This window comes from Dendrobates tinctorius, unplaced genomic scaffold (assembly GCF_039654945.1).
Source record: "Dendrobates tinctorius isolate UK_male_01 unplaced genomic scaffold, ASM3965494v1 ptg000191l, whole genome shotgun sequence".
Classification (NCBI taxonomy): domain Eukaryota; kingdom Metazoa; phylum Chordata; class Amphibia; order Anura; family Dendrobatidae; genus Dendrobates; species Dendrobates tinctorius.
Window position 1 is genome coordinate 21,897,092 of NW_027361858.1, and position 123,679 is coordinate 22,020,770.

The 123,679-nt window shown below is 44.4% G+C and overlaps 1 protein-coding gene and 1 non-coding gene across 2 annotated transcripts; both read right to left on the minus strand.

The window, feature by feature from the left end:
- Positions 1-34,159: 34,159 nt before the first annotated feature.
- On the minus strand, positions 34,160-118,085 carry LOC141055737 (HAUS augmin-like complex subunit 6). The gene is made up of 16 exons (XM_073552426.1): positions 118,081-118,085; positions 117,829-117,991; positions 117,611-117,743; positions 117,382-117,529; positions 116,994-117,056; positions 114,842-114,893; positions 114,560-114,733; positions 82,575-82,771; positions 82,193-82,322; positions 81,942-82,041; positions 71,920-72,013; positions 68,252-68,315; positions 67,716-67,895; positions 64,389-64,524; positions 51,678-52,652; positions 34,160-36,789 (listed from the first exon to the last, which is right to left on the minus strand). Exons 1-16 carry the CDS (start codon positions 118,083-118,085, stop codon positions 36,686-36,688), a joined length of 2,718 nt encoding a protein of 905 aa, XP_073408527.1. The 3' UTR covers positions 34,160-36,685.
- LOC141055779 (small Cajal body-specific RNA 8) lies at positions 82,394-82,524 on the minus strand. Its single transcript, XR_012221532.1, has one exon.
- Positions 118,086-123,679: the final 5,594 nt, after the last annotated feature.

A 123,679-nucleotide genomic window follows, 5' to 3' on the forward strand; every position in this document is an offset into this window, starting at 1 on the left:
CCTCCTCTCGTGCGCTGTCCTCTCTTCCCACGCGGCACTTCACTTCTTCGCGCTCTGCGGCAGGCTCCGCCCACGAAGGCCCGCCTCATTCTTCCCTCGCACACCAAGCAGCGCTGCAATGGCGGCTACTGGCGCCAATTTTCACACACAGTCTTTTTTGCACAAACACAGTCTATGGAACACAGGACCCAGGGATACCGGGCTTTGTAATCCTGTTCGTGATGCCAAATTGGGTCGCCCTCCCAGGGCTGTGGGATACTCGGTACCGGGCCGGTGTCAGGGGGATGTGTCACAGCAGCGGTGACCCGGTCCGTGGCCCTGGGCGCCCAAGTAATGGGGAAATGTAGTTAATGGAATGGAATAGTTCATGACGCCACCTGTAGTGCTCGGCAAGGAAGATGTTAAGCCGACGCTGCAGCCAGATCCGCTGGGACTGATGGTATGGTGCAGCAAAGATGTAATAGCTCCCCGCAGGTGAAGCTATAGTCCCAGGGCAGTGTAGATGTAGTTGGCACGGGGATGTAGCAGTGCCGGAAAGGTAGGAAGCAGACAAGACACAGCGGGGTGCAATTTCTGTACCTTTACATGATAACTGCAGTCCAGGGTCCTGATTACAGATGGTATTTGAGCAGGCTAGCCTGGAAGCAACTCAGGGATTCTCTCTCAGCAGACGGGCTGTGCAGTCTCCTTCCTAACGCTTGTTTGAATGAAGCACTACAGTGCTAAGTTACTCTGAAGTTCCTCCTGTCAGATGTTCCCAAGAACCGTACTTGCATGGCAGACAGCTGTAGCCTCTCTCGGGGACTCCCTTCTCTGAGTCCTGGCTCTCTATCCAAGCTGCTGTTGTGCTTCAAGTCTTAGATGGGAGTAGGGCATTTACAGCCTCCTACTCCTCTGTTATCTGCTGTAGGACCCTTAGTTTCCGTACAGCCGTGGAGACCAGGCTCCAGTTCGTGCGCTCTCAGCTGAGGGAGCTCGCCTTCCGCAGCTCAACCTCCAGCTTCTTCCTACACGTCTGCACGCTTCACCCTCCGCAGACTAACTAACCACTCCTTCCTCTTGGCCCTCAGAGGGCACCCCTCCCCTTAATCCTGGTTCAGAGTTCCCCCTGCTGGCCTGGAGTGGAACTGTGTTGCATATATGGATTGACTGCGAGAGAGACCCATCATTGCCTCCAAGCCTGGCATTACCCTCCCCAGGAGGAAGGCAAAGCCACTGTGGTGGCCATACTCCAGGGGGCGCCACATATAAATAATATTGATGTTGTCTTATAATACTTGTTCTTTTCCCTATTTATAAAAGTTGGGAGATATGACCTCGACTACTTCGTTAAATATTTTTAGAGGTGTTGGTCCCAATTAGAACTTTTGCTATTAGGCCCTGTGAGTTATGTGTACGCCCCTGGGAGACAGGACATGGAATAATTTGGAGGATAGGAGAGAGAACAATATACATTGACTTATAATGGATTGGGGATGGGAGAGAGGATACAGGAAAAAGATTTGTAATGAATTTGGTTTTGAGAAAAAGGGCACATTTCAGATATTTGTAAAGTAATTTGTAGATAATAATGAAAGCGTATTTATTCAGAAGTGCAAAATTGGCTAGTTATAGCTAATGGTGGACACAGTGCTGGCTTATCAATTTATATTTTGAATGTTGCATGGCTGATTGTATATTGGTAGGGTAGGGTAGGGTTTAGGGAATTTTTTTATTCAGGAAACATGTATAAATACAAAATATTTGACCTTGTTATTTTCAGGGCTGCGGTGATCACTTTGGTAGGACAAGTTGTGCCTTGTTAACAACTAAATGAAGATATGACCAGATGGAGAATAAGCAACAGAAAACTACTCTAATCAGATGAGACATCTCCGGTAAGATACTGTATGTAGATACTTATTCTGTATGTATACCGTATGGCTTGGAGAGATGATGAGAGTAAAACTCTTGTTTGTAAAGCAACCTCACTTACGTATATCACCAACCCTTAGTATGTAGTGTGCTCTCTCGTTATGTATAACACTGCCCCTTATTAGGTAAATTAATCCTTTATTATGTATAGCATTGCATAGAGCTGTCCCTTATTAAAGGGAATCTGTCACCAGAAAAAAACACTCTTAACCTGCAGATATGGGGTTAATCTGCAGGGTAATAGCTCTGGTGCCTGCATGTAGCCTAATGCTGCAAGGAGAAAATTAATTTCATTTTACCCAGCAGCATTCCTGTTTTCAATCACAGGGGTGATGCCAACACTGGTTCAGTCGCCGCTCTGAGTATACAAAGCAGTGGCTGTAACCGTGCTCCCAGACCTGACTGACAGCTGGCCCCAGTACAGAGGAAGTGTCAGTCAGGGCCGTGGGCATGTTCACAGCAGCTGCTCCGTACACTCAGAGAGGTGACAGAAACTACGCCCCGTGCCCTGACTGATGCTGGCTCTACATTGGGGTCAGCTGTCAGTCAGGACCAGGGGCACGGTTTTAGCCACGGGAGGGGATATCTGCAGGTTAATTTTTTTCTAGTGACAGGTTCCCTTTAAATAGCACTCTCTTGTTATATAAAAAACCATCCCTTATTACATATTATCCTCTCTTATGTTTAGCGCTGACACTGATTACATAGTGTCCTCTTATTATATGTATAGCACAGTCTCTTATTAAGTACCATCCTCTCATTACACATATAATATATTATCTGCTGTTGAAGAGGCATGTCATCAGATCAGTCCCATATATAATATGTGTAATTGCTGTTTATTGTTATATATATAGCTTTTTTTTTTACAGCAGAGTATTTTTATACATTTATTATACTGTGATTCTCTGTGTTTCAGTCTATTGGTGGTGTGAACACTGTCCTACCGACTTGTTCGCTGTGTGCATGGCCCATGTGTTTGTATTCAATTGGTTTCTTGCTTTTACAAGTTTTGGGAGGTCTCCACCCATCCCTTATGGGCCATGCACATATAAAGCCGTCTTACACAGCGTGTCCACATCGCACATTACCTTTCTGAATCCTGCTCATATAGGTACTATTCACATGGTCAGGTTTTAAATACATCGGTTAGGGACTGCTCTGATGGGTATACCTTGATGTTTGGTAGAGTGGCTTAGTAAACATATTTTACAAAAAATGTATCAACTAAATACCATGTTTTGTTATGATCTTTTTACTAGCACTTGCTGTTTATATATATTGTTTTTTTACAAGAGTATTTTTATACGCTTATTATACTGTGTTTCTCTGTTTTTCAGTCTTTTAGTGGTTTGAAAACTGTCCTACCGACTTGTTCGCTGTGTGTATTGCCCATGTGTTTGTATTCAATATGTGTAATCTGGTGTAATCTGTAGCTTTTTCATCATAAAAGCAGATGGGCCCAGACACACTTGTTGCACAGGGGTCCCAAGCTATCAGTGTTTCCCCCTGCTCAAAATAAACATATGCAGTCATCATTGTCTTGCATCAACAGGGCTTTACAGGCAAGAACATTGCTGTTTGTAAGATTGCACCTAAATCAACGATTTATCGGATCATCAAGAAGTTCAAACAGAGAGGTTCAAGATGTTCAGGGTGCCCAAGAATATACAGCAAGAACCAAAGCATCTTCTAAAAAGCTACACCATTGGTTTAAACATCAGTGCAATGCTTCCTCAGGAATGGCAGTAAGCATGCACAATGAGCTAGAGACTTTTCGTGGCTGGCCTGATGTCAAGAATGACAGCAAAGATGTCACTTCTCTCCAAGAAAAGCATCAAGAACAGATTGACATTCTGCACTACAGTGATTAGATTGCAGAGGCCTGGGACAAAATCATTTTTTCTGATAAAGACCCCCTTAAGATTCTTTGGGTCATCTAAAAGAATGATTGACAGGAAAAGAAAAGGTGATCAGTACCATGTATCCTGTGATATGCCAACAGTAAAGCATCCTAAGACCATTCATGTATGTGGTTGCACTTCATCCAACTAATAGGGCACATTCACAATTTTGTCTAAAAACACTGCCATGAATAATGGATGGCATCTAGACAGTTCCCAAGATTAAATTCACCCAGTGGTCCAAGAGCCATTTGGTGATGAACAAAGCTTTATCCAGCATGATAGGGCAGGAAATGTGCTGCTAATAACATGATACTTTATGGGGACAGATTGATCTATAGTAATCACTCTGTGCCCATCATTGTTCGACAACCTGTGAAAAGAGGCCAGAAAACAAAAGGCAAACAACTCGAATATTGTCAATTTAGTTCTTTTATGGCCTAAACTCAGCCTATGTAAATTCAACCAAAATATTTCTGTGTGGTGGTGCAATATGTTAGCATATGGGGCCTCACTTGGGCCTCATTAGCCTGTAGCCATTGTGTAGATTAATGTCTCACCAGTTAAAAAGTTTGGAAACATCATTAAGAATTCTAGCTGGACCAGAGACATCCAACTGTAGACAGCTGTTTCAAAGTTCCTGGCCCTTATTAGTACAGAGACTAGTATTGTTTGGCTGGAAAAAATATCTGGATATTGTACTTGTTCTCATTGTTAAAATTCAACTGGCATTGGAAGTCTTCCAAGCAAAGATCTTTGGGGAAAACTATGTAAATTTAGTTTCTTCTATGAGGAAGAAAATGGCTTCTCTAATGTCATCCGAAGGTCAATGTGTCTATTAGTAGCAGTAGTATTTCATCTGAAGGAGAACAAATTTGCATACATTGGCTCATATTTAATAATCAGCTTACAACAGTTTTTGGAGTAAACTGAGCTCCTAAAATTTGTAAATGCAATTCTAAACAATGCTAAGGGTATGTGCACACAATCAGTAAACGCTGCAGGTTGGACGCTGTGTACATGTGCAGCGTCCAACCCGCAGCATCCAGCTGTTACAGCATAGTGGATGGAATTTCAACAAACCCCATGGCCACTACGCGTCTAGAGACGCTGGCGGATCACCCGCTGAGACGAACATGCGCATCTCTCCAGACAGCAGCATGTCAATTTCTCTTGTGGAGATGCGAGCCTCTGCAAGAGAAATTTCACCATAGAATGTATTGGACACGGTGAATCCGCATGGTTCAATGAACACCTGCGGATTCACCTGTGTTCAATAGATGGCAGTGATTTGGACGCAGCAAATATGCGCTGCTTCCAAAGCGCTGCCAGTTCCAGATCGTCTGCAGATACCGTAAAAGTTGAAACATCAGACTGCTTTCCCAAGGTGTAAAGTCTAACAAATATTCGATTTATTAATCCTAAAGCGAGAAAATGATGCTAATTTTAGCGCAAATATGCAGCTGCTTAGAGCAGATGTAAATTTAAATTTTCTGACTTAAGTATAAATGTACCCGATGACTCAATAACATGCACAATTTAACCCCTTTAATACATTAGACGTACTATTCCGTCCATATGACCTGGGACCTAAGTCCCAAGGACGGAATAGTACGTCTTGCGCGATCAGCTGCACTCACAGGGGGAGCGCAGCTGATCGCGGCCGGGTGTCAGCTGATTATCACAGCTGACACCCAGCACTATGTGTCAGGAGTGGTCACGGACAGCCCCCGACACGTTAACCCCTGGCACACTGCGATCAAACACGATCGCAGTGTACCGGGGGTTTAGGGAAGCATCGGGAGGGAGGGGGCTCCCTCCGTGCTTCCCTGAGACCCCCACAGCAGCGCGATGTGCAGCGCTGCTGCGGGGGTCTCCTTCCCTGCAGGTCTCTGAATCCAAAATGGCGGCGGGACCTTCGGGGGCCTGCAGGGAGGCGGCTTCCTCATGCCTGCAAAGCGCCAGCATGAGGAAGCCTGCAGCACTGCCTGTGACAGATCGCTGATCTGTCAAAGCGATCTGTGATGTGACAGATCAGCGATCTGTCACATGGCAGTTATGTCCCCCCTGGGACATTGTAATAAAGTTAAAAAAAAAAAAAGTGTAAAAATAATTTATAAAAAAAAATCGCTAAATAAAAAAAAAAAAAATTCCCTAATAAATAAAATAAAAAAACAATAAAAGTACACACATTTGGTATCGCCGCATCTGTAACAACCCGCCCTATAAAACTGTCCCACTAGTTAACCCCTTTACTGAACCCCTTAAAAAATAAAAATAAAAAACGAAGCAAAAAATAAAGCTTTATCATCATACCGCCGAACAAAAAGTGCAATAACGCGCGATCAAAAAGATGGATATAAATAACCATGGTACCGCTGAAAACGTCATCTTGTCCCGCAAAAAACAAGCCACCACACAGTGTAATCAGCGAAAAAATTTAAAAGTTATAGCTCGCAGAATAAAACGATGCAAAAATAATTATTTTTTATATAAAATTGTTTTCATTGCATAAAAGTGCCAAAACATAAAAAAAGACATAAATGAGGTATCGCTGTAACCATACTGACCAGAAGAATAAAACAGCTTTATCAATTTTACCACACACGGAGCCGTGTAAACACACCACCCAGAAGAAATTCATGAAACGCTGGTTTTTGTTCATTCTGCGTCCCAAAAATCATAAGAAAAAGCGATCAAAAAATGTCACGTGCCCGAAAATGGTACCAATACAAACGGCAAAAAATAAGACCTCACATGACTCGGTGGGTCAAAATATGGAAAAATTATAGCTCTCAAAATGTGGTGATGCAAAAATTATTTTTACAATAAAAAGTGTCTTTTAGCGTGCGACAGCTGCCAAAAATAAAAACCCGCCATAAATAGTAAATCAAACCCCCTGTTATCACCCCCTTAGTTAGGTAAAAAATAATAACATTTTAAAAAATGTATTTATTTCCATTTTCCCATTAGGGTTAGGACTAGGGTTAGGGCTGGGGGTGTGTTGGGGTTAGGGTTGGAGTTAGAATTGGGGGGTTTCCACTGTTTTGGCACATCAGGGGCTTTCCAAACGCGACATAGCGTCCGATCTCAATTCCAGCCAAAAAAGTTGAATGGCGCTGCTTCCTTTCCGAGCTCTGTCATGCGCCTAAATAGTGGTTTACCCCCACATATGGGGTATCAGCGTACTCAGGACAAATTGCACAATAACTTTTGGGGTCCTGTTACTCTGGGGAAAATAATAATTGGGAGTGAAAAGATCATTTTTGTGGAAAAAATATGATTTTTTAATTGTACAGCTGTACGTTATAAACTTCTGTGAAGCCCTTGGGGGTTGAAAGTGCACACCACATATCTAGATAAGTTCCTTGTGGGGTCACTTGTGGGGGGTTTCCACTGTTTAGACACATCAGGAGCTCTCCAAACTTGACTTGGCATCCGATCTGAATTGCAGCCAATTTTGCAGTGAAAAAGTCAAACGGCGCTCCTTCCCTTCCAAGCTCTGCCATGCGCCCAAACAGTGGTTACCCCCCACACATATCAGGTATCAGCGTACTCAGGACAAATTGCACAATAACTTTTGCAGTCCAATTTCTCCTGTTACCCTTAGTAAAATAAAAAAATTGAACCTGAAGTAATTTTTTTTGTGAAAGAAAGTTAAATGTTCATTTTTTTTTTAAACATTCAAAAAATTCCTGTGAAGCACCTGAAGAGTTAGTAAACTTCTTGAATCTGGTTTTGAGCACCTTGAGGGGTGCAGTTTTTAGAATGGTGTCACTTTTGGGTATTTTCTATCATATAGACCCCTCAAAGTGACTTCAAATGTGATGTGGTCCGTAAATATAAAATGGTGTTGTAAAAATGAGAAATCACTGGTCAATTTTAACCCTTATAACTTCCTAGCAAAAAAACTTTTGGTTCTCAAATTGTGCTGATGTAAAGTAAACATATGGGAAATGTTACTTATTAAGTTTTTTGTGTGCCATATCTCTGTGATTTAAGAGCACAAAAATTCAAAGTTGAAAAATTGCGACATTTTCAAAATTTTCACCAAATTTCCGTTTTTTTCACAAACACAAGTTATATGAAAGAAACTTTACCACTACCATGAACTACAATATGTCACGAGAAAACAATGTCTGTCAGAATCACCGGGATCCGTTGAAGCATTCCTGAGTTATGACCTCATAAAGGGACAGTGGTCAGAATTGTACAAATTGGCCCGGGAGTTAATGTGCAAACCACTCTTAGTAGTAAAGGGGTTAATACATTTGGCCTACTACAACAAAACTTTTCTTTGATGACTGACTGCTGAAATGTCAGTCTTAATAAATCTGTTTCCTTGTTTTGAAAAAACATTCTTGCTTATATGCTGTATTCGCAACTGACAATTTTTGTAACTGAATTACAGTCATTGCCAAAAGTTTTGAGACTGACAGAAATGTTGATTTTCACAATTTACTACTTCAGTGTTTTTAGATCTTTTAGTCTGATGTTTCCATGGTTACTGAAGTACAATTATCAGTATTTCATAAATGTTTACAATTTTATTGAAAAAATGCATCAAGTTAAAGGGAACCTGTCACCCCCCCCAGGGAATTTTTAAGTAAAAGAGCCACCTTCAGCAGCACTAAGGCTGCACTCTGTGAAGGTGGCTCTTCTGTTTCTGATCCTTAGTAACGCCAAAATATTGACTTTTATAAATTGCTCCCCATACCTGTATTGAGTCCCATAGGTATGGTGTGTCCCCCTGTATCAGCCGCCTCCCAGCCATCCATCATCCCTCTGTTGCGTCTGTGTACCGCCTCATCCTCTGCTCCTTACATGCCGGTGCCTGCGCTGTGCCTACAGTTCTCGGGCATGCGCAGTACGCGCTGCTCGGGAATTGATATCAGGCTATCGCACCTGCATGTTGCGGAGGCCCCAGATCCCTCCCCGCAGTGTGTTATGATGTATTCCCACTGCGGGGCTGGGAATCTGGCACCTGCGCCGCAGTGAGCAACTATAGCTGCGCCTGCCCCCATCTCCCTCCTCCTCTTTCCTCCTTCGGCAGCGTCTGATGAGCTGACCTGCCAGCTGAACTCCCCACACGCAGTTCACTATAGCTGGGGTCAGGCGCATCTATAGATGCTCACTGCGCAGGAGCCAGATTCCCAGCCCCTCAGTGTGAATACATCATAACACACTGCGGGGCGGGATCTTGGGCCTCCGCAACACACAGGCGCGATAGCCTGATGTCAGTTCCCGGGCAGCGTGCACTGCGCATGCCCGAGAACTGTTGGCACAGCTCAGGCGCCGGCATGTAAGCAGCAGAGGAGAAGGCAGCACACAGACGCAAGTAGGGGGATGAAGGAGGGCTGGGAGGCGGCTGATACAGGAGGACACACTGTATCTATGGGACTCAATACAGGTATGGGGAGTATTTATAAAAGTCACTATTTCAGCGTTACTAGGGATGAGAAACAGAAGAGCCACCTTCACAGAGTGCAGCCTTAAGGCTCCGGCTCACATAACGAGATCGCTAATGCGTCACCAATTGTGACAGTGCACCAGCGATCCCTACCAGGTCGTATCATTGTCGAGATCGCTGGTGCGTCGCTTTGTGAAATGGGACCCTTGGCGCTGCTGAAGGTGGCTCTTTTACTTAAAAACGCCCTGGGGGTGGTTACAGGTTCCCTTTAATTCAAGTAATCAATATTTAAAATGTTGACCCTTATTTTTCATGACTTCTGCCAGAATTCGCCTTTACAACTGGATATCAGCTTCTGGGCCAAATCCTGACTGATAGCAACCCATTCTTATCTAATCAGTGGTTGGAGTTTATGACAATTTGCATCCACGATCGCCCATACATACATCTGCACCGAAAATGAGTTGCAAATGTATGGTGGATATCCAAAAGAGGCATAAAAAAATTTGCAATTTTCATAAAGGCTTCTAGTACTAATGCTATGCTTTTTTACAGGAAATTTTTCAACAGTCACACTATCATCACAGACAGGATTATAAAGAAAAGTAACACCTCTATAATTAGTAGATAATAAAGGATTCATTGTTTCTTTGAATTGACTAGTAGTAACATACAAAGACCTTGATTCATCAAGATCAGTGTTGTTCAAGCTGATTTTAATGTATGGATGTGTTGGAGTCAGATGCTTCTAATTAGTAATGAGCAAACAGGCTCACCACTGCTTGATATTCGATGGAGCATCAGGGTGCTTGGGTACACTCGTAACTCGATCGAATATATAACACCCGGTGACATGATGTTTGGCACACTGTCCTCAGGAAGCAATTCAGAGACAGTTGTTATAGGAGGGAGAGCATATTTTAGAGCAGGCATATAGGCAGTGTTTAATATTGCTATTGCAGTACTTGTTTACCACTGCTGCACCATTAAAAGAAAAGTCCGTTTCAGGACTACATATTTTCCTTTCTCTAGTAAAACCACGGGTGCCTGCATTCAGTGGAGGGATAGTTTTGGATTAGAAGCATATACGCCGTGTTTAATATTGTTTACGCCGTGTTTAATATTGTTATTGCAGTAGTTGTGTACCGCTGCTGCATCATTAAAAGAAAAGTCCTTTCAGGGCTACATACTGTCCTTTCTCTAGTAAAACTGCTGTTACCTGCATTCTGGGATAGTTTTGGATTAGAGGCATATAGGTAAAGTTTAATATTGCTATTTCAGTTCTCATATAAGTATACCGCTGCAACCTAAAAACAAATGCCCTTTTAAGGGTTACATATTTTCTTTTCCCTATTAATACCGAAATATAAATATATACCTAATTTAAAATGCACAAGGCGTGCGGTAAGAGACGGGCAAATGGACGTGCTGCTGATGGTGCACGCAGAGGCCAAGGTTGTGGGCCAGGTGAAATTGTATCTGCTGTGGGTGCCCAACAAACAAACTCAGCCACGAGACCTAGCTTCCTGTCTTGAAGCCAGAACATTACGAAAAGGTAGTCAGTTGGATGGCAGATAATGTTTCCAGTATGCTTTCCAGCACCACCCTGTCTTCCACATGGCCCAGTCTCACTATCCAAGAGTCTAGACTACATAATCCTCACCCTGATCCTCCTTCCTCCCACCATTGCAACTCCAAGGAGACAAGTAATCCCCCACTTGGACACTCCGAGAAGCTCTTTACATTTCCATTTATTGATTCTGACCTCTCGCCATGCATGTTTCAAGAAGAACATGAGGAGACTGTATGTACTGATGCCCAAATATTTGAAGTGCCACGGTCAGAAGATGATGATGTTGGGAATGGCAATTTGTGCCTCAAGAAGTGGGTAATGATGAGACATAGTTGCTAACAAGTGATGTTGTTAGGCCAAAAACTCAGGAGGACCAGAGTTGGTGACAACCGGTGGGTGTAGTTTACTTTCCCCCTCTACTATGTCATCTACTGTAGTCATAGGTGATGGGGAAATACTGTGAGAGATGGCCCAGCTATTAAGATGTAGAGCTGGCGGAGGTTTATTCTCTTTTGAATTTTGCCTTATATGCAAGGCATTATAAAGGAAGCAAATTTACTAACATATTTTGATGTATAATCCATTTTATCTACAGATTTGTATGTTTTGTTGTCAGTCCTTAAAAGTGGAGTAATACTCTGACAACATTGTTCCCAACAGCGTCCAGGCATCTTCCCCATGCTGCTCCCATTCCTTTCAGTGCTGTTTACATCCATTTAAACGATTTTCTTGGCTCCACCCCATGCCCTCCTATTAGGGTCTTCCAGAAAATTGCTCTAGTTTCCCATTGACGTCCATGATATTCGTTACTCAAGTAGAGCCCATACGAGCATCCAACCGGCTCGATACGAGTACAGAGCACTTATGCATTTTTGTGCTCACTCATCACTACTCCTAATTCATTAAGAGGCGCATGCTGGTTAATGATTCTGAAGTGTGCGAAAAGTGGTGAACACCTCCGTGTGTGTTGCCACAAATCTTTTTTGGTGTAAGGTACGCAACAACTAATCATAATTAGATGAATTGTGGTGTTCTGCCCCTGTCCAGCTCTGTGAAGCCAGTGTGAAAATGCCAAAAGTTGCTACATTTTTGGGCAACTCCGCATTGCAAAAAAAGTAGCATCTTTTTAAAAAGATTTACATCAGAAATCTGGTGTAATCGCTTTGATGAATTGGGGCCAATTTAGAATTGAAGAAAGAGAGGGTGTGTAGCTCCATACTGTCATTAGATGCCATCAAGCATACTTTCAAGAAGAACCTGAAGACCCACCTGTTCTGACAAGCCTACAGCCTGCAATGATCCTCGGTCTACTGAACCACAGCAAGACCTGCTCTACCCTCTCCTACTGTATCCTCACCCATCTCAGTAGACTGTGAGCCCTCCCGGGCAGGGTCCCCTCACCTTATGTACTTGTGTGTCCCTTGTCTTACACATGTTTATTATAGTTGTCTATATTTCCCCTTTTCACATGTAAAGCGCCATGGAAAAAATGGTGCTATGTAAAAGCATAATAATAATAACAATAATAATAATAATCAAGCCATATGACAGTGTGGAAGAGCAGGTCCTCAGAGGTTTACCTAAAAATTTTGGATTTGGGCCAGATTTCATAAAATTGATTTAAATAAAATATGCAAATCCAGTAGCGAGAATACTCATAATTCGCGAACTCACAAAACTCTTTTCTTTTTATTGAGGAACTAGACAGGGTTTTCCTTTGTCCCCTTTTCTATTTTTCATTTGGGTAGAGTCCTTAGCACTGATGATTGCCAAAGAATTAATATTTGAGGACTTGGCATTATAGGAGACACTGACTGTACAGTATGTGTCCCCTGTATGCAGTTGATACAGGCAAAATGTAATATTGCAGGGAGGTGGACTTTTGCTGACCTCTTTTTATACATACTTCCTAGCATTGCATCGTGGTGAAGTTAGAGAAGACATATATTGTAATACCACTCCACAACTATCTGACCACCAGGCTTTAATACAGGGTAAAATTGCAAAGAAAAAGGCAGGTCAGGAATGGAATCTAACCATATACTCAACAGAATGGCTTTAGCAAAAGTATGGTATAAAAGGTGCACTGGATCGCACACCACTTTGGTGACATTTACATCTCACAGATAAATATAAGATTCAGGATGCTACTTCTGGAATAGACATAGCTCAACTCTATAGGAGGGGCAAGACAACAATTTTCTCCCTGTAGTCACTTTTAAAGTAAAAGAGCTGAACATGATTTAAGGGCCTGTCACACTAAGCGATATCGCTAGTAATATCGCTATAACTTGTGACGTTATAGCGATATTGCTAGCGATATCGCTGTGTGTGATACTTACCTACGACCCGCTCCCCCGCTGGTTATCGCTGATCGCGCGAGAACGTCCAGGACTGCTTCTCGTCGTCAGCTTCCTGCGGCGCTTCCTGTGGAGAGACGAGCGACGCGTGGAGCCGGGAGGGAGGACGTCAAGATCGCCTAGTGTGACCGGTAAGTAGCAACCCCCGTCCCCAGCGATGTCGCTGGTGAGATCTGCCTGTGTGGCAGCTCACTAGCGACCACTTAGCGATGTACCAGCGATCCTGACCGCGTCATATCGCTGGTCGGGATCGCTGGTACATCGCTAAGTGTGACAGTACCTTTAAACGTCATTTACCTGCAGATTACCAATACATGTGCAATATATTTGCTTTTCTAATTAATAGGATCCCTTTAAAAGAAACCAGATTTCCGATGAAGCCAATGGATTGGTTCCTGCGAATCGATATTATTTCATTTTAAATGTATTTATTAATTACTGCAATTATTTGCTTATTTCTTGCTACATTCTGATTCTTCTATTACACACATTATCCACATATCAAGTTAAAAGCCCAATTAAATTTTACATATACCACATGGTAACTGAAAAAGACTGACATATTTATTACAAGTTATCTGGTGGATCAGAATTCAGTGTTAGGAAACGATACTGTTTCTACCCCTAACATGCAGATTATTGGTTTAAGCAATCACTACTTATATAAACTATATTATCTGGTATACTCTCCTCCCAGAGCGGTTTACATCACTTTCCAGACATTGACCTCAATACATATTCCATCGCATCTGCTTGCACTGAAATTGATTACCCTGTCCATTGGCTAGTCTCATTTTACCTTATTAGCTTTTACAAGTGCACAAGAGCATCAGGTCATTACTCTACACCATGGCCAAAGTTTTTCAGCATACAGTGAATCTGTCCAACGAAACCTTTAGCCAAACAAGCAATGTTTCATAGTCTGTCCCAGAACATATCTCCTCTGCCAAATGAATATGTGGTGATTCTCGCTCTTTAGAACAATAGACCTTACAAGATTTGGAAGAAACATTGTGATACCACTATTGATGTCAATATGTATTGAATGTCCTTGAAACAGAATCAGAGTCAGTGACAAGCGGTCATAGAGGAGCGCTTAGGAAGCAACCCAGGGGCAGACAAGGATGTCAGGTCTCCACCGCAGCTCCAGCGGAAAACATCCAATGGAGGATAGGAGCAATGAGAAAATGGAAAATGGTCTTAGGAGCGCAGGAAAGAGACTCAGATAAGAGATGGGTTTAAACCATAACGCGTTTCGACAGAGGATCCGTCTTCATCAGGTGGATGTTTTCAACATCCACCTGATGAAGACGGATCGTCGAAACACGTTGTGGTTTAAACCCATCTCTTGTCTGAGTCTCTTTCCTGCGCTCTTGAAACAGAATCAGTCACTGTCAAATTTTAGCCAAATAGCCAACAATATTATGGCTACATTATATTGAGTATCATAACAATTAAAAAAAAAATATACAACGCATGTAACAAATATCTATATGCTATACTTAATAGTTATTGTAACTCATAATAACAGTATGCAAGGTGACTAGTGATTACAGTTGAGCTAATATGTTCGGAATCGGACACCAAATCTGAATTTGCCATATTCGTGCCATATCGGTACCCTATTCGTGTCGAATTTATGTTTGATGATCGGTTCCAAATATATTAGTACATTTCTACTACCATTGACTCCAATGATGTTCAGCTGTGCTCGGCAAATATTGCAAAAACAATATTTGGTGTCGATTATAATCGGAACCAAATTTTTAAAAATGTTCTCAACTCTACCAGTGTTACATACATTTTGCATCCCTTACTACAATCTCAGAGACATAAAGGAATTTTTCCATCTTTGCAACCTTCATTGAGTAACAAAAGTCCCAAATTTTAAAAATCTCTGCTTGCTCTCATTGCTTGGAAACAGGGTTGACACCAACTGTATCTAACCTAAGTATTTCCCATTAGCACTTACTAATCCTAGCCTTCAGCATGGTCTTACCCTTTATTGTATGCAAATTGCTTCTTCACAGAAGACAACAATCTCATCCATATGCTTCAAAAATTTAACTTGATGTGTGGATTTTTATTTTTGCCAATAAGTCATTTAACGATGTGGCTTTGGTGGAAAAGTCAAAATCTGCAACAAATCCCAACAGTTGTGAATTTTGGTGAGGACTGCTTGCAGAAAAGTCCAGAGTCTAAAAACGTATATATCATAGACTACAGTGGTCACTTTTAACAGGACATTATTGGTGGAGGCTGGGTGTAGTGGCATGGAGATCAGGCTACTGTTACTAGAAAAGCAGAGGGTGAGCACATCTGGAGGATCTATAAAAATTCCACCAACATTCACACGATTTAAGCATTTGGTCAGTCTATATACTGAGTCATCCCATTTTTTATGGAACTCTGCTTCACTAATGCACCTTTCCCTACTGAGATACTTATTATTTTTACACAGGATGTAATTGTTTTTTACTTAAAGAGGATGTGCTAAGAGGTCAAAAGTAACAAGTTTTTGCTCTTACTTTCTTCCTCGCATCTCCCCTGAAGAAAAAAAACAAGTGTTGTGACAGAGGGCTTCCAAGGACGGGAACATGCAGAGGTATAGAGAACAATCTTTTATTCATGCAACACGTTTCAGAGTCGATATGACTCCTTCATCAGGCATATACCATACAAAATGACTACCCTGACCTTTTATAGAGATCAGTTCATGTAACATTATTGGTGCATCAGAGATTACTGTAATTATAAGTAACAAGAAAATTAGCTCCACAATTACAAAATTCATATAAAAAATATTTCTCAACATCTCAATTGTAACTTTACATCATCTATTTACTTCAATGTAGTTGCAAACTTCAGTATATTAGTAGAACAATCCAGGCAGAACATATTAGGATGAATAAGTATTGCTGTAATATTAGGAATGGTGTAACAAACCATAGCCTTTCCAGACACTTTCTGATTGAACCCCAGAAGGACCCCGTGTCACGGTTCAACCCCTCAGGGTGTCCAATTTGGTCCTGGGGCGTGCTGAAGCTGTCAGAGCTTTGATTGACAGCATGACCATCCAATCTGGTTCAGGGGCGTGCTGAGCTGTCAGTGTGTTTATTGACAGTTTGACTAGCCAATCTGTGACTGGGAGACGTTGGCTGTCTCAGGTGTTCACTATCCCGGGTAATGGCCATGCCTACTTAACTGAGCAGCTTCTCCCAAACCACTGCCAGACATACAATCATCTTGTGAGGGTTGTGTGCCATGTACCATATGCTTGATCTGTTGCCTGACCTTGGACTTCGTTCTGACCATCTGCTTGTTTAACCCCTTCAGCTCTGATTCATTATCCTCCCGGTATTCTGACCTCGGAATGTTACCTGACTAAACTTTTGTCTCTTCCTTCTGTTTATGATGTATCCTCCAGGCTTCTGACCTTGGACTCCCTGACCACTCTGACTCACGGCTTAGCCGTGAGAAGTGATTAGCGTCGTCACACCCTGCATATCTTCAAATAATTTTAATTGAGGAAATTCCAGAATATGTTCCTAATAGATAAAAAAAAAACTCATTGATAGAGACTCCTACTGGATCTTTAAAGAGTTAAATGAGTGCATTGAAAATACAAAATAATTCTAGTCTAATGCCCTCTAGTTTCTTTCCATCTTCTCTTCTCTTTGTTGTTGGTTTTTCCACATTACATATTTATGGGGATCAGTATATACATCATATTTTTCAGATCATAAGACAATTTTTTCTCCCAAAACATCTTTGGGGAAGATGGGCGTGCGTCTTAAAATCCTAATTGTAGCTGCAGTGGAGCTGGATCCCAGGGTCGCTGCTGCCGGAAGCTTCTGGTGGCAGAGGCAGGAGTCGGGCGATGGATGCGGGCCACAGGCTGATACGACGAAGTGTTTGGCAGTGTGGAAGCCCAGAGCCCCCGCACTTTCCATTCTCTTCTATGCGGTGGACTACGCATGCACAAATTGACATCTCGGCTACTGTAGCCCCATGCTATACAAGCAATCAACCTGCAAAAAATGAAAATCCCATAGTGGGACAAAGTGAAAAAGTAAAAAAAAAAGTTTTAAAAAATAGTAAACATATAAAAAATTAACTAAAAAAAATCAAAATAAAATAACTTTTTATGAAGAAAAAAAAAAAAAAAAAAAAAAAAAAAACAATAAAAGTGCACATATTTGGTTTCGCCGCATCTGGAAAGACCCGACCTATAAAACTGTCCTGCATGTTAACCCCTTTAGTGAACACTATAAAAAGAAAAAAGCAAGGCAAAAAACAATGCTTTATAATCATCCCGCCGAAAAAAAAAGTGGAATAAAAAGCGATCAAAAAGACAAATATAATTAGACATGGTACCACTGAAAACGCTATCTTGTCCAGCATGAAATTAGCCATCATACAGCTCCATCAGTGGAAAAATAAAAAAGTTATAGTTCTCAGAATAAAGCAATGCAAAAATAATTATTTTTTTAATAAAAAATAGTTTTTATTGTGTAAAAGTGCCAAAACATAAAAAAAATAACTAACTGTGGTATCGCTGTAATCGTACTGACCTGAAGAGTAAATCTGCCTTATCAATTTTACCACAAGCGGAATGACAGAAAAAAAAAACACTCTGAAAAAAATCCGTAATTGCTGGTCTTCATTCTGTCTCCCAAAAATCAGAATTGAAAGCGATCAAAAAATGTCATGTGTCTGAAAATGGTACCAATAAAAAACTTCAGCTCATACCGCAAAAAACAAGCACTTATATGACTCTGTGGGCAGAAATATGGAAAAATTATACCTCTCAAAATATGGTGATGCAAAAACTAGTTTATGCAATAAAAAGCGTCTTGTAGTGTGTGACAGCAGCCAAACATAAAAGCCTGATGTAAATCTGGTATCACTGTAATCGCAGCGAAGAATAAAGTCATATCACTTACACTGCATGAGGAGTGGCATAAGGCCCGACACACACTTATCCTGCGTTCTGCGCTGAGCGCTTACACTGGGTTTTCTCTGAGACATGTGATTCAGTCAGGACACACAGCAGAAGATTCCCTATAATGGAATATATAATAGGTTGTTTGTTAAAAATAGAGGGGACCCTACGCCGTTTTTTTAAATTATTTAAATAATTAAAAATACAGTGTGGGGACCCCTCTATTCTTGAGAACCAACCTTGATTAAGCCGACAGCTGAGGGCTGCAGCCCCCTGCTGTAACTTTCGTCTGGTTGGTTCACAAACTGAGGGGGACCCCACATTGGGTCTTCATTCATTCTGCTCTCCTGCTCGCTGTTGCCGACAGAGCAAGAGAGAATGACAGCGGCATTCAGCACCAGCCACCGGGAACAGCGCTTACTGTAGCCGCTTCTTCCCGGCGGCCGTCCATGTGGTCCTGATGCAGCACACGTGCGGCACACGGTTACCACACGTGTACCACACGGAGGTACCATGTATCTACACGGACATGGATAGCTCCAGTACCAGAATTATCTGGACGGGCGAGACCGGCCTTATAGTTTGTTGCTCTCTCTCTTCTGAGCTTTGCACTGTGCCTAAAAAATATTTCCCGATTACATGTAGGGTATTGGCACACTCAGGAAAAAATGGAGCACAGTTAAATGTTAAAAAAAAAAAAATCCTTTTAGCTCTTAGAAAAATTAAAAACTTGGAGCTAAAACATTTTAATGGTAAAAAAAATGTATTCTTTCGTCACCGCTCAATGGTATAAAATTCTGTGAGGCACATGTGGTGTCAATATTATGACTGCATTGCTAGATGAATTCATTCGGGAGTGTAATTTGTAAAATGAGTTCACATTTGGGGAGTTTCTGTTGTTCTGGCACCTCAAGGGCTCTGCCAATGTGACATGGCACCCTCAAACCATTCCAGCAAAATCTGAACTCCAATATGGCACTTCTTACCTTCTGAGTTTTGCACTTTGCCTCAAAAGTAGTATTCCCCCATATATGGGATATCGGCAAACTCAGGAGAAATTGCACAACAAAATTTATGGTGCAATTTCAGTGGTTAAACTTGTGCAAATAAAAAAATGGGGCTAAAATAACATTCTTGTGGGGAAAATGTGATTTTTTTTATTTCACAGCTTAACGTTATAAACTTCTGTGACACACCTGGAGGTTCAAGGTGCTCACCACACAACTAAATACACTCCTTGAGGGGTCTAGCTTCCAATGTGATGTCACTTGTGGGGGGTTTCTACTGTTTAGGCACATCAGGGGCCTTCCAAATAGGACATGGCATCCACTAATTTTCCAGCAAATTTTACATTCAAAACGTCAAATGGCGCTCCTTCCCTTCCAAGCTCTGCCGTGCACCCAGTGGTTTTCCCCCACATATGGCGTATCGACATGCTCAGGAGAAATTGCACAACTTTTGGGGATAATTTTTTCCTGTGACCCTTGTAAATAAAAATATTGGGGGGGCTAAAGTAATTTTTTTGTGAAAAAAGGTTAAATGTTTTTTTTTCGACATTCCAAAAATTCTTGTGAAGCACCTGAAGGGTTAATAAACTTCTTGAATGGATTTTGAGCACCTTGGGGGGGGGGGGGGATTAGAATGGTTTTACTTTTGGGTATTTTCTATCATATAGACACCTCAAAGTCATTTCAAATGTTAGGTGGTCCCTAAAAAAATGGTTTTGCAAATTTTGTTAGAAAAAGGATAAATCGCTGGTCACCTTTTAACCCTTATTATTATAATTTCTCTTTATTTTTTCTTTTTGCTGTTTACTGTTTTTTTGTTTAAGGCTGGAGTCACACTAAACATTTGAAAAATCGTTCCAAGTCTCCCTGCCGAGAGTCGAACAAGTGTAATGCAAGTGTCATGTGAATACAATCCGATTTACACACCTAGCATCAGATTTACATCCGAATGCAGTGCGATTTTCTATCCGACTGCAATGCGATTTTAACATGAGCTTTTACATTGAAAACTATGTGTAAATGACAGAATTTTTCTAAGGAAATATTCTTCAAAAAACACAGATATACAGTATATTTTTAGATAGAATAAAAGCCAGCAATTCATGTGCGCAGCGTACAGTAAATTCACAGAGTGACAGTTTAGGATATATACACATAGGATAGGTATATATTAGATGTCAGTGACACACACACACACACATGTATATATATTATATAGATACAGCTGCTTCTCACTAAATTAGAATATCATTAAAAAGTTAATTTATTTCAGTTCTCCAATACAAAAAGTGATCTCCTATTATATAGAGTCATTACAAACAGAGTGATCTATTTCAAGTGTTTATTTCTGTTAATGTTGATGATTATGGCTTACAGCCAATGAAAACCCAAAAGTCATTATCTCAGTAAATTAGAATACTTTATAACACAAGCTTGAAAAAATGACTTTAAAATCCGAAATGTTGGCCTACTGAAATTTATGTTCAGTAAATGCAGTCAATACTTGGTCGGAGCTCTTGTTGCATCAATTACTGCATCAATGTGGTGTGACATTGAGGAGATCTGCCTGTGGCACTGCTGAGGTGTTATCGAAGTTCAAGTTTCTTTGATAGCAGCCTTCAGCTCGTCTGCATTGTTGGGTCTGGTGTCTCATCTTCCTCTTGACAACACGCCATAGATTCTCTCTGGGGTTAAGGTCAGGCGAGTTTGCTGGCAAATCAAGCACAGTGACACTGTTTTTACACCAGGTATTGGTACTTTTGGCAGTGTGGACAGGTGCCATGTCCTGCTACAGAATGAAATTTCCATCTCCAAAAAGCTTGTCGGCAGATGGAAGCATGAAGTGCTCTAAAATTTCCTGGTAGACGATTGCGCTGACTTTGATGAACCTACACCAGCAGATGGCATGGCTTCCCAAACCATCACTGATTGTAGAAACTTCACACTAGACCTCAAGCAGCTTGGATTGTGGCCTCTCCACTCTTCCTCCAGACTCAGGGACCTCGATTTCCAAATTAAATGCAAAACTTACTTTCATCTGAAAATAACACCTTGGACCACTGAGCAACAGTCCAGTTCTTTTTCTCCTTGGCCCAGGTGAGACACTTCTGGCGTTGGTCATGAGACAAGGAATGCGACACTTGTAGCTCATGTCCTGGATACGTCTGTGTGTGGTGGCTCTTGAAGCAATGACTCCAGCAGCAGTCAACTCCTTGTGACTCTCCCCCAAATTTTTGAATAGCCTTTTCTTAATCCTTTCAAGACTGCGATTATCCCAGTTGCTTGTGCACCTTTTTCTTTCCACTCAACTTTCCATTAATATTCTTGGATACAGCACTCTGTGAACAGCCAGCTTCTTTAGTAGTGACCTCTTGTGGCTTACCCTCCTTGTGATGTGTGTCAATGACTGTCTTCTGGACATCTGTCAAGTCAGCAGTCTTCCCTATGATTGTGGAGACTATTGCAACAGACTAAAGGGACCTTTTTAAACATTTACAAAACCTTTGTTGGTGTTTTTGTTAATTATTCTAATTTATTGAGATAATGACTTAGATTTTTATTGGCTGTAAGCCATAATCATCAAAATTTACAGAAATAGATCCCTGTCTGTAATGACTATATACGAGTTTTACTTTTTGTATTGAAGAACTGAAATAAATTAACTTTTTGATATTCTAATTTTGTGACAAGAATCTGTATAGAATGAGAGATTGTTAAAAAAAACAAAAACAAAAAACAAAACACTATCTATAGCTTGGTCGCCAGAAGAGGGACCAAACACTCTTTGCACAGGGGGGGCCCCCAAGCTGTCTGTGTCTGCCCCTGGTTCCCACCGTGATTCAGCTTCAACATCAATACTACCAGACCTCTGATAAGTTATACTGTGCTCACACCGGACTGGACAAGCACGCTCTCTCAATAAGAATGGTCACAGAGCTGGGCCATAGTGTCAGTCGGCCAAGCGCTGCGGCGCCTGTTCTTTTACAGGCTGATTACGTCATGTGGCCTCTAATCACAGTAATGCCACTACCAAGATGGCTATGGCATTACAGTGATTCGGAGGCAATCCCTCACATGTTTATGGACTGTAACAGGCACCAAACATGCAGGGCAGGAATTAGTTTGACATTGACCACCAGCTAATGCTCCCTGGGTGTAGCACATCGATGCTAGAGTGATATCAGAGTATTACCGAGCACGTTCACTCATCCCTAGTAATAACTAGGCACGAGATTAAAACTTTGTTGTCTACATTATCAAATGCCCTTGCAGCCTCGTATAGGTCAGTAAGACCATCCAGCACGTTAGGGACCGTATTGCTACCCTTAAATCCACTATCTGCTGCAGCAAAGCATGGCTACAGGCCCTTTTACATTTAGCGATGCACCAGCGATCCGACCAGCGATCCGACCCGGTCAGGATCGCTGGTGCATCGCTAAATGATCGCTAGTGAGCTTTCATACAGAAATATCTCACAGCGATTCAGCAGCAACGCAGCGTACGATACTTACCATTCACACACAGCGATCCTGACGTCCTCCCGCCCGCCTCCACGCGTCGCTCGTCGTCACAGCAGGAAGTCTCAGCAGCAAGCGCCCGACGAGAAATGGAGCCGGACATTCTCGCGTGATCAGCGATGGACAGCGGGGGAGCCGGTCGCTGGTAAGTATCACACATAGCGATATCGCTAGCAATATCGCTATAACGTCACAAGACCAGTGACGTTTTAGCGATATTGCTAGCGATATCGCTTAGTGTAAAACCCCCTTACCTCTAACTGGCGATTTTGCCAGTGCCAGACACTTTGTATGACAACTAGTCTTCAGAGTTATCAAACCGATCCCCAAACACAGATGTAGCAGCAATCACATCCAGATGGCATTAAGGCAGGAAAGCTTACTGTATCCACACTCTTCAATACTTGGCCCCTAAAGGCCTAAAACAAAAAAAAAAACAAAAAAAAAAAAAAAACAAACAACTGGCTCACCTAACAATTTTTGTTTTACTTCCCTGCAGCCACACTGATCTTTCCTTACAGTACCCACTAGGTAAATGTGTATTGGAAACCATGCCTCGTATTTATCCCCGTGTTTTCCATATCAATATAACCTGACCTTCTGCTGTCTAATAAGTATTATTGAACTCGCCCCACAGGAATCCATACGTTCTTATTCCTGACAGTAACATTCTAAGCTCAGACACACACCATAAAAAGTTCAGGGCAGAAGGTGTTATCCTATAACATTACTGCATTTAAAGCTCATACCTCTGCCAGATCTTGCTAGTGGCCTTTTGATAAAATATGTAATCACTGTAGGCTTAAGTTTATTCGTAATGGACTTCAGTGAAGCACCTGAAGACAATTAGGAAGGGTCTCAATTTTTTCCCAAATATCTTTATTTCCTTCAGTGAATCACCATTTCCAAAACAAGGGTAATAAGGGCTTCTGCAACATGAACCGCAATGCAGAGACTGGCCACAGGTCTTTCAACCAAAGCGTGACAGTGTCATTATGTGTCTGTGAAGACATCACTCGGGTCAGGAGACCCACAGCCAAACAAAGACTCTAGCAAGCCATTAAAAGTCATCGAACATTTTGGCTGCAATTGCACAACACTCAAAGCATTCATGTGAAACTTATTTCTGAAGGTCAGTCAGATTTCAGATAATTATATCTAATGACTAAATTTCTGCCAAACGTCAAGCCGCATTCAGGCAGAAATAGAAGTAGTGCGTGCCGTTTATGGAGGAGTATGTCTATGTAGAACATTTTGCATTCAGAAATAGCTTAGATTTGTACTTCACTTATCTCAGTGAGATAAGGAACTTTTTTTGTCCGAGATAAAACTTTTATTAAAGCTTTAAAGCCGCATGAAGGAAAAATGATTGTCACACCATTGGAACGGTTACCTTTTGTATTAGCTTCAATCACTTCACTTCGTAAAACACCTCCTAAACGAAGGCCTTATTCACACTTTCATATTGCAGTCATTATTTTGCGAAATGTGAAGGAAAAAAAATTCTAGATTTTTTTTTATTTTTTATTGATTTTCAAAGTTCAGAAAAAGTGTGAATTTCGGTGTTGCCTGCCTTAACATTTCTCCTCATAACTCAGGCTAGGAAAAAGATAGACAAACAAAATAAACACCAGTCTACCCAGAACTGTACAGGCTTTGACCAGATATGTCACAAGAGTATCTTTGTTAATATTTTACCCATGCGAATGCAATCACAAAAGTTTAAAACTTATTTCTGAAAAAAACGTTTTTTTAGAAATTTCAAAAACTGCACATGTGCCTGCTATGCTCCTAGCCACATCTGTACCAAAATTCAAGTTGGGATCATGATGGGATCATATTTTAAAAAATTAAACTATACAGTGTCAATTCCAAAATCTGGAATTCAGATCTGTTCAGCCTGTGGTCTAGAAGTGTGGGGTCTATATTTACCAAATAATCCATGATTTTTAGATATTACTGTATTTTTTATTATGTTACAGCTTAGAAGCAGGAGAGGACAGATGAGAAAGCTTTGTTAGGGCTCAACCTGAGAATGAACAGGGCTAGACAGTGAATGCAGAGCAAATGACAGACCAGCAGCTCTGTCAGTCATGTTGAGTATTTGCCCACCGCAGAGTCAGGAAGTAAGACAGAGCTTTCATGTCCTGACATGTTCACTCTTGAACAAACAATAGTCTCTACGGCATCAAGGGAGTCTGTGTGCTACAATATTGGTGAGTGTGTTTAAAGTTTGAGTAAACTTATATTAATAGTTTAATGCTTTTCTTATTAAGGGCTAATGCACACAGCGCTATTCTGAGTGATGATCGTTCAGAAAAATGCCCCCCATTGATTTCAATGGGTTTAAACACATGCAGTGTTTCTTGAAACACAGTAAGTAAATCACTGCTTGCACTACTTTTTGATCTGCAATAAACACCTTTATTACTATTTATATAAAAAGCTGCCATAGATTTCACTAGCGATTAAAAAGACTAATGCAGATATAGTGAAAACTCGGTAGAAAAATGTGCCAAAACCGCAGCGTTTATCCGCAGACAAAGCTGTGTGTGCATTAGCCCTAATACTCACTTTATAGTAACAGTTATATCTCAAGTGTACAGTAAATCTTTATTTTTATTACCCATCTTCCTAACATAATATTAACTGTATTTTTCTCACACAGCAATGGCTGCTACTTCTCAAAGAACAGCATTTTATAATATGTGCTGTTGCAATCCTTTTGAAAAAACTGGACACACAAGAAAAAAATCTTAGGCCAGTACAAGATTGGATGTTTCATTTAAATCCATCAATCAATGCAGGCATGAAAATTTGTGACAGTTGTAGAAAGCAACTTGCAAAAGAGAAAAATGCTCAGCAGGCAGGAAATTTCGAAGAACCTGTAACTTCCAACACAGAGGATTTTATCAATCCTGATTTCACAATAGAGTATTTGAATAAATCACTTTCTAACATTGAAGAATCACCCATTGCAAAAAAAGAATCCATTATCCAGGTTATTGCCAAAAAAAATTAGAAAAAGTTACAAAAAAATTGACACTTGAGCTGGCAGGTGAAACAGTAGAAGGTGAAGGAAAAATGACACTGATTCAGAGATCATTCTGCAGCTTAAAGATAAATTTAAATCCACCCACAGCAGAAGTGAACAGTTCATGATACTGACTACACTACCGAAGAGTTGGACATGCAAAAGAATAGAAAATGAATTTAACGTTCGCAATAGAAAGGCTAGAAAAGCCAAATCTCTAGTTGAACAAAAAGGTTTCATGTCTTGTCCTGATCCTAAACCAGGCAAAACATTAGATGAAGCTATAGTGGGTAAAGTGAAAGATCTTTACAATAGTGATGAAGAGAGCCGAATTATGCCTGGCAAAAAAGATTGTGTCTATAAAAGTGAACGGTAAGAAAACTCCTGTCCAGAAGAGGCTGGTTCTTACCAATTTGAAAGAAACCTATGAACTTTTTAAAGAAAAAAATTCCACTTCTGCCAAAATAGGATTTTCAAAATTTGCTGACCTGCGACCGAAGACTTGTGTCCTGGCTGGTGGTAGTGGTACACATTCAGTATGCGTATGTACAACACACCAGAACAGTAAGCTCATGATTGAAGGGGGTAAGCTGAAAGACATTCAGTTTGGCGAGTCCAACCTTGGTGATTAAAGTAAGTCTGTCTCAAATATTGTGTCCAGAAGAGAGTTCTCAATATTTGCAAAAATTGTCCTTCAGTATTGGCTCTCAAAGAAAAAATATTAAATTATTTTGAAGAGGCTATGGTAGATAATATAACTTATAAACAGTGGATATCTGTTGACAGATGTACTTTTGACACGGTTTTTAAAAGTGCAGAACTTTTTGTAGAATGTTTTTGTGAACAGCTGATAGTCCTTAAGAAACACTCATTTATAGCTCGCCAACAGTCTGACTACTACAATCACCTCAAAGAAAGCATCAAACAGAATGAGGCAGTAATAAGCTTAGATTTTTCAGAGAACTATTCCTTTGTTGTTCAGGATGAAGCACAGTCATTTCACTGGAACAATGAACAAGCAACTGTGCACCCTTTTGCGATCTATTACAATGAGAATGGAAATATCAAGTCCAAAAGTGTAGTTATGATATCTGAGTGCTTACTTCATGATTCAATAGCTGTGCATTTGTTCCAAAAAAAATTGATTTCAGTGATAAAAACAGACATCCTACCAAGTTTGAGCAAGGTCTACTACTTCTCGGATGGCTCTTCTGCACAGTATAAAAACAGGAAAAACTTTATAAAATGTATGCCATCACAAGAAAGACTTTGGAGTGGAAGCTGAATGGCACTTTTTTGCCACTGCTCATGGCAAAGGTGTATGTGATGGCTTAGGAGGAACAGTGAAACGCCTTGCAGCCCGGGCTAGCCTCCAGAGGCCATATTCAGACCAAATCTTAACACCCATGCAACTTTTCAAATGGAGTGAGAAAAATATTCTTAACATCCAGTTCATGTATTGTACAAACCAGGACTACAAATAGGAGGAGAGTTTGTTAAAGCATCGGTTACAGGAAGCAGAACGCATCAAAGGGACTCAGCAATACCACACTGTCATTCCATGTAGTGAAACAGAAATAAAAACAAGGATTTTTTCATTCAGCAAAGACAGTGAAGTGCATGAAGTGGTAGAAGGCGGCACAAGATTGGCAATGGATGACTTAACTGGTTATGTGACCTGTGAATATGATCGGCACTGGTGGCTGGCTACTGTACTCTCCAAAAATTGTGAAAATGAAGTAGAAGTGACTTTTTTGCATCCTTCTGGCCCAGCGCCATCCTTTGTGTATCCAAGAAAACCAGACATTTTAAAAGTTAACAAAAATCAGATATTAACTCAGGTGGAGCCCAACACCATGACCGGCCACACATACTCTGACACAAAAGGAAATAGCCATTGCTAGTAAGCGCTTATGGACCAGATTACACTTCACCCACTAGAAGGGACAAATTGATGATAAAAGGCCAGTTTAAAAATGTACTATTAAATGTTTGATTAGTTCATATTTTATAGAACGAGGATTTAACTACTGTACTATTCTTCTTAAACACTTCATAAATGACATGTTTAGTGATGAATTGTTACATGTATAAATAGGTGGTAAAAAGTATTAAGTTACGTACCGGTAACGGTATTTTTCGGAAGCCCATGACAGCACCACGAGAGAGGGGATCCGCCCCATAGGAACAGGAAACCTACAGATACAAAAGGGCGGTACCTCTCCCACGCATCAGTTGGATTACAGAGCTTGAGAGGCTACCATGGTTAGTACACAACATATGATATATACAACCTATCTACCCTATTTAACAGAATTATTTCATACCATCTCCCACATAAGGTGATTCTATGAACAAACTTCTAAGGAGTGCACCCCTATATGTGAACAAGGGAGGGAACTAAGGGTGCTGTCATGGGCTTCCGAAAAATACCGTTACCGGTACGTAACTTAATACTTTATTCGGACTCCCATGACAGCACCACGAGAGAATTACAGAGATGTAAACTAACTTAGGGAGGGACTACAGCCTGCAGCACCCTTAGCCCGAAGGTGAGGTCTGAGGAGGCACCCATGTCTAACCGATAGTGGTTAAAAAAGGTGGAAGGAGATGACCAGGTGGCCGCCTTACATATTTGATCAATTGATACTCCAGATCTCTCTGCCCAGGATGATGCCATGGCCCGAGTGGAATGTGCCCTCAGGTTCTGTGGAGCCGGACCGCCACCTGCTGTGTAGGCAAGAGATAGCCCCCTAATCCACCTTGCTAATGTGCGTTTTGATACTCTGTATCCTTTTCTGGAACCTTGGAAGGATAGGAATAATGCGTTCTCCTTCTTCCAAGGATCCGTGGCTGCTAAATATGTCAGTAAGCACCGCCTAATATCTAATGCCTGAAGTTTCTGCTCTTTAGGGTTGGTTGGATTAGGGAGGAAGGAAGGCAGAACTATCTCCTGTGTCCTGTGGAATTGTGTTGCTACCTTGGGAAGGTATGCTGGATCTGGCCTTAGGATCACTCTATCCTGTAAGAACTCTGTGTAAGGAGGCAATCTGGAGAGTGCCTGTATGTCGCTCACCCTACGTGCGGATGTTATTGCTACCAGGAATGCTGTTTTAAGGGATATAATCTTTAGTGAGGCGGAATCTAAAGGTTCAAACGGACTTTCTGTCATGGCTGTAAGGACTAAGTTTAAGTCCCACGGTACGCATCTGTTTTTGTGTATAGGTCTCGATCTGGCCGCTGCTCTGATGAACCTTGCTACCCAATAATCTTTTGCAATATCAGCTGCAAACAGGGCCCCTAAGGCTGAAACCTGTACTTTTAGCGTACTTGTGGAGAGACCCAATTCGAAACCTTTCTGGAGAAATTCCAGAATATGTTTCGTGGGAATTCCATCTCTGATGTCAAAGTGAAAGGTGGATAGGAAGCGTTTCCAGGTCCTAGCATAAATATTAGTGGTGGTTAATTTTCTGCTTCTTAGGAGGGTGTCAATTAAGTTCTTGGAGAACCCTCTATTTTTTAATCGTGACCTTTCAAACACCACGCCGTCAAATGAAGTCTCGCTACTTGTGGGTGGCTGACTGGCCCCTGGTAGAGGAGATCCGGAAGGTTCGGTAGTACCCAGGGATCGCCTACCGACATGGTCCTCAACCACGCGAACCAGGTCCTCCTGGGCCAAAAGGGGGCAATCAGTATGACTCTTGCCTGATCCTCTCTGATCTTCCTGACTACCAGGGGAAGAAGATTCAATGGTGGGAAGGCGTATGCCAGAGAAAAGTCCCATCTTATCAGTAGGGCATCCACCGCCAGGGGATTTTCCCTGGGGTTCAGAGAGCAGAACAATCTTTTTCTGTTTTCTCTGGTGGCAAAGAGGTCTACCTCTGGCTGGCCCCATCTGCGGACAATCTGGCGGTAAATGTCTTTGTTCAAAGCCCATTCTCCTTGTCTTAGAGCCTTGCGGCTTAAAAAGTCTGCTCTTACATTGTCCTTTCCGCTGATGTGGAGCGCGGTCAAAGATAGACAATTTCTCTCTGCTATCTGGAGGAGCCGTTCTGTTATCTGCATCAGAGCGCTGGAGCGGGTTCCACCTTGGTGGTTGACATATGCTACCGCTACCTGGTTGTCCGAGTGTATCCTCACATGATGGCCCTGCAGGTAGATAATGAGTTTCTTGACTGCTCGCTCTATCGCCAATAGTTCTCTCTGGTTGGATGAGATTTCAGAATTAGAATCCCACTGGCCCTGTACCACTATGTCCCCCATATGGGCTCCCCAACCAAAGGAACTAGCGTCTGTGGTTATAATACGGGTTATCTGTGCTATCCAGGGCACCCCTGACGCTAGGTTCTCGCTCTGAAGCCACCATCTTAGTGATGTAACAGTTGAGGGGCTTAGACACATCCGACCTTGTAAGGAGCCTCCAAGCGCCCTGCTATTAATCAAGACGTCGTCTTGAAGGGTTCTGGTATGGACCTGTGCCCACCTTACTGCTGGGATGCATGAAGTTAGAGAACCTAACAGGGACATGGCCTGTCTGAGGGTCATAGATGGATTATCCATTGCCCGAAGAACCTGCTCCTGTAGCTTTTGTAATTTATCTAGTGGTAGCAGGCACCGCTGAGTGTCTGAATTTAGTATCAATCCTAAAAATTTCTGTATTTTTAAGGGCTGGAGTCGGGATTTCTCGTAGTTTAAAATCCATCCTAGGTTTTCTAACCTGGATCTAGCTTTTTCTATCTGGGATTTACAATGACCCATCGATTTTCCTACAATCAAGAAATCGTCTAAATATGGAATGATTAAGACGTCAACCTCTCGTAAGTGAGCCATAACTTCGGCCACTAATTTTGTAAAAACCCTGGGTGCTGCTGAGAGACCAAAGGGAAGGGCTCTATACTGAAAATGATGTACTGTGCCCTCTACTGAAACTGCCACCCTCAGGAACTGCTGGAAGTCTGTATGGATAGGTACGTGATCGTACGCGTCTTTCAAATCTATGACTGCCATAAAACAACCTTTAAACAATATTTTTATTGTTGTATTAATGGACTCCATTTTGAATTTATGATTAATCAAAAATTCGTTAAGGGAACGAAGGTTTATAATCGTTCTGAATGTGTTATCAGGTTTCTGGACTAGAAACAGGGGAGAGTAAAACCCTCTTCCTCTTTCAGCCTCTGGGACCTCTACCAGAACATTCTTCTGACATAGGCTCAAGACTTCCGCTTCTAAAGCCGCTTGTTCAAGATGAGAAGGTCTTTAGGGGGTCAGTTTAAAGGTGTCCCGCGGGATCTGGGTAAATTCCAACCTAAGCCCGGTGGATATTACCTTGCGCGCCCAGTCACTATTCGTAATCTGCGACCATGCCGGGAAGAAGGATGACAGTCTACCCCCTACGGGAACCGCTAGTCATTGATTTGGTTTCTTTTGATCTCTTGACGAGCGTGTAAACATATTGCCCGTACCTCGTCTCCTTCTGTCTTCCCATCTGGGTCGATCTCTAACAGGTGAAGAGTTGCGCCTTCTCCCCTGGCCAAATCTCCTTCTACCAAATGGGCGACGGTAGGACGCTGATGAAAGGTTTGGGAACTTTCTTGTCGTCCCCCGCCTTTTCAAGCAGCTCGTCTAGGACAGTTCCAAATAAGTATTCGCCCTCACATGGAATCGCACAGAGCTTTGCTCTGGACTGGATGTCTCCCCGCCAGCACTTTAGCCACAGGGCTCTGCGAGCTGCGTTAGAGAGACCTGCTGCTCTGGCGGCCATTCTCATTGCATCCGCTGAGGCATCTGCTAGGAAAGCTGCTCCCTCTTGGATGGTCGGTAGGGCCCCAAGAATTGTTTGTCTTGATGTACCCTGCTTTAGTTGTGACTCCAACTGGTCCAACCAGACCATCATGGACCTGGCCGTGCACGTTGAAGCCACTGCTGGTCTTAAGGACCCGGCCGCCATCTCCCAGGTGTTTTTCAGGAAGGTATCATCTTTCCTGTCTAAGGGATCTTTAAGGGATCCCATGTCCTCAAAGGGGAGCGAGGATTTTTTTGATGCCTTCGCAATGGCAGCGTCTAATTTGGGGGCTCTGTCCCAAGAACTTACTGCCGGATCGTCGAAGGGGTATCTCCTTTTGAGGGCTGGTGGTAGCGACCCTCTTTTGTCCGGTCTTTTCCACTCTCTGTGGATCAGATCCTGTATCTTTTGGTTTAACGGAAAGACTCTCCGCTTCCTCTGTTCCAGCCCACCGAACATGACATCCTGCATGGATAAATGGGGCTTAGGCTCCTCTACCTCCATTGTCCCTCTGACTGCTTTGACCAGCTTGTCTACCCGGTCAAGAGGCAGACAAAATCGCCCCGAGTCCTCTTCTCCTGAAGAGGACGAGGGAGATGAAGCCTGGGAGTCTCTGCTTTTTCTCCACTCTGCTGAGGAATCAGACTCCGCCGGGACCTCGCCCCTTAGACTTTGCAGCTGAGACAAGGACTTTAGGGTTTCCCTCATTTCTACCCTGACAATGTCTCTCAAACTCGCCGCTACTGCAGGCGACTCTTCTGCCGTCTGCTGAATACAGGGGGGCACAATCTTTTGAGGCACGCGTCTGGTAATGGGCATGCACAGAGTGCGCATTCCCTATGTTTATTTTTATTTGTAGCTTTTTTTTCCCTAGAAAAAGAAAAACACAGAAGGGGGGTCCCGTCACTGAGTGAACTTTCACGAAGATCACTTACCAGTGCCACAATCAAGTACCGGAGAACGAGGGGGATTTCTTTCAGCCGATGCTCCTGTCTGCCTGGAGGAGCTTTTACGAGTGGACTGGTCACTTCGTCCCGCATTACTGTCACGGGACCCTTTCTTTTTCTGTTTGACCTGCCGAAGGTCATCCAGGGGCGGCAGTGATGTCTGCCGCTGCTGCCCTTGCTTCTGTCGCTGCTGCTCTCGATCGCTTTCCATCACCACTGCTGCTGATGCACACTGCTGCATGTAGTAATGTGGCCAAGGCAAGGCACCCTGCCCGGGTCCCGCCTAAATACCCCTCCTCCGGTCAGCAGTTTCCATGCCGCGCCCCTCCCCCCCCTTAATGGATCTCCCTACCCCAGCTGGCGCCCCACCGCGCGCCATCGGTGTTTCCGATGGGCGCCGCCATCTTGGGATCGCCACGCATGCGCAGTAGCACGCTGACCCGGAAGCGCCTCCTCCGCCCGCCCCCTGACGTCACCGCTACCCCGGAAACGACGGAAGCTCCGCGGGACGCCCGGGAGCTCCGGAGCAGCGCCCGGTCGCAGCCCTCTGCACAGCGCTGGCAACCTATCTGCGCCGCCGGAGCCGGGAATCCCGGGGGGGAAAATACTTACCGGTGGCTTAATTCCGGAGACGGCCATCCTCCGGACGCCGCTCCCTGCTGTCCACGCCACCGCCGTGATACCCATCCTGGGCCACCGTGGCGTCTTCCAGAAAATCCGAACCAAGCCGAGGTAGGAGACCCCCTCGCTACCGGTGTCGGCTGGCCGGCCTGGGATCCCATTCTTCTGTAGGATCTCGTCCCCTCAGGAACAGGAAACCAACTGATGCGTGGGAGAGGTACCGCCCTTTTGTATCTGTAGGTTTCCTGTTCCTATGGGGCGGATCCCCTCTCTCGTGGTGCTGTCATGGGAGTCCGAATAAATATTGGTTCTTTTACTCTTGTTTTTAACATATAATTAGGATGAGACCACTTAGAAAGTCACACTTGAGGATAGGATCACCTTTTTTCTTTTGGTTTGTTCATTGTATTCAGGTTGAAAATGCTGAGCAAGTTGTGTTATGGTGATTAAGATGGATTTATTCTGGCACTTTGGGATTTGTTTTTTGTGTTTCTTTATTGTTACATATAAATGTGGAGTTCAATACGCTGTAATTTGAAAAGAAAAAAGGAATAAACTCACAAACCTAAAATCAGATGATTCAAGGCTTAAGAAAAAAATACAAATTTGATAGGTCCCAAGTTGAATCCCTGTACAAATATAAACAAGAACACAAGTAACGCACATGCATTTTTTCACCTTTTTAAAACATACGTTTTTTTTCTCAATTGAGCATCAAAGTTATGAATTTGATTTCACAAAAATAAAATGTAAAGAAACAGTCTTGTGACATATCAAATGAAAGCCACTACCGTTCTGAGAAAAATGATGCCTCTCCCACCTTTGTATCTTAATTCTAGCCCAAGATATGATAAATGTAAAGCCATACCAGGCCAAAATTCGCTCTTTCACAACTTTAGAAGTCTGTAAAAAATTAACTGAAGAAAAAAAAAATCAAAACTTTTAATTTGTAATTAACTAAACTTGTACTTCATAAAAACAAAAAATAAAAAAAAAATCTAAAGACGTCAGGTAAAAAAAAATACTCATTTTTGGATCACTTGATATGGAATGACCCTTAAGCATAAGCAAATGAAACATGACAAAGCGACTTCATACACCAAAACTGGAATGTTTTATTTTATTTTTAAAAAAAAAAAACAAAAAAAAAAACAAAACATAAAACAGGAAAAAAAAAATAAGTCAGCAGCCACAAAATATATTTATTGCATTGAACACAGCATAATAGCAGCTTTGTTGCACCCTTCATTTGTATGCAGGTTAGAATATAACTGAATCTGTTGCATGATTGCAGTAGGCAACTTTTTCCTGATACTCCCAATCAGACAACCAAGAAGCATAGAGGCCAGAGTATGGATTCCATAGCATGCATATGCTTCATAGCCTATGCTGTCTACTAAATCTGTACCCCACATGCATCTGCTGAGCCATTCACAATTGATTGAGGTCTCAGGACTTGGCCTCCCAACTGATCTGCCGGCAACTCAAGAGCCTGCTAAATATGAAATATCAGGAAGACTCTTTAGTTACTGTTTAATATAAAAAGTCAATTATTAGAATCATTAGTTTCAGGACACAGCTAACATGAGTTTAAAACAGCTGAGAAACCGTGCACTTCATAGACATTTTGGAATTAGTTTACAACCATATAGTTATAATCTGTGATCAAGTAGGGATCTATAAAAGGTGAAAAGTGAAAGGTAGGTGAGCGTGCAGAAGCTAAATTGCCAGAAAAAATAAAAAGGTGAAAATAGAAAGTATATCAGAAATTGCAATGGTAACACTATTGCAGTGCATTATCCCAAGGTTTCTGTAGAAACCTAGATTGCTCCTTTAGGTCCAATTCACACAGTTTTTTTATGCAATTTAAACAAAGTATAAGTCTGAATGGAGAAGTATAAGTAATTCATTTATAATTCTCTACAATGTTATGGATGGAAATCTGTAAAGTGAGAAAGCAATAAGCACATCTACACATAGGAAATGGTTATCCTCTCCCATTCCATCATGAACACGCCTAATGTCAGACATCAGGTCGGTTGCTTATCTCTTGCAAAATCAGACATGCATGTTGTAGTACAACATCAAACACACGTACATTTAGAATGGATTTTTGGTCATACATTCTCTTTAAGCTTTCTCTTAATGGGAACAATTTGATATGGGACAATCTCAACCAATTCCCAGGTCGTTCACAGATGAATAAGGCAGCCAGTATTCAGAATTTCAGACTATTGGATCATAAAAGCATAATAGTTTGTTACAGCTTCCTGATGGTGGCCTTATCACAATTCTCAGCTCTGCAGCATTGTATGAAAAATGCTGTTAGATCATAAAGTCCCAGATGATCAATCTGCAGTTAGGGAGGAATAGTTGTCAATTACAAATCCTGGGCACAGATCTCAAATGAAATGTTTACAGTGACATTACCATTACAACCTCTTTAAAGTGCAGCCTAGTTGCACCTTCTATTAAATGAGCAAAGATTGTGAGTCACTTTAATATGAAGATTTTACCATTGTGTTGTCTTTGTCCAACACAATTTGATCCAATTCCAAAACACATCCTGTAACTAAGACCAATAATATCAAGCTATAGGGTTGGACTGATGTTATACTGCCAGCATTGTATTGATAAGTCTTTGTACACCTCCAATCTTTCATTTGCATCCCAAGGTATGTATACGTTTGATTGTGATCAGATGGTGATGCAGATTGATTTTTTTCCCATTTGCACCTGGAGCTAGTCATGAAAGTACTGTTTAGAATGAAACCGTGCATACAGTACCCAATAGCTAATTTTAAAAAGGACCAGTACATGTCATTTTAATTTATTTGCATTTTCTGTATTTAAGGATGCATCATCCCCAATTTATCTGATTATTCTAACTCACATAAAAAAAACAAAAACATATGGGTAATATTTATTAGAATACTAACATTTTAGATTAATTCTTACTCTTAAATTTGTAAACTCCACACAAAAAAAAAAAAAAACCCCACACCTAATGTGCAATATCATCTCAGACCTTTGCTAATGATTGCTTCCTTCTATACATAACATTTTGCCCAAATTTGTAATCAAGTGGGCTCAACATCACATGTAATTTACACTATGGCTAGAACAAAAAGTCATAATAAACCATTGATCAGATGGCTTTTAATGCTATGAAAGCAAATCTAAGACATCACCAGTGCTGCTAATATCCTGCAATGGTGTCCAGTCTAAAGGTACATCAGCACAAATTGGGTAACGCAATACATTTATTCTCCTTTCTGCTTAAACTTAATTTAGCGCTCATTTGCTTGACAAATCTATATCATTCTATAAAGGCTTAATTTCAGAGGCTAGAACTAAACTCAAAATGAAGATGGGAGAAGCTCAATATTATATTTCTGTCATAAAGGGTTGAGAATTTTCTAAAATTAGAATTTTACCTACATAAAAACACGATGAATGAATACTAATTGTGGTGTGTTATTAACCCAAAAAGAGCCCCTGAATTCAATATTACAGATGGGTTTCCCCAACTGGGAACAAAATTACAGCACAATAGGGATTACAGTTCAGAATTTTCTACAGTAAGTCAGGCAGTCTCCAGATATATCTTCCTGATGTCTGCAATCGCTTAGACTTATTACACAGTGCCCATCCACTTGAAGGATGATTAGGATTCTAGTTTTATTAACTGCCCCTCGCCTTCATCTGTGCAGGTCTGAAGAGCTAGTTCTGGCTGCAGTAAGTCAATGGTCTCATTCAAAGCTCCGGGATCTAGAGGAGAGAGTGATACAAATAGTCTGATTTCAATCCCAGTGCAAAATGGAGAAAAAGCAAAGAGCGATCATAAGGCAATGTTCATATTAACTTCATGGTTTCTAACAGTTAACAAAAACTACATCATATTGGGCCTAATTTATTAAATCAGGCTCCCTTTAAGACTGGCACACTGCCAGTCAGCAGGAGTGTGCTCAGTAACCTACAGTGTGTCAGGTTGGCACCATTATACCCATTATAAAATGATACCTGGGTGATGAAATCGTTCTTGTGGTTGTTCTTTAATCTTTATTTGTAGTTTTTAGTTAGAGATTCTCAAGCTTCAGAGCGCGCATGTCTCATGTGGTGCCCAGCTTAGAGATTCATCCTTATGGCTTATAAAAAGATGGATTTTTTGTTCTTACCGTAAAATCTCTTTCTTGGAGCCTTCATTGGGGGACACAGATTACCATGGGTGTATGCTGCTGCTGCTAGGAGGCTGACACTATGCAAAAACAAGAAAATTTGCTCCTCCCCGGCAGTATACACCCACCGACAGATACCAAGTACCTCAGTTGGTGAGCACGTAGTAGGAGAAACCACGGAACTTTAAACATATGTACCAACCCAACAAGGAGTTCAAAGTCCAATATGGTACAACTTAAACAGGGAGGGTGCTGTGTCCCTCAATGAAGGCTCCAAGAAAGATTTTACGGTAAGAACCAAAAATCCATCTTTCTTTATCGCCTTATTGGGGGACACAGATTACCATGGGACATTCCAAAGCAGTCCCAAGGGCGGGAACATAAGGAACGAAAGAACCAGAAAGGCTTAGGTCGGCCGGTGAGCCACCGCCGCCTGCAGAACCTTCCTACCAACAACTGCATCAGACGAGGCCTGGGTATGAACCCTCTAGAACCTCGCAAAGGTGTGCAAGGACGACCAGGTTGCGGCCCTGCAAATTTGCAAGGCCGAAGCCTGGTGACGAACTGCCCACGAAGCCGCCACAGCCCAGGTGGAGTGAGCTCTTACTCCCGGAGGGGGCCGTTTTTCCTGAAGTCGGTACACTTCCAGAATGGTAGAACGAATCCAGCGAGCGATCGTGGATTTTGATGCCGGAAGCCCTTTCCGGCGACCTTCAGACATGACCAGCAAGGAATCGGACTGCCGAAAGGAAGAGGTCCTGGCGAGATAGACACGCAGGGCTCTAACTACGTCCAGTTTGTGGAGCTCTTTCTCAAGAGGGTGTGAAGGAGCAGGACAAAAAGATGGGATAACGATATCCTCATTGATGTCGAAAGAGGATACCACCTTTGGAAGAAAAGAAGGAACGGGCCTGAGGACGACCTTATCCTGATGGAGAATCAGGTAAGGGGAACGACATGACAAGGCCGCCAACTCAAACTCTTCTGATGGATGTAATGGCAATCAAAAAGGTTACCTTCCACGAGAGAAGGGACAAAGGAATGTCCTGGATAGGCTCGAACAGCGCCTTCTGGAGAGCGCTAAGGACGAGATTGAGATCCCACAGGTCTATCGGCGAATGATGAGGAGCCACATGGGCGACCCTTTGGTGAAAGGTTTTGACCTGCGGTAAGGAAGCGAGCTCTCTTTGGAAGAGGATAGAAAGAGCGGAGACCTGGCCCTTGAGGGTACTGAGGGACAGCCCCGCATCTAAGCCAGACTGGGGAAAACCAAGTATAGATGGAATGGAGGACGACATTGGAAAGACTTAGGCCTGTTTCACACTTCCGTTTTTTCAAATCCGTCAAAATCCGTTGGTTTCCGTAAAAAAACGGATCCGCCATTTTTTCAGGATCCTTTTTTTGTCCCATAGACTTCCCTTAGCGTTTACCGCGGATCCGTCAAAAAAACGGATCCGTTTTTAAAAAAACGGATCCGTTTGCATCAGTTTCCGTCAAAAAAACGGAAACTGATCCATTTGGCGGACACAAAAACGGAAGTGTGAAACAGGCCTTATCATCGCACCAACGGAAAAAAGCCTTCCAGTACCTATGGTAAATACGGGAAGAGGCTGGTTTTCTGGCTCTGACCATAGTCTGAATCACCTGGTTGGACAAACCTGATTCTCTCAGGATCGCGGCCTCAATGGCCATGCCGTTAAACTCAGACTGAGAATTCGTGTGGTAAAGGGGGCCTTGCAAGAGAAGATCTGTATGGACAGAAAGTTTCCAGGGAACGTCCGCGAGCATGTTCACCAGTTCCACGTACCAAGGTCGTCTTGGCCAATCTGGAGTGACTAGAATCACTGGTACTCCTTCCGATTTTATCTTTTTGACCACTCGTGGGATCAAGGCCAGAGGCAGAAACAGATAAGGAAGTTTGAACTGAGACCACGGAAATACTAGAGCGTCGCATGCGACGGCTAGAGGGTCCCTGGACCTGGCTATGAAACGCAGAACTTTGTGGTTCATCCGAGATGCCATGAGATCGATGTCCGGGGTGCCTCAACGGTGGCATATCTGATTGAAGACTGTGGGATGAAGGGACCATTCTCCTGACGCTAGGCCTTGACGATTCAAAGTCGGCTGCCCAATTTTCCACCCATGAAATGTGAATGGCGGAGATTGCCGGAACGTAACGTTCTGCCCAGCGGAGTATCTTGGCCACTTCTGACATTACTTGCCTGCTGCGCGTGCCCCCCCCTGGTGGTTTATGTACGCCACAGCCGTGGCGTTGTCCGACTGAATACGGACCGGCTTGCCGGAGAGGAGAGGCTGCCAGTGAAGGGCCAGGAAGATTGCTCTGATCTCCAGAAGATCGATAGGGAGAAGAGCTTCTTGTGGATTCCAGCGTCCTTTGGCCGCTTTCTGATGGAACACGGCTCCCCATCCTAGAAGGCTGGTATCGGTGGTGATGACTTGCCACTGAGGCGGAAGGAAGGACCTCCCTTGGAGAACTGACGCTTGCAGTGACCAAGTGAGGGATTGCCTCACTCAGAGGGAGGAGAATGGGACAGTCCAAGGACATCGTGGTCTTGTCCCAGGCTGAAAGCAGAGACAGCTGGAGGGGGCGAAGATAAAATTGTGCAAAGGGCACTGCTTTCATGGAAGTCACCATCTTCCCCAGAACCTTCATGCAGAACCGAATGGGAATGGGAGTTGGCCGTTTGAGAATTCTGATACCCTTGGAAAGAGCCGCAAATTTTTCCCTCGGAAGAAAAACCCAGGCTAGATTTGTGTCGAATTCCATGTCCAGAAAGGTCAGACGCTGAGTGTGGATCAGAATGGACTTCTCCTTGTTGACTAGCCAAACGAGGCGGCAGAGAGTGTCCAGGGTTATCTGAAGACTCTGAAGGCAGTCCTGATCAAAAGATCGTCCAGATAAGGGATGATGAGGGTCCCTCTGGAGCAAAGGATGGCCATGACAGTCACCATCACCTTCGTGAAAACACGGGGAGTGGAAGCCAGGCCGAAGGGAAGAGCCGTGAACTGATAGTGATCTCCCTGAATCGCAAATCGAAGATATTTCACACAAACCGGAATGTGCAGATAGGCGTCCCGTATGTCCACAGAGCAGAGGAATTCCCCGGGTTCCATGGAGGCTATCACCGACCGAAGAGACTCCATTTTGAAACGAAGAATCTTCACGTGGCGATTGAGAAATTGGAGGTCCAGAATTGGACAAAGGGAGCAGTCTTTCTTCGGGACTACGAAGAGATTTGAGTAGAACCCTGAAAACCGTTCGTTTGGAGGGACGGGAACAATCACTCCAGCAGAAAGGAAGGAAGGAAATGGCCTGGAGGAACCCCAGAATCTGGGACCGCTGTCTCGGAGGCCGAGACAGGAAAAAACGTCTGTTCGGGGGGGAAAGCAAATTCGATCTTGTATCCTGATGCGACGATTTCTCTGACCCAAGCGTCGTCGACAACAGACAGCCAAGCATCCACGAAAAAGGAAAGTCTGCCTCCCACCCTGAAAGAACTTCCAGGTGGGGGTGACCCGTCACTTGGAGGAAAACCTGCCGGAAATGTCGCCTGAAGATCTGGAGTATTGTCTTCTAGATATCCAGCGGGGAGCGGGCTTGTAAGATTTTTTTTCTGTTCTCGCTCTCTAGTGGCAGAGGAGCGATCTTGCTGGGCAGATCTGTCCGTGGAAGAGAAGGGACGAAAAGGCCTAAACGGCCGAAAACCCTTTCTATTAAAAAACAGTTTTGATCGAGACTGGAGACGAGAAGTGCTTTTACCACCAGTGGCATCGGAGATTAGCTGGTTCAGCTTGGCTCAAAGAGCCTAGAACCGAGGAATGGCAGATTAGTAAGGGACTTTTTTGAAGTGGTATCCGCATTCCATGACTTTAGCCAAAGGACTCGGCGTATAGCTACTATGTTGCTATTAGCCCTTGCTACGCACCCGGCCGCGTCCAAAAGGTATTTACCGGCATGGTTAACCTGATCTGCCAGATCTGCCAACTCATCCTGAGGAGCTGTCGCCAAGATCCCCCTGCAAAGGATTTTTGCCCAAGCGGATATGACTTTAGCTACCACCCAGGCGGATGCGAAAATAGGATAGAGGGAGGCACCGGATGCCTCAAAAATTGACTTAGCCAGAGATTCAATCTGCCTGTCCGTAGGAGCTTTAAGCGATGCCCCATCTGGCAGGGATAGAACCGTTTTAGAGGCTATCCGGGACACTGGGGGATCCACCTCGGGAGCCTTGGTCCATTTTGTGAGCAGGTCTGCCTCAAAAGGGTACAGCATGTCTAAGTACTTGCGGCCTGAGAAACGTTGCTCAGGGCGCTCCCAGTGTTTGGACAAGGTAGTATCGAACTCTTTGTGATTGGGAAAGGTTCGAGACGGAAGTCTTGCTCGTTTAAAGAGCACAGAGCATTACTGAGGGGGAGCCTTATCTTGCTTAATTTTCAGGGTTTGAAAGATAGCCGAAATGAGACTATCGACCATGTACCGTGTTTTAGAAACGTTGTCTGCTTCTGAACTAGAATCCGATTGAGATTCATCGCCAGACTTAGGGTCGTCATCGGAGGAAGGGGAATGAAACCTGGCAGACTCAGAGGGACACTGCGAGCTAGAGGACGGACGAAGTAGACAGAGCCCGCTTCCTAGAGCTCCTGCCCTGTCTGTGTCTCGGAAGGTCGTGATTAAGAGCGGACGACACACCCTGAGAGGCGGTCGGCACACAGGTGGCAGTAGATAGCTGTGGTAGTCGTTCTAGGACCTGGACCAGGGACTGAGACACTTTAGTCAGATCAGAGACCGACAGACATAGCAACGGCCCACTCTGGGAGAGGGGAAGTACCCTCATCACGGGAATCTGTGTGCTCCCGAGAGGCTGACATAGCTGAAGGACTGCAGGACGGACAGAAGAGTGACGACTGACCCGAAGCCCACTTTTTACAGCGTGCACAGGTGTAGTGAGTAACGGTGGGCTTAAAGGAAAGCACAGTTGAAGGGTTGGGCATAGGTGGGTCACTCGTTATGGCCGCACTGAATAGACAGGGACTGCAGAGGAGAGCCAATTTGCCATAAAGCGCCGAGCCTACCGGGAATCTGACAAGCAGCAGGACCCTGAAGTGTCCCCCAAGCAGTGAGGAAGCAAGTGAAATTGCAGGATGGAAGCTGGCAGTGAAGTCAGTGGGCGGAGCTTGGGAGAGGGGTGAGGAGTTGCTTTGGCAAGAACCGGCCACCCGTCATCAGCCCACAGCACAGAATGGTGATAGGGGAAAAGAGTCCTGCCTGCGGTACTGAGAGTTGCGATGTGGATGACACCACACTGCTCGCTCAGCCGCCTGATATGGGAAATCAGGGTGATAACTACACCCCGTTTCCCGACCAAGAACATGAAAAACAAACGAGAAAGGATTAAAAAGTTCAACAAACACCTAAGGAAAGAAAGGAATTAGTAACTGCGGATCTGAGAAGATCCCGGTCCACCTCCTACAGACACTAAGTACAAACTGAGGTACTTGGTATCTGTCGGTGGGTGTATACTGCCGGGGAGGAGCCAATTTTCTTGTTTTTGCATAGTGTCAGCCTCCTAGCAGCAGCAGCATACACCCATGGTAATCTGTGTCCCCCAATAAGGCAATAAAGAAAGGTCACCGATTCCTAAGTGACCTGCCTCCTATTTTACATATTATGCTGTAGCATGATACGATCTATAATATCCATATTTATTTGAATTTGCTTTAAAAATGAAAAAGTGTAATCAGAGTGGCTAGGAACCATTTTGCTAGCGGGAAAAAAAAAAAAAAAAAAAAAAAAAAAAAAAGCTTTCGAGATGGCGCCTGCACAGTACCATCCATCGGATCACTGAGTTATGCTACTGCGCAGGCGCCATTTTGATTAAAATATATTTTTCCTCTAGGAATTCATAGGACAAAAGTGAAAATATGGATATTGTAGACCATAACATGCTACAGTGCAGGTGCCTACATGATGAATGTCTATTTTATTTTTTCAAACTATAAGATAAGCAGTATGTAAACTAGGGGGTAGGTCACTGACGGATCAATGACCTGTCATAAGCCCATACAGATGAATATTTAAGGCAGAAGACATGAAGCCTCCCCGGAAGCACGAGTATATCATTAACTGAAATCTATAAATAAAAGATTAAACAACCAAAAGATGGATTTCATCAACCCAGGTATCATTGTAATCAGTATATAAAGTGCTCTCAGTGAGAGAAACAAAATAGGAATCTTGTGGGTATGATACCTTTTAATGGCTAACAAGTAATAGTGAATGTTGTTACAAAGCAAGCTTTCGGGACTGCTTACGTCCCTTCATCAGGCTGATATGACAAAATATTTGAAGAAACCTTATTTATATACAGTTTAAGGCTATGTGCCCACGGTGCGTGTTAAAACGCACATCAAAAACCGGACTCCTTCCCAGAAATCGCGCGTTTTTTCCCGTGCGATTTCACCGCGATTTTCGTGTGCGATATTCAAGCACTTTCCAAGCGATTTGAAGCATCGCTTGGAAAGTGATTGACAGGTTGGTCACACTCGTCAAACATAGTGTTTGACATGTGTGACCAGGTTTTTACTATTGAGGCCGCCTATGCGGCATCAATAGTAAAAGATAGAATGTTAAAATGAAAAAAAAAAAAAAAAAAAAAAAAAAAAAATCGGTGTATATTTACCTTCCGGCGTCCCGCGCTGCATTCCCGGGCCACAGCGTTCCCAGTAATGCCTTGCGAGACCTGTGATGACGTAGTCTCGCGTTGCTATAGCGATCTCGCGAGACTGCTAGAGTCACGCGAGACTACGTCATCACTGGACCGTGCCGCAAGGCATTACTGGGAACGCTTAGGCCGGGAAGGCAGGGGGGGACGCCGGAAGGTAAATATACCCCCATTTTTTATTTTTAATTCTTTTTTTTACAGGGGTATGGTACCCAGGGCCTGGAGGACAGTCTCCTCTCCTCCACACCGTGGGTACCAACCGCACATGAGACGCTTAACTTCCCGCATGGTGGGCATAGCCACATGCGGGAAGTAAGCGATTCTCATGCATTCCTATGGGTGCGGAATCGCGGTAATTCTTTGCGATCCCGCACAAAAGAATGAGCATGCTGCGATTTTTTCAGCGATGCGATTCCGCCGCGGAAAAAAGCGCAGCATTAGCACAGCATGTTCGGAATGCCATAGGAATGCATGGGGGGGCGTTCTGTGCACGATTTTTAAACGTTTTCGCGCCGAAAATCGTGGCAAAAACGCTTAAAAATCGCTACGTGGGCACACAGCCTAAAGCACAACATTTCAATAAACAATGAGCTTGAAGAGAGAATCCTTAATTAGGTAAGATTAGATAGGTAGTGTGAAAAGTTCTGTGAGATCAAAGGGCTACTTGGAGGAGATAGCTCAGATATGGTAATGGATCATAAAACCTGAGAAATTGAGTCCTGTGCGAATAGAATCAAAGATTGTAATGAATTTGTGCTCCCACACTCTCCGATGTGTGTGATTTAAAATTGCCTTTTAAAATGACAACTTTCATATTGCCTATGTTGTGTCCTGGATGACAGAAATGTTTAGCCACAGGTAAATGGGTTTTTTTTATGTCTGTAATTGTATGACGATGAGACCTCATCCTTGCTCTCAGTCTCTGTCCTGTTTCTCCAACATAGAGGCCACCCACAGGACATATATTGCATAGAATTAAATACACCACATTGGAAGAGGAACACGTGAATGTCCCTGGGATCTTATAGTCCTGCTGTGTGTTGGAAATTTGGATTTTGTCTTTGGTTTCTATATGAATGCAGGTTTTGCATCTTCTCCCATTGCAAGGATATATTCCTATTGGTGAATCTGAGGGCATTGAACTTCGGATAATGATGTTTCTTAGATTGGGAGGTTGTCTAACATAGCAAGGGGGGGGGGTCTTTGAATAGCGTTTTTAACCGGTCATCCTTGTGTAGGATATGGTGAAGTTTCTTAGCCATTTTTCGGAGTATTTCAAGCTGTGGGTTGTAGGTTTCTTGAGGCCAATGGGATCCCCTCCAAGTCTGTAATAGCACTTACCAGCTTCATCCTCACACACAACTTTTTCTCTTTCGGTGAGGAACTATACCTACAACGCACCGGCACCGCTATGGGAAGTAAAATAGCACCCCAGTACGCTAACCTCTTCATGGCTAAACTGGAAAATGACTTAACATCCTGCTCCATCAAACCCTTTGCCTATTTCCATTACATTGATGACATAATAATCTGGACTGAGCCTGAAGAACTTCTAAATTTCCATGACAAATTCAACAAATTTCATCCAACCATAAACTTGACATTAGACCATTCAAAAACAAAAATCAACTTCCTAGACACCACCATAAAAATCCAAAATGGTTAATTCCAAACATCAGTATATCGGAAACCAATTGACCGTCCCACATACCTCAAATGGGACAGCTTCCATCCTAAAACACATTAAGAAATCCATTGTTTACAGCCAGGCCCTCAGATATAACCGTATCTGTTCCAGTCCCAAGGACAGGGATGAACACCTAACCCAGCTTAAAATGTCATTTTTAAATCAAGGTTACCATCCCACCTCCATTGATGATCAGATCGTTAGGGCCACAAGGATCCCTAGAAGTCAAGTACTTCAATACAGAAAAGAGGAAAATCATCGTGTACCTCTGGTAGTGACCTACAACCCACAGCTTGAAATACTCAGAAAAATGGCTAAGAAACTTCACCATATCCTACACAAGGATGACCGGTTAAAAACACTATTCAAAGACCCCCCCTTGCTATGCTACAGACAACCTCCCAATCCAAGAAACATCATTATCCGAAGTTCAACGCCCTCAGATTCACCAAGAGGAACATATCCTTGCAATGGGAGAAGATACAAAACCTGCATTCATATAGAGACCAAAGACAAAATCCAAATTCCCAACACACAGCAGGACTAAGATCCCAGGGACATTCACATGTTCCTCTTCCAATGTGGTGTATTTAATTCTATGCAATATATGTCCTATGGGTGGCCTCTATGTTGGAGAAACAGGAGAGAGACCGAGAGCAAGGATGAGGACTCATCGTCATACAATTACAGACAAAAAAACCCATTTACCTGTGGCTATACATTTCTGTCATCCAGGACACAACATAGGCAATATGAAAGTTGTCATTTTAAAAAGCAATTTTAAATCACAGACACATTGGAGAGTGTGGGAGCACAAATTCGTTACAATCTTTGATTCTATTCACACAGGACTCAATTTGTCAGAAAGTTTTATGACCCATCTCCTGCAAGTAGCCCTTTGATCTCACAGAACTTTTCACACTACCCATCTAATCTTACCTAATTAAGGATTCTCTCTTCAAGCTCATTGCTTGTTTATTGAAATGTTGTGCTTTAAACTGTATATAAATAAGGTTTCTTCAAATATTTTGTCGTATCAGCACGATGAAGGGACGTAAGCAGTCCCGAAAGCTTGCTTTGTAACAACATTCACTATTTGTTAGCCATTAAAAGGTATCATACCCACAAGATTCCTATTTTGTTTCTCTCACTGAGAGCACTTTATATATTTTTTTCTACTGGCTAACACGGTACTAAACCACTTTTTTCGTTATTGTAATCAGTATAACGGTGCCAACCTGACACTGTCTGTAGGTTACTCAGCACAATCCTGTTGACAGCCACTAAAGTGAACCTCACTCCAGTGATACCACACCCAATTTAACGAATTAGGAGCATCTTATAACTGGCGTACACCACTGCCAGAAAGATTAGTCCAATCAGGTATTAGAGTACATTTGTTAAAATAAAGGCTAGTTTCACACTTGCGTTTGGAGGCGCAGCGGACGCTCACCGTGAAGCTCCGCCCCCTGCGGTCACACCGCCTATGGGCGCATGGCGCTGCATGCGACCTGCATACCCCATCTTTAGCATTGGGTACGCAGGCCGTGTGTAGGTATGCTTTGGCCGCTGAATGCGTCCTTTTGACGGTGCGGCGACCTGCGCCATACGCAACGTGTTGCATTTTGGTGCGATCGCCGCATCGTCAAAAGGACGCATGTGGCGGCAAAAGCATACCTGCGCACGGCCTGCGTACCCAATGCTAAAGATACGATACGCAGGTCGCATGTAGCGGCATGCGCCCATAGGCGGAGCTGACCGGAGGAGGCGCGGCAGCGGGGGCGGAGCTTCATGGCGAGCATCCGCTGCGCCTCCAAGCACAAGTGTGAAACTAGCCTTACACCAAAGTAGTGCCAGCTTTTATTAGATCGGTGGTCTTAGCCATTCCCCTCTCAGTTTGTTATAAATGTTCAGGAATGGTATAAAAACACCAACATTTTAAAAAAATTTTGTGAAACTTTGAGTTGCGACATTTGAAAGTGACTGATACCACCATCTCCCATCCCAATTGGCCTTACTGAGATACATTGCATGGACAAAATATTTGGACTGACCTCAATTAAACTGTTTTATCATTTAAAGATATTTGCCACAGGTGTATAAAACGCTTTCTTGTTAGCATACCTTTACAAAAGAGCTCACTGAATTTGAGCGTGGTAATGTATTCGGATGCTACCATTTTAACAAGCCATTTCATAACATGTCATCCTTCCTAAAATCTATACCACAAACAAATGGAATTGTATTATTGAACAATTTAAGTGTTTAGAAAGCTCAGCCACAATGTAGCAGACTACGCACAGAGATGGGTCACAGAGTGCTGAGGAGTACAGTGTAGAATGATGCCAGCGCCCTGCTGACTGCAGGCGAAAACATTGTCAGTGGAGTGAAAAACCACACTTCTCCAAATCCAGACATATACACTGCTCAGAAAAATAAAGGGAACACAAACAGAATATAACTCAGTAAATCAAAGTTAATCAAACTGTCCACTTAGGAAGCAACACTGATTGACAATCAATTTCACATGCTGTTGTGCAAATGGAATAGACAACAGATTGAAATTATTGGCAATTATCAAGATACCCTCAATAAAGGAGTGGTTCTGCAGGTGGGGACCACAGACCACATCTCAGTACCAATGCTTTCTGGCTGATGTTTTGGTCACTTTTGAATGTTGGCTGTGCTTTCACACTTATGGTAAGCATGAGACGGACACTACAACCCACACAAGTGGCTCAGGTAGTGCAGCTCATCCAGGATGGCACATCAATGCAAGCTGTGACATGAAGGTTTGCGGTGTCTGTCAGCGTAGTATCCAGAGGCTAAAGGCACTACCAAGAGACAGGCCAGTACACCAGGAGACGTGGAGGGGGCCGTAGAAGGGCAACAACCCAGTAGCAGGACCGCTACCTCAGTCTTTGTGCAAGGAGGAACAGGAGAACTGCCAGAGACCTGCAAAACATCGTCCAGCAGGTCACAAATGTGCATTTGCACAAACGGTTAGAAACTGACTCCATGAGGAAGGTCTAAGGGCCCGACATCCACAGATGGGAGTTGTGCTCACAGCCCAACACCATGCAGGACGCCTAGCATTTGCCACAGAACACGAGGATTGGCAAATTCGCCACTGGCGCTCTGTGCTCTTCACAGATGAAAGCAGGTTCACACTGAGTACATGTGATAGATGTGATAGTCTGGAGATGCCATGGAGAGCGATCTGCTGCCTGCAACATCCTTCAGCATGACCGGTTTTGGCAGTGGGTCAGTAATGGTGTGGGGTGGCATTTCTTTGGAGGGCCTCACAGCCCTCCATGTGCGCGCCAGAGGTAGCCTGACTACCATTAGGAACATAGATGAGATCCTCAGACCCCTTGTGAGACCATATGTTGGAGCGGTTGGTCCTGGGTTCCTCCTAATGCAGGACAATGCCAGACCTCATGTGGCTGGAGTGTGCAAGTAGTTCCTGCAAGATGAAGGCATTGAAGCTATGGCCTGGCCTGCCGTTCCCCAGATCTGAATCTGATTGAGCACATCTGGGACATCATGTCTCGCTCCATCCACCATCATCACGTTGCACCAAAGACTGTCCAGGAGTTGGCGGATGCTTTAGTTCAGGTCTGGGAGGAGACAATCCGCCGCCTCATCAGGAGCATGCCCAGGCGTTGTACAGTAGGAAGGTCATACAGGCACGTGGAGGCCACACACAACACTGAGTATCTTTTCCATGTCATGAGGCATTTCCACTGAAGTTGGATCAGCCTGCAATTTGATTTTCCACTTTGATTTTGAGTATCATTCCAAATCCAGACCTCCATGGGATATTCATTTTGATTTACATTGATAATTATGTTTTATTGTTCTGAACACATTCCACTATGCAATGAATAAAAATTTCAAAATGGAATATTTCATTCAGAGATATCTAGGATGTGACATTTTGATGTTCCCTTCATTTTTTTGAGCAGTGTATATCAGTCTGTAAGATGGAGAAATATACCTGCCCGACGGCACTGTGCCATCTGTAAAGGAAAGACGACAGATAATGACATTAAGCGGGTTTTAAAAGGAGATGGCCCAGGCTGCTTAGTGCTCATGTCGTCTTGATATGCTGAAGCACTATTATATAACTTTCTGGGAACAATTTTGCACTGGGCAAGCATCACTGTGGCCCAGTGCAAAAAGCAAATATCAAAAAGGCATAGCTGGGTTAATTTGATGAGGCAGAACTTTACTGGACCACACCAAATCCTCACCTCAACCCCAAATACCTTTGAGATGAACTAGAATGGAGGAGATTATGAGCCAGCATGTGTCTGAACTCACAAATGCTCTTCTGAATTAATGGACAAAAAAAATTCCAAAGAAACTCCAGAATCTTATAGAAAGCTTTTATAGCAACAAAAGGTGGTGACCAATTGTATATAAATGCCTTTCAATTTAGAATGGGATGTCTAACAGGAGCTTAATGTGTAGGTGCCCTAACACTTTTGTCCGTATATTATATTTTGATGTGCATCTGCTTTATGCAGTGCTAGCCTTGCTATGTTTTTTAATCATCAACTATACTTGGACTACCAAAAAAGGCTCCAAGCAGAGCAACTGGCAGTAGTGAAACATACCTTGCCCCCCCTCAAAAAATCTAAATTAATATCTGAAATAAGGATTAATACGTTTAAGAGTTCCTCCTCCTCCTCTCACCTTCCCCTTACTGTTGGGGTCCCTCAAGGATCGGTTCTAGGCCCCCTCCTCTTCTCCTTGTACACTGCCCCTATTGGTCAAACAATCAGTAGATTTGGTTTCCAGTACCATCTCTATGCTGATGACACCCAATTATACGCTTCTTCTCCTGACATCACGCCAGCCTTTCTAGAAAACACCGGCGAGTGTCTAAACGCTGTGTCTAATATCATGTCCTCACTATATCTGAAACTGAACCTGTCAAAGACTGAACTCCTGGTGTTTCCTCCCTCTACTTATGTACCTATACCCGACATTGCCATTTCTGTGTGTGGTTCCACTATTACTCCCCAGCAACAGGCCCGCTGTCTTGGGGTCATACTTGATTCCGAGCTTTCCTTTGCCCCCCACCCACATTCGATCACTGGCTCGCTCTTGTCATCTGCACCTGAAAAACACTTCTAGAATTCGACCTTTTCTTACTTTTGACTCTGCAAAAACTCTTACTGTTTCTCTTATTCATTCTCGTCTCGACTATTGTAGCTCTCTTCTAATCGGTCTCCCTCTTACCAAACTCTCCCCTCTCCAATCTGTCTTGAATGCTGCAGCCAGGATCATATTCCTCACCAATCGTTACACCGATGCCTCTACCTTGTGCCAGTCATTACACTGGCTACCCATCCACTCCAGAATTCAGTAAAAACTTATTACCCTCACTGACAAAGCACTTCACGGCTAAGCACCACCCTACATCTCCTCCCTTGTTTCAGTATACCACCCTACCCGCGCCCTCCGTTCTGCTGATGACCTGAGGTTAGCATCCTCAATAGTCAGAACCTCCCACTCCTGTCTCCAAGACTTTACACGTGCCACGCCAATTCTTTGGAATGCACTTCCCAGGTCAATACGAGTAGTCACCAATCCCCACAATTTTAAGCGTGCCCTGAAAACGCATTTATTCAGACTGGCCTATCGCCTCAACACATTAACCTAATCTATCCCTGTGTGGCACAGCCAAAAGTTTTACCATAACGAGATTTCCCGCATCATGTTCCCACATGCTTTATGCATCCATTAGCCCTCTGTGTTTGTACTGTTACACACTTAACATTATGGCTGGTCCATACAATCAGGGCAACTGTTACCACCCACCTTTCGTGTCTACCTCTTTCCTCAGACTGTAAGCTTGCGAGCAGGGCCCTTTTTCCTCTTGGTATTTGTTATAATCTACTGTATGTGATTGTTATGCTGTAATGTCTATTGTCTGTACAAATCCCCTCTGAAATGTAAAGTGCTGCGGAATATGTCGGCGCTATAAAAATAAAATGTATATTATTATTAAGAGTTATAATCCCGGCAAGGGAAACTCACCTTGAGAATCAAACACATCTGCAAGTTCCTCTGGACACCTCACATGGACATCTTCAGCAGGAGAAAAACAAATAAGCTGAGGGAGGGAAAATCTTCTAGCTTTTGGTGACGGGGTCATTAAATGTTCCAATTTCAAGGCTAAACCTTTGTCTAAGGGACTATACACATTCCCAGAATCTGTAAGCAAATTGGATTCGGATTTATGCTTACCAAACTTGCATAAAGGGACCTGATAATGATCAGTCTCATCATCCAATAAAGATGCAGAAAAAGTCTTTTTTAGAGCTTCATATCTGGAGCGTATTGAGTCAATGTCCAGTTTGCGGTCCATACTATTAGAGCTAAACAGCAGTTGATCGCCTCTTGAAATGTTCTTATGAGTTTCTGAAGTTTCAAGACTAGTTGTACTGTTCAGACTTGCATTCCCAGCTCCTTCTGGAAGGGTTTCATGCATTATACCAAACTGGATCTCTTCATGACTGTCTAAGCAATTGTTAGTATTTGCCACATCTGAAGAATTCCAAGATAGGGTTGTGTGTACAGAAGCATCCAGCTGAAGAGCAGATAGAAGAATTGTGCTTTCCATTATTTTTCTGGATGACTCGCTTTCCAATAAATGTGTTTGGTCCTTTTCTACAAGCGGAGAAAACATCCTTGATTGCTCACTCTGCTTTAAGTTCTCACTGTCTGGCAGCAGTGCGCTTGTTGGTAAATGCAAAGCACTTTGATTAAGAGCTGCCTCTGGTAGCGAAGAAGCAGTTATAGCACCAGTGGCAACTGGTGGGCTTGGTGACTCATTCTGCTCAGACAAGTGAGACGTAGACAAGAAGCAAGCCATGCTAAGGTCTATTTGACTGCCGAGTGCAGATTCTAGTTCAGCAGGGGACTCTGCACCCTGAACTTCCAATGGACTAGACACATCAGAAAATTCTTCAGTTTGGATAGCTTTTCTCCAAGATGTACGAATATCTGAAACTGAAACAAAAACAGCGTTAAACCCTAAAAAAGATGCAGCCAGTTTGGGCTTTCATGACCAAACCCCAGTTTTCAAGTCTGGAATGTGTCACTTTGGAGGGTTAATAATCTGGAGTATTTCTACATAGCCAAGTAATTCTGAAGACAATGTCTCCCGAGTACATCAATCCATATATTACCACCAACTGCTGTTTGGGCACAAAGTAGGGTTTAGTAAAGTGCAAATGCCAATTCATTATTAGAGCTCAGATTTTGCAGACCTCATTTCACATTTCCAGGGCCCCAGAGATGTCAGAACAGCAGAAAACCCAAAAAAGTGACACCATTATGGAAACTACACCACTAAAGTTATTCATCTAGGGTAAACATGGACAAAGTGAGACAGAGGGTTGAACATCAGTGGCCCATAAGCCGCACCATGCCCTGAAATCATCGCTACCTGCTGCCCCAGGATGCAGATAACAGTCGATACATTAGCGGAGGATGGAGCCGCAGGGTATATTACTCTTAATTTTTTTCTCATCTCCCTTGTACTGACATTTTCCATCCCTTCCTCGTCTCCTTGCATGGTTGTCGTTATTGTAGCCATATCTAATGTCATTCTTTATTTGCAGCACAATTATCTATGATCCTGGGCAGATCACCAGTGACAACCCGCAGCACCTCCCTCAGTATCACACTCCCCTGCACATCATTTCTGGCCCAGCTGAGAGAAGGTGATGGTGATGTCAAAGCTTAGCATTTTCTTACGGCCTCATACCCACACGCCAACCCCAAAAATCGTGCACACTTCTTTTCTATTTCACACCTCCTCAGAATCAGCCACTTGAGGGCAATTGTCCTGGTCATCACATCCCTTTACCATATAGCACCTCTAACAGTGTTCCTAGTGCAATCCAGCAAGTTTACTTCTGTACTTCTGTCTCTGCATGCTTAGCCGTGGCTGTCTAACTCTTACCAGTCTCCAGTACCCTGTTCTCTTTGGTGCATACATCCACAGTACATCAATCTGATTTCTCCCGACATACTGCTCGCATTCTAATTTTATCCTATGGCTCCCTCTTGTGGTCTCATTTTATTACTACCCTGTAGTTTATTCTGATGGTATTTAGTCAGGGATTATCCTATAAATTTTTTCTAAAATGCCTCTCAGATGTTGCTACTGGATCTATATAGATTTTTTGGTCTTTTAATGAATATACATGGGCACGCCCTCAGTGATGTTCTCTTAGCAAGTCTCACAGTAAAACTCTCCAAATATATATGCATTTGCTTTGTATTAGTATGGATTCATTTTATGAACATGAAATGATGTGGGCTTGGGGAAATTAACAGGTTGGTTTGCGCAACCATTAATGAAATTAGTTTGACCCCTTAACTTCCATTGATGGGGATAGCCGGTCATGGCAGGAGGTAACTTCCCGCATCATGACGGGCTATCCCTGTCATGCCAATGAACTACCACTGTGTTTAAACAGGCAGTGGTAGTTCAGTGTCGACAGCTGAGAGGCACAGCAAGGGGGCAGGGACCCTTGCAATGGGTCCCTGCCCCCTAAGCGCTGTGATTGGTCAGTCAATCTAACCGACCAAACACAGCAGCGATCGGGCAGGAGAGACTGAAATTTCAGCATCTCCTGCCCGATCTCAGTGCAGGAGCTCAGCGCTGCAGTGGCTGAGCTTCTGAACTGACAGCTGGGAGCGGCGTCCCCTCCACCCCCGCTGTTAACCCCCTGAGTGCTGCGATCAAGCGCACGCAATCGCAGCGTTCAGGGGGGGAGGCAGAGGGTAGGGGGCTCCCTCTGCCTCTGGTCAGCTTCCTCGCAATGATGACCTGGAGGTGTCATGACAACCTCCGGGTCATCCACCTACGGAAAGCTGCAGAGACCATGCTCACAGCATGGTGTCAGCAGCTTTCAGCAGAGGCATAATGCATTACAATGCTTGAGTATTGTAATGTATTATACCTAAAGCGAAAGTAAAAGTCCCATGAAGGGACAAGGTAAAAAAAAAAAAAAAAACATTATGTAAGAATTAAAAAATAAAAAATCCTCGAAAAAATACACGTTCATAAAAAAAAAACAAAAAAAAACAAAACACAACCACGTTTGGTATCGCCGCGTCCGTAAAAATCCCATCTATAGAAGTGTCTCCCTAGTTAACCACTTCAGTGAACGTCGTTAAAAAAAAAAAAAAAAAAAGCGTAGCAAATAATACTATTTCCAAGCGGTATCATACCGATTGGAAAAAGTGCAATAATACGCGATCAAAAAGACTGATATAAATAAGCATGGTACCGATGAAAACGTCATCTTGTCCCGCAAAAAACCAGCCACCATACAGCTCCATCAGCGTAAAAATCAAAAAAGTTATAGCTCGCAGAATAAAGTGATAGAAAAAATTATTTATTTTTGCATAAGTTTGTGCAAAAAACATCAAAACATAAAAAAACACTATAAATAAGGTATCGCTGTAATCGTAGTGACCCGAAGAATAAAGCTGCCTTACCAATTTTACCAAGCGCGGAACGGAGGGGGGTGTAACATTCCTGAATTGCTAGGTTTGTTCATTCTGCCTCCACAAAAATCGGAATAGAAAGCAATAAAAAAAAAACGTTATGTGCCCGAAAATGGTACCAATAAAAACGTCAGCTTGACCCGCAAAAATCAAGACTGCACATGACTGTCGGACGAAATATGGTAAAATTATAGCTCATTAAAGATCATTTTTGTGAAAAAAAATATGATTTTTAAATTTTCACGGCTCTGCGTTCTAAACTTCTGTGAAGCACTTGGGGGTTCAAAGTGCTCACCACACATTTAGATAAGCTCCTTGGGGGGGGGGGGGGTCTAGTTTCCAAAATGGGGTCACTTGTGGGGAATATCTACTGTTTAGGCACATCAGGGGCTCTGTAAACGCAACACAACGCCCGCAGAACATTCCATCAAAGTCTGCATTCCAAAACGGCGCTCTGAACTCTGCCATGCGCCCAAACAGTGGATCCACCCCACACATGGGGTATCGGCGTACTCAGGACAAATTGCTCAACTGTTGGGGACCTATTTCTCCTGTTACCCTTGTGAAAATATTTGGGGGCAAAAAGATCATTTTTGTGGAAAAAAAATATGATTTTATTTTCACGGCTCTGCGTCCTAAACTTCGGTGAAGCACTTCAAAGCTCTCGCCACACATCTTGATAAGCTCCTTGGGGGGGGGGGGGGGGGGTCTAGTTTCCAAAACTGGGTCACTTGTGGGGAGTTTCCACTGTTTATGCACATCAGGGGCTCTCCAAATGCGACATGGCGACCGATCTCAGTTCCAGCCAAAAAAGTCAAATGGCGCTCGTTCACTTCCAAGCTCTGCCATGCGCCCAAATAGTGGTTTACCCCCACATATGGGGTATTAGTGTACTCAGGACAAATTGCACAATAGCTTTTGGAGTCATGTTACCCTTGGGAAAATAAAAATTGGGGGGGGGGGGGGGGGGGGGGTGAAAAGATCATTTTTGTGGAAAAAATATGATTTTTTTAATTTTACAGCTCTACGTTATAACCTTCTGTGAAGCCCTTGGAAGTTCAAAGTGCTCACCACACATCTAGCTAAGCTCCTTGGGGGGGGTCTAGTTTCCAAAATGGGGTCACTTATGGGGGGTTTCCACTGTTTAGGTACATCAGGGGATCCCTAAACGCGACATGGCGTCCGCTCTCGATTCCAGCCAATTTGACATTCAAAACCTCAAAATGATGCTCCTTCTATTCTGAGCACTGCTGTGCGCCTGAAGATTGGTCTTCCTCCACACATGGGGTATCTGTGTACTCAGGAAAAATTGCACAACAAATATTGTGGTTCATTTTCTCCTGATACCCTTGACAAAATAAAAAAAAAAAAAAAAAAAAAAAAAAAAAAAACACTGTCCAAACAAAAATTTTGGGGGAAAAAAGTTAAATGTTCATTTTTTCCTTCCACATTGCTTCAATTCTTGTGAAGTACCTAAAGGGTTAATAAACTTCTTGAATGTGGTTTTGAACACCTTGGGGAGGGCAGTTTTTAGAATTCTCACTTTTGGGTATTTTCTGTTATATTGACCCCCAAACTCTCTTCAAATGTGAGGTGGTCCCTAAAAAAATGGTTTTGTAAATTGTTGAAAATATGAAAAATTGCTGTTCAACTTTTAAAACTTATAACTTCCTAATTCAAGCACTTTCCAAGCAATTTGAAGCATCACTTGGAAAGTGATTGACAGGTTGGTCACACTCGTCAAACAGTGTTTGACAAGTGTGACCAGCTTTTTATTATTGAGGCCGCCTATGCGGCATCAATAGTAAAAGATAGAATGTTAAAAATGATTAAAAAAAAAAAAAATAAAAAAAAAAAAATTGGGGTACATTTACCTTCCGGCGTTCCGCGCAGTCTCGACGACGCTCCCGTTCCCAGCGATGCCTTGCGAGACCTGTGATGACGGTCTCGCGCTGCTATAGCGATCTCACGAGACCGCTAGAGTAACGCGAGACTACGTCATCACAGGACCATGCCGCAAGACATTACTGGGAACGCTGAGGCCCGGGAAGGCTGCGCGTGACACCGGAAGGTAAATATACCCCTATTTTTTATTCTTTTTTTTTTACAGGAGTATGGTACTCAGGGCCTGGAGGACAGTCTCCTCTCCTCCACACCGTGGGTACCAGACGCTTAACTTCGCGTTCGCGCATGGTGGGCATAGCCACATGCGGGAAGCGGTTCTCATGCATTCCTATGGGTGCGGAATCGCGGCAATTCTTTGTGATTCCGCAAAAAAGAATGAGCATGCTGCGATTTTTTTCCGCGATGCGATTCCGCCGTGGAAAAAAGCGCATTAGCACAGCATGTGCGGAATGCCATAGGAATGCATGGGGTGCGTTCTGTACAAGTTTTTTAAACGTTTTCGCAGCATTTTTGCGCCAAAAATCACGGCAAAAACGCTTAAAAATCGCATCGTGGGCACACAGCCGCATACTCAGACTCCATGCCTTAGCAAGCATTGTGCAAAAAAAAAAAAAAAAAAAAACCCTTTTTGGGAGAGAAGAACAGAAATCGCGGTGCCATAAGTGCGTAAACACAATATTGTAGTCTTTAAAGGGTGCACAATTTTATGCACTCACCTGATAGAAAACTAATATAGCTTTAGATTGTGTATCCTCAAAAATCCTTCCTTTTGGGATACCTCAGTAGACAGGGCTTGCAGCTTGCCTCGGGTGGATCCAAGTGAAAGAGCCAGGTTCAGGCTCACACAGGATGAGTAAATCAAGAAAGGCACATCCAGCCCATAAACAGCAGTGCTTCCCAGGACTCACATCCAAACACGGGTATTACATACCTGGTAATTTGTTTTTTCATGAGACATGACGGCACCACGAGAGAGGGGATCCGCCCAGCGAGGACAGGAAACCTTCAAGATAAAAGAGGCGGCTCCTCTCTCCGCATCAGTTTTACAGAGCACGAGAGGAACTCCGCAGGTTAGTGTACACATAAATAATACAACTTTAATACTGCTAAATTTCCGACACCAAGGGAGTGTATAATACTAATAATGCACCCAACTAATGACGTGATCAATAGGGCGGGAATATAAGGGTGCCGTCATGTCTCATGAAAAAACACATTACCAGGTATGTAATACCCGTGTTTTTCCATTCTACATGACGGCACCACGAGAGAGTTACAGAGATTTGTATTCTCTTTAGGTGGGGATCACTGCTTGTAACACTCTTCTCCCGAATGTGAGATCAGAGGTAGCAGATAGGTCTAATCTGTACTGTCTGAAAAAGGTAGATGGAGAGGACCAAGTGGCCGCCTTACAGATTTGGTCGATGGAGGCGTCCGCTCTCTCCGCCCAGGACGTTGCCATGGCCCTCGTGGAATGGGCTTTTAGGCCCTCTGGAACAGCCCTGCCTGCACTACTATATGCTAGTATGATGGCCTCTCTCACCCATCTAGCTATAGTTTGATTAGAGGCTTTAAGGCCCTTCCTTGCCCCCTGAAATGAAACAAAACAGGGCCCTCTGTTTCCTCCAGGGTTTTGTCATCTCTAAATATTGTAGGATACATCTCCTAACATCTAAGCAATGTAGCCTCTCCTCCTTGTTACCAGGGTTAGGACAAAAGGATGGCAAGACTATTTCCTGAGATCTGTGGAATTTCGACACTACCTTAGGGAGGTATGCTGGGTCTAATCTTAAGACAACTCTATCGTCCATAACCTGAGTGTATGGCGGGTCTGCTGACAGTGCGTGTAAGTCCCCCACCCTACGTGCCGATGTAAGTGCCACTAATAAGGCTGTTTTTAAAGTTAACACTTTATCTGATGTCACGTCTAGTGGTTCAAATGGACTTTCTGTTAGAGATGATAGGACTAAGTTTAGATCCCAGGGAGGAGGTTTAGGAGATGGGACAGAGTTAGCTCTTGTACAGGCCCGGATAAACCTGGCCACCCATCTATCATTTGCTAGGTCATAGTTGAATAATGCTGCCAGGGCTGAAACGTGTACTTTGAGGGTGCTGACAGCTAAGCCCAAGTCTAAACCCCTTTGCAGAAACTCTAGCACTGCCCTCACCGGTACTTCTCCCTCCCATATTGGGCCTGAGGTGGACAAAAATTTTCTCCATATTCTCCCGTATATTTTTGTAGTCACTGGCTTTCTGCTACTGATTAGGGTGGAAATTAACCTTTGTGAAAACCCTTTTTTCTCTAACAGTGACCTTTCAAATTCCAGGCTGTCAAATGCAACCTGGAGTTCGGAGGGTGATTGAAGGGACCCCGTGTTAGGAGGTCGTGGTCCTCTGGGAGTACCCATGGGTCCGTCACTGACATCACTCTTAGCCAGTAGAACCACGGCCTTTTTGGCCAAAAGGGAGCTATCATAATTACTCTGGCTCGGTCCTCCCTGATCTTCAGGACTAATGGAATGAGGCATATCGGAGGGAAGGCGTACAGGAGACCTGATGTCCATTTTATCCTGAAGGCGTCTACCGCCAGTGGCATGTCTGCTGGACTTAGAGAGCAGAACTTTTGAACCTGTTGGTTTTTGAGGCGAAGAGATCTATTATGGGTTTCCCCCACATAAGCTTAATCCGTTGAAAAATGGACTCTTTTAGGCACCATTCGCCTTGCTTCAACCGGTTCCTGCTCAGAAAGTCTGCCTTCAGGTTGTCCACACCTCGGATATGCAGGGCCGATGAGAGAAACTGACGTTCCGCTAGAGTCAGGATTCTTCCCGCTATTTTCATTAATGACCGAGAACGGGTGCCCCCCTGATGGTTCACATATGCTACTGCTGTACGATTGTCTGATAGGACTTTCACGTGATGTCCTGTCAGGTGTGTCAGTAAACCTTCCAGCGCCCTTTCGATGGCTAGTAGCTCCCAATTGTTTGAGGATAGATCTTTTTCGTCCTGAGCCCAAGGATCTTGAAGCCATTTTTTGAGGTTCAGTTGCCAACCCAGAGTCTGAAGTGTCTCCATCACTATCTTGACTTGTTCCTGACAGTGAGAGAAATCTCTCCCCACTATCAGGAAGTCGTCCAGATATGGTATTACCAGAGCATCTTTTTCCCTGAGATGTGCCGAGACCTCCGCAATTAATTTCGTGAAGACCCGGGGGGCTATTGCTACCCCAAAGGGCAGAGCCCTGTATTGAAAGTGATGCCACTGAGATTTTATCTGGACTGCCACCCTGAGATATTTGCGGTCTTGCTGCCGGATCGGGACATGATAGTAAGCATCCTTAAGATCCAGGACCGCCATGTAACACCGAGGAAAGAGGAGTTTCACTGCAGATCTTATGGTTTCCATCTTGAATGATGGGACTATCAAATATCTGTTGAGGCCTTTCAGATTTATAATTGTCCTCCAGGAATTGTCTGGTTTCTTTATTAGAAATAGGGGGGAGTAAAAGCCTTCCTTTTTTTCTTTTTCCGGAACTTCTTCCAGTACGAGTTTCTGTATGAGTGACAATACCTCCTCTTCCAGACTCTTTTCTTTCTTGAGAAGATTGCACTGGAGTCTGAATGAATTTTTGTGGTGGCCAATGGTGGAACTTTAATTCCAGACCTGACCCTACTATCTGTCGGATCCAGGTGCTGGATGAGATTCTCTCCCAGGCTGGGAGGAAGTGAGAGAGCCTTCCCCCCACCTGAGAAGGACAGTCATTGGGAGGGTTTTTTGGCTTCCCTGGAGGGCTTGCCGAAATAGAAGCCTCTCCCACCTCTGTATCGCCTGTCAGAATTGTTTTTGTCTCGATCTCGGAATTGTTGCTTTCTGAATTTTCGGCCCCTCTGAAAGGAGCGCCGAAACGCTTGAAATGGTTGTTTTGGAAAATTTTTCTTTGTATCACCCGCTTTTTCCAACATGTCATCCAATGCTGGTCCGAACAAGAAATTTCCCTCACATGGCAGAGAGCACAGTTTTATCTTTGCCTGAGTGTCCCCCGGCCAGCATTTTAGCCATACTGCACGCCGTCCTACATTGGTTAAGGCTGCTGACTTTGCTGCTAGTCTGGCCGAGTCTGCAGAAGCCTCTGCGAGAAAGTCTGCCGCCGCTCTAATAGCCGGTAATGCTTCCAGAATTGACTCTCTGGGAACTCCATGTTCTAGTTGATCCTCCAAGTTGTCTACCCATATCTTTAGAGACCTAGCCACACACGTAGCTGAGATAGCCGGTCTTAGTGCCCCAGCCGAGGTTTCCCAGGCTGTCTTAAGGCAATTGTCAGTCTTCCGGTCCAGCGGTTTTTTCAGAAACCCCAGATCCTCAAAGGGTAGGGAGGTTTTCCTGGCGACTTTTGATATCGCTACATCGATTTCAGGAGCCCTATCCCAGGATGAGGATGCCTCTTCCTCAAAGGGATACCTCCTCTTCAGAGAATTAGATATCTGGGACTTTTTCTCTGGTTTTTCCCATTCGCGTTTTATGAGCCCTTCTAGTTGCTCATTAATAGGGAAGGTCTTACGCTTTTTCTTTTGTAGTCCACTGAACATGAGTTCTTGGGCTGTCTTTTTTGCTCGCTCCTCTACCAGCCCCATGGTAGATCTGATTGCTTTAATAAGTTCATCCGTAGATTCTACTGGGAACGTATCTTCCCCATCTGAGCTACTATCTGAATAGTGCGTTTTATTTGAGTCCTCCTCTGACCCTGTATAGTCTTCTTGAGAGACCCCTGAGGGGCTGGATCTATCCCTAGTTTTCCTATCTGCATCCGCAGATTGTAATGCACTTACTGACTTAAAAACCTCTGTTTGAATTAGGGACCTCAGACTATCCGAGAATGAGGGAGTCTCCTCCGCTATTGTTTTGTTAATACACTCCTGGCATAACTTTTTATTCCAGGCTGTTCCTACGGGACTTTTGCATAAAGCACATTCTTTATTCTTAGATTTTCCCCTACTTTTCTTAGAGACTTCCTATACTCCACCCCGCCAATGTATGTAAGAGAGGGAGGAGAGGGAAGAGAGGAGACAAGAGAAAGAGAACAGACATTAGAGTACTGGACTTTCTCGTAGTTCACTTACCACTCGGACGCTTTCACAAAACAGGTACCGGATCTGGAGGCTGACTGGTCTCACTGTCTCCTAAGGAGACTAGGGACCCCTCCTTCTTGCGTTGACGATCCGCCCGTGCGCTGCCCGAGCGGCTTCCACTGCTGCTGCGGCGTGTCTGGCTCTTTTCGTGTGAGCGTGACCGCCTTTGCTTCCTGGCATGGTTGTATATGCTCTGGCGAGGGGGCTCTCCATCCTGCCGTATATGTCTGCTGCTATCCTGTGCTGAGAGCAGTCACACCCGACCATGTAATGGTGTAGTGACGCCAGCCACTACCGGTTTAAATAGCAGCCCCCAGCTTCAAGCTGCTTAGCAGGAGCCACCTAATGAGAGCAGTCACCTTCAGCCCAAGAGGGAAGGTTATTCCTCTTTTTTTTTTTCTTTTTTTTTTTTTTTTTTTTAAATTGGACCGCCTGGTCCCCGTACCCCGCTTGCGCCCTCTGTGCGCGCGCGCCACTACCTGTGTCCGCGCGCCCCCTAGTGACTGCGCACACCCTCCTGTGTCTCTGCTGTGCGCGCCACCTCTACTTCCGGGTCGCCGCTTACCACTTCCGGTTTAGCGTCGGCTTCCTCCCAGCAAGGCCCCGCCATGCGCGCTACCAATGCGCGCGTCCTTGCCGCCCTGGTGTGCCCAGCGGCGCGAACCCGGGTTTTCCGGTGAGCGCCTGGGCCCCATACCGGTCACCTGCGCACTCCCTCTTACCTGAGGAGAAAGGATGGACGATCCACTATACCACCAACGTATACACCAGGTAAACCTTCCAGAGCCGAATTCTGCGGGGACTGGCGTCTAGTCTCAATAGGGCGGGTACACCAATGTGGCACCCCCGAGGAGCAATATCTTCGCCCAGGCACCGATGTGTCACATGGGCTGCATGGCCACCGTACGTCGACAGGGAGGGAACACGGAAAGTGGCCTCCGTGGACGTCTTACGGGGTACATTTACATCTTGGAGGGTACACCGCCTGTGGTCTCCAAGGTATCCAGCTTCACCCAGGCATCTGCCCCATGGGCTGTGGCCATGCACTCGCTCAGGGGGGGACATAGGAATATATGACCCCCGAGGCGACTACCGGCACCTGGTATCAGGTGTAGCAGACCGGCGCCTGCTATTTGATCACCCGACCCAGGCATCCTCTTCTTTCTTCCAATCATCAAGAGGTTTTCATCTTGAGGGTTTCCCATCGAGGACAGGAAACCAACTGATGCGGAGAGAGGAGCCGCCCCTTTTATCTTGAAGGTTTCCTGTCCTCGCTGGGCGGATCCCCTCTCTCGTGGTGCCGTCATGTAGAATGGAAAAAAGATATTTCACATTTTTTTATTTCATAGGTTAAAAAAAGAGATACAACGCGTTTCGGATACAGTGTATATCCTTCATCAGGTATCATAAAAACACAGTACAAATCCTAATAGTATAAAATTCAGTCAATTTTATACTATTAGGATTTGTACTGTGCTTTTATGATACCTGATGAAGGACATACACTGTATCCGAAACGCGTTGTATCTTTTTTAACCTATGAAATAAAAAAATGTGAAATATCATTTTTGGATGCGAGTCCTGGGAAGCACTGCTGTTTATGGGCTGGATGTGCCTTTCTTGATTTAGCAAGCATTGCCATTCGCCTCTTCGGCACTGAATTTGTCAAGCCATACTTGAAAAACATTTAAAATAGCCTTTATCCGGTCAAAACAAAAAAAGGCTTTTATATTTGGGAACAGATTTCAAACGGGAAAAAAAAAAAAGCAATAAAGATATCGCTCAAATACAAAAGCGCATTGGGCTCAATAGGATGGTGATTGGTGGCACAAACTACTGAATAGGTTTATGAGTGGGGTGGGGGAGGGGGTCACTTTGGGATTATGTACTGCTTGATGTGACCAAAAGGAGCTGTGCAAGAATCAGGCCCCCTCTGATATAATGGAGATCTTATGACAGCTGGCATCACATCAGTGTCAGCACTTCCTATTACTACAGAGCTAGGAGAAGAAGGGGACGGCAGCAGCAGAGTAAGGAGCGTCGCAGACATTAGACCCACTATGGGTAATCTTAGTGCAGTAAGGGAGGCACGAGAAAGCGTCCCGTGACCACACTGGGACAGTTCTGATGATCACTACGGGCGTTCTTTTGGTCAGAACGGTCGCAATCTAACAAGGTTAAGTTGACTTACTCAAGTTCTCTGGGGTCCTAGGAATCTCCTTTTTAGACAAAAAAGGATCTGAAGATAGCATACCAATTAAATCCTCAAGCTCTGTTCCTCGATCAGATGCAGAATTTTGAGATTCGTCAACTATGTAATCAGCAACCTAGACAAAAAGAAAATGAAGTGAGTAATTGAATAGTAACAAACGCAATGCAACAGCAATAATTGTGCAAAAGCAGATTCTCATAAGGCAGTGTCTTGTGCAATAATTTTGAAATTTGACAAAATTCCAGACTGCTTAAGATACAGCAACCTACAAACCTATATAATTGAACTCTTTCAGTCACATTTCCACTGGTATACAACTGCTAGTCTATAGCCGTGCAGTCCACCTTTTCTAACATGTGTTAAAATAATGGATCACACAGACCTCACTAGAGCGGAATTGTAATAGGAGTAATTGTGGTTGTTCTTTAATTTTTATTTTCAGTTTGTAGCTAATGATATATGCTTGTGCCTAAGGCAAGCCTGCAGGGAGGAGGGGGGGGGGGGGGGGTCTTCATGTGGTGCTCCGATTAGATATTCATAATGCAGGCTGCTGACAGGTCACTGATCTGTCCCCTAGTTTACATAATGAATATCTGTACATACTTAAAAAAAGAAAACAAAAAACCCTGCTCTGCAGCATAACTGCATGTTTTATGTGCCAATAAGAAAAAAAACCCAGAACAAATCAATTTGAAAATGGCACCCGCCGCACCTGCGCAGTAGCTGCTATCGGTGTCTATAGCTGTAATCTGATAGCTGCTACTGCGCATGCGCCGGTGGCACCATCTTACTGAAGGAAAAAAAATTCCTCCTCCAATATGGTGCCGCCCGTGCAGTAGTAGCTCGGAAATAGCTGAGAGTTGCCATCACCTATTGGATCACAGCTATAGACACAGCTAGCTACTGCGCAGGCGCGGCGGGTGCCATTTTCAAATTGAATTGTTTTTTGTAATGCTGTAGATAAGCCCCCGATGAAACCTGAAAGATAAGAACAACAAGTTAGATTATACTCACCTGGGGGGTGGAATGGTCAGATGGGTGTCGCGGTCTGGCGCCTCCCATCTTCATGCAATGACGTCATCTTCATTGTTTGTCGCGGCTCCTACGCAGGCGAAATTCTCTGCCCTGTTGAGGAAACAGCAGAGTACTGCAGTGCGCAGGCGCCGGGAAAGGTCAAAGAGGCTCGGTGCCTGTGCACTGCAGTACTTTACTCTGCCCTCAACAGGGCAAATCAGTACGTGCCTGCCCAGGAGCTGCAACAGAACCAAGGAAGACGACATCATCGCACTAAGATGAGAGGATTCGGACTGCGACACCCATCGGACCGGACCCCAGGTGAGTATAATCTAACTTGTTTTTCTCATCTTACAGGTTACATCAGGGGCTTATCTACAGCATTACAGAATGCAGTAGATAAGCCCCTAATGGCAGTGGCCGCAGCTTATAAACGGTGTTCCAAATTATTATGCAAAAAGAGTTTAGGAGTGATAAGGTTAGAATTTTTTTTGTTTGTCATTTAAACTCATTGATGGTGATGTGTGTCAGGGCTCTTTATATCACTGAAAGCAATTGCAGATACCTGTGCAAATTAGTTTGGCAGGTGTGTCCAAATAAAGGCAAGACTACTTAAGAAGGCTGTTCCACATTATTTAAGCAGCCTACATTTTTTGCCAAAATGGGTAAGAAAAAGGATGTGTCGGCTGCTGAGAAGCAAGAAATTGTGGAGTATTTAGGTCAAGGCATGACTACAATCAACATTGCCAAGACACTTCATCGTGATCATCGCACAATCAAGAAGTATGTAGCAGATTCCCAGCACACACGTGTGCGTGCTGATAAGGAAAAATTGAGGACTCTATCCAACAGGCAATTGCGTCAGGTTAAAAGAGCAGCTGCAAAAATGCCTTGTCATAGCAGCAGACAAGTTTTTGAAGCTGCTGGTGCCTCCAACGTCCCCCGAACATCAAGATGCAGGGTCCTTCAGAGGTTTGCAGCTGTGCGTAAGCCATCCTGTCGACCACCTCTATCCACTGCACACAAGCAGAAACGGCTCCAGTGGGCCAAACGATACATTTAGACTGACTTCCAACCTGTTTTGCTCACCGATGAGTGCCGTGCAACGCTCGATGGTCCAGATGGATGGAGTGGAGGATGGCTGGTTGATGGACACCCCATGAAAACACGGCTAAGGCGCCAACAAGGAGGAGGTGGAGTAATGTTTTGGGCTGGAATCATGGGGAGAGAGATTGTCGGCCCCTTTAGGATCCCTGAAGGGGTAAAGATGAACTCCATAGTCTATGTGGAGTTTCTAAAACAGCACTTCCTGCTATGGTTCAAGAGGAAGAACCGTGCTTTCCGCAGCAAGATCATTTTCATGCATGATAATGCACAGTCTCATCCTGCAAATAACACATCTGCATCTCTGGCTGCTATGGGCATAAAAGAGGACAAACTTATGGTGTGGCCACCATCTTCCCCTGACCTCAACCCCTTTGGGAACCTCTGGAGCATCATCAAAAGGAGTGTCTATGATGGCGGGAGGCAGTTCACATCTAAGCAACAGCTCTAGGAGGGTATTCTGTCCACATGCTACACAATTGAAGCACAAACCATCCAAAAACTGACAAATTCAATGGACGAGAGAGTTCAGAAGCTTCTTTCGAACAAGGGGTCCTATGTGCAAATGTAACATCACCTAGAATAAAGTTATGACTTGAAAACTGTTTGATTTCATTTTGTAATAAGCTGATAATGCTTATAATTTCACAATTGACCATTTTTTTGTTCAAAATAAAAATAAAAAAGGTTCAAAACTCTGCTGTGCATAATAATTAGGAACATGCATTTTGAGTGTTTCTTATTTTTAAAAATATACTGTTTTCATAGGCAGTTTGTTCAAAAACAATCCAATTATACTAGAATATTAGATGACTGGAAAACAACAATGACTGCAATTCATATAGGTAATTTAGAGAAAATATGAGGAAATATTTTTTGCATAATAATTTTGGAACACAGTGTATGTGAAAAATTAGGTGACAGATTCCCTTTAAGTGTAGTAAGTGCAGCTCAGTTCAAGACCCTGCTGCTAAACACAAATGCTGCGCAGAGACCGAGTTCAGCTCTTGAGCTCCCACCATACTTGCAATGGTGTACAAATAACTCACTTTGCGCCAACAGGTTAAAATAAATGAGAGGTAAACTTGCTTATGTATGACTACTCAAGACAAGATGCAAAAAGCAGAAGACAGTAATGAACATCTATGCTAACATCTCAAGCAAATTAAGGAAAATAAGGTTTCAAACCTGTTGTGCAAGCTGTAGACATGCAGCACTCTTCGCATCCTGGTCACATGGTTTTGGAGTTTCCTGCAGTAAGCTGCCTGCAGGTGTTGTCCAGCTAGCATCTGACCCTCTCTCTATTGTAGGGGTTGGAGTTCTTTGTACAAAACTATTTTCTCCAGTAGAGTTAGGTGAGAGAAGTTCCTGTGAAAGTTCAATTAGTAGATATACAGCATCTCACATGGTGATGGTACATTCATTCAAGCACACAGTCAGTGACCCATGAGTCGCAATAAAGCTCTCAGTTGACATGGTTACCAAAAATAGTTTTCGATTTACTTTATGCAAAAGCATAAATGAACTTGGTAACTAGGGGAGTTAATAGGCAGTTTTTTTGTTTTTTTTTTAAACCAGCACCCTGCTTTTTTCTATGGTCAAAATTGTAGCATTTATAGCAATCGTCAGGCACATTCTGCATGTACACATGCAGCACAGTATAAAAAAAATTGAAATTATTATTAGACTCAGCCGTAATTAAAAAGCATAAAAAAAAAAATTACCTTTTCATTTAAGGACAATCTACGCATATGAGAAGTCAGTTTGTTATCAAGAGGTAGAGATTTCCTAGAGAGGGGAAAAAGTAACTCATTACAATACTTCTCAATTAACATAGCAAACCTTTCAAGCCCCCCCAAAAAAAGAAGAAAGATGGCACTTGGTCAAGAGTTAGGTGGAAACTAGACAAAAGCAGCAATAGGTCTCATGCTCACTGAAACTAGAGAAAGGCTGCATTTATGAAGGCAAACTTTTGGATCTACAAGACAACCATCATCATGTACTTGTAGTATCTGCAATGGTTACTCTAACATAAGCGACATCCCAGAATTACTATACAACGGCCATGGGGTGGGGCTTGCCATACTACAGGTTGCTGGCCCCTGTAAAAAAAAAAAAAAAAAAAATATATATATATATATATATATATATATATATATATATATATATATATATATATATATTTATATTACTTCTGTGCATTTGACTGCAGAGGCAGCATTAAAATAAACACAGAAAATGCATATATTTAAGGGAATTTGTCAGGTCCCCCTACCTTTAAAGGGAATGTAGCAATGCAACAACTCTTTAAACATACTTATAAAGTCACATAGGGGACTTAGCCACTATAGTAACTTTAGTTTTAAATACAGTATATAAAAAAAGTTTTAAAACATGCAAATAAGTGTTTGAGTGCGTCCTTGGCATAGTTAAGGGCTCAGAGCAGCATTCCACTTCCTCAATTAGCATCCTCTGCATTGTGCCTTCGCTTTACATACTTTGTTAAGACCGAATGCTACTTGAAGTGAATCACTGGCCCTGTACAGACACTGAAAGAACCTAGTGAGAGTGCACATCAATACAATCAGGAGAGGTGTGTCTGGCACTCACTATTGAGTGATCCCATCTGCAGCGACCATTCATGGCTCACTCCGTAGGGAATAGATGTTGCAGACATGATAGAGTGATATGAGCATGCATGTGTGCAAACACCTGAAGGGTAAGGAATTCAATTAAGAGTGCAGAAATATCAAGGTAAAGGGAACTGCAGATTATCCTAATTGAGGTGTCAGAATGGTGCACTAGGCCTTCAGACATGCCAAGGGTGCACCATGGGCTCATTGATTTGCATATGCAAAAGAAAAAAGTGAAGAATTCATACTAAAAAGGTATGATTTTTAATGGGAGTGAAGTCTCGTGACTGTAGCAATAATCTGAATGTGGGCAAGACAAACTGCCTTTACAATTTCAGGTGGTAATATACAAAGCTTTACACTTTCTAGACACCAATCCAAGTGGAAAGGCATTATGTACATTTACCCTCAAATCAACTTGCTCCACCAATTCCTCAACAGTGCAGATTTTTTGTTTATTTTGCATGTTAATTTCTGTTTAGGCTTATTGCTCCTTTAAAAGCTCTGCGGTATAATGAGAACATGCCTGTAGAACTTTAGCTTTCATGGCTGTAAACAAAAAGCATTCTAAAAATGAAGGATACTTTGTAATATGGAAAAGGAGATAAATCCAGTGAGCCAAGTTTGAAGTACTTAAAAAATCTTTTTCTTTATTTCAAACGTAGATTAAAAATATTTATCCATAGCAGCATATTATAGATATAGGCAGAAATAGGAAAAATTACTGCTGTAAAGCGCACGGCAAGAGGCGTTTCGGCTAGACCTTTATCATTGCCATAATACACATTGCTATTTTTCTGGGATATAAGAAGGAAAAGATCCTAAGATAGGTGGTGCTATAGTTGATTAAGCGTTAATAGATCACACTTGTGGGCATCCACCTATAAGATTAACTATTTAAAAACAAGTGTTAACCCTAACAAAAGCTAATACGCTAGCAGTAATTTTTCCATATATTTTACAATACATGATATAACAGAATATATATATATATATATATATATATATATATATATATATATATATATATATATATATATATATATATATATATATATATATACATACATACACAGATTTTATTCTCATGTTATCCTCCACAATACTTCTATAATATAAATTTTGCTCAAAAAAGTATAATTATAAACTTAGGACAGAGCATGTTGTAATAATTAACATAAGAATCATAATTTTAGGATTTTTAATAAATTCTAATTAGATCTTGTCTATTGTTTAAGCCAATTGGCATCCTAGTTTCCAAAGTAAAAATCCAAGCAGATTCTCTGTTAAGTAGTTTACGTTTTCTATCGCCCCCTCTGGTAGACCGTGTTACTAAGGGTACCATTACACCTAGCAATGCACCAGCGATCCCGACCAGCGATATGACGCGGTCAGGATCGCTGGTGCATCGCTAGGTGGTCGCTAGTGAGCTGCCTCACAGGAAGATCTCACCAGCGACATCGCTGGGGACGGGGATCGCTACTTAACTGTCAGACGAGGCGATCCTGACGTCCTCCTCCCGCGTCCACACGTCGCTTGTCGTCACAGCAGGAAGCGCCGCAGGAAGTGGCCGACGAGGAATGATCCAGCAGCTTCTCGCGCGATCAGCGATAACCAGCGGGGGAGCCGGTCGGAGGTAAGTATCACATGCAGCGATATCGCTAGCAATATCGCTGCAACGTCACAAAATCGGTGACTTTACAGCGATATTGCTAGCGATATCGCAGTGTGTAACGGGGGCTTAACTCTATTGCTTTAAACCTGAAGCTATCAAAATTGCCAGAATGATATTGTGAAAAATGCCTGGAGACCGCTGATGGATTGAAGCTGGAGGGGTTAATAGCATCAGAAATGTGTCTTCTAATTCTTTTCCTCAGTTTTCCCGTTGTGCAACCTATATACTGTTTACAACATGATGTACAGTCAATCAAATATACGTAGGTGGAATTACAGTTCAAAAAACTGTTAATAGGATATTCTTTGTTGCTATGGAATGAGGAAAATTTGTTGATTTTATGTGCATATTGACAAGTACATCTCTTATTTCCACATTTAAAAAACCCCTTTAATTTCAGCCAGGTGTCACTGGTTTCCAGCGAGGAATTCAAATACAGACTCGGCGATAGTTTATCCTGCAAAGTGGGTGCTTTTTTTGCTACATAAGTAATTTGGTTTTCTGCAATAATTTGTTTTAGTTTTGGATCCTGGCTTAACACTGGAATATATTTCTTTATAATAGAGACTATGTTGTTATACTGAAGACTATATGGAGTAGAGAAAATTTTTTTTTTATTATTTGGAAATTGTTTTTTTTTTTATTTATTATTAAATCCTTTCTATCAATATCCTTGACTATTTTGGTTGCTCTCTAACATCCAATTTGGATATCCTCTATTTTTTAGTCTCATATTGACTAATTCCTGTGCATTTTTATATGTTTTTGGATCAGTCGAATTTCGTTTATACCTTATAAGCTCTCCTATGGGGATGTTTTTTATCACATGTTGAGGATGGCAAGAATCAGCTGCCAGTAATGTATTTTTGGCAGTGCTTTTGCGGTAGGGGCTAATAAAGATTTTTTTATTATCATTTTCATCTAGACCTGCTGTTAATGTGACATCTAGAAAATTCACTGAATTTTTATTCCAAAAATGTGTAAAGGCCAAGTTGAAATCGTTCACATTAATGCTGTTTATAAAACTGGAGGATACCTCCTGTGTTCCTTTCCATATAATGACTTTGTAATATGAAACACTTGCCTTCCAGTAGGTGTGACCAATGGAGGATCCATAAAATTCATTAAGGAATCATCGGGTTCTCTGTTCCTAAAGCTAGAATCATTGCTTGAGTATTCTAACAATACAAAAGTACAGAAAGATAAATGCGTAAGTGCAGGCAATAGACTTAATTTGGCCCAGTATATAAAAATTGAGTCTCAAAAGTGATATTTTGCTTCTGTACCTGTAAATTTATATTGCAGATAAGCCAACAGGTTGTAGAAAAACATAATATAAAACACACGCACAGTCACATACACACAGTTGTGTGAAAGTGTTTGCCCCCTTCTTGATTTTTAATTTTTTTGCATGTTTGCCATATTTAAACGTTTCATATCAAAGTTAAATATTAGGCAAAAGATGACAAGTAAAAACACAAAATGCAGATTAAAGTTTTCAATTAGGGTCTTTATTATTAACGGGAAAAGAAATCCAAACCTACAGGGCTGTGTGTGAAAAAAGGGATTGTCAACACAAAAGTTGAGCTTTTTGGATGGTATATGCCCAATAACATCTGGCGTATAAGTAACAGCATTTCAGAAAAGGAACTTCATACCAACAGTAAAATATGGTGGTGGTGGTGCTACCAGACTTTTTTCTGTATTATCTGGCTGGACAGGCCAAAGCCATATGCAAGTTGATGCCTGATGATCACCTCCCTAACTCTGAAAGCCACTTACTCCATGCTGCAAGAGTTAGCTGTCTACTGGGTTTCCTAGAATTGGAAAAAAAATAAATGTCCGTTTGTTGCCCCTGCTTCGCCTGGCACGATCAGTGTGGAGGCAGATTAAGAGAGTAATTGGATTTGGAGACATGGTGGCTGAAATGGTTACTTTCCGGCATTGCTTGAACACCCGTCTGCCGAGTTCTGGATTCAACACGATGTTTCCTCGGTAGGCGATTTGCATGATCATGGAATCTTGGTGTCTTTTGAACAATTACAGGTCAAATGTAACATTCCAAGATGCCAATTTTTCCGCTATCTACAAATGAGGTTGGCCTTTCAATCACACATGAGAAATATGGGGATAAACAAAGCTATATCGTCTCTGCCCTTGATAGGCATCCTTATATCGCAAGGTCCCCAGGGTCTTATCTCCACTTTGTACACATATATGCTATCGGTAGGGGCAGAATCTGCCATAAACTCGGTTAAAGGGAAGTGGGAGAGGCTCATCCCCGATGTACAGGGAGAATGGGGAGAAATTCTGGAATCTCCGATCGGGGTGTCTCCGTCTATCAATATAACAGAATGATAAAATTATATATTATAAATCAATCATATCTGACCCCGACCCGACTATTCAGGATGGGCCGATTCCAATCATCGGAATGTGTTTGAGATGTCACTCATTGGATGCAGACTTTATACACATGATTTGGCAATGCCCTATTATTGAAGGAGAATGTGCGGCCATCTCTTCATGACCCCAAAATGAAGCGCACTTGGGTTATACAGTAGGACAATGATCCAAAAAACACCAGCAAGTTCACCTCTGAATGGCTTAAGAAAAACAAAATTAAGACTTTAAAGGTCAGAACTATGACTACTCCAATCAGATTGACACGCTGTAGCATGACCATAAAAAAAGGTAGATGTTCGGAAACTATCCAATGTGGCTGAATTACTACAAATTCTGCAAAGATGAGTGGGCCAAAATTCCTCCGCTGTAAAAAAGACTCATTACCAGTTATTAGGTTTAGGGGGCAATAACATTTTCACACAGGTCCCTGTAGGTTTGAATTTTTTTCTCTAAAGACCGTGTTTACTTGTGTTATCTAACATCCAAATTCGTTTGGTGATCTGAAACATTTAAGTGTGACAAACATACCAAAGAATAGGAAATCAGGAATGGGCAAACAGTTTCATGCAACTGTAAAATAATAAAATTATATTAACATACACACAAACACATATATACCCCGTATTTTCAGGCGTATAAGACGACCCCCCAACTTTTATAGTTATAATATACAGTTTGGGATATACTCAGAGTATAAGACTACCCCCCTCTTCCAGCGTTTGCCGTGCTGCCATGCACATGACAGCGCAGCAACCACCACTTCTGATTGGCGGGGAAATCATCCCCACCGGTCAGATGCGGTTCCCACGCTGTCAAAAGACGGTACGTCCATAGGGGTTATGATGGCCGTACGGCACTTAGAAACCCGCTGTTTACCTTGGATACCAGCTCCCAGCGCAAGCACGCTGGTATCCAAAGTACACAGCGGGTAACTAAGCGACGTGCGCGCTTAGTTACTTGCGGTTTACCTTGGATACCAGCTCCAGCTCACTGATCGATGGTCTCCCGCTGCCACACGCAGCGATGCGTGCTGGCCAGCGGGAAACCAACGATCAAAAAAATGTCCAGGGCATTCGAGCACAATCAGCGATACCCGGCAGGAGGGCTGGTCGCTGATACAGGTCACACACAGCGAGATCGCTGGCGAGATCGCTGTTGCGTCACAAAAATTGTGACTCATCAGCGATCTCGCTAGCGATCTCACTGTGTGTGATGGGGACTTTACTCTTCAACACCTAGTTAACCCCTCCTTGCCTCATTAGCCGGGATCTCATATTAAGTAAACTTTGGACTTCTGCAAATTAGTCTCATTTAATCTTTTAAGATTACATCAGTATTTTCCCCGGTAGCGCTCTTCAGTTTTAGTGCTTTGACTCACTAGCAAAAATTCTATTGGAATTTGGTAATTAATCACCCTAAAATATCCTCTCAGCGCACAGATGGAAATAAAGTGCAAGCATGTGATTTAACTATGTATATTTTAAACGCAGAGCATCAACAATCCGTGTCCCTCCTAAAATTTCTCAATCAAATCCGGCTACAGATGAACCTATAGATGACTGACTCAAGTGACAAGGCCTCTGGTAGTGAACACCTACAGTCAGACTCAGACTAGACCTTTCCTTAAAAAGTCTTTGGCACAAGCAATGCAATGAAGCCTTGGTCACCGAAATAGGCATGCGTGCTAAGGCCTGTTTCACACATCCGTTTGTGTCCAGTCAGTCAAAATCAACCGTTTTGCAAAAAAAACGGATACGACATTTTTCTTGGCGGATCCGTTTTTTTTTCCCCATTGAGCTGCATTACCGGCGGATCTTGACGGATCCAACGGATGGCCATCCGTGTTTTTGCGGATCCGCAAACATTTTGACGTCCGCCGACATGCCCGAACGGACCATGCAACGTTTTTTCGGGTGGCCGGATCCGCATTTCTCACTGCGCATGCCCGAAAGACTTCACTCAGCCGCAAATTTGACCCTAAAATCTATTCTGGCGGCTGAAAAATTCTCTCTTTCCCCAGGCAGCGGTTCCTTTAAAATTCTTCCTTTGACGGATCCGTTAAAATCACAGTCCGGTGCCAAAAGTTGTGGTCAGTACAGGCACAGATCCGTTATCCGCCATTTTAGCGGATTTTGACTGACCAAAAAAACTGATGTGTGAAACAGGCCTAACCTACAACAAATTGGCAACAGAGTGGAGTCTTTGGAAAATACACAGGCTTCACTAATAAACCACTCAAATAACTTAAAAGATCAACTGTTTTTTCACCAAACCCAGCTGAATAATGAATCTCTTACTATAGAAGATCAAGAGTCGCAGGAAAAATGTCAGAATTAAAGGTATTCCTGAGAGCGTGTCAGCAGATATACTTGAAAAAGCGACTAAAGAGATATTTACAATGATATTACCGCAGGAGACAAGTGAACAAATTTTAGAGAGGGACCACAGATCGCTTAGACCTAAACCAAGGTCTTCAGACCCCTCCGAGAGATGTAATTTGTGGCTTACTAAATTTTTTAGATACCTCAGCTGTCCTATCCGCTGCTCGCGATTGCAAAACTATCACATACGAAGGCACTGCCATCCAATTGTACCAAGATATGGCAACATAGACTCTCGCTAAACGCCGGAAACTGAAACCTCTTTTAGATGTGCTTCGATCAAACAAAATTTTAAACAAGTGACTATTTCCTTTTGGACTGGCAATACATGATGGAGGAAAACAGGTCATTGTCCGATCTCCAGATGACCTTTCTAAAGTTTGGGAAACTTTCAACATCCATTCTGTGGAGGTCTCCTCTTGGCTGCCCCTCAACATGGACCTGCGTACTCCCCCTCCACTATTCCCTTCGCTGGAAGGACCTGGGAAGAGGTATTCCTCCCCTAAACAAGGGAAACTTGGCGCAAAAAAGAAACACCCTCCTTGAGTCATCAATCTCACTCATTGCTCATTTTTCATTTTATAGCCTAGCAATGAGTATCCTGTATTCAAATTTTCTTTTTCTGGAAAGTTATGGTTTAGTGTCTATTCATTAATGAGGTGTGGACCACACATCTCAGTTCTTTGGTGGGAGTTACCCACTTCATTTTTAAGGAAATTGTTCTAGGTTTGTTATAATTTGATGCATAATGGACTGTCCCATCTGCTTTTGGAGGATGCTTCGACCCCCCCCCCCCCCCACCGCAGATCAGATGTTTTCTGTAAATATTTGTTACCCAGTTATCCCCATTGTTTCGTTTGTTCTAACTGTGAGGTGCACATGTGGAGTCATTTTAACCCATTTTACTTCTAAACTATCGCTAATAACACCATAACAGTTGCTATAGTAGTAGCCTCATATAATATAAAGGGCATGTGCTCCCCAAGTAAGTGTAGCCAGATAATGAAGTTGTTACACTCTAAGAACACCAGTATTGCATTCCTTCAAGAGACGCATTTTAAGAGAGGTCGTGTTCCTGATGTGACCAGAACACGCTTCCCGACCCTGTACCATAGTACGGGTTCTTCAGCTTCTAGGGGAGTATTGCCTTTAAGAAGAATGTACGTTTCACGTTGAGTGACATTATATCTGCCCGGTTGGAAGTTATTGCATGATAAAAAGGGCTACTGGCCAATACTAAAATTACATTGTGTAATTTATATGCCCCCAATACCAACCAAATTAGTTGGCTTGTTAAAGTCCTACATACTCCTCACCTGTTCACTGAGGGTTTTCTTGTGGTGGGAGAGATCTCAATGTCTCACTTAACCCATTAATAGACACCTCATCTGGTAAATCTTCTATTTCCCAAAAACCCTGAGAAAACAACTTACAATCACTTAATTTAATAGACCCATGGAGAACTTTAAATCCCTCGACCAAAGATTATACTTTTTTTCTTCTCCCTACAATAGCTAATCTGACGCAATCAACACACCTTCAACTTGTAAAATCGGCAACAATTGATGTTATCTGCCTTTCACATCACGCTCAGATTTTTTTTTTTTTAGAAATTAGTATTACCTCTCTCCCTTTAAGGCCCCGTTACATTTAGCGATGCACCAGCGACGATACGACCCCGTCAGGATCGCTGGTGCATTGCTAAATGGTCGCTAGTGAGCTGCCAAACAGGCAGATCTCACCAGCGATGCAGCAGCAGTCGATAATTACCTGGCAGACACGGCGATGAAGACTTCTTCCGCACGCGTCCATGGCTCGCTTGTCGGCACAAGCAGGGAGCAGACGACGAGAAAACGGCCCAGGACGTTCTCGCGCGATCACCGATAACCAGCGGGGAGAGCCGGTCGGACGGAGGCGAGTGTCACATGTAGCGATATCGCTAGTGATATCGCTGCTGCGTCACAAAATCGGTGACGCTTTAGCGATATCGCTGTGTGTAAAAGGCCCTTCGCTCATGGATGCTTGCTGAATGAGATTTTATTGGATTCTAGTTCCCATATTTCTAAACTAACCAGCTCTCGAGGTTTTTCTTTCAGGAGAATTCTCGTTCAGGCCCATCACTGCCCATGGTGTGGTAGGCGCATAAGGCTGTTATGAGAGGAGAATCTGTAGCATTGGCTTCACATTTAAAGGAGGAAAGGTCGATAGAGACTATTTTTATCCTCCGCCAGATAAACTCTTGAAACGCTGCATAAAAAATCTTTAGCGACAAACAGAGGAAGAATTGATTAAACTCAGACAATATTTGAAGGATCTTTTGAATGTCCAGTCGGCAAAGATTTATATGAGAAGTTGTCAAAAATGTTATCCCCATGGTAATATAGGCAGTAAAATCATGTCTTCATTATTAAGGAAACGTAATGACAAGTCATTCACAAAGCAACTTAATGCCACTGATCGTTCTGCGATCTCTGAAACAGTGGATATTGCCAGGGAGTTTAAAACTTATGAAAAGCTGTATAATCTGGAAACACCTAGGGACATTCTAGATCCAGCAATAGCTTCTTAAAGATTAGCCGGGTTTCTAGACCCTTTAAACCTTCCTAAACTCCCTCTAGAAGACCATTCCTTGCTGATAGCCCCTGTCACTACTCAACAGGTGCTAGATAGGGCGGCACGGTGGCTCAGTGGTTAGCGCTGGTTAGTCCTGGGTTCGAATCCCACCAAGGACAACATCTGCAAGGAGTTTGTATATTCTCCCCGTGTTTGCATGGGTTTCCTCCGGGTACTCCGGTTTCCTCCCACATTCTAAAGACATACTAATAGGGAATTTAGATTGTGAGCCCCATCGGGGACAGCGATGCTAATGTGTGCAAACTGTAAAGCGCTGAGGAATATGTTAGCGCTATATAAAAATAAAGATTATTATTATTAGATATCCTGCAGACTATTCCCAATGGGAAAGCCCCAGGCCCAGATGGACTCTCCATCTTGTATTATAAAAAATGTATTAATCCTTTGCTCCCATATCTAGTAACTCTGTTCAACTCTTACTTAAATGGTCACTCTTTACCTAAACAGTCCTTAGAGGCCTTTATTACTGTCTTCCCGAAAGATGGGAAGGATCCTAATCTCTGCGCCAGTTATAGACAGATTTCTTTACTCAATGCCGGCACAAAGCTATGGGCCAAAATTTTAGAGACGAGATTAAGTAATACCAAAGCTAATTCATACAGATCAGGCTTGGTTTGTGAAGGGCAGGTAAGGGAGAAAATTCAATGAAAATGATCCAATCCATAATGTTAGCTAAAGCCCATGGCATCCCGTTGGCCCTTCTATCCACTGACGCCAAAAAGGCTTTTGATAGAGTCATTATTAGTATTGGATAAGTTTGGCTTCCCTCCGCAGTTTACCTCTGCAGTTCTTTCCCTGTACTCACAGCCTACTGCTAAGGTGAGAGTCAATGGCACGTTGACTCAGAGCTTTAATATTAACAACGGCACTAGAGAGGGGTGCCCTTTGTCTCCTCCTTTATTCATCCTGACCATAGAGACGCTAATTCAGAGGGCAAGACAAGAGGAATCTATTACAGGAGTGAAGATTGGGACGGTGGAATTGAAAACATTAGGTTTCGCTGATGATTTTTTATTACAACCAAACGTCTTTCAGCTTTTCCAATTATCCTCAATATATTGAACCAATTCGGTCATATATCCAACTTTAAAATCAATATCACGAAATCAGAAGCACTTAATATAAATCTGCCAAATTCACAATTACTCTTCGCGAGCTATCTCCCTTTATATGGTCCACAAAAGCATTAAAATATTTGTGGGTATACATCACCAAAAATCCCGTAGATTTATTCCAAACTAATTTTTCTCCATTCTCCGCTTTTGAAGAAAGTAGAGACATTAATGAAATCTTATGACCAATCTTCACTTTCTTGGATGGGATGTGTCAATATATTCAAAGCATATATTATGCCGATAATTTTATATACTATGAATAGGATTCCCATAAACATACCCCAAACTTTTTTCAAAACTTTAAAACGTCTAATGTCTAGATTCCTGTGGAATCAGAAAAAAAAAAAAAAAAAAGCAAGATTGCCTTTCAAATTCCTTTCATACACGATTTCCTCAGGAGGTTTAGGAGTCCCAGATCCTTATATTATAAAGCTATACATTTGAGTAGATGGCCAAGAATAGTTCTTAATTACGAAGAGGAGACCGGGAGGATATTGATTTGATTTTATTAGGGGCAAAAGGAATACCATATCTATGGTCTCAACCGAATCCCCCTGACACCTTTAGGTTAGATGGAATCCGCTCTACTACTCTTCAGACTAAACGATTAGTGAGCTTCCGACTGCCTCTTTCCCATCTACACTGACACCTATTGGCTCTATACCATATCTAATAGATCCTGATTTTAACGATCCATACAACCTCTGGTCTGCATTACCTAGAGAAACATTGACCAGTTTCCATGACAATAAGATTTTGGGGAATAACTAGTGGCCTGTTGATGACTTGGCTCATCCAAAAGATTTTCTTCATCTGCAACATGTTAGGCAGACCCAATACCAATTTAGACAATAATATCCTTTTAAGTCTAATTGGTCCTGGCTAGATATCATGAATAAATTACCGTCCAAAATTAAAACTTATCTCCTGTCTGTATGCTCACCTTAGTGTTCCCCCTCTTAAGTTTAAACCTTCTTACATATATTCCTGGGAATCAGATCTTAATGTTAGTTTCTCAGAAGAACAAATTACCAAAATCTTACGCAATGCCTGTGGTTTTTCTAGATGTATTCTACTCTAGGAAAACTCCTGTAAGATTTTAACTAGATAGCATATGACTCCGATCAAACTTCACCACATGATTTTATATGGCACCAATACGTGTTGGAGATGTCAGAGAATTTTGGTCCGGCATCAATCTTAATCTCAAAACACTAAAACTTATTGATTCCAATCTACGAGCTACTGAAGCTCTGCTATCTTGCCCATCCAAAAGTTTTAAACCATTGAAACATAGGCTCCTCACATTACTGTTAGTGCGGCAAAACATCTAATAACTATACATTAGAGAGATGAGTCTCCTTCCCACTCTACAAGAATGGACCATTAAAGGTAAATTAAATTTCCCGACTGGAGGAACTTTCCAGTTGGGAAACACATTCCCATGAAATCTATAACAAAATATTGTCTCCATGGAAAAAGCTTCAAGAGGCAACTCCAAAGTAGGATCTTACTTTCATGGTTGGGTTTGGTATATTAGTAATCTCCATAGCTTGGGTATGACCCTCACTCAGCATGATTCCATAGGTGTCTTTGGCTCCCTCATATTGCCTTCTGATGACTTGTAGATGTAGTTCTTAGCTCTGCTATGTGTACCTAGCTTTGTTTTTTTTTTTTTCTACATGGTTGATAGCTATTCATCCCTCCTAGCTAACTCACCTTATTACCTTTCCCCCCTACCCTTTCCCAGCTCCCACACCTTCTTCCCTATACTATATCCTACATATCGGATCATAAGATGTTATGTACTTTGATTGTTCCCTAGACATGATTGTATCTTTATGATATAACTAAAATAATGAATTTAAAAAAATAAAAAATCTGACCTCTGAAGAACATAGGGCTTACTTTTCTTTTACTGCAGAAGTGGCCATAATTTAGGCAATAAGCGGTAGCAGGTCTTTTAGAGATAGGGTAGTGTCACAGTTAGCGATGTACCAGCGATCCCGACCCGCGAAATGACGCGGTCAGGATCGCTGGTGCATCGCTAAGTGGTCACTAGTGAGCTGCCACACAGGCAAATCTCACCAGCGACATCGCAGGGGTCGCTACTTACCTGTCAGACGAGGCGAACCTGACGTCCTCCCACCTGCGTCCACGCGTTGCTCGTCGTCACAGCTGGAAGCTCCAGCAGGAAGCTGACGACGAGAAACGGTCCAGGACGTTCTCGTGCGATCAGCGATAACCAGAAGGGGGAGCAGTCGGAGGCAAGTATCAGACATAGCGATATCGCTAGCAATATCGCTATAACGTCACAAAAACCAGTGACGTTATAGCGATATTGCTAGCGTTATCGCTTAGTGCGACAGGCCCTAAAGAACGCAGCCATCACAGGATTTTGCTTCAGTGCCAATGTCCTCCTCTAATGCTGTAAAGGCAAATCTACCTCAGAAAGCAACTTGGGAGAAGGCACAACTAGAATTAGTGGCACAACCATGCTGCTGGTCCGAAGGGCGAGTCCTTAATAGGAAAAAAAGACGGCCAAGACGCAAGCCATACATAAATCTCACCTGGGAGAGATGGGAACAGATTATAAGCACTGTTTATGAACTCCTCCGCTGTGGCAGGTTCAAATGAAAATAGAGGCAGGGGTGACTGAAATTGAAGACCCTGGGAAAGAATATTTAAAAAGGATTACCTATAAAATGTATGACTTTTCCACCAAGCAGTGTATATGGTATTCTTAAATATATTCATGGTCATTTAAAAAGACTATATGAATAAAGATGCTTTTAAAAAAGAAAAAACATCACACACTTACTGGATTCAATGTCTTCGAGAGGCTGAATGGTGACTGGCCCAAAAACCTCTCCCATTTCTTATCCCATTCAATTTCTTTATCGGTAATTGATTTGTCAATGGACACAAGGTCCTCGCTTTTTACTTTATGACTAAAATAGTTAAAAAGAACACCAAGATCAGAAAATATTGAGTTCATGGACTACCAAAATTAAGCCCAAAAACATGTCTGCCCCGTATCTGTCCGTTACGATTTCTCTCATTTCATCCCGGTCATCAAAAGGCAGTGTTATTTTAGGGAGATTCTGTGACAAACAAGGCAAGTTTACACTTTGTTTGTGTATCAGTCTCCCAATATTTGGCTTCTGTTTATCTCAAAGAAGAAAAAAAAAAAAACCCCTCACCTCATTTGCTTTATTCTTTGAAGAATTTCAGTTTCATACTTCACTTTTGCCAAGAGATACTGGAGGTCTACTACTTGGAATTCTTTGCCACCATTGTGGACGTTTTCTTCTTTAACCACCTTTAGGACTTCATTCAGTAATTGAATAACTGTGATAAAATTTACTTTTCCAGCTTCATACACATTTTCCAATTCCAACTGCGTGCACAAGAAAAGGACTTAATTAAAATAGTAAAGTCAGTCTTCAAAAAAATTTGCATGTCAGGGGCTATATAAACCAGAGGCCACCACACTACAGGGTGGACCATTTATATGGATACACCTAAATAAAATGGGAATGGTTGGTGATATCAACTTCCTGTTTGTGGCACACTAGTATATGGGAGGGGGAAGCTTTTCAAGATGGGTGGTGACCATGGCGAACATTTTGAATTCCAACTTTATAAATGACCCACCCAGGTGTATACATATAAATGGCCCACCCTGTAGAGAACACAGATATCCTATAGCCGCTGCATTATTGAAGGCTGCAGAATAAGCCAGCAGGGTAGGTCACATTATCTTTATTTTACCAGATGTTTTGGGAACATGTTTATGTGGCACTTATTATATAGGTAGGACAGGTTCTCCTCCTGCTCCTGTTAGTGCAGGCTTCCTCAGATTGCACAGATCTCCTGTCCATACAATGGCTGCTAGTGGAGGAGCCTGTGACCAGACCTGTCAAACAACAAACCTCAAGTAAACTGCTTTTCCATTGGCGACAGATGGACAGAACTGGTCTCATTGTTCCTCCACCAGCAGCCATTATATGGAGAGGAGAGCTGTGCAATCTGTGAGGAAACGTGCAATCTGTGAGGAAACGTGCACTACAAAGAGGAGATCCTGCCCTACCTATATAATAGTGACATAAAATCAGGTCCCCAACACATCTATATATAATTGCCTTAAAATGTCTGTCATCCACTTACGTCTGGATGTCCCCGAATCCCACAATCCAGTGCGCCGCACCGGAAGTATGCAGACACCCATTTTGGAACACCCCAGTGATACCCCTCGGATCCAGGACGCAGCAGCGATCCCGGCCGCCGCTCAGATCCCGAGGCTGTGAAAGGGGTGTAATGAAGGGGGTATAGTGAGGGGGGAGTAATTAGAGAGTGATGCCGCCGGAGCCCCTGCTTGACTACACGCGCCAGATCCCGCCACTGCCTGCCCACCCACCTCTGTGCAGTCACAGCCAGCAGGAAAGACCACGGCTTGAGTCCTGTGCTGGAGATTGGGTGCGGCCACCCTCTGGTGGCACCGCACACCATCTCCAGCACAGGCCGCAAAACACAGTCTTTCTTGCCAGTTGTGACTGCACGGAAGTGGGTGGGCCGCCACCCCCAGTGCCAAAAAGCTGCCCCCATCATGATATTACTGCCCTCCCGATGCGATAGCATCAGGCACACATATAGTCTGAAAATAAAGATAATGTTGCCAATCTCAGCAACTCTTTCAGCAGCCAGCAATAAACTGTCATACAGTGGCTATAGGAGGCAAACTGTGTAAAAGTTTTAATGAAACCTAAAAGCAAAAATTATTTTTCAGCCCCAACTGCATGCATTTAACCCCTTGAAGATCGCTGATACGCCTTTTAACAGCAGCAGTTAAGGGCAATTATTCCTCAGCACCACATTTTAAAGGCGCTGAGAAATAAGGGTATAGCGCCCCCCCCGTCATAAAATCTCTGGAGTCTCCACTTATTCACCGAATGACGGTCACAAAAAAAAAAAAAAAAAAGTCTGATTTAAAAATCATTTCTCTATCCTGATATAATCTAGCTCATCAGAAAATAGAGAAATGGGGTCCCCCAAGCCCAGGCATGCATGGTTTAATCTTTTAGACACTTGTCTCATGGTCTTCATTTTGCACTTCATGCTTTTTATACAGTTAGGTCCATATATATATTTGGACAGACATTTTTCTCATTTTGGTTCTAGACATTACCACAATGAATTTTAAACAAAACTATTCAGATGCAGTTGATGTTCAGACTTTCAGCTTTCATTTGAGAGTATCCACATTAAAACTGGATAAAGGGTTTAGGAGTTTCAGCTTTTGCTCTTTTGCTGTTTTTTTATTATTGGTTGATTTTCAAGTCCTCTTTCTGTGCTGTATCAATTCTACAACACTGCCCATACCAACCTCTCTATGTAAAATTGTCCAGTTAGGGCTTATTAAAGGAGGGGGCAGAGTCAGACTCAAGCGCATGCCAGTTAATCATAGCGATGATAATCAGCAGGTGAGAAAACCTTCAGAGTAAACTGTACAGAGCTTGATATGTGACAACCTTGATTTTTATGTTTTAAACCCACCCCCCACCTCATGCTTTTCTCAGATTACATAGCAAAAACCTGCTGACAAGATTCCCTTTACTTATATTTTTTGGACATACAATTAACATTTGTTACTTGCTGTTGTATTATACAGTTCAGATGCCAGTCAAATTATTTTTGTGGTATAATAATTTACTATATCTTATCTGTTTCAGGATGTGCGCGCCTAATCTTTGCAAAGTATTTTTTCTTTTTTTTTGCCTGACGTCATGATTACTCCCCATGACTAGTCAGGTCATTAACTTTGTTCCCTGCTCAAGCTCTGTTCTCCCTGAAATGCTACAGCACTTGTAAGGGTCCAGTCACACACAGCGATCTCGCTAGCGAGATCGCTGATTTTGTGACACGCCAGCGAGATCGCTGTGTGTGACGGGGGATCAGCGACCGGCCCCCCCTGCCGATTATCGCGGATCGTGCTCGAGCAGCCTGGGCCGTTTTTCGATCGCTGGTTTCCAGCTGCCCAGCACATACCGCTGCATGTGCAGCGAGAGACCAGCGATCAGCGGCGCTGGTTTCTAAAGTAAACGGGTATCCAGGAGAAGTACGGCTCCTGGATACCCGCTGTTTACCTTGGAAACTGGCGTACACGCTGGTTTCCAAGGTAAACAGCGGGTATCCAGGAGTCGCGCGACTCCTAGATACCCGATGTTTACCTTGGAAACCAGCGTCGCTGGGGCTGTCTATGTGACAGCTCACCAGCGATCAGCCTAACAGTGTCCCAGCGATCCCATCATGTCGGATCGTTGGTGGGATCGCTGGGACATAGTTTAGTGTAACAGGGGCTTAAGTGAAATACTGTATGCTGGTTTGAAATGAAGGAGTCCCTCTAAAACTTTTGCTAACTGTTTCAGGCAGCAGGAATTGCTTGAAAAGGTTCCCTTTAACCCCTTAATGTCCAATGACATATCTGCTATTGGACGCCTCCCCCTGTTTGGTGCATGCTCCGGCGATGAGGCTGCACCTTTTTCCCCAGCAGAAGACAGCTGATCTGATCAACCATCATGTGCCCCTAACAGCCACGGGTGGAATCGGGATCCACCCACGGCTGTTAAAATGTTAAATGCCGCTGTCAAACTGATGCGGCATTTAACATGTACTCGCAGGAAACGCATCATTACTTCCTTCCACTGGTGCCTGTGTCACAAGACAGCAGGTCGCTGATGGGTTGGCATGACAACCCGGGGTCTGCAGGAGAAGACCCCTGTGGTTGTCATAGTGGATAGCTATGAGCGCCGCCCCGCAGTCAGCACTCATAGCAAGTGAGCATTTTTGCTACATAGAGCAGAGCAGTAGCCCTGCTCTATGTAGCATAAGCGATCGGATGATTGCAGCTTCTAGTCTCCGATGGAGACTATTGAAGTGAAAAAAAAAGTTATTAAAAATATTAAATAAAAATATAAGTTCAAATCGCAGAATTCAAAATAAGAAAAAAAAACAAACATACACATTTGGTATTGAAAAAAGAGGAAACCATCAAACAAGAAGTTAATAAAAATAGTAATAAATAAAAATATTTAAAATAAAAGATGAGGGGACAAAAAAAAAATTGAAAACTGTAGGTAATATTTGTTAGGATAATATAAATATTCATAAAATTATACTAGTGGCACATGACCAATACCTGCAGCCACATGAAAACATGCATAAAAACACAAAGAAATAGCTACAAAAAGGCAATACAGTGTACACATTGAAAATAAAAAGTGATGTATGCTAACTTTATTTATATAGCGCCAACATATTCCACAGCACTTTACAGTTTAACAGTTTCAAAACACAAGTCATAAGTAACAACTTTAACAATACAATAATTAAAGCAAAATATGACGACCCTGCTCATGAGAGCTTACAATCTACAATGAGGTGGGGGAGGTACAAAGTACAGGTGTGTGTTTACAATGGTGTATTTACAATGAAGGTCCAACCATCTTGAGGTAGTGAGGGATGGATGGAGATAGTGAATGGGCTACACATGCACACTTACACATAGAATGACTGATTAGTGAACGTGATAGGATGTATTAACAGAAGCATACAGTCTAGATCACGTGAAGTCATTATTTCCCTCTACTCCTCTTTGGTCAGACCTCATCTGGAATATTGTGTCCAGTTTTGGGCACCACATTTTAAAAAAGACATCAACAAACTGGAGCAAGTTCAGAAAAGAGCGACCAGAATGGTGACCGGTCTGCAAACCCTGTCTTATGAGGAAAGGTTGCAGGATTTGGGAATGTTTAGTTTGCAAAAGAGAAGACTGAGAGGAGACTTAATAGCTGTCGACAAATATCTAAAGGGCTGTCACATTGTAGAAGGATCAACTTTATTCTCATTTGCACAAGGAAAGACTAGAAGCAATGGGATGAAACTGAATGGGAGGAGACACAGATTAGATATTAGAAAAAACTTTTTGACAGTTAGAGTGATCAATGAGTGGAACAGGCTGCCACGAGAAGTGGTGAGTTCTCCTTCAATGGAAGTCTTCAAACAGAGGCTGGACAGACATCTGACTGGGATGATTTAGCGAATCCTGCTTTGAGCAGGGGGTTGGACCAGATGGCCCAGGAGGTCCCTTCCAACTCTACGATTCTATGATTCTATGATTCTATGATTCTATGATAGGCCGCTCTGAACAAATGTGTTTTGAGGGAACGCCTGAAACTATGCAAATTGTGGATAGTCCTAGTTTCTTGGGGTAGAGCATTCCAGAGGATTGGCGCAGCGCAGGAGGTCTTGGAGTGGGAGGTACGGATTAGTGCAGAGATTAGTCGAAAGTCGTTTGCAGAATGGGCAGCCAATGTAAGGACTGGCGAAGAGCGGAGGCGTCCGAGTACCGATTAGCCAGATGGATGACCCTGGCTGCTGCATTAACCCCTTAATGACAGTCAATACATCATTTAACTGACCTGAGATATAAGACTAGCATCCCCATACAGGTGACAATCCAGCAGCTGTCGGCTGTACACTATAGCTGACAACTTGCTACTGTATATCACAAACGATCTGTGTTGTCACCGTCCACATCTGTTTAACCCCTTAGATTCTGATGTCAAAAGTGACAAATGTTTAAGAGTGTGGTTTCTCCCTCTTTACCCCCATCGGCACCCTGAGATCATGATTGTGTGGTCCTGATGTTTGCCATGGCATTTCATGAGCAAATAGCGGCCTTAGAGTCTGCCGGCTACAATGACCTGTTCAAGAGTCAGCGACGTTTAGATAGCAAAACACCAAGGTTACTTACCGGTAGCCGGTTTTTCCGGAGCCCATTACGGCACACATGAGAGACGGGATCCGCCCAGTCAGGACAGGAACTCTACTGAAGATAAAAGGGGCGGTACCTCTCCCTCGCTTCAGTTGGTTTACAGAGCATGAGAGGCCCCCCGGGTTAGTACACATGGTAAAACTATCACCACATTATGTCTAACTAAAAAAAAAAGCACCCAAACTATAGTGCACACCAAAGGAGTGAAAAGGGGGGGATATACAGGTGCAGTAATGGGCTCCGGAAAAAACGGCTACCAGTAAGTAACCTTGGTGTTTTCCAGTCTCCCATGACGGCACACGAGAGATTTTTGTAGAATAAGACACCTTAGGGAGGGACCACCGCTTGAAGCACCCTTCTACCAAAGGTTAGGTCAGTAGAGGAAGATAGATCAAGTCGGTAGTGCTTAAAAAAGGTTGAAGGTGAGGACCAAGTAGCGGCTTTACAAATCTGCTCAATCGATACCTCAGCCTTCTCTGCCCATGAGGTAGCCACGGCTCTGGTGGAGTGAGCCTTGATGCCTTCTGGAACCGGAGCGCCACTTGCGGAGTCGGATAACATAATGGCCTCCCTGATCCATCTGGCAATGGTACTCTTAGCTACCCCGTGCCCTTTTCTACTACCCTGAAAGGCTACAAAAAGGGACTGATCTTTCCTCCACTGACTAGTTACTGACATATTGTACTATGGCTCTTACATCTAATGTATGGAACTTTTGCTCCCCAGGGTTTCTAGGATTGTTACAGAAAGATGGCAAGGAGATCTCCTGAGTCCTATGAAACGTTTGGACTACCTTGGGGAGATAGGCCGGGTCTGGTCTTAGAACCACTCGGTCATCCAAGATCTGTATATATATGGAGGACATATAGATAGAGCTTGTAGGTCACTCACTCTTCGGGCTGATGTTAAGGCTACCAGTAAGACAGTTTAAGTAAGTAGCTTTGGTGACAGCTCTAGTAGTGGTTCAAAGGGATCTTTGGTTAAGGCCTCTAAGACTAGGTTGAGGTCCCAGTGTGGTATCTTTGGGATAATGACCGGCCTTGACCTGCCACAGGACTTTATGAATCGGGACACACACCTATTGGCTGCTAAGTTGCAGTTATATAGGGCCCCCAAAGCTGAGACTTGAACTTTGAGTGTGTTAGTGGCTAACCCCAGTTGCAGCCCCGACTAAGAATTCTAGGATAGGTCCCACTGGCGCTACATCCCCCAAGGGTTCCCCCAGGAAGTCCAGGAACTTTTTCCACGTTCTACCGTAGATTTGGGATGTTATAGGTTTCCTACTTTTCAACAGGGTAGAGACTAACCCTGGAGAGAATCCCTGGCGACTCAGTAGCGCCCTCAAATGCCAGGCTGCGAGATCGCTGTGTGTGACTGGACCCTTACAAGTGCTGTAGCATTTCAGGGAGAACAGAGCTTGAGCAGGGAACAAAGTTAATGACCTGACTAGTCATGGGGAGTAATCATGACGTCAGGCAAAAAAAAAAAAAAAGAAAAAATACTTTGCGAGATCCACCTGAGAGTGGACCACTGGTCCCTGGGAAAGCAGGTCTGGAATCTCCGGTAATATCCATGGATCTGTCACCGACATGAGTCTCAGAAGGGAGAACCAAGGCCTCCTCGGCCAAAACGGAGCTATAAGAATTATTCTCGCTTGATCCTCCCTGATTTTCCTGACCACTACCGGGATCATTGTTATCGGGGGAAATGCATAGGCCAGGATGAACTTCCAGGGTATTTGAAGGGCCTCTACTGCGAAGGGGTTTTCCCTTGGATTTATTGAGCAGAACTTCCTGACCTTCCGGTTGTGTGCGGTAGCGAACAGGTCTATTTCTGGTTTGCCCCAGGCCTGAACTATTTGTTGGAAGACTTGGGGGGTTTAGGGACCATTCCCCTTGTCTTAGGTGCCTGCGACTCAGGGAGTCTGCCTGTATATTTTCTACACCCTTTAATGTGTAATGCTGTGATGGATAACAGATGTTGTTCTGCTAGCTGGAAGAGTAGATCCGACATTTGCATGAGGCCCCGACATCTTGTTCCCCCCTGGTGATTGATGTAGGCTACTACTGCCTGATTGTCCGTCATGACTCGGGTGTGGCGGCCCCGAAGTAAAGTAAGGAAATGTTTCACGGCTTTTTCCACTGCCCATAGTTCTTTTACATTTGAACCGTAATCCTTTTCTAGCGAGGACCAGGTCCCCTGTATTGAGTGGGATCTCAGGTGTGCTCCCGATCCTTTGGCACTCGTGTCTGTTGTAATGATGTCCTCGACTGGTTTTTGACACGGGACACCAGCTGTTAGATTCTTTTCTACAGTCCACCAGAGCAGGGAATCTCTTACAGCCACTGAGACACATAGTTTGCCTTCTAAATGTCCTTTTGTTTCTGTGCTGACAGAACTTCCCACTGTAGTTGCCTTAAGTGGTACTGCACCCATGCTACTGCGGGTATGCATGATGTCAACGAGCCTAAAAGGGACATTGTGTTCCTCAGTGTCATATTTGGTCTTTGTATTGCTGTGCGAGCTAGGCCTCTTATCTTGGTCACTTTGCTCTCTGGTATGAGGCAGCGTTGTTGCTCGGAGTCCAACATCAACCCTAGGAAGGATTGCTTTTTTACTGGGGGTCATCCTTGACTCGGGAATGTTTACTATCCACCCTAGTCCTACTAGAATTGCTATCACTTCCTTCACTTGATGTGCGCAGTTGGACTCCGACCTCCCTATTACAAGAAAGTCATCTAGGTATGGGATGATCACTATGTCCCTGGAACGAAGAAAAGACATTACTTCGGCCATCACTTTGGTGAATACTCTGGGGGCTGTAGACAGGCCAAACGGAAGGGCTGCGTATTGGTAGTGTTTCACCTGCCCCTAGACAGAGCGCTACTCTCAAATATTTTTGATACTCCCGATGAATTGGGATGTGATAAGACTTAAAAGATGCCTACTATCACTGCCATGAGGAAATGCTGGAACAGGATCTTTGTGGCCGTGTTGATTGATTCCATTTTGAAGGAGCAATTGTCTACCCACTGATTGAGTCTCCTCAGGTAGACAATGGTTCTCCAAGAGCAGTCTGGTTTTTGTATTTGCGCTGGGACTTCCTGTAGGACTTGTTTTTTTCCACTAGTCTCAAGACTTCCGTCTCCAGGGCCAGCTGTTGCTCTTGGGCTTGCCTTCTGGGTGTCATTCTGAAGGTATGCCTGGGCAGACGGATGAATTTTATTTTTAAACCGTCCTTTATGATGTTTAGGACCCATGTACTGGGGGAGATATTTGCCCAGGCGGAAAGGAAGAGAGAAAGCCTTCTCCCTACCTCTGGCCCGATGTCATTGGGGAGATTTTTTGGAGGAAGTGGAGGGCCCTTTAAACATATAGCCCGATCTTTCTTTAAAGTCCCAGCTTTTTCTATCTCCCGGGGGACGACCCCTGTTAAATCTCCTCCTCCGAAAGGGCTGCATTTTAGGTTCTCCCGGAAATCAGGGAAAGCTTTTCTTCATATCCCCTGCATGTTCCAAAATCTCTTCTAGTTTTTTTTTCCGAAGAGGAATTGGCCATCGCATGGAATGGAACATAACCTATGTTTTGATGGTAAATCTTGCTGCATTTGACAGGCTTGCTGCTCTAGCTGTCAATCTTGCGGAATCCGCAGAGGAATCCGCTAGGAAAGCCGCTGCTCCGTGTACCAGTGTCAGATTAGACAGAATTTCGTCCCTAGGAACTCTATCCCTGATCTGGTCTTCTATTTGTTGTAGCCAGACCATGAGGGCACGAGCAGTACAGGTACCAGCTATCGCTGGCTTTAATCGACCTGCCGAAGCTTCCCAGATATGTTTTCGGAAACCATCTGCTTTTTATCAAGCAGGTCGTTCAACATGCCCGAGTCCTCTAATGGTAGAGATACCTTTTTTGAGCATTTGGCTACGGCCCCATCAATTTTTGGGACTTTTTCCCAGATCTCTGAATCCTTTTGTTCAAAAGGGTACCTTCTTTTTGATGTAGAAGGCAAGCCCTCTGACCTCTCAGGTTTTTTCCATTCCCTGTCAATTAGGGCCTTTATTTTATCATTTACAGGGAAGGTGCGTTTTTTCCTTTCCTCCAAACATCATATCCTCCAATGATTTAGGAGTCTTTTCCTCCTTAAGGCCCATTGTAGCCCTAATAGCTTTGACCAGCTTTTCCACATCCTCTGTTGGGAAACATGGACGGCCGCCTATATCGCTGTCAGAGGATTCTGAGGACTGAGTAGAGGAAGAGGTGGTGGAGGGGGGACAAGGATCTTTCCCGCCCCTTCTGCCCAGGCGAGGCCTCTGAATCAGAATCCCTTCTATGACCTCTTTTATCCTTTTTAAGGGCTGCCTTTAGGGAACCTTTCACCTCATGCTGTATTAACGCCTTAAGGCTGGATACCAAATCAGGGGTTTCCTCCTGTATAAATAAAACTATACAGTCAGCGCAGAGGTCTTTCTGCCACTGATCTGCCAGCGGGTGTTTGCATAGGCGCATTCTCTATTTTTGGTTTTGCTGCTGGCCTTCCTTGACCCCTAGTGATCAAACAGAGAAAAAAGGAACCCCGTTACCATAAGGGTGACATTCACGTAGATCACTCACCACCGCTGTCAATCAGGGGTACCGATCTCAGAGGCTCCTTAGATTCAATCGTGACGTTTCTTCTGGACGTCTCAGTCATGCCGGTCGCGTTTACGACTGCCGCTCCCACAACTCGAGCGGCTGCTCCTGGTATGCTGGCGGCCCAGCCTGGCATCTGGCGAGAGCTCTTGCTCCTGCTGCTCATCTTGCCCCACTTCCATCATGAAGCCTTGGGCATGAGTGCATCTTCTGTCCTCATCCCCCTTAAGTAAGGGAGATCCACTGCACTCTCCGCCTCCTCCGGTTACCCCCACAGCCCCTCCCCCCTGCCATGCCATGCCGCCGGGATCTTATCTTGCCGGCCGGCGTTTTTTCCAATGGGCGCCGCCATCTTGGATCCTGGCGCCGCCTCCCGACGTCACGCCCCTTCCCAGCGTGCCCTGCGTGTGACGTCAGAGGGGCGCGACCCGGAAGCGGCCCGCTGCTTTCTCCATGCTCCAGGATGCGGCAGAGGGGGAGAGGGCGGCGCGGCAGCCACGGCAGAGCCCCAGGACGTGCTGCTTCTGCGCCCGCTCGGACACCGAGCCCCCGGGGGACCCGCGGACGGCGCTTCCCTCTCCCGACGCACGGCGCCCAGGACCCTGCCTGTTCTTCCACGCCGGCACGAGAGGGGCAGGTACGTGATCTTCAGTACACGGGTCCCTGTCAGGACAGGAAACCCAACTGAAGCGAGGGAGAGGTACCGCCCTTTTATCTTCAGTAGGGTTCCTGTCCTGACTGGGCGGATCCCCCCTCTCATGTGTGCCGTCATGGGAGACGGGAAAAAATAGGTATTAGACCTACCGGTATTGATGTTTCCAGGAGTCCATCCTGACAGCACCATGGAGGACGTCGTCCTCCTCCTCCTTACAGGGACAGGAAAAGCACACAAGAGGTTAAAAGGTCATGTCCCACCCCCTTTCCCTCAGTGATTTAACAAGTACCACAATGTAGATAATGCAAATTACAGTTTAATGAAAATCATATTACAGCATATGACAAGAAATAATCGTAAGATAACAAATAGGGAGGGAACTACCAGTGCTGTCAGGATGGACTCCTGGAAACATCATTACCGGTAGGTCTAATACCTATTTTCCAGGACGTCCACCTAACAGCACCATGGAGAGTACCAAAGCACCTCCTCAGGTTGGGATTACCGCCTGGAGAACTATTCTCCCAAATGCGGTCTGTTGACCAGATAACACATCAAGCTTATAGTGCTTACAGAATGTATTAAGGTTGGCCCAGGTTGCTGCTCTACAGATTTGATCGACCGAGGCCACCGCCCGCTCGGCCCATGAGGCGGATACTGCCCTCGTAGAGTGGGCCTTTACAGAATTTGGCGGACTGGCGCCTTCGGCTTGGTAGGCGTCAGATTACTGAGGTAATCCATCGTGCGATGGACGCCTTAGAGGCTTTTTTCCCTTTATTTTTACCCCCAAAAGGATGAACAGATTTGGGTCAATGCGCCAACTATTGGTGGCCTTAAGATAGTCTAGGACTGCGCGCCTCACATCCAGTGAGTGAAGACGCTGTTCCTTTTTATTAAGGGGATTATCGCAGAAAGATGGTAACACTATCTCCTGGTTTATATTTTTAGAAGAGGCTACCTTTGGGATAAATGCCGGGTCCAATCTTAAGATTATACTGTCGTCTTATCTGGAGATATGGGTCCTTAGTGGACAGGGCCTGGATCTCCCCTATTCTTTTGGCCGTAGTAATGGCTACCAGGAGGGCCGTCTTACAAGTAAGAGAAGAGATGGTTATTTTCTCACTGGGGGCATAGGGGTCTGTACAGAGAAACCCGAGTACCAGGCCCAGGTCCCAAGGCGGGGTGAGTTGCCTAATCGTGGGGTGCAGGCGCTGCGTAGCTCTTATGAATCTTATTACCCAGGGATGGGAAGCTAACTGGTAATCGAAAAAGGCACTCAAGGCCGAGATCTGGACTTTTAGAGTGCTGGGCTTAAGGCCTTTATTAAACCCTGACTGCAAAAAATTTAGTATGCTAGGGAGGTCAGGGGTGCCTGCCACGAGATTGGACCTGCCACCCTGCAGACAGAATCTTTTCCATTATCTTTCGATAGATTGTGGCTGTCACCGGTTTCCTACTGGCCTGTAGGGTGGTTATGACCTGATCCGACAACCCCTTTGCCTTCAGGATGCCCCTCTCAGGATCCAAGCCGATAGGTGGAGTCTTGCTGGGTTCGGGTGGTGGATCGGGCCCTGGTGAATGATGTCCTTCCACAGGAATAGTTAGACTGGATTTCCTACTGCCATGGCTCCTAGCAGGGAAAACCAGCTCCTCCTCGGCCAGTATGGAACGATCAACATCACTCTTGCGTGGTCCTCGCGTATCTTCCTGAGCAGTGGCACTGCCGGTATGAGAGCCAGTGGTGGGAACGCATAAGAGAGGGGTTCTCCTAAAGTCTGGCTCAGGGCGTCTACAGCCTCTGGATGATCCGCCGGATTCAAGGAGTAGAATCTGGGGACCTTTGAGTTCTTTCGGCTTGCGAATAGATCTATACTGGGGGTCCCCCAACGCTGACCGAGATGGTTGAAGATTTCCCCGTTCAGTTCCCACTCCGTCGGGTGGATCTGTTGTCTGCTCAAGTAGTCTGCTACTTCGTTCTGGGAACCTTCTAAGTGTACTGCAGTCACTGATCTGACTGTTCGTTCTGCCCAAGCGAATATTCTTCCCGCCAGGGCCTGCAGTGGTTGATGTCTGGGCCCTCCTTGGTGCTTCAGGAATGCCACTGCCATTACATTGTCGGATGCCAACGTGACGATTCCTTAGTACCGCCTGGTTTCGCCGCAGCGCTTCCCAGACCACGTAGAGCTCTGAAATTGTAGGATCTGGTCCTGATGTCTACTGGCCATCTTCCCTGGAAGATCTTACCTCCTATGTGGGCTCCCCATCCCCACGTACTGGCGGCTGTGGTGACTACCACGTATGGAGAGGTTGTCCATAGTACGCCCACCTGAAGGTTTCTGGGCTGTGTCCACCACCGTAAGGACTCCTTCACCCGTTCTGGCAGCCATAGGGGTTTGTCGAGCGACGTCTGCCTTCTGTCCCACTTTGTGAGGATCTCCTTCTGTAATGATCTCGAGTGGAACTGCGCCCACCGGACACCTGGGATGCAGGCCGTCATGAGGCACAAAACTTCCATTGCCTCTCTTATGGAGCCCTGCCGCTCCATCAGGTCTCCGACCCTGGCCTGAATAGATCTCTGCTTCCTCTCGGGTAGCTGGGATATTATGCTGGCCGAGTCTAGAAGGACTCCGAGAAATACTTTCTTTGTCTCTGGCCTGAGGTCAGACTTCGCCCAATTGATCACCCAGCCGAGGGACTCCATTACGGTCGTTGCTCTGCTTCTGTCTCGAATGAGCGCTTCTTCTGATCTTGCCACCAGTAGGAAGTCGTCTAGATATGGAATGATCACGACACCTTGATCCCTCAGGTAGGCCACCATCAGCTTTGTAAAGATTCTGGGAGCTGAAGCTAACCCAAATGGAAGGCACTTAGTAGCCTCTGGGATGAGGGATGGATAGGGACCTGATAGTATGCCTTCTTTAGGTCTAGGGTGCACATGACTGCGTCCCTGTCTATTAGGAGTATTGCGGATCGGATTGATTCCATCTGGAATCTCTTGTACCTGACCCAAGCATTTAGTGGCTTCAGGTTTATGATGGTGCGGGCCTCGCCGGATGGTTTTGCGATCGAGAACAGGGAAGAGTAATGTCCTCTTCCGCGCTTTCCGTCGGAGGAACTGGTACGATCACTTGAGTTGACCATGTCCAGAAGATCCGTCCACATTGCGGAGTCTGCCTGGACAACGGTGGGGGCAATATATCTGTTGGGGGGGGAGGAGAGTAGAGCTCTATACTGTAGCCCTCTGCGATGGTTCTGAGGACCCACTGATTTTGGGTGATCCGGGACCAGTTTGCTGCGAAGTGGCGCAGTCTCCCCCCAGTACCCATGGCATCATTGCCTCCTAGATGTGGATGTTGACGCGATCAGGGAACGCTTGTTCCTCCCACCTTGGCTGTAGGAGCTCCTATATGAGCCTCTATTGGACCTAGCCTGACCCCTGAAATCAGTGTCTCCAGAGAAGGAGCCTCTCTGAAAGGACTGGGGCCACTTGGGTTTTTCCTCTGGGAACCCTTTATTTTTATCAGACACTAGCTCTAGAATGTTATCTAGGGCTGGACCAAATACCCTCAGGCCCGAGAAGGGGATGTCGCGTAGCTTTGTTTTAGAGGCGTTATCTCCCGACCAGGATTTAAGCCAGACTGCTCTTCGGGCTGCATTAGATAGGGAGCTGTTTCTGGCTGCAAACCTCACTGACTCCGCCGACGTATCCGACAGGAACGCCGTGGCCGATTTCATAAGGGGAAGTGATGCTAGGATCTCTGATCTAGGGGTCTTGTTGGTTAGGTGCTCCTCCAACTGCCCCATCCTCAAAAACATAGACCTGGCCACCGAGGTGGCTGCTATCTATGTTGGCCCTAATAAGAGCCGCCGACGTCTCTCATGTTATTTTTAACAAGACGTCCGCCTTCCTATCCATCGGGTCTTGGAGACTTGACAAGTCCTCAAATGGGATGGCTGTCTTCTTGGTAACCCTGGCTACTGGAACGTCTATTTTAGGGACTTCGTCCCACGCCCGTGTTTCCTCGGGATCAAAAGGCAGTCTATTCTTAATGTCTCGGGAGAGTATCAACCGACGTTCTGCCCCTTTCCACTCCTCCTGGACCATCGTCTTGATGTGCTCACTTACGAGGAACACGACCTGTCTCCGAGCCACCAGTCCTCCAAACATTAAGTCCTGTCTGGACTGCGGTTTAGGGATTTACTCCATTTGCATAGTATTTGACTGCCTGGACCAACTCGTCCGTGTCCTCCAGTCTAAAAAGGGTACTTCCTGCCCTGATCCTGTCTATTCCCCGGGATCTCGCCTTCTTCCTCCTGATCTGAATCACGGAAGTCGGACTCCTCGCTAGGGCTTGCTTCCGAAAGTGGATCTGCTTCCCACCTTGGGCGCTTGCGGCTCGGTCCTGGCTGGGCGACTGACGCCGTGCGAGGCTGGCTCTAGAGGCCTGAACTTCCTCCCTTATCAATGATCTCATCTCAGAAAGGAGGGATGGTTGTTCCTCGCCCATGACCCTTGAGGTACAGGGCCCGCATAGGGTGTGGTTATAGGTGTCTGGCAGCTTTACCCTGCATACAGGGCATCGGACCGACTTGGAGGTGGCTTTAGCTGGGTCCTTCACCCCAGAGGGGGATTCTGCTGGGGTTCCCTTATCCTAATAATACAAGATGGGGTAACCGTCTCAGTCCCGGGCTACGGCAATGGGTATGGGGAGGGTGGTCTGCGCCAGGCGCACTTACCCCTCCACCTGCCGGAGCGTTTCCTTCCATCCTGCGCGATCTGTGCTTCCAGAGTGATGTGGGCCTCTGGGGCACACGCTGGAATTCAAAGCCGGCGTCAGACGTCACCGGACATGACGCGCGAACTCTCGCGATAGGCCGCCTTATTCCACTTCCTGCCCGGGCTGCGCCCGCGCCCCCGCCGCCGGTGCCCGCTCGGCCAGCCGCCTGCGGGGAGCCGACCCCCGCCTGCTATGTCGGACTGCTGGAGACGAAAGGCAGCCTCGTTCCTGCGCCGACCGCGCTGTCTGTCGGTGCCCGCTCAGCCAGCCGCCTACGGGGAGCCAACCTTCACCTACTATGGTGGTGTATCCTGGAGCAGAGAGCCTCCCACAGGGAGGAACGGCTCCCTCCAGGAGCGTTGTCCTGCTCCTGGCCTTTGGAGCAGAGGGACTCCCCTCGGGGAGTTTCGGCCCCGGGACCTCTTGACAGGGGAAGGATTGGACTGGCCGCACGATCCCCTGAGCCCCTCCGGTAAGTTCACAGCGGTCTCTCGTGTGTCCCTACGTGCAGGGACAGGAAAAACACTGAGGGAAAGGGGGTGGGACATGACCTTTTAACCTCTCGTGTGCTTTTCCTGTCTCTGTAAGGCGGAGGAGGACGTCCTCCATGGTGCTGTCAGGTGGATGTCCTGGAAATCAACTTTTTCATTCCTATCATGCCACTTTGTCTTAAGTGCTGAAAAGCACCTGAAGGGTTAATAAAGTACATGAGAGCAGTTTTCAGTATGTCAGGGAGCGCGGTTTTTAAAATGGTATCACTTTTGGGGGTTTTCCAATATATAGGACCCCTAAAGTCACTTCAAACCTGGATAGATCCCTAAAAAAAAAAAAATAATTTTGTACATTTCTTTGAAAAAGTTGCCGCTACATTTTTAAACCTCCTAAAATGCAAACAAAATAAAATAGCATTTTACAAATGGTGATGTAAAGCAGACATGTGGGAAATTTTATTAATGTTTTGCTATGGTATGACTCTCTGGATTTAAGGGATAATCATTCAAAGTTTGAAAATTACAAATTTTTTTACATTTGTCAAATTTGATATTTTTTTTTATAAATAAACAAAACATATCGACCTAAATTTACCATTATCATAAAGTATAATGTGTCACGAAAAAACAATCTCAAAATCACTTGAATTTGTCGAAGCATACCAGAGTTATCACCACAGAAAGTGACACTGGTCAGATTTTTAAAATTTGGCTCCGTCACTAAGGGGTTAAGTATGGTAATGACAATCAATATACAAAACTGCAAAAGTGCTCAAAGACAATAATACAAATAAATTGGTGTTGTATACAAATTGTTTTACTACTCACTATTTGTATTTATTTATTTTGTTCACTTGCCATCGCATTATATTGGTTTTTTTGAGGCATCTTTTTATGATTATTTTGTGGATATCCCTGTGACTGGTTACAGTATACCCCGAATACACTTCTGCTCACACTTTTAAATTGCATATAATGGTGTTTATTTGCATTTTCAGTATTTGTATTATTGTCTTGAGCAGTTTTATATTTTATTACCATTTTTATTAACTTCTCGTTGAATGTTTTCCTCTTTTTTCTATAGCCTTTTAGCTGAATGGCCTGCCATTCAAGTCTTTAAGCCAGCACATACACCTACGCAGTTATATACTCTGACATGGTTTCACATATTGAGTAAAGCTTGTTTTCTTCCAGTGTGCCTTCTATTAATACATATTTGGTATTGCTGCATTCAGAATTGCCCGATCAATAAATAATCCGATCGGTAAACGGTGTAGCGAGAAAAAAAACAAATAAAATGATAGAATTATGGTAAGTTTTTTTGAGTTGCTGCAACATTGCAATAAAATGCAATAACGGATGATCAAAAGATCATACGGTACGATACTCGGAAAATGGCGCTTTCTTAAACTAACTTTGGATTTTTTTCTCACCACAAAAAAAAAAAAAAAAAAAAAAAAAAAAAAGCCATAAGATGGCCATATTGACAGAAAAATAAAGTTATGGCTGTGGAAAGAAGGGGAGCAAAAACACCAAGGTTACTTACCGGTAGCCGGTTTTCCGGAGCCCATGACGGCACACGAGAGAGGGGATCCGCCCAGTCAGGACAGGAACCCTACTGAAGATAAAAGGGGCGGTACCTCTCCCTCGCTTCAGTTGGTTTACAGAGCATGAGAGGCCCCCCGGGTTAGTACACATGGTAAAACTATCACCACATTATATCTAACTAAAAAAACACCCAAACTAAAGTGCACACCAAAGGAGTGAAAAGGGGGGGGAATATACAGGTGCAGTCATGGGCTCCGGAAAAACCGGCTACCGGTAAGTAACCTTGGTGTTTTCCCGTCTCCCATGACGGCACACATGAGAGACTTTTGTAGAATAAGACACCTTAGGGAGGGACCACCGCTTGCAGCACCCTTCTACCAAAGGTTAGGTCAGTAGAGGAAGACAGATCAAGTCGGTAGTGTTTAAAAAAGGTGGAAGGTGAGGACCAAGTAGCGGCTTTACAAATTTGCTCAATCGATACCTCAGCCTTCTCTGCCCAGGAGGTAGCCACGGCTCTGGTGGAGTGAGCCTTGATGCCTTCTGGAACCGGAGCGCCACTTGCGGAGTAGGATAACATAATGGCCTCCCTGATCCATCTGGCAATGGTACTTTTAGCTACCCCGTGCCCCTTCCTACTACCCTGAAAGGCTACAAAAAGGGACTGATCTTTCCTCCACTGACTAGTTATTGACATATATTGTATTATGGCTCTTCTTACATCTAATGTATGGAACTTCTGCTCCCCCGGGTTTCTGGGATTGTTACAGAACGACGGCAAGGAGATCTCCTGAGTCCTATGAAACTTTTGGACTACCTTGGGGAGATAGGCCGGGTCTGGTCTTAGAACAACTCGGTCATCCAAGATCTGTGTATAAGGAGGACATATAGACAGAGCTTGTAGGTCGCTGACTCTTCGGGCTGACGTTAAGGCTACCAGTAAGACCGTTTTAAGTGTAAGTAGCTTTGGTGACAGCTCTAGTAGTGGTTCGAAGGGATCTTTGGTTAAAGCCTCCAAAACTAGGTTCAGGTCCCAGGGTGGTATCTTTGGGATAATGACCGGCCTTGACCTGCCACAGGACTTAATGAACCGGGACACCCACCTATTGGCTGCTAAATTGCAGTTATATAGGGCCCCCAAAGCTGAGACTTGAACTTTGAGTGTGTTAGTGGCTAATCCCAGTTGCAGCCCCGACTGTAAGAACTCTAGGATAGGTCCCACTGGAGCTACATCCCCTAAAGGTTCCCCCAGGAAGTCTAGGAACTTTTTCCACGTTCTACCGTAGATTTGGGATGTTATTGGTTTCCTACTTTTCAACAGGGTGGAGACTAACCCTGGAGAGAATCCCTGGCGACTCAGTAGCACCCTCTCAAATTCCAGGCTGCTAGATGGAAGCCCTTCACCTGAGAGTGGACCACTGGTCCCTGGGAAAGCAGGTCTGGAATCTCTGGTAGTATCCATGGATCTGTCACTGACATGAGCCTCAGAAGGGAGAACCAAGGCCTTCTCGGCCAAAAAGGAGCTATAAGAATTATTCTTGCCCGATCCTCCCTGATTTTCCTGACTACTACTGGGATCATTGTTATCGGGGGAAATGCATAGGCCAGGATGAACTTCCAGGGCATCTACTGCGAAGGGGTTTTCCCTTGGATTTAGCGAGCAGAACTTCCTGACCTTCCGGTTGTGTGCGGTAGCGAACAGGTCTATTTCTGGTCTGCCCCAGGCCTGAACTAATTGTTGGAAGACTCGGGGGTTTAGGGACCATTCCCCTTGTCTTAGATGCCTGCGACTCAGGAAGTCTGCTTGTATATTTTCTGCCCCCTTTATGTGCAATGCTGTGATGGATAACAGATGTTGTTCTGCTAGCTGGAAGAGTAGATCTGATATTTGCATGAGGCCCCGAGATCTCGTTCCCCCCTGATGATTGATGTAGGCTACTACTGCCTGATTGTCCGTCATGACCCGGGTGTGGCGGCCCTGAAGGGAAAGAAATGTTTCACGGCTTTTTCCACTGCCCATAGTTCTTTTACATTTGAATTCTGATCGCTTTCTAGTGAGGACCAGGTCCCCTGTATTGTATGGGATCTCAGGTGTGCTCCCCACCCTGTGGCACTCGTGTGTCGTAATGATGTCCTCGACTGGTTTTTGCCATGGGACACCAGCTGTTAGATTCTTTTCTACAGTCCACCAGAGTAGGGAATCTCTTACAGCCACTGAGAGACAGTTTGCCTTCTAAATGCCCTTTTAATTGTTTCTGCGCTGACAGGACTTCCCACTGTAGTTGCCTTAAGTGGTACTGCGCCCATGTTACTGCGGGTATACATGATGTCAGTGAGCCTAAAAGGGACATTGCGTTCCTCAGTGTCATATTTGGCCTTTGTATTGCTGTGCGAGCTAGGCCTCTTATCTTGGTCACTTTGCCCTCTGGTAGGAGGCAGCGTTGTTGCTCGGAGTCCAATATCAACCCTAGGAAGGATTGCTCTTTTACTGGGGTTATCCTTGACTTGGGGATGTTTACTATCCATCCTAGTCCTACTAGAGTTGCTATTACTTCCTTCACTTGAAGTGTGCAGTGGGATTCCGACCTCCCTATTACCAGAAAGTCGTCTAAGTATGGGACGATCACTATGTCCCTGGATCGCAGAAGAGACATTACTTCGGCCATCACTTTGGTGAATACCCTGGGGGCTGTAGACAGGCCAAACGGAAGGGCTGCGTATTGGTAGTGTCTCACCTGCCCCTGGATATAGAGCGCTACTCTCAAATATCTCTGATACTCCCGATGGATTGGGATGTGATAGTAGGCATCTTTTAAGTCTATCACTGCCATGAGGCAATGCTGGAACAGGATCTTTGTGGCCGTGTTGATTGACTCCATTTTGAAGGAGCAATTGTCTATCCACTGATAAAAAAAAATGACTAAGTATGGAATGGACAAGGCAACTGTTAGGTGGATTCATAACTGGCTTAGTGATCGGACACAAAGAGTGGTTGTAAATGGCTGCACATCCAGTTGGAAGAATGTCTCAAGTGGGGTACCACAGGGCTCTGTCCTGGGCCCTGTATTGTTCAACATCTTTATCAACGATTTAGATGAAGGAATTGAGGGTAAACTGATTAAATTTGCTGATGACACAAAGCTAGGAGGGATAGCTAATACTAGAGAAGAGAGAGAGAGGATTCAAAAAGATTTAAATAAACTGGAGCAGTGGGCAGCAACTAACAGAATGGTTTTTAACAGGGAGAAATGCAAAGTACTACATCTGGGCAATAAAAATGAAAAAAGCATATATAGAATGGGAGGAATAGGGCTAAGTGACAGCACATGTGAAAAAGACTTGGGTATACTAATAGATCACAGACTGAATATGAGTCAACAGTGTGATGCAGCAGCAAAAAAGGCAAATGCAATTCTAGGATGTATTAACAGAAGCATACAGTCTAGATCACGTGAAGTCATTATTTCCCTCTACTCCTCTTTGGTCAGACCTCATCTGGAATATGGTGTCCAGTTTTGGGCACCACATTTTAAAAAAGACATCAACAAACTGGAGCAAGTTCAGAAAAGAGCGACCAGAATGGTGACCGGTCTGCAAACCCTGTCTTATGAGGAAAGGTTGCAGGATTTGGGAATATTTAGTTTGCAAAAGAGAAGACTGAGAGGAGACTTAATAGCTGTCTACAAATATCTAAAGGGCTGTCACATTGTAGAAGGATCATCTTTATTCTCATTTGCACAAGGAAAGACTAGAAGCAATGGGATGAAACTGAATGGGAGGAGACACAGATTAGATATTAGAAAAAAACTTTTTGACAGTTAGAGTGATCAATGAGTGGAACAGGCTGCCACGAGAAGTGGTGAGTTCTCCTTCAATGGAAGTCTTCAAACAGAGGCTGGACAGACATCTGACTGGGATGATTTAGCGAATCTTGCTTTGAGCAGGGGGTTGGACCAGATGGCCCAGGAGGTCCCTTCCAACTCTACGATTCTATGATTCTATGATTGAGTCTCCTCAGGTTGACAATGGTTCTCCAAGAGCCGTGGTTTTTGTATTAAGAAGAGGGGGGAGTAGAACCCCCTTCCTTCTTCTTGCGCTGGGACTTCCTGTAGGACTTGTTTTTTCACTAGTCCCAAGACTTCCGTCTCCAGGGCCAGCTGTTGCTCTTGGGCTTTCCTTCTGGGTGTTATTATGAAGGTATGCCTGGGCGGACGGATGAATTTTATTTTTAAGCCGTCCTTGATTATATTTAGGACCCATGTACTGGGGGAGATATTTGCCCAGGCGGAAAGGAAGAGAGAAAGCCTTCTCCCTACCTCCGGTCTAATGTCATTGGGGAGATTTTTTGGAGGAAGTGGAGGGCCCTTTAAACATATAGCCCGATCTTTCTTTAAAGTCCCAGCTTTTTCTATCTCCCGGGGGACGACCCCTGTTAAATCTCCTCCTCCGAAAGGGCTGCTTCTTAGGTTCTCCCGGAATTCGGGGAAAGCTTTTCTTCCTATCCCCCGCATGCTCCAAAATCTCTTCTAGTTTTTTCCCGAAGAGGAATTGGCCATCGCATGGAATGGAACATAACTTGTGCTTAGAGGGTAAATCTCCGGGACACCCTTTAAGCCACAGGGCTCGTCTTGCCGCATTTGACAGGCTTGCTGCTCTAGCTGTCAATCTTGCGGAGTCTGCAGAGGAATCGGCCAGGAAAGCCGCTGCTCCGTGCACCAATGTTAGATTAGCTAGAATTTCGTCTCTAGGAACTCTATCCTTGATCTGGTCCTCTATTTGTTGCAGCCAGACCATGAGGGCACGAGCGGTACAGGTACCGGCTATTGCTGGCTTCAATCCCCCTGCTGAAGCTTCCCAGATGTGCTTCAGAAACCCATCTGCTTTCTTATTAAGCGGGTCTTTCAACACGCCAGAATCTTCTAATGGTAGGGATACCTTTTTTGGAGGATCTGGCTACAGCCCCATCAATTTTTGGGACTTTTTCCCAGGTTTCTGAGTCCTTCTGGTCAAAGGGGTACCTCCTTTTTGATGTGGAAGGTAAGCCCCCTGACCGCTCTGTCTTTTTCCATTCCCTGTCAATTAGCGCTTTTATTTTATCATTTACAAGGAAGGTACGCTTTCGCTTTTCCTCCAGTCCTCCAAACATTACATCCTCTAATGATTTGGGAGTTTTTTCTTCTTTAAGGCCCATTGTAGCTCTAATGGCCTTGACCAGTTTTTCTACGTCCTCCGTTGGGAATACGGTTTCTTTTCTTTTTAAGGGCTGCCTTTAGGGAACCTTTCACCTCCTGATGTATTAACTCCTTCAGACTAGTCACCAAATCAGGGGTCTCCTCCTGTATAGTCCTGTTAATACAGTCAGCGCAGAGATCTTTCTGCCACTGATCTGCCAGCGGGTTTTTACATAGGGCGCATTCTCTATTTTTGGTTTTGCTGCTGGCCTTCCTCGCCCCCTAGTGATCAAACAGAAAAAATGGAACCCCATTACCATAAGGGTGACATTCACGTAGATCACTCACCACCGCTGTCAATCAGGGGTACCGATCTCGGAGGCTCCTCAGATGCACTCGTGACGTTTCTCCTGGACGTCCCAGAGTCATGCCGATTGCGCTTATGACTGCCGCTCCCACCACTTGAGCGACTGCTCCTGGTATGTTGGTGGCTCGGCCTGGCATCTGGCGAGAGGTCTTGCTGCTGACGCTGCTGCTGTCGCTGCTGCTGACGCTGCTCGTCTTGCCCCACTTCCATTCTGAAGCCTTGGGCATGAGTGCGTCTTCTGTGGTCATCCCCCTTATGTAAGGGGGATCCACTGCACTCTCCGCCTCCTCCGGTTACCCCCACAACCCCTCCCCCCCCCCCCGCCATACCGCCGGGATCTCTCTCCACCGATCGGCGTTCTTCACCATGGGCGCCGCCATCTTGGTTTGTCGGCGGCCGCTCCCTCAACGCTCCTGAGCTGCTCCAGAGTAGGGAATCACCGGCAGAGGGGGAGAGGGCGGCGCGGCAGCCACGGCAGAGCCCTAGGACCCCCGCCGTGCTGTTCCTGCGCCCGCTCGGACGCTGAGCCCCGGAGGACCCGCGGACGGCGCTTCCTCCGTCCCGACGCCCAGCGCTCAGGAGCCCCGCCTGATCTTCTACGCCGGCACGGGAGAGGGGCAGGTAAGTGTGACCTGCTGTCTTCAGCACGGGTCCCTGTCAGGACAGGAAACCCAACTGAAGCGAGGGAGAGGTACCGCCCTTTTATCTTCAGTAGTGTTCCTGTCCTGACTGGGCGGATCCCCTCTCTCATGTGTGCCGTCATGGGAGACGGGAAAAAAAAAATGAATACGCAAAAACTGAAATTTCCCTTGGTCCTTAAGGGGTTAACCCAGGATAGGTGGAAGACTCCCATCTAAAAAGGTAATCAAAATGATTTGTGGTACAGAGTTCTGACCTCTGACTCCTGCAAAACATGTTGAGGGGGAATCAAGAAGAAACAGAGGTACCTAGAATACCACCATGGTTACTTACCGGTAGCCGGTTTTTCCGGAACCCATGACAGCACCACCTGAGAGAGGGATCCGCCCCGCCAGGACAGGAACCTACTGAGACATAAGGGGCGGCACCTCTCCCCCGCTTCAGTTGGGTTACAGAGCATTGAGAGGACTTCCCGGTTAGTTACATGTTTAATCCAACACCACAACACTCAAAACACCCTACTAATTGTGCACACCCATACAGTGAAAAAGGGGGGGAATGTACGGGTGCTGTCATGGGTTCCGGAAAAACCGGCTACCGGTAAGTAACCATGGTGGTTTTCCCTTCACCCATGACAGCACCACCTGAGAGATTTTTGGAGACTTCGAAACACCTTAGGGAGGGACCACCGCTTGCAGCACCCTTCTACCAAAGGTTAAGTCAGCAGAGGAGGATAGATTTAATCTATAGTGCTTAAATAAGGTTGAAGGTGAGGCCCAGGTAGCGGCCTTACAAATCTGTTCGATTGATACCTCTGCCTTTTCAGCCCAGGAGGTCGCCACGGCTCTGGTGGAATGAGCCTTGATGCCGTCAGGAATCGGGATACCACTAGCTGAATAGGCTACACTAATGGCTTCCCTAATCCATCCAGCAATAGTCCCTTTTGAAACCCCATAGCCTTTCCTGACACCATGAAAAGCTACGAATAGGGACTGTGACCTCCTCCACTGGCTAGTGGCAGATATATATTCTACGAGAGCCCTTTTAACATCCAGACTATGGAATTTTTCCTCCCCCAGATTTTTTGGATTTTCGCAAAAGGATGGAAGGACAATTTCCTGACCCCGATGGAAATCTGATACTACCTTGGGCAGATAACTGGGGTCTGTTCTTAATACTACCCTATCCTGAAAGACTTGCGTGTAAGGAGGATTTACTGAGAGAGCCTGTAAGTCGCTTATCCTGCGGGCTGATGTGAGGGCTACTAACAGGATTGTTTTTAGGGTCAAGAACTTTAGGGGTAGCTGATGTAATGGCTCATACGGATCTTTTGTAAGGGCTTCTAACACCAGGTTTAAATCCCAGGGGGCTATTCTGGGTATTGGAATAGGCTTAGCTCTATGGCAGGATTTAATAAATCTGGCTATCCACCTATCTGATGCCAGTTTGCAATTGTAGAGCGCCCCTAGTGCCGACACCTGAACCTTAAGTGTGTTTACTGCTAACCCCATCTGCAACCCAGATTGTAAGAACTCTAGGATGGCCCTAATCGGGGGTTCTTTTCCTAACGGCTTACCCAAGAACTGTAGGAACTTATCCCATGTTCTGCCGTAGATGTTAGTAGTCACCGGTTTCCTGCTTTTTAGCAGAGTGGCCACCAGCCCAGGGGAGAACCCCCTATCCATTAAAAGCGACCTTTCAAATTCCACGCCGTCAGATGGAATCCTTTGACCTGAGCGTGCAATATTGGACCCTGAGCTAGTAGGTCCGGGATTTCTGGCAGAACCCATGGATCGGAGAGGGACATCTTCCGTAGCAGAGCAAACCAGGGCCTTTTTGGCCAGAATGGAGCTATTAGAATCACCCTGGCTTGATCGTTTCTGATTTTTCTTACCACAGTTGGGATCAGAGCTACTGGGGGGAACGCGTAAGCCAGTCTGAAGTTCCACTGGATGTGCAACGAGTCCACTGCCCATGGATTTTCCCTCGGGTTTAGAGAGCAGAACCTTTCTGTTTGCCTGTTGTGCTTGTTTGCAAAGAGGTCTATCACCGGTTCCCCCCAAAGCTGAATTATCTTTTGAAAAATGGACCGGTTTAGCGCCCATTCTCCTTGCCTCAGGGTATTGCGACTCAGGAAATCTGCCTCTATGTTTTCTGCCCCTTTTATGTGTAGGGCTGTCACGGAGTGTAGGTGTTCCTCTGCACTGCTCAGAATGTCTGTTGCTGCTTCCATTAAGGAGTGTGATTTTGTCCCACCTTGGTGGTTGATGTATGCCACTGCTACCTTGTTGTCTGACATGATGCGTACGTCTCGACCCTGGAGTAGCGGAATGAAGTGGCTTAGGGCCTTGCCCACTGCCCACAGTTCTCTCAGGTTGGAGGATGCCTTCCTTTCTTGAGGTGTCCAGGAACCCTGACCTATGAGGCCCCTTAGGTGTGCCCCCCACCCCGAGGAGCTTGCATCTGTTAAAATTATATCTGTCGCCTGTCTGTCCCATGGTATTCCTAAGGTCAGATTTGTCCCGTTCAACCAGCAGTTGAGAGAGTCTCTGGTTTTTGAGGAAAGCTCCAGCTTCCCTTCCAAACGCCCTCTTAGCGATCTTTGTGCTCTTAGTATCTCCCCCTGGAGTTGCCGGGTGTGAAATTGAGCCCACCTGACCGCCGGAATACAGGATGTTAGGGTACCTAGTAGGGACATTGCTTTTCTTAATGTCATACATGGTTGGTTTCGGCCCGCCAAGGCCAGATTTTGTACCTTCTCTATCTTGGACTCTGGGAGCAGACACTCTTGCCTTTCTGAGTCCAGTATAAATCCTAGGAAGGTCTGTTTCTTTAGGGGTTGTAATTTTGATTTTTTGAAATTGACTATCCACCCTAACTCTTGCAAGGTGTTGATAACCTGAGTCAACTGTGCTGTACAGTGGTCCTCTGAACTGCCCACTATAAGAAAATCGTCCAGGTATGGTATTATGACCGTATCGTGAATCCGGAGAAAGGCTGTCACTTCCGCTATGACCTTGGTGAAGACCCTCGGGGCTATGGATATGCCAAACGGAAGAGCCCTGAACTGAAAGTGCCTTAGTGTGCCCTGAATATAAAGCGCTACCCTCAGGTATTTCTGGTAATCTGGATGGATAGGGATGTGATAATACGCATCCTTTAAATCGACTACGGCCATGAAGCAATCTTGATGTAGCAGCTTCACTGCCGTAGTCACTGATTCCATCTTGAAGGTCGGGTTCCTTATCCAAAGATTGAGGCGTCTGAGATTTGTGATTGTCCTGAACGACTGATCCGGTTTTTTTATTAGAAAAAGGGGTGAATAAAACCCCTTTCCTTCCTGTAAGCGTGGCACCTCGGACAGTACCCGCTTGTCTATCAGGCTCAGGATTTCTGTTTCTAAGGCCAGTTGTTCTTCGGTCATCTTCCTGATAGGTGTGATGACGACCACGGGTTTTGGCTGACGAATAAAGGAGATTTTCAGGCCTTCTTTTAGGATGCTCAGAATCCAGGTATTGGAGGAGATCTTTTCCCAGGCCTGGAAAAAGAGTGCCAATCTCCCTCCTACTGGAATACCGGCGTCATTGTGGTGACTTTTTTGAGGTGGAGGTGCCTCCACCAAACATAAACCCTGATTCTTTCTTTCTTTTATCCTCCCATCTTCTCCTGTCAGCGGGAGGACGCCCTCTATTGAATCTCCCCCTCCGAAAGGGCTGTCTCCTCTGATCCATAGGGAATCTGGGGAAGCCTTTTTTCTTATCGCCTGCTTTCTCCAGAATATCGTCCAAGTTCTTGCCGAACAGGAATCGACCATCGCAGGGGAGAGAGCACAATTTGGCCTTGGACTGAAGGTCACCCGGACAGCCCTTAAGCCATAACGCGCATCTAGCAGCATTTGATAGTGACGCTGCTCTGGCTGTCAATCGCATAGAGTCCGCCGAGGTATCTGCCAAAAAAGCCGCTGCCCCGTGCAAGAGATACATGTCTGATAAGATCTTCTCTCTTGGGACCCTTGACGCCAGCTTCTCTTCTAACTGCTGCAGCCAGATCATGAGGGAGCGTGCCGTGCCGTGCAGGTGCCCGCTATCGCCGGCTTTAGACCTCCTGCTGTCGCTTCCCATGCGTGCCTCAAATATGAGTCTGCTTTTTTGTCCAGCGGGTCTCTAAGAACCCCTGCATCTTCCAAGGGCAGGGCCGACCTTTTGGAAGATCTGGACACCGCTGCATCTATTTTTGGGACTTTGTCCCATACCTCCGTATCCTTGTATTCAAAGGGGTATCGTCTCTTAGAGGCGGATGGAAGGGCCCCCGATTTTTCAGGCTTTTTCCACTCTCTCAATAAGCGCCTGGATTTTCGCGTTTACTGGAAAGGTTCGTTTTTTCCTCTCCTGAAGCCCCCCAAACATGACGTCCTCTAGGGTTTTAGCCGCCCTTTCTTCCTGTAGGCCCATTGTGGTTCTAATGGCCTTTAGAAGGGCATCTGTATCTTCTACAGGGAAACATGGCTTACCCCCTGTGTCACTATCTGAGGAGTCTGAGGAGGATGATTTTTCCGCCTGAGATGATACTGACGCGGAATCTGAGGGGGAACTAGGGAAATCCTTCCTGCTTTTTTTCCCTTTTTTCAATAAGGACTTAATTGAGCCTTCCATTTCTGACCTGAGGGCAGATATTAGATTGGCTGCGAAACTAGGCGCTTCCTCCGCCATAGTCCGCTGAATGCACGAAGCACAGAGATCTTTTTGCCAGTCTCTTGCTAGGGGAGATTTACATATAGCACAATCCCTATTCTTCTTCTTGCTTCCCGCTTTTCTGGGCCTTTCCTACAGGGTGAAGCATACAATAGAAAACCCCTATTAATATACTGTTAACATTCACGAAGATCACTCACCACCCGTAATCAAGGGTACAGGACTTGGAGGCTGCATCGGAGCACCTGACCCGTGCTCTTTGGACCTTGAGGAGTGCCCCGACCTGCGGCTGGGGCGACTGCTGCTTGAATGGCTTCCATGCTTCCTGCCAGAGGGCTGTGAGGGAGGCAGGGACGCTGAACGTTCCTGCTCGGACTCCATTTTGCACCGCCGATCTACAGCTGTCTTCCTCCTTTTAAATTGCATGCCTCCGCCTGGTGAGCGTCTTCCTCCCCTCCCCCCTGCGACCGCCGGCTCAGCGCTTCAGAAGCCGGCGTCGCACCCAGCGCATTTACACCGTCGCCTTCTGCTGACGTCAGCCGGCGCACCCAGCATTCCAAGCGCCGCTGACGTCAGCGGCCGGAAGACGCCAGCGTCTCTCCCCTACCACGGGGATCGAGATGCGGCGTGCGCGAGGGGAGGGCGGCGCGGTGGGGGCTTCCCGGAGCCACCGGAATCCCATCCACGCCCGCACGAACCCGGAGCCCCAGGGGCCCCGGGGACTGCGCTTCCAGGACCCGACGGCCGGCGCTACAGGTAAGCTACCTGTTCTTCCCGGGACGGGCCTGGGTCTTATCTTTTTCTTCGCCCATGACAGGCACCGCCACAGTGGGATTCCTTCCAGGACAGGAACCCAACTGAAGCGGGGGAGAGGTGCCGCCCCTTATGTCTCAGTAGGTTCCTGTCCTGGCGGGGCGGATCCCTCTCTCAGGTGGTGCTGTCATGGGTGAAGGGAAAATGCAAGCTGCAGCAGAGGATAGGAACAGAGGCTGTTATATTGTCTTTGATCCCCTCTAGTCAAGTCCACGTCTTAAACTGGCAGTTGGCTGCACACAGCATATAGGTGGATTTTATTTTTGTATTAAGATTTTAAGACAAAAAAAAAAATAATGATTGCTTGACCCCTTCATGTCCGTTGCCTCATATTCACATCATTGGCCGTATTCCTGCCTTTGATGCAAGCCCGCATCTTTCCCAGCATTTGATGTCAGCAACAAATGAAGAGGGATTAGAGATTCACCAGAGGCTGTTAAGTTAAATGCAGCCATCAATCACTTACCGCAGCATTTAAAACACATCAGGCACCACTGTCACATGATCGCTGCTGCAGGAGGCAGCAGAAGTGGGGCGATACTGCAGGCTCTGGCCTGGGAGAAGGGATTGTCGCTGCATGGCAGGCCCTGGAACGTCAGAAAATGTCAGGCATTAAACAGAGCCCACACTTTCCCATTGATTTCCCTGTGGTGGGCTTTGGGAAACTAATAGGAAAGTGCAGGTACTCCGCTCAACGTCAACATTTTCTGACATTCCAGAGCCTGCCGTGCAGGGACAACCCCTACTCCCAGGCCAGAGCATGCAGCATCACCCCACTGCTGCCACCGGCTTTTTGTAGCAGCTACCCTGCCTCCTGTGACCCTGCTCCACCGCAGCTGCCCAGAACCCCCCCTTCAAGTACGCTATAATGAAAATCGGACTAAGGCCTCCTTCACACTTCTGTTTTTGCCAGTCAAGATCCGCCATTTTTACTTGCGGATCCGTTTTTTTCCCCATTGACTTTCATTATAGACGAATGTTGACGTTGCATCCGTTTCTGTGCGGATCCGCCAAAATGTTGCTGTCCGTCAACATCCTCAAAGACTTCCAAGACTTCTTTTTGCCCAGCGGATCCTCCACACACTGATTTAACCCGAAATTCTGTCTGGGTGCCGGACCCCAAAAAAACGCTCTCGCTCTCGGCCAGTGGCTCCTTTAAAATTCTTCATTCTGCAGATCTGTCATAAAACAGATCCTATTGCATCCGTTCACATCAGTTACAGACGGATCCGCTTTTTGGAGGATTTTGACTGATGCAAATAACTGAAGTGTGAAAGAGGCCTAAGATGCACTACTAGAATATATATTATATATATTCCACATGTCCTCACTATATCTGAAACTGAACCTGTCAAAGACTGAACTCCTTGTGTTTCCTCCCTCTACTAATGTACCCGACACTGCCATTTACGTGTGTGGTTCCACTATTACTCCCCAGCAACATGCCCGCTGTTTTGGGGTCATACTTGACTCCGAGCTTTCCTTTGCCCACCACATCCGATCACTGGCTCGCTCTTGTTATCTGGACCTCAAAAACATTTCTAGAATTTGACCTTTTCTTACTTTTGACTCCACAAAAACTCTTACTGTTTCTCTTATTCATTCTCATATGGACTATTTTAACTCTTTTCTAATCGGTCTCAATCTTAACCAACTTTCCCCCCTCCAATCTGTCTTGAAGGCTGCAGCCAGGATTATATTCCTCGCCAATCGTTACACAGATGCCTCTACCTTGTGCCAGTCATTACACTGGCTACCCATCCACTCCAGAATCCAGTACAAACTTATTACCCTCACCCACAAAGCTGTCCATGGATCAGCACCACCCTACATCTCCTCCCTTGTTTCAGTATACCACCCTACCCGCACACTCCGTTCTGCTAATGACCTGAGGTTAGCATCCTCAATAATCAAAACCTCCCACTCCAGTCTCCAAGACTATACACGTGCTGCGCCAATTCTTTGGAATGCACTTCCCAGGTCAATATGATTAGTCCCCAATCCCCACAATTTTAAGCATGCCCTGAAAACGCATTTATTCAGACTGGCCTACCGCCTCAACACATTAACCTAATCTATCCCTGTGTGGCACAGTCAAAAGTTTTACCATAACCAGGTTCCCCGCATCATGTTCCCACATGCTTTGTGCATCTATTAGCCCTCTGTGTCTGTACTGTTACATACTTAACACTATGGCTGGTCCATACAATCAGGGCAATTGTTACCACCAACCTTTTGTGTCTTTTTCCTCAGACTGTAAGCTTGCGAGCAGGGCCCTCATTCCTCTTGATATCTGTTATGATCTATGTGATTATTGTTATGCTGTAATGTTTATCGTCTGTACAAATCCCCTCTGAAATGTAAAGTGCTGAGGAATATGTCGGCGCTATAGAAATATAAATTATTCCTCACCAAAATTTGGGGCAAGTACTCTTGTACGCAAAATACGTTACTTGCCATCTTGTGTATAACCCCTTAATGGGAGGTTGGTATATATTTTTATGGGATATGATTGATAGGAACACGAGGGTGGCAAAAAAAAAAAAAAAATATATAAAAGAACCCCCACATACCGTGTACATTTCATTCTCAATTCTAGTCACGAGTATGCTGGGAATTTTTATGGCAACATTAGATCCATCCAGAGAGAACTGATCCACATCTCCTCCAACAACGGAATCGACAACCTCAATTTCTTTTTCCAAAGTATTTAAGATGTGCATTATGGTATTCCATATAGAACGAACCTTAACATGAAAGACACAAGTATATAAAACAAGTATATAAAAATATAAAATGCCTTAAATTTTGAAGAAAATGAATTTAAAATTTGTAAAGTGCTAAAAACTGCTTACCTCCATTATCTTGACATATCTCCTGGAATTGTCATTCTGTACACTTAGTGCTCTGAAAATAAAGTATATATACTGCTTAGCACATAAAGTTGAAAAAAATATTTTGTTTTAGGGTTCATGCAAACATTCACGGATCTGTCTCATCATGGACTGCAATGCACGGACAGGCCATCGGTCTCTCGACCAAAACACGAAAGCCTCAGAAATATATGATGTGGTCATATTCTAATCAGGATACCCAAGGTCAGTCTGAATTGTGGTCTGTGATCGTACGTCTGCATGCTTTATGCTGGAACAACCTTTCAACAGTGCAACTATTTTGGGTCTTGAGATCAATGATTTTTTTTTTTTTTTTTTTAAATAGTGTTTCAAGAACAATAAAAATTTTTGTTCCCATGGAGCTGCAAAAAGTAAAAAAAAAAAAACTAACTTTTTTCCATACACAGACTATAGCCTTAATGAGACTATAGCCTAAAAAAGCCGAAGATAAAACACAGGAGAGAAAAAAAAAAGAAAACAAAAACTAAAGCAAGTGTACATGTTGAGTATTTTATCTCGGTATGTGTAAGCCAAAACCAGGAGTGGGTGATAAATACAGAAGTGGTGATGTGCTTCTATTATACTTTTCCTGATTGTTCTCCCCTATTTCCTCATAGATTGTAAGGTTGCGAGCAGGGCCATCATTCCTTTTGACATCTGTTAATTTATGTCAGGGGTGGGGAACGTACGGCCCACCATATTATCTTGTGTGGCCCACAGCCACTTTCCCCATTTTTTGGCCGCAGGCCCTTTAAGAGGTGCGGCAGTACTGTGCTCAGCAGGGCTGTATTTGCCATTTGCCCCCCCATCATACTCACCTCCTCCAGCCGATGGTCCTGCTCTTCCTGTGTGAGTGCGCGGTCACACGTGGTACCGCTCATTAAGATCACGAATATGGACGCCATTCCACTCTCATAGGCGTGGTGCCCATATTCATGACCCTAATGAGCGGTACCATGTGACAGCGCGCTCACACACAAACAGGAACAAGCAGCAGAAAACGGTGTCGGACCAAGCCACAGGTGAGCCAGGGGGAGAAAGAGCGGCGAGGGGTGGGGGATGAACGAATGGGCCGGGTAGAGAATGAGGCGTGGGGGGGGAAAATGAGTGGAGCCTGCACTGGGGAATGCTTGCTCAGAGATTTAGTTTTCGTCGCCTCAGCTGCATGATTTATGGCTGCTGGACAGCCTGAATACATGTGAGGAATGCCTGTTTGTTAAGGAATCCCCACATGTATTCAGGCTGTCCAGCAGCCGCAAATCATGCAAATGCATTGACAAACTAAATCTCCGAGCACGCCAAAATACTCGGAGGACACCCAAGCATGCTCGAGCAATGAGTATACTCGCTCCTCATTAATAACTTTATACGGCCCCCGAACGCTATTATAAAATTCCAAATGGCCCTTGGCAGAAAAAAGGTACCCCACCCGATTTATGTGATTGTTATTCTGTACTGTCTTTATCGTCTGTACAAGTCCCCTCTAAAATGAAAAGCGCAGCGGAATACGATGGTGCTATAAAAATTATTCCTGATTTGGGCTTTCAAATACTGATGTAAAATATTGAACGTATGCACACGGCCAAAGATCCAAGGGGTGACGTTTCTCCTTGCATAGAGTGACATGTCAAGCCTGACATGACAAGATGAGACAGTCACAATGCTCCACAGGGAAATATGCAAATTGTCTCTTCAGAGAGGTAGAAGGCTACAACTCTAGCATCACCTATGGGGGAAGCAATTCTAAAAGTCAATAGGGACTCTCTCCAATGAGCCTTGTCACATGACTTAGGGTAAAAGCCAAAACCAGAATCTCAATTTGCAGACACTTTTGGAGTACTGCCCCTCATCATTGCAAAGTGAGATGTGGTTTGGCTGGGAGAGAGGCTTTTGACTGGGGCTCCAAGTGATAACGTTTCTCCTTGCGGAGAACGACATGTCACGAGGCTCAATACAACCACACACACAAAAAAAAAAAAAAAAATTTTAGACAATATCTGACCTAAGCTAGCTTTTTTTTTTTTTCCCCATGAGGGCATTTTTTCTGAGAAATGTGGTGTGAACCCACCCTCTTTAAATTTAAACTGGTCAATTTGCCACAAAGTCAGCATACCTGAATTTGGTCTGCAATGATGAAAATTCAGAGCGCATCTCTCTTATCTGTTTTACTAGCAACCTTGGAAAAAAAAAAAAAAAAACATTTTTTTAAAATGCGAATACATGCTTTTCTAGAGTAACATTTTCATTTGACAATCTGAATCATGCCCACATTCAGTTCAGATTAGCAATGCACAATAAAACAGTCCTAAACAACAAGTATAACCACCACTTCATTTTCTGTAGTTTGTCACCATTAGGAAAAACATTCTAAAACTATGTATAGGTGCCACATCTTTGCAAGTAAAGTCACACCCCAAACTGCATTGTACATCCCATTGAACACTGCAATATTAAACGTTCTAGCAAAATAGATAAACACTGCAAGCTATGCCAATACTAACTGTGCTTTACTCTGATACTCCTCGATCACAAAGTTCACCCCTTGCAATGTCTGTAGGTATCTACGGTGAGCCACTAGATTACGGGCCAGAGACTTCTGGGGGTCCTGAATTTTACTCTGCAGAGCATCAGGAATAAAGGAGTTTTCATCTAAAAAAAAAAAAAAAAAAAACCATGAAACTAGTAGTAATATAACTTCAGAGATATAAAAGGTAGCAGCAGATAACTCACCATCAACATCCCTTTTGATATGTTGCAACATAACATATTTAGTAAAATTGTACAGGAGTTGAATAAACTTAGGACCTCCAGGAGACAGAAATATTGATGCCACAACTTGAGGAAAACTATTACCGACTTCATCCTATTTGGAAACAAGCATAAATAACCATCACATTCTACAATACAATGGGGTGGTATTGTCAGCAGAATGTAGCTATGGTACTTACTGAAATCTTCTTCAGCCATTCACATGATGCTTTCCTAAACTCTGCATCTTTCTTCTTGTCTAGCGGGGGCCAGCAATACCTATCAATATGGATAAATTGTTGTAAGCTAAGGATTCGACTAAACACACCATAATAGGTTAGCAGGTTAAAAAGCTTCAAGATCCTATAATAATGTGAAGTAGGTGTAGTAATATTAGCAAATACCGACTATTAGCAATCTAGTACTGTTCTTTTATTAGCCATGTTGCTTACCCCATGTGCAGGAATTGCAGTAGCTTAGCTATTCATAGTTACCCCCACTGATATAGTGACAGTTGTGTTAGTGACCCTAACCATAGATACCCAAGCAATGGCAATGACCTGCACATGGTGAGATAATTTATAGTTACGTCATATGGATGATAGGCTTCAAAGCGGAGCCCACAGTATCAACAATGGGCGTTAGCTCTAGCATTGTAGGGTTTTTTTTTTCTTTTACCCTTGTAACTAAAGTTGAGGGGAATGGGGCAACAGAGGTTAACCTGCACTCTGTTTGGCTGTGATAACTAAGAAGTTAGATTGGTGTAATCTGAATAGTCTCAATGTGTATACCGTATTTTTCGCTTTATAACACGCACTTTTGTTCCCCCAAATTTTGGGGGGAAAGTGGGGGGTGCGTCTTATAAAGCGAATCTGTGTGCTGCTGTGCTGTAGAGTGGGGGGGGCTCTGGCATGGAGTCAGGGGTGGGCTGGATGGGAGCTGCAGAGACAGCGGGAGGTCCTGTACTCCCGCTCATTAGCCTCATGTAATATTCACTGCACCCACTGTCCATCACCTTGGTGCTGAAACCGCGCTGAGTTGGTAGACAGGGGAGCGGTGCATATTACATGTGCCTGCACTCGCCCCCAGTCACTATAGACACCTACCGGTGATCACTCCTGCTCCCAGCTCCCCCGTGGCTTTCCTGTGCCGAGTCTGCTGTCAACCTCCTCCTGCAGGGCGAGCGGCAGCAGCAGCTCATTCAGGCAGCTCATCGCTTCAGGACTTTGCATGATGTGACCAATAGGACCTGCAGTCACATGACTCCCAGTGTGCACAATTGGACCTGCAGTCACATGACTCCCAGTGTGCACTGCGAGTCACATGACCGCAGCTGAGCAGCTCCTATTGGTCACATCATGGAAGGTCCTGTAACAACAATGAGCTGCCTGAATGAGCAGCAGCTGCGTGCGCCCTGCAGGAGGAGGATGACAGCAGACTCGACACAGACACAGGTAAGCCACGGGAGAGCTGGGAGCAGGAGCGATCATCAGTAGGTGAGTTAACTGTTTATTATTTTAGCATGTGCTTGCCAGCAGGGGGATTATAGGACCGGGGGGGACAATATGTGCCAGCAGGAGGGAATATAGGGATGGGGGGGCCGTGTGCGCACCAGCAGGGAGGCATATAGAGAGAGGGGGCCATGTGAGTGCCAGCAGGGGGGCATATAGTGACCGGGGGCCATATCCAGGATAGGATGGGGGGGCTATGTGCCAGCACAAGGGGGCAATGTGCCAGGATGGGGGTTATATAAATACCAGGATGAGGGACATATACGGTATATGATTTGAAAGATGGACACTGGCATTATAAGACACACCTCAAGTTAACATAAAAAACATTTTTCTCTCTCTCTCTTCACCAAATTTGGGGGTGCGTCTTATAATCAGGTGCGTCTTATAAAGCGAAAAATACGGTAAGTTATCAGGTGGGTGGCTGCTGTATAACATGACATCCACACAGTGACATACATGTATATAATATGTTGGAAAGAGTGAAAGGTGGTTTCAATTTTTTTATTTAACCCCTCTGCGCCATTATTAATGTAATACGGTCATTAGCAATGCCAATTTTCGTACCAGGTGGTTCACTCCTGAATTATAAGGTACTTTAATTATACCACCTGACCAGTGTGGGACACTCCTCATTCACACAGAAGATACTGCATGATTTGATATCAGTCCCTCTAGGCATAGGGAAAGTAACTTTCAGTCTACATTAACAGCATTATGAATTAAACAGTCAGACAGTCATGTGGTATAAACAAAAAACCCAAACTGAAGCTTCAAAATGGGACAATAATGATGACTGAGGTGCTGTGGAAATTAATAGTACCATGAAAACAATTAAGTCAAAAAATATACTGGGGTCATTTTACGGGAGCCCACTACAAGATTAATCTACGCAAGCATAGCCCGTGGCTAGGACGGCACCAGAAAAAAAGGTAAATAAGGAAGAGGCTAAAGACACCATAGGCAGTGGAGGGGCCGTGACACAGCCAAAGATCCTACCCACAGTCCCGCTCTGATGCACGGAGACGATTTTGACAAGATCTCCACTTCTTTTCGATGCAATAATCTTACCAAAGCAGAACTTATTTGCCTTGAGACTTAAGCAACTTAAGGATGTAGTATTTAAACCAGCTGACAAGGGCGGGAATAGTTATTTGGCCATCTAAACTATATCTAGCGGAAGCTCTACGCATGCTCAGGGATCCTGTTTGTTACAGGTAATTTACTTTCAATCCTCTCATCTCTTACAAGGCAGAACTTTGCAATATATTACAGGGGGCAGTGGACTGAGGTATCCTAACATCACAGATACGAGATACATGGTTCCTTAACCACCAAAGTATTTCAGCATTATATCTCCGATCCAATGTCCACAAGAACCTACAAAACCCCCCAGGGTAGGCCTATAATCTCTGGGGTAGGTGAGCTTACGGAGGGTATTGGAAAACATATTGATCTGTTTCTCAAGCCTCTGGTGGAGACTATTACATCTTTTCTTAAAGATACCTCTGACTTCCGCAAGAAAATTGACTCCGTCCATATTGATGAGGATATGATTTTTTTTAACTTGTGACGTTGAATCCTTGTACACCAATATTCGCCACCAGGATGGCATGAGAGCGGTTTCCTAATTTTTATTTATTCATGACTAGCTTTTCTTCCGGTGACATCGTTTACTTCAACTTTTGAATTTTCTTTTAACACAAATTTTTTTCTGTTTAACGGGTCCTTCTACATGCAGCTCCAGGGGACAGCTATGGGTGCTGCATGCACACCTTCGTACGCAAACCTGTTCCTGGGGCTGTGGGAGACAGACCTTTTCTTGTCAGATCAGTTTAAGTTAATAGAGCGGGTCATTTTTTTGGGCCCGTTACATCGACTATCTTTCTGATCTGGCGAGGTACTCCATCTGATATACAATCATTTTTTTCTGATTTGAATTCCAATGATTTGAATATACGTTTGTCTTAAATTTGATAATGAAATTGATTTTTTAGATGTCACTTTGAGGAGGGGCGTGGATGGTGTTCTTCTTTCCGATGTCTTCTGTAAGGAAACAGCAGTCAAGTCTGTATTGCATGCGTCATCTTCCCACCCGCCCCATGTGATTAACTCCGTTCCCACTGGCCAGTTCCTCCATATCAAGGAGATTTGTTCATCTAAAGAAGATTTTGAGGCTCAAGCTAAGGAAATGACAACTTGTTTTTTTTTGGATACATCTCCTACTGTATTAAAAAGAATCTGTCACCTAGTTTTAGCCCTATCAGCTGCCGACACCGCCATCAGGGGCTTATCTACAGCATTCTGTAATGCTGTAGATAAGCCCCCGATGTAACCTGAAAGATAAGAAAAACAAATTAGATTATACACTTACCGGGGGGCGCGGTCTGATCCGATGGGTGTTGGACCGGTCCAGCGCCTCCCATCTTCTAGCGATGGCGTCCTCCTTACTTCTGCCGCAGCTCCTGCGCAGGCGTACTTCATCTGCCCTGTTGAGGGCAGAGTAAAGTACTGCAGCGCACAGGCACCAGGAAAGGTCAGCGAGCTCCAGCAGAAGTAAGAAGTAGGACGGCTTCGCTAGAAGATGGGAGGCGCCGGACCAAGACACCCAGGTGAGTATAATCCAACTCATTTTTCTTATCTTTCAGGTTACATTGGAGGATTATCTACAGCATTACAGAATGCTGTAGATAAGCCCCTGTTGGCGGTGCCGGCAGCTGATAGGGCTAAAAATAGGTGAGAGTCCCTTTAAGAGAGCCTTTAACAAAGCCAGAAATACCAAGAGACATCAACTTCTGTATTCCTCCACTAAAGTCAAGGACAGCTTTCAGGTAAGGTTAGTTACACAATACAACTCCCAATGGGGTAAAATGTGGAAAGTGCTGGCCAAATATTGGCCGATACTTCTTGCCTACCCCATATTGAAGCAGTATTTACCATCACAACCGTCTGACAGCTAGGAGATCACGTAATCTAGGGGATCATTTGGTGAGGAGTTACTTTACACCGCGTGCGCAACCCCTATTCTTCCCATTAGGTCTATACCTCTTGACTCACTTTGGGGATGTAAGCCTTGCGGTAAATGTGTGGCATGCCCTAATGTTATGCATGCCAAAAATTTCTTTTCCTCTGATGGCAGTAGCTTTACTATAACTCAAGCCATTATGTGCTCTACAACCACGGTTGTTTATTACGCATCTTGTCCAAAAAGATAAGCCACTAGTCTGACCTGAAACAAAAATAATATATATACTCACTGAATGCTGTAGATAAGTCCTGAAAGGCAGTGGCCGCTTCTTATAGCAGCCAAAACAGGTGACAGGTTCCCTTTGTGTGTTTTCACACAGTTACAACGCCATGCCTACCACGATCGTTAACAGCAGATTAGCAAGGCCAGAGACGAAGGGACCCATTTCAGTGGTCCAAGCTCTCCGATTGCTGTTATTGGCCAATATTTTAAATGTAATTTTGTCCGTCCATCCATCGTTAGATAGCTTTAGTTAGGCGTAGGGTGTTCGTTAGGGGGCAATTAGTTCAGAAATACTTAGCTAGTGCTAGGGCACAGGAATTAGCGTTTTCTTCATTATGAATAGCTAATCAGAGAACCACATGAATCCTGCTGACAGGTCACTGATCTCTTAGGGACCTGCCCCCTAGTTGACAGTTAACATGATGCATATTATATATACACACAAAGTTTAAAAAAAAAAAAAAAAAGCCTTCTGCAGGCAGGAACCCAGCCTTGGCACCCACACTGCAGCATAATTGCATATGTAATTATATATAATTAATATGGTTTAGGTTATCCTGATATTCGAAAAAAAAAAATAAAAATTTCAGTAGCCGCTATCGGATCACCTCTATATACACCGGTAGTTGCCATTATGCAGGCGCCATTTTGAAATGGATTTTTTTTTTCCTTTTGAATACCAGGATAGCCTCAACCATATTATATACACACGCTTGGAAAACTGATTGACAGGTTTGTCAGTGTTTGACGAGCGTGACCAACTTTTTACTATTGAGGCTGCCTATGCAGCATCAGTAGTAAAAAGATGTGTTAAAAATAGAAAAAAAAAAAAAAAAAAAATCGTGATATTCTCACCTTCCGACAGCCCCTGCAGCCTTCCCGATCCTTGTGATGCTTCCGGCAAGTCCTGTTCCCAGCGATGCCTTGCGACAATGACCCCAGATGATGTAGCATCTTGTGAGACCGCAACATCGTCACAGGTCATTGTCGCAAGGCATCACTGGCAACAGGACTTGCCGGAAGGTGAGAATATCACGAATTTTTTTTTTTTTTTTTTTTTTTTTTTTTACAGGGATATGGTACCCAGGGCCTGGAGGAGAGTCTCCTCTCCTACAGATCCTGGGTACCATCTGCACATTTTCCGGTTACTTTCGCATGGTGGCCATAGCCACATGCGGAAAATAAGCAGAACAATGCATTCCTAAAATACACAGCATTAGCACACCATGTGCGGAATGCCATTGAATACAATGGGCTGTGGATTTTTAGCATTTTTGCGGCGTAAAAACA

Bases quoted from the DNA above. Each gene is read 5' to 3' on its own strand.
- LOC141055737 (XM_073552426.1), bottom strand. The intron at 117,744-117,828 runs GTAAGTACCATA...GTTTCCAAATAG, and splicing joins AATGGCTGAAGAAGATTTCA to GATGAAGTCGGTAATAGTTT. The intron at 117,530-117,610 runs GTGAGTTATCTG...TTTTTTTTTTAG, and splicing joins TATCAAAAGGGATGTTGATG to ATGAAAACTCCTTTATTCCT.